The sequence below is a fragment of the Apus apus genome, chromosome 4 (assembly GCF_020740795.1).
Source record: "Apus apus isolate bApuApu2 chromosome 4, bApuApu2.pri.cur, whole genome shotgun sequence".
NCBI lineage: Eukaryota > Metazoa > Chordata > Aves > Apodiformes > Apodidae > Apus > Apus apus.
The window spans coordinates 16,034,782-16,178,960 of NC_067285.1; the positions used below are offsets into that span (position 1 = coordinate 16,034,782).

The 144,179-nt window shown below is 38.3% G+C and overlaps 2 protein-coding genes and 1 long non-coding RNA gene across 7 annotated transcripts; 1 reads left to right on the forward strand and 2 right to left on the reverse strand.

Moving 5' to 3' along the window:
- The first annotated feature begins 6,670 nt into the window (after positions 1-6,670).
- Positions 6,671-97,527, forward strand: BLNK (B cell linker). 4 transcript variants are annotated; one of them, XM_051618383.1, is made up of 25 exons: positions 6,671-6,774; positions 11,409-11,471; positions 32,213-32,259; positions 68,694-68,759; positions 74,330-74,386; positions 76,471-76,520; positions 77,496-77,536; positions 78,098-78,254; positions 79,465-79,625; positions 80,201-80,282; positions 81,044-81,118; positions 82,481-82,506; positions 83,061-83,089; positions 83,416-83,511; positions 84,299-84,341; positions 85,555-85,579; positions 85,883-85,955; positions 86,480-86,510; positions 87,504-87,546; positions 88,419-88,497; positions 88,965-88,996; positions 91,859-91,938; positions 94,474-94,557; positions 95,497-95,652; positions 96,784-97,527. In XM_051618383.1, the coding sequence occupies exons 1-25, from the start codon at positions 6,700-6,702 to the stop codon at positions 96,901-96,903; spliced, it is 1,791 nt and encodes a 596-aa protein (XP_051474343.1). In that variant the 5' UTR covers positions 6,671-6,699; the 3' UTR covers positions 96,904-97,527. The 4 variants fall into 4 exon arrangements, with proteins under 4 accessions (XP_051474343.1, XP_051474344.1, XP_051474345.1 ...); XM_051618384.1 differs by lacking the exon at positions 74,330-74,386; XM_051618385.1 differs by lacking the exons at positions 6,671-6,774; positions 11,409-11,471; positions 32,213-32,259 and adding an exon at positions 52,196-52,403.
- Positions 42,635-52,119, reverse strand: LOC127384268 (uncharacterized). The gene is made up of 3 exons (XR_007889399.1): positions 51,965-52,119; positions 47,897-49,326; positions 42,635-42,815 (listed from the first exon to the last, which is right to left on the reverse strand). It is a non-coding gene; the product is annotated as an uncharacterized LOC127384268 (long non-coding RNA).
- Positions 97,528-100,280: 2,753 nt separating the features above from the next.
- On the reverse strand, positions 100,281-113,432 carry ZNF518A (zinc finger protein 518A). Of its 2 annotated transcripts, XM_051619059.1 has the most exons (4): positions 113,320-113,432; positions 112,238-112,398; positions 111,203-111,324; positions 100,281-108,253 (listed from the first exon to the last, which is right to left on the reverse strand). In XM_051619059.1, the coding sequence occupies exon 4, from the start codon at positions 108,133-108,135 to the stop codon at positions 103,498-103,500; it is 4,638 nt and encodes a 1,545-aa protein (XP_051475019.1). In that variant the 5' UTR covers positions 108,136-108,253; positions 111,203-111,324; positions 112,238-112,398; positions 113,320-113,432; the 3' UTR covers positions 100,281-103,497. The 2 variants fall into 2 exon arrangements, with proteins under 2 accessions (XP_051475019.1, XP_051475020.1); XM_051619060.1 differs by lacking the exon at positions 112,238-112,398.
- Positions 113,433-144,179: the final 30,747 nt, after the last annotated feature.

A 144,179-nucleotide genomic window follows, 5' to 3' on the forward strand; every position in this document is an offset into this window, starting at 1 on the left:
TACCTTATATTTCTTGTTAACAATGCCTCCTAACAGCAAATATTTCAGTTATAACTCAAAAATCTGTGACTGAAGTTGTTCTAGTTCAAACCTCTATCAGCTAAGTGAACTCAAGTAACACTAGATCACTGTTGCTGGTGAACTGCTGCTTGGTGGATGGATGTACTGAAATACTAAAGGCTGTTCAAAAGGTTACAAGTGCTGCAAGGAGTGAAGTGGAACCACTCTAGTTCTTATGCTAACTTCATGGCAGTCTTCAACACCTACAGGGTCAACCTTTTGTTGAGATCTTTCACTTTAGAATACCATGCAATCATGCATTAGCATGCCCACTGGGAGTTGAAGTACTAATTTAACATTTTTCCATTTATCTCATATCAAGAGTTATGTGCGTGGTGAAAGACCCTTCACACATATCAATGTACAAGCCTCAAAGAAATCAAGTGTTTAACTATGAATATATTATACAAACAAAATACATCCAAAGAACATAGAATAGTTAACACAGATTAATTCAAAAGAGAGGTTCTGTAAAGAAACAATATAAAATGTAAGTGCAAACTATAAAATCCAGCCTATGAATCTAGAGGAATAGACAGCAGGTTCTGCCAAGGTGTTCAAAAGAATATTTTTTTTTTTTTAAAGTGGCTCAGTTAAAATTCAAAGAATACTGAGTACTTGTGAAGGATATCACAACCAAGCATCAAGGCATCAATTCCAGCCCTCAAAAAAATCAAAGAGAATTTCTAATTAACAATGTCACTTTTGTAACAGGTTGGGATTTTATTACTGTTATATTTATTGTACTGGCTAAAACCATGATTATTTTTTTTAATATAAAGAAAACTAGGTGCAAAATTCAGGTTACAAACAAATACATGTGAGAGGAAATACATTTTTAATGCATTGTTAGATGGTTAGATAGATGTGGGAAAATCTCTCTAGAATAACAGCTGAGTCTGCTGCTAGATTCACAGAGGAGGTCAAACTAACCATCAAAAGCCATACAAAGAGACTTTAGAAGGCTGAGTGGTAACACAAAGAGCAACTGTCCTTAAGACAATGGTTTTTCTGCCATGTACCCAGACTCTGTGACAAAGCAAGCAAACAAAAACCCTAGCATTTGGCAATCATCAAAATTCAGCTGAAACAACATGCTCCAGGAATGAGTTCAACAAGTGAAATAAAGAAAAATGGTGTGTTCATGCTACAAAATGGATATAATGGAAGCGATCTAAAAGTGACAGGTTTCAAATCAGTGTACAGTCTCCTCAGTAAAGCAATGGTTCCAAGTTCACACCTTGTTGGGAAAATGAAAAAAAATTACAAATACGAGAGAAAAATTAAGTATTTAAGTAGTCTTCATAGAAAATACTGTGACTAGATGCTTAATTTTGACAGCAGCCACAGCAGGAGCAGAATACTTATTACTGATATTACAGTGGATTAGAATTTTAAATAAGAATGGCATAATGAAATTCTCAACACAGATTATGTAAAGAACTAACCAGAGCATTACCCTTGAACGCTATGAATTCAGCACATGATGTAGGTCACTAAAAAGAGAGTAACTAAAGGGCAAACATCCACTCTTAAAGATATGGGGGGAAGGAGGACAGGGAACTGCAGAACAGTCACCCCAACTCTAATTCTCACAAATGTACTAAAGCAAATATACTTAGAAGTTGTTTCTTTAACATTGCAGTAAAAACTGACATATCAGGAACAAATTGTGTCAAGTCAGCCTCATTTCTCTCTCTTACGTGATAACTACCTAGTAAATGAGAGGTCAAAACTACGTAGTGTCACTAAGGCTTCTGATGTGGTCCCATATAAAAACTTCACACAAAAAACTAGAGAAATGTAATGAAAATACCATGCATTCTAAGTGTTCATCTGATTTACATTGAGATTATATCTGTGAATCACTTTCAGACTGAATGATTATTTCAAGTAGAGTCCCATAGGAATTTGTTCTGGCCTTAATTGTATTCAGTATTTTGATAAAAACGCAGCTGGATATTTCTGAGACAGAAGCAGTTACCACAGAATAAAGAAAAGTATACTGGGACCAGTTAGGCCACCCTGTTTTCCAGGTAAGATGGAACCAGAGAATGGTGAGACTAAGAAAAGAGTAAAACAAAAAAATCATAAAATTACTAAAGAAAACTCTCATTACTTATGAAGAAATTCAAGAGGAACAGGTTTTGCTTCCTCAGGAAAGAGAGGAGGTCCAGGTTCAGCCCATTTGGTGTTAAGCCAGAAATTATCCTTATCAATGTTCATTTTCTCTTGCACCCTAGAGCAATACAGCACAGACTTATTAGAGTTCTTCCTTCTGCTGTGCCATCCAGGGACATGGGAAACCTGACGCTACCCCAAGAACTCAATGTGAGAAAAAGGGATTACCAAATTGTTTTCCAAGACTAAGCCATTTTGCTCTAGTTGTATTTGATCCTGCCTCTCTGTTAAAGCCCTGCCTAGATCTCCCAAGTCACTTCAAGACCCTGTGATTTCTGTTGATTGGTATTTTTATTTCCTGTTAAGTAATTTAAAAGGACAAAACTGATAAGCAAGATCTTACCAAACCTCTAGACAGACAGCTGTAAGTAAGGCTTCATTTTCCAATGTTCTCTGTGAACTTATTCAGACTATGACACTACTCAAGCTTTTTACTCTTAAGAAAGTTTTTCTTCCCACCCACCATGAATGCCAAGCCTGTCAATCACATTAAGAACAACAAAATACATATGGGATTGTTTAAGGAGGAAGTGCACATATGAAAAACTGCTCCTTTAACTTATTCGAAATCAACTCCAACATCTGTGTCTGGGAGAAGAAAAATCAGTATATGGTGAGTCATGTTCTTTTCATATTTTTTTTTTTTAGAAAATGCAAAAAAAAAATCTGTGATAATGGCTTATATTTTATATACAGTAATACTTCAATGAGATATTTTGCTCAAGTATATTTTCCCAAGAGGAGTATTCCAGTGTTACATTCAGTAAAATAAGTTCCATGCAGCTGCTATGGGTTTTTGCAAAGCAGAACTTGACTTCGAAAGCTTTGAAATCATTTAACACATTTAGTGTTTATGTTCATGAAAATACATAGTTGTGTTTAGTGATAAAGTCAGTTATATGATCCAGGAATCAGATTTTCTACTGTTTATTAACTATTTATGTGAAAATTGCAAATTGAGAACTTATTTCATGAAACTCCAAGGAGCTGCAGCCTGTAGAAACATGCCTCTAATGTGGCTTGCACATTCCAGACTGTAGGAAAAAAAAAAATCATTCTAATATATATACTGTAACAATGACTTAAGTCTAAGCAGAAGTTACATATGAGAATGACTTTGTTTAGAAGTCACATTAACTAAGATTGGTCTGAAATTTGGTAGTTCTCAAGTACTAGATGTCATTTTTGCTAAGGGGTCCAGAAAAATTATATTTCTCAATATACAGAATCAGATTTCCACCTTTTTTTTTGAGGAGTGAAACTGTAAACAGTATAGATGAAAAAAGTGTTAAATGTCTCCAGCTAGATACAAGTTTTAAATGAGAGTTTACACTCTGCACATGCACTGAAACTTATTTTTCAGTCTTCATGCCAGATAAAGAGGCTCCAGAAAATATTCAGTAGCAAGTGAGCATGAGCTGCCCAGATCTAGTGCTTGTTCTCATTGAAGTCTCTACAATAGGTTGTAAGTTATGGGGTAGGATAACAATAGGATAAGGTAGCTGGGAGTAGGAGGGAACTAAGAATTGGTAAGGAAATCCGGGGTCCTCCTAGCCAACAATTCTTGAAATAATTCCCTTGAGAGTAACAGAAAGCATCTGGAAGTGCATGATAATATTCTCTATTTTTGCTGCGCACATTTGAGAAAAGAAAACTACATCACTGATCAAGCCAACATCAATATCAACATTGAGATATTAGCTGCAGTATCCTAGATGAGCCTCCCTGAGTTCTTGTTTTTAATTTGTCATTGCTGTTATTTCTAACCTGACTAAAACACAAATGGAAAAACATTTATTGCAAGCTACAGTCCCTGTGGCTCATCCACCTCTGGTATAGCCCCTTTGGGAACACAAAGCTGAACATGATCTTCCCAAACAGATCTCTGTTTCATTCAGGGAAGAGAGGTGAACTCCATAAACATTGACCTCAAGAGTACTCTCCTGAAAATACAGAATACATGTTAAGGCAATGTCAATACAGGCAATTATAGAAGAATAAACTGGTTATTGTATGAGGAGAGCAACCAGAAAGAAGCCAAATGGGAGAAGAGGGACACCTGGGCACAGCAAGGTAGGCAAGCTGGCAGAGCAGAACTTCAGCTCACACTGCAGACTACTACGTGTGTAGGAACATAATAGGGTAGGGCAGCAGGCAGCAAGGGGCAACTCTTTGCATGCCAATATTTCTGAAAATGCTGGTGGACAAGTGGGCCTCAGTGAGAAGAGGAGCAGGTACTGCTGGCAGCATGCACTGAACTGCAAAATCCTTGACACTATTTTTAATCTGCCTTCGAGATGTTCTGAACTAGAACTGATTACACCTACTCAGTAACAGAACTCAGCCTGTACTGCAGAAAAAAAAAGCATGACTGTGCTTCACATAATTCATTTCACACCTGAGACCATCTGTTATTTTGCTCTTTCCCCTAAGCAACCATTAAACCTGCAAGTCACACATCTCCCACCCAGCAGCTTCCCACCTCCACTGTACATGAAGACCCTGCTGCTCACACAGTGCACTCAAAATCAGCAAGCAGAATTTCTTAAGGAAAACATGCACCTCTCTCTTCTGATGCATACAGTGGAAGATAGTATCGGTTCCTCTCATCATCCAGGGGTATGTTGCCCCCCTCCCTTTGGAACAACTCACACCCAAAACACTATGAAATTCAACAAAACTTTTTTTACAGAGTGTACAGCCAGGCATTTGGAGATTATTCTAAGGAGGCAAGGTTTAAGGTGCAAAGGCTTTTGTCTCAGTACTGCATTTCTGAAATTCCTGGAGCTGAGTTTTGCCAGACTTCATGTTCTGCAAAATTACAAGATAGTAAAGAGTTAAGAGTATTCACTGGCAACAACTGACCTGTCAGTCAATGTAACAGCAAAAATACATGCTGGAAAATTTGAAGAAGGATAGCAGATGAGACATTTCAATTTAGCTGAAATCCATTTTAATCTTTGAATATGTGCTCCAAATCCATTTTGCACTGGGAAATAAAACAGGAAGAGTAATTGGAAAGCAGAATATAACGTTCCTTGGTCTCCAGCCTTTTATGGAAGCTTTCATGTTTCTCCTGTTGCGGTGACTCAGAACTGCTGAGTCAAATAATCTGGGTTTATTTCAACAGCCACAGCTGCATCTTTGCAATTTTATTGCCCATTCTACAAAGCAATAGCTCTCAAACCTTTCCCCCTTGCTCCATTTTAGCATATTCACCCTGGCTCTTCTTCAGTTTAAGAACTGTATATGCTGCTCCTCTCAAACTGGAAACATTTGGTGTTAGAGGTGAAGAGGCAGAGAAGGGCTGTGAGGACGACAGAGACACAGGTCGAAGGATGTGGCTGGACAGGGACAGAGCTGGGAAGGGGCAGAAATGCCTATTTTGAGTCTCCTTGGCTCTTCTTTCTTGACTCCATCTGAGCCTCAGCCTCCACTAAATGTCTTCCTTCCCCTGCAGCTCAGCACTGATTCCTGGCTGTGTCTGCCCTTTCCATTGCATATCTCCCTCCTTAAAGGGTAACAGTCATGGCTTCGAATTTGGGAATCCTTGGCATAACATATGTGATACATACGCATACAGCATATGTAGAAACCACATCCAGACCATTAAGTCCCTGAGTTAGAAGTGGCTGGAGACTGGAAGAACACTATGGAAGTCTTACATGCTTGCCCTCCTTCTATATAGTTTCCTAGTTATCTCAGTTTTGACCACCATCAGAAAAGATGATGCTGGGCTGGATGAGCTTATGGTCTGAATCCATATAAGCATTTATTTTAGCCCTAATTTTAGAAAAAGATAAGCACTGGAATTAATCTGTTGGCAATTTGGTCTTTAACAGTAATACTGAAAAAGTCCCCATAAAAACACCAAAACTTTGGATCATACACTGGCTTAGAGTTACCGAGTGCTTTATTTAAGCCCAAAAGTATGATGTCCAGACTTGGCATGAGTGTATATGATGTGACAATATGGAAGTACAAGTTCTGCAACTGAGCTCTATTTTGTCTGTCTCAACAACACAGTACAATATGTCAAAACCCACAAGCAATTAAAATGCAATCTGAAGGCAGATCCAAGCAACTGGACCAAGGAGTTCAAGGTAGGTAAGAAACTGCTATCACTAATAGTTTTGTAATAAATATGAAAAATAGTTTCCATATTTAAACCTATAATGCTGATGACTGAAATATTTATACTCTGATATTCAGCAGAATTTAACTTATTTCAGTAATGACATATATTTGCATATGTTGCTATAATAACTCAGTTTCCTCATACTGGAAAGAGTCACTCATAGGAGAGCATTGATAGGCGTTCACTTTAAGTGAGCAAACAGGAAAAGAAGTTGCAAAAAAGACTTCCTCCTGGGATTTCTACAGCAGCTCAGTAAAAACCAGTAAAGCAATAGTTCAGTGTTACTTGTATAGATCAAGTTTCTCTCACCAGACAGCAACATGGCCATGAAACTACCATCTCAAGAAGAATTTGAGAACTGGACGGCTTTTCAGGTTGCAGACCTCCTAAGACAGGTACTGAATGTATATGCTACACTTCAGACAGTCCAGTATAAATTCAGCTAGCAGAAACTCTTACTGTGTTAAATTTTTTGTGGAAAAAAGGTATCTTAACAAATCTAGCACAAATATTCAAAAGTACTGAAAATAGATTAGTCAGCAATTGCCACCGCCAAGAACTTACTCTTAAAATTACATGAGCTTCTTGGTGTTCCCTTGTTTTTTATAGAAATTTAATTTACGGTAAAAGCTGCTAGCTAAAATCTCCTACACAGCAAATCATATAAAAATATTTTCTCATGGGGATATTTCTTATAATAGAAAAGGTATTTAATGCCCCAATTTATTTCCTGCTGAGAAGAAAAACCATTTCACTGAAAGTGGGCCTAGATGTTATATTTCAACATCGCTTTAAAGTTCACAGCTTGTCAGTAAGAATCTATTGCTCATCTTTTCTTCTCAATGCACATATATCCACAGTAGCTGCTAGATGTTGCTTAATTTTAAGTTACTTGAGTTTGGGGTATTTTAAAATTTTTTTGTCTGCTTGTACCTTCTCTATATCTGCAATGTCCATTCTATAATGTGTAAAATAACCTGTATTGCACAAAATATTCCAAGCTTTTTTCAGTCATCTTTTCACTACTTGAATAAACTCCTCCAACATATAAATTCTATCCTCCATGGTATATCCTTTTTTTAATAGCAGATTTTTCCTTGTAGCTTACTCAATACACTGACCCAGGTTTAGACTTCTACCTGTAATTTACACAGTCAAGTCCACTGACTACGTTTTGATATATGATCTCATTTTACATTTCCTTATTTTTTTTAATGCAAGTTACTCTGTATCATTTTTTATATAGGTTTCTTCTGTCCTGTGTTCATCCTGCTTCTAACTGTAGAAGGACAAATCTTTACCAGCGCCTGCTTTAACAGGGAGAATTTATTGATATTATTGTTTCTCACTCTTTTCAATTAAAGGAGCATACAATCTTTTTCAAGGAAAACAATACATTGCTATGAAATGTTTCTATAAAACTTCCATTTGTGGCCATGTAAAATGTAGGCAAAAGTTTGAAGTGTTTAGTTTTTATTATTGTTTTTCCATTTTTATTTTTGCATGCACAAAATTTAAAAAAACACACAACAGTTTTCCAATGCAGGCATATCACAAGTGGACTGTTATCCCCACAGTAAGAAAACTAACCTGTTCCATGGAGTTAATACATGCCATAATGATAATGTAGCAGCTAAATTGTGAACTTATTACTGTGAACAGCTACTCAAATGATTAATTAGCTCAAAGCCTTTCAGCTTAAAGGGAATCAGACTAATTATTAGAAGATATAATTATTTTAAAGCACACTGCAATTCTACAGCAGAATACAGGACAGAAAATTAATGACAATTGTTCAACATCTTTGAGTCTTCAAGAGCAGGCACGCTGTAACTACTGGCTTCCTACTTGTTAAGCTAGTCTTCCAGCAACTTTATAAAAAGCTGTTAATGCCTATGCTTACACTTACATCACTGATTAAAGCAACTAAGTGATCTAATTACTGCAGCATAACCAAATTAAGTGCTTGGCCATTCTGCATATCAAAGACTAGCAGTGGGGAGTAGCAGCCATCTGCCTGGGGCCACCTTGTGCAGAGCTGTTCAGCTCCCACTAGCAGTGCTACAGAGACCCTGGGCAGCAGATACCACCATTGTTTCCACGGACAGCCAATATGGCAGGAGGCTGTGCTGGATCCCTGCCAGAGACAGCATATACATACATGAACCCTGAAATAATACTGTTAAGGTTGCAGAAACCAGCATCAAACGTTTAAAGTGTCAGAGTGGGATTATCTCTATAAACTGAATTTGCCACCTTTTGCACACACATTATGATGCTCTGTAATTGCTGCTTCATATGATACCATTTCCATTCACAAAAACCCACCTCTTTCAATGCAGAGAAACCTGTGCGTTTTATGTGCTACTCTGGGCTGTTAGATAAATTGTAAGGTGCACAAGGCCATGGCTTGCTGAAGAAGAGAGATAATTAATTCATGGTATTGTTGATTCACTGCTACCTTGAAATACCCAATTCTGTCACTTCCCCAGCTCAGTGTTTCTACCTGTAGCCATGCAAATCCAGAAAAAACATGACATGTCCTGAGTGCTTGACTTGAAATTCCTGTTTTGCAGAATTGGTAAGGTAAGTGTGCAATTACAGTAGCAGCTCTGCTCAAAAAGTAAAAATGGCAAAATACTGAATATGTAAATACACACACATATCCCTCAGATCCTAAATAGCTGTAGTTAGGCATTCAAAACCACTGGATGCTGTATGAGTTTTGTTTCTCATGCACCTCAACTCCCCTTACTAATACAGTTTTCATCTCACAGGGTGGTCTTAGACAATTTTAAAATGACAAAGAAAAATAATTTCAGAGAGGGTTTGAATATTGTGCAGTACACGTCTACAAGATAGCTGATGAGCAGTGTACACTGAATAGAGTACAACAAATCAAACAGAAGTTCAGAAAAGTCACATCACATCAGCTTTTATGTGCCGTGACTGAGTCTTCTAGAAGTTAGTGCCATAATATGTACAGGGCATATATCCATATGTACTGTGCACTCTTGGCATTTCCTTAATTTTGATAGTCTTAATGATGTTTCCAAAACAGGTTTTTGTGTCCTAAGTACAGAAGTCATTAACTAGCCCTTCTGCAGTGTTGTCAGCCTCACAAAAGGCACTTTGTATAGAACCAGTAACTTCACTACTAAAAAATAATTAACCCTATTGAATTTTTTCTCATAAATAAGTAAATAATGGAAACCTATTAGCCATGTGCATGTACTTACCTGTTATCTTGGATATACACTGTAGTTGTAATATTGAAATATTATATAAAATTGAATTTTTTTACATAATTGTATAATCTCAAAATATTATATACAATTATATATCAATGTATATATACACAGAGTTTATATACTTGGTCTCTATTTGCCATGTAGCCTAGTTCCTCTTCTCAGTACTGATCTTAATATTATGGAGTTAATGTATTTGTTAGAAAACGAAAGATTCAGTGGTCATCACTAAATATCAGCAGTGAGATATCTGCTTGTCATCTGCTTGTCAAGCTACCCATGTAAAGAGACCAAATTTGCCCTTACACAAGTTACATGCTTGAGGCAAAGCACAAACAGCTCATCAGAACAAATAACTGGCAACAGAGCCAATAACTAGAAATAGGCAGAAGCCATGAGCAGAAAGCATGCACTACCTTGATTCTTTGCCTCCCCACCAACATCACTTCAACTGATGGCAAATTAACATATCCCACAACCAGCCATTGGTCCAACACCCAGAGCAACCCACTCCTTCAAATTGTGATCCTTTCTGTACTGCAAGCAGGCAGCACTTTCCCAACCATCATAAAAGAATCATTTACAAATTCAAGGATCATGGCTTATAGGCCAAACAAACTGAATATGAAATTTTCATATAAAAAAGTATATAATACACTTTGGTTTTAAGCAAGATCAGTTTTAAGTATTCTAGAAATAATTAAAATAGAAATGTGACAAATATTTATATGGGAATAACTTATTTTCACAAATATTTACCTGTTAAAGTTGGAGTTGGTCATTACTGCTACAGAAATTTACAGCTAAGTATTGCAAATACTAAAACTCATTTCAAGAGTGTTATTTTTCTTACAGAAAATTACCTTTTTTTTCCCCCCACATTCCATGCATAAGTGTAATTTCTTTGAAAAGCCAGTCTAAACTATACAACACAAACAGTGAAATTTTTTAGGACATCTCTAGCTCTGCTCCATTCCTTACTATTTTTTAATAAAACAAAGGAAATGTATCCACTTTTTTCCAAAATACTATAGAGTTTCTGTCATAAAGAGCTGCTACTTCTGGACTTCTCATTTAGTTTTAATTTGTAACTGACAGTGACAACAATAAACAGTAAATTTCTTAAAGAACACCACCACCACATCACAGATTCAGGTTCAGAAACAGGGTATTCTTTCCAGCAATGCCCTTCTACCATGGGAGCTGCAAGACACACTTAGCCCAAACTGCTGCTGCTGAAGCCAAGCAGCAGTCAGTGTGTAGAGGGTTGGTAAACAGGCATGAAACAGAGCTTTCTCTTATACAGCCTTCATTTTTCAGCAGTCTGTGATATAACAATTTCCTGAGGTGACCTCATGGCTACTGATAGACATTTGTCTTATGTTACCTTTTAATCTCTTTCTGTGCAGTCCTCCTCTTATCCCATAGCAATTAAAGACTCACAGTGTATTCCTGTTGGGCTCTTTGTTCCATTTATGTTACATTTGTTGCTTCATAATCTCATCTTGTCTATTCCCTTCACAATTTTATCAGCCCCTATCCCTTGTAATCTCTCTTCCTGAGAAAGAGGTAATACTGTGTCTTATTTCTTATGTGGAAGTCACTAACTATTTTTAAGCATTATTCTTATTGTCTTGTATATTCTTTTCCTAATTATCCATGACAAATAGTATCAAGATTTCCACAACCCCAAATATATGAGCATAGAAAGGTTCATTAGTTTACTTACAAATTTAAAGTATCATACTAATACAAGAACTCTATTTTTTTTCTCACCTCAGTTTGGAATGCCTGAATCTGCTGCAGTTGTAGAAAAACTGTGCATGAATGGATCTCATTTCTTGGTAAGCAAACATTTCATAAGAGCTATCATTCAAGCACAACACTACCATTCCTAACAGTGCCAGGAAATATTCTGACATTATCCTTTTTCATACCCCATCAATTGCTCTGATTTCCCATTTTCATGGGTTGATTTACATCTAACTCGAACAACCCCACTGCACAAGAGAAATCCCAGCCAGCCTTTCTCTCCCTCCAGAGAAAGTGAAACAAGCAAGGGAAATAGTGAATGACCTTTAGTGGTGGTCTGTGATACAAAAGCAGATGATTAAAAATGGAAGCGTTTGCTAGTATGTTCTCCAAACTACACAATCTCTTTAAAGATTACTTTGCACTGCAGAAAACGTGGCAGTATATGTGTGATACCATGTGCCACATCTATTTTTGATGGCATTGTAGAGAAAATGAGACAGGTCTCGCACACCAGTAGTAACCTTCTTACAGCTTTCATGTGTTCTTTTAATTCAGTTGTTGAGTAGCATTGTCAGTGTGATAAATTTTAAATAAGGTATGCTTGAAAAAGAATTAATTATGACAGTACTAAAAAAAATTGTGAAAGATCCTGTATTTTGCCATCATTAGTAGCAATATTTGAGTAATGACAAGATGCTGTTATCCTTTGTACAAGCTGTTATGCATATTAAGTTGTAAGTAATTAAATCAATAGCTTGCTGCTTTATTCCAAGCTCCTAGCCTAGTATACAAGAAATCTACACTATTCCACTACCCCATACAACAGAAAACACTTGAGCAAGCCTGGTGTCATCTACTAAATAGGAATGGCAGGTTCAGCTCCACATATAAATAGTTTTTCAAAAGCAAATACAAGTTTACCACTATTCATGTGTGCATATAAACACTATGCATATGTGTAGCTCTCATGTAGCTCTTTATGTGCAGCATTTTTTTATGTCTACCCATTGGCAGATGGATATTTAGATATCTATTTTTGCTATGGTATGTTAGGTATCACTGAACAGATAATTTCTTCTAACTTGGTAGATAAAGAAGAAAGCAACTCTGTGTTTTCCTCCACGTGAATTTAGTGAACTTTCCCCAACTGTGCCACATTCAGAGAGGCACAGTTTTCTGTTTCACCTTTGCACATTCCAGAAACTGTTTCCCATCCACAGGTGCTGCTGTGGAAAGCACATAAGAGTGCCTGTGAGGGCTGAGATGGCAGCCTGAGTGGAGCCAACTTGACGCCTATCAGCAGCCCTTCACAATTCTCAGACAAGTTCTTTTTCTCACTGTACAGCTCCTCCAGCCTGCCCCAAACCTCACCCATGGCACTGACACCATAAGCATATGCAGAACAGGCTTTTTGTATTAGCAAGATATGCCAGAATTCAGAGGGGCAGCATGTGGGCTAGTGGGCCTGGCTGGCAGGTACTTTTCCTAGAAAGCAAGGCATGTAGCTAGAATGCTGCATGTTTTTCACAGGATATAACCACCAACACCCCAGATGTGTCTCTGTTTCCTATGTGGTTTCAATGAGGGCACACATCTTTTTAATTTTTCCAAAGAAAGAATGTAGTGAACAGCTGAAGAAATGCTGCAGAAAGTAATTATCCTAAAGCTCAACACTTAACCAACAAAACTTACGAAGGGGTCTTCCTGCTCATCCTTCAGGTCAAATGCAAACTACATTTAATTTGAAAGTGAGTAAGATGGATTTATCAATCCTAAGGTCTTTTGAAGTTTAAAGTGCTCAAAGTCCATCATGCAGGCACTGTAGCCATATAGTCTGTGATAAATTGGCAATAATACCTTCAATCAATTTTAACTGGTTTCAGAATAAAAATAACCAACATTTAAATGGTCATTTCTTTGAATATTTCTTTTCTTTGAGTGGCAAAATGACCATCACTGTTATAGCATTATTATATTCTGTTTTATAAACATACCAAGGATCAAACTGATCTTTAACAAGAAATAAAATTACACGTATTTTATAAAAATTGAGAAGTAATAGCTCTTCCTTTACACTTCTGTACATTCTAAAAACACAAAAGGGTGGTATGTTAAATCAAGTATACTGTGCACTTTCATTTTTTATCAATAGCACTACACTTGTGATAGTTATTCAATATACAGGTCACATCTGAATGATGCTAATCTAGTCCTAAAGTGGAAATCAGCATTTAACCACAGCTGCATTGCACAGAGCATATTATATTCTCTCAGTTTTAATGTCTGAACTTGCTACATTGAACTCTGCTTTTCAGTTCTCTAAGAGTAGGTTGCTTGTTTGATGTGTGGTTTTTTAAATTCTGTTTTGAATTCCCAATGACAGATCGAAAAGGATATGAAAAAGTGAATTTTTACTTGAACTTCAGAACTGAAAAAGGTCGATTTTCTTATTAGATTTGTATATAGCAAATCACTAAAAAGATCTTGATCATAGCAAAATGGTCAGACATTGATTCTAAACAATTTTTGTGTACTTCTCTTTCTTGCTGTATCAAAACGTTTCAAATCGCATGCTGGAAGATGAATGCTTTGGAGAAAATCAGACCCATTTTCCTCACAAATATGCTATTGGGGATTTCTGAGTAATATTTAGAGAACAGAACCTGTGCTTTCCTGTGGGAGATTCATGCCTTCCTGCCAGTGCAAAACACTACCAGAGCTTGCCAGGTTCAACTCCCTAAAGCTCTAAGGCTGTACTTTGACATCTATTTATGTCAGAACTTCTGCTGAGAAAAAGGAGCTATTGTCCCTCCTGGATGCTCCTTGCAGCAGACAGGAAAGGACATGAACCACATCTGCTTTCTCTAGTGATCACAATGACCAAACACACCACACCTAGAGCTCTTCTGTTGCTATGGGAATGCTGAGGAGTCCCACAAGACCTAAATCACTTAGTTTCAGCTAAAAGAGTGTTTTCCAACACTGTGAGTGGTATTTTAGCAGCAAAGAGTAGGGGAATAGTGGAAAGTACAGATTATAATTGGTTTTTGGCTGCTTGGGTGTCTATTAGGAAAGAGCTAACCAGCATCAGGTTCTATTCAACCAGATCTGACATCCACCCCTGCATATTTAGTTTTGCAAATAAGATTTGGACCATGAATACCTTGAGTTTCCAGAGGCGAGGGGAAACAAAAAGCCACAACTTTTCTACGTCCCACATAAACAACAGAAATAAGAAAATTAAACAGAAATTAGGAATTTAGACAACAGAAATGAAAAGCTTGCTAAGTACCTCTTTATAAAATAATTCCATCAGCTATCAAATACAGAGGGGTTTGGTTCTGTTTCTTGCTGTTTCCAACCTAATAGGAAACTGTTTCTAAAAGCAGAAACACAGATACTTACAATCATTTCAAAAAGAGGAAAGTGATAAGAACACACCATAGAAAGAAGGCAAATGTTGTTAAACATACAAAGTAACTAGGATCAAAGAGCAAACTTAAAGAGAACAGAGCTAAAAGGGAGATATTTTACAGCTTTGTGCATCTGCTGCTTATCAATCAACTTCAATTAACTAATAAGGTACAAGGACATTACATATTCATACATCTTCAACAAAGCCTAAGGCATCTGCAAAGTAAAAGTAAAATTTGCATATTTATCCTTATTCTTCAAAAAAACCCAAAAGATAAATATGAAGATAGGTTACAGAATGTAGATGTAATTTCTGAAATCTAGGGCACCATGCAGTTATGCATCATTACCTAACACATAAGAACAGAAGTGATATTGGCCATCAATATTAACTTCAAAAGAGATTAATATTAGTAAAGAAATAAATCAAAATGATATAGGCTAAGATACAAATATCATTCTCACCAGATTCCCATTTATATTAGCTTAGAAGCTGATTTTTTTATCCAATCATTTTGAATTATTTTCCTGCCAAGCATTTTCAAATATATCAGAAACAATTTAATAAAACTGTCTAAAGCCATGATCTAGCAATACAATCCTGTAGTAAGCAGTCCCAAACCAGTGCAAAACTATTCAATGCAGCAGTGGACACAATTTTTTTTGTGACAATATTTCTATTCATATTCCAAATGCTGCTGCCAGAAGTGATTTGAACATATATTTGTTTTGGTTTATGCAGTAGCTGTGACTGATGGGAAGTGCTTCTCTGCTCTCTGTTCCTAAGCTCTGGCACACAACAATCCAATCAAATTCTAAATGTCAAACTAGTCATAACTACATTAAATATGAATTAAAGGAATATAGTTTGATGCAGAATTCTTTGTTCTCAAAGATTACTGATAATTTTAAATGTTATTAAAAATTTCCTTCAAGTTTTGTTGGGCCTTTCAATTTCAAGGAACATGAAAAAGGTCGGGAGAAGTTGTGGAAATTTTTAAGCCATTGTGTCATAGTTTCCAACACTGACTTTGTAAGCCCTGAGCTGAGAAATAGGAAAGCTCCACACAGTCTCAGGCTTTCCAATTTTGAACTTCCTCATATTTCTGTTTTATTCAAACATCCCAGTTACATAAATGCACCCCCTCTGAGATAATTTTAGGAAATTGTCTTCAGAAACAATTTGTGTCTTGAAGAACCTTCATTTTGGGTGCTTTTGTACTCTTTCCTTCCTGAAAGATCAGAAGCTTTTACAATGTGTGCAAGTTAGAACTCCAGAATACTAATGTCTAAAATCATTAGTCATTTTCTTAAATTTAGCCAGAAACTATAATCACTCTCCCATTGTTAAATACCAGCTGCTAACCATTTCAGAAATCTCCTAGAGTCCCCAGAATGTCAGAACTTGGTCTCCTGCTTTCATATTAGCTGCTTCCAATACAGGGCTATAAATTCCTAATTCTCTACTCTTCAGCTTATCCTTGAAGAGGCAGGTGGATATATGAAACCTATACTAAAATGCCAAGTTCATTTTATCATCATTTCTATTCTGTACAAAAAAAAAAAAAAAAAGGGGAACAATCAGCAGTAGGCAAAGGCATATTGTAAATTACATAAAGATCATTTAAGGAAGTCACTACAAGTTTCAGTAAGCATATCCCACAGGAAGTCAGCAAAATGTATCAAGCAGAGAAGACAGCAAGATTTCTCTTATTTCAATACATACATTTCTTGTTAAAACTACTTATACATATATATTCATATGTAAGAGTGGGCCAAATTTGTCATTATATGGTAATAGCTGCAGCTCCAGCAATGCAAGGCTACCAAACTAGAAAATAATAGACAGTTTTTTCGGTCTGAATGTCACTCAAGACAAAACAGCTGAAAAGCATTGGCTGACTGTGGCTTGTAGAAGCATTTGATGAAGTTACACTTCATGCTTTTCTATTCATGAAGAACTAAACTGAAAAAAAAGTGAGAATTTATCAGAGATACAGATCTAGACAAGGCCACATATATAAGATGGGTACTCTGTGCCTTTCTGTCACAGCGGGTGAAAAAGTTCAGAACCAAAGCTTTGTAGGAGAACTTGGCTTTTAAAAATGATAAGACTGTTTTCACAGAAGAGTGAGAAAGACCTGACTTAACTGGTGGAAACACTAATCAATTTGCAAATAGCACTTCCTTCTGTAAATATTGTTTCTTACGAACCCAATATGACTGACAGAGACTAGAGAATTAGAAAAAAGTCTTTCACCTCTACTGTACATAGACAGCAGTTATGTGAACAAGACATTTTATCAACAACAGAGCCTATGCTGGTTCTGGGAAACGGTGTGTTACATTAAAAATTGCAGGTACAAGAGACCTGAAAGCAAAACTGAAAATTATAACAGTGCGTCCACAGTAAGGGAAAGCCTAAACCCATTTGATTTTGCTGATCTCACATGCCTCCTTAATACAATGAGGGAAATTGTAAAGAATGTTCAATTCTGGGTTTAATTTCTTTCTTGGGACTTATTATTAAAAATTTTAATTTACACAAAAATTTATTCTTACAGCATCTATTTAAAGTTGCCATAGAGTTACTCTAGGTACTATCTTTTTTTAAGAGTAAAAAGAAATACTGGAAATCTAGTAAACATGTAACAGAAATACAGCAGTGAGGACAATAGGTTATAAATGCCTAAACCTCACTGACCAGACTAAACTCATCACTCTATCATTCCTTAACATCATGTAATTTAAAAGAAGTTGACAATAAATTTGGATTAGACACAATCACAATCTAATTAAACCAGGAGTTCCCAAGGGTAATGCACTGATCTAACCATCTTGTTGATGAGGGGAACTGTGGTGCTCTTAGCCTGGATGACATTTCTGAAGATTTCTGGGAAAAATTATTCTTTCTGCAGCTAATACTAAAGCCAGCTGAATATTACTGATTCTCTTGAGAAAGCATGAGCAAGGTTAAAAATCAATGTGAAATTTTCTCTAAGAAAGGGACTACTCTTCAGGCTCTTTTGGTTTGGTAAGGTGAATATATACAATTCCACTGAAAACAATGGCATCCTGTGAGAACCAGATGACATAGCAGGGAAAAAGGGCTCCTTTGGAACAGGCCAGGGAGAGTCTGAAGTTATTTACTTCCACTAGGTTCAGGAAGAGACGACTTCATCACTTTTCTATTTAAATACAGGATTGCATTAAATAATATAGCTGGCTTCAGGGTAACTTTCAATTCCAAAAAGAGGGAACCTGGAAAGACCCCAGATATTAACATGTTACTTGGGCCACTGGGTGATGCTAGTGCCAAAAGGAGATACATTTACTAGGAGATACATTTCAAGGTGCTACTCCTGATGAATTAAAGCAGAACTAATTGGAGTTCTGATTTCAGAAATGAAAGATGGCTGGAAAGAATATTGAAAAAAATAAAGTAACTTGAATTTCCCAAAAGAGCAGAAAAAGTAGTAAACTTCTGTTTCAACAGTTTCTAAACCTGTCTAGATACTGCTACTATAAAGCTACTAAATGTAAAGCAATGTGATTGAGAGCAAAAAAAAAGTCCTTATTCCCAACAAGACATTCACAGGGTTGTTACACAAGGACGATTATGCTAGGAGAGTTCTGCTGGTAAATTTTTCACATATATATGCTTCTAGCCTAAGAGCTAGATATAACCCACAATAACCTGAACACATTTTGCTAATGCTGACTGAGCTGTTCTGACTGTATTAGTCTTAACACAGCTAAAATGAAAATTCATTAAGTCTGCAATGCAAATTTATAGAAATAAGAAACACAGAAGTAGATGAAGACCAAGTTACCAAGAGTCAGGGGGTTTCCCTTAGTGAAATGAAACCATCCTGTTTTTTCACATGCCACCTGCTCTAAATAAGCATGATGCTGGGGGGGTGGAGGGGCGAGTACACAAAACAGGAACAGCAAATTTGTAGACTGCTACAAGTGTACTGACTGCTGAATTTGAGTGTTATATCGTCTTTAATTTAAAACCATCAGCAGATGGTTTGCACAACCTGTCAGTTATCAACATACTGTGAAGAGCAATGAAAGCTTGCAGCCATTCCTAGAATGGCTCAGGGGACACTATTAAATATCTATCTTTCCATATCTAAAAACTCATGGAATTTGCCTACATTAAAAAAATAAAAGCAATTGCAGGCATCTTTCATTAGTGAGTTTTCCCAGTACCAATTCTTCATAAGCACAGACTCTAACATGAGGGAATCTAGCTTGAAGTTTGGGTTGCATTGCTGGAAAACCACATCACAAGCTGGTGCTCAGGAAGAGGCGTGCTGGAAAGAAATTAGCATTCCCAGAGGTCCCAGTGCTTAGAAGAATAAGAATTTCAATCATTCATGTGCTTTAAGCCTCAGGAATACTGAAGGGTATTTATACTAGTGTGGCAAATGCAGGAGCACAGCTTCTACTTGTAGGGTACTTGGTTTTATGTAGGTTCTATTACATGCAGTTTTGAGCTTGCATTAGTAAATAAACAGGCATAAAATTCTTATGAAAAATATTTTAAACTTTTAATATTCTTGAGACCTACTGTAGAATGCTTTTATTTTGTTGCTGCACTTGTCTTTTTATTTCCTCCACTGTTCCTATGTAACTGGTCTTTTTCACTTCACAGTTTAACTATTATGCCCCTTGCTACTTGAATGCAACCTACATTTTTAAAAGCTGTTATTGCCTGCATCCATTGCAACATAGTCATTGAAAAGCTGGACTGACAACTATTAAAACTTTACAAACAACTGCTGGGAGTTGATTTGTCATGGTCTGACCCTGATAAAGTAAAAACTTGATTTTCCATTAGACTTACTTGAAAGTCCCAGTACACCAAAACAACACCTGATTAGCACAATACAATAAGCAGGGTGCTTAGCCATCTGAATGTAGGATAAGATAGAAACAAGTAACTATACAGCTTGTACTTTTTTTGGTTAAAAAATATAGACACTTGATAACAAGGGTATATGTGATATTTATAGCAGCCAATCTATTTTGTTCACTCATATCTGTCCAAGGAAAATGTTGACATTTACCCTGAATCCCTACTTTCCTGTAAAGGGGGAAATGCAACACTCCATCTGTGTGTTAGATTATCTGGTCCTACAGATTCTAAAAGGCCCATTAGAGAAACATCTAGGTGTGTCAGCATCATGTTGTGAGTGAAAGAGACTCTTCACTGACACAAAGAAAAAACTCCTTGAAAACACAAACTCTTACCTGAATGCTTTTAAATCAGGTGGTTCACACAGTATGTGAAATGCATCTGTACAAACACAACACTGAATTTTAAAGAGGCAATATGAAGAAAAGCAAATAAAATCTGTTAAGAACGATGGTAACATCCCCAAAGCCTGGGGTTATATTTGGTCATGGCATATACACTTTCCCAACAGTAAGTCCTCTACCAAAAAAATTTCAGTCTTTTTTAGAACTGCACCATGCATTATTTATGTTATCATTTCTTCCTTTTCCCTGTCCAATTAAGTATTCTTGAACTTTACAGTGTAGCACTACATTTTCTGTTGGATATCGAAGGATTTTTCGTAACTGTGCTCATGAACAAAGGAACTCAACAATTAGGTCATAGGAAAACAAAACAAAACAATCTCCTATGCTTTTCATCATAACACAAAGCACCACATTAGCTCCAAATGGGAGAAATAGCCATTTGGGCAGCACAGATAAAATGGGTATAATCTGACATTTGTAGACAACAGCTGGATTTCCAGAACATAAAATGAAATATGGTTCCAAGGCCAAGAATTTCTTGAAGATTATTTTGCTTTTGTTGACCTTCAGTTTGAAATAATCTGCATTTATGAAATCTTGGATAATAATTTTAATCAGCTAAAGCCAAATAGAGCTACTTTTGCCATGATAAATGGTACCAGATACAGACACTCCACACAAGTGTGGCCATCAGTCAGCAGGTCAAGAATCATCCCAACATACGCCATTTGAATATGTGCATGCTCATATCCATATCTGAATGAGCTGCAGATTAAAGTTCTCACGTAAAGATAACAGTGGGAAGCAGTATTCGTTTAACAAACATGTTAGAATGGGAAATGCAAATGTCTCTTTCTTGACAGGTGATGCAATACAAGAAAATGAGGAAAAACAAATTATGTTTAAAAGTACTTTAGAAGGCATCTGGTCATGCTATGCAGGCCTGGCTGAGTAATTACAGTCACAGGTCAAAAGCACTAGATTTAGAGAACACTAAAGGAAAAGTAAATGGACTTTTATTTTGCCAGTGGTCACTTAAAAAAGGACTGGACCCACACTGATATGGCACTCATTACAAACCTTTTATCATAGTGGTGGATTAACTTTTAAAAAACACGCAAAATTTGTAAACAGTTGATATTTAATTGACCTGTATCAAAATTCAGTTGTTTTTCTCTTTTTCTGTTCTTTTCCTGTTTTACAAGTGTATGTGCCCAGCTGTAAAGATGCTTGGTATTTGTGATCTTTGTCCATTATTGCCTCTTGACTTGGACAAATCCATCAAATCATTCAGAGAACAGCATACAATTTTTATATTAGCGCACAACATTGTTTCAATTTATAGTTTGCCTCTGCATGTAGACAATAGTATATAATAGTCACTCTACTTTAAATTGGTTTTTAAGCAAAAATGGAAATAGTCACTCTAAGTTAAATTTCAGTATTAGTGAATGGTTGGAGGGTGAGAAAGGGAGAGAAAAAGTCAACCAGCAGTGACTTTTTCCTAAAAAAAAATAAATAAATCTACTCCCACACACAAGGCAACTGGGGTTGGGAGACTAATTTAAATACTTTTAGTCTCTTTTGTGCTAGTATAAATATCCCTGGCTTTCAGATACAATTATAATCACAGACTAATATTAGAATTGCTTGCAAATATATGTGTTGCATCCCTGGAATGAGCTTATTTTTGAACCCATGTGAGTCTTCAGAAATTACTAGTATGTGAAAGGACATTTGCATCTACAGCTTTGACCTTTTCTCTTGCTCTTTGTCCATTAATGTATCTCAGCTGGTTTGTCTTTTAACATTCCAAAATTTTCAATAGCTATCAGTGCTTAACTTTCTTCAAAGAAAACATACTGCTTTTCCTTTCTTCTCCAACTCTAAACTCTGCACAAGCTTAACAACAGATTTAAAGACATACTGCCCCAAAATGGTTAGATGGTACCAGACTTATATTCAAATGTTAATGTTTCATGAACTGCCAGGAAAGGAAACAGTGTCTGTATCTCAGAAGAAATACAGGAGTTCTTACAAGCATTTTTATCTTAGTTGTCAACATGTAAGGTCATTGACTCGTACTGCCTTGAAACAAATTTATTTATTTTTAGACATTTTAAATATATTATATATATATATATATTTAAATATATATCCTACTAAATATATATCCTACTATTTCACTGCAGGAAATACAATTGCTAACCACTGTAATTTAGATTTTTAAAAATTGGTAGAAATAGTTTTTTTCTATGAGAGATTCATGAATGCTTACATGCAGAGGAACAGTAATTTCAATGACATATGGCATAATTTTTATAACCCACTTTTTAATTGCTTTGTCCAAAAATAACTCTGGTCATTCCAGGAAAGAGCCAAAAGGAAGTCTGTTTCATAACCATTCCTGAACTGTAACTAATGTTATAAAATCAGTGCAGATTTTATAGCTAGAAGATAGAAGCACTGAGAACCTCAAATGTAGATATGCACTTCATTGGCTAACATGAAGTACCAAAGAGAAAAGACTGATATTTATGTTTTTGAAGAGTCATAGTGCTGAGAGGGAAAGAAACAAGGTACACACTGGGTGCGCCAGGACCCTGAATAGGTATTCAGACCAAATACATGTGTATAAAGACCAAGGAGCAATGCAAAAGTAGAAAAACCACAAATAGTGTATTATGTACCAATGTCTGCAGAGAAATAGATACACAAACACCAGCAATTTTGGTTAACCTAATATGACGAGTCCAGTATCCAAAACTAGATCTCCTTTTTCCAACTGAAATGCAATTAATAGTTTAGCATCTACTAGACAGAGATATATCACTTGAAAAATGGGTCATTATACTGTTAAATTCCCATATAAGAACAAAGGAGAGGAGAACTTTTCAAAGAACCTTTTCTTTTGCTTCTAACTGCCAGTATCTGTTTAGTTCGTGAAAGCTACACTAAAAGGAAATCAAACCTCTCAAATTAAGTTACTCATTACCTTTATAGCTGTCCCCACAACAGTCTGTCACCCAGAAAAATCATTAGCATCAGACATGTTGTACTGACAGAAGACATTGTTTATCGCATTGGACCGTAACATATTTTAATTAAACCATTTAAGCCCACTAACAAATCTAATGGCATCTCAGAAAGGGGGGGATAATGGGGTGTGGGGAAGGGAATGTTATCTTTACAGGCTGTCTTTCAGACTTTAGAATTGGGCAAAATAAAGCAGATGTTTAAATCAAATATCCTTATCCCCTTTGTAGCCAAGTACTTACCAAGTATTGATTAACACTGTCCTAGTCTTTGGCTTTTCCCCTTCAAGAGGTGGCTTTCATGATTTGGGGCTACCCTGCACATAGATCACCAAGCAGGACCCTGCACAGTGTCACAGAGCTGGAAAGACATCACCACTCTATGCTATACTTGTATTCCATCACATCTTAGAAGTCCTCATCCACACTCACCATGCTGTGATCCAACACAGATGAGATTTATGCTTTGAATGAAGACAAAGAATCTACTGACAAACAACTACATGTGCCTTTCTCTGGTGACAGAAGTAGTTTCATCTGTTTGAAGAAGTGCCACATGTTGCATGCAGTATTAGCAGCTGGTCTCTTCAACAGAAAACAGTCACAAGGGCCAAGTTCTTACAACTTAGATCTAGTATGTATGCTTTACAGTAAGGAATCTTCATTGTATTCAATCTTAACAATATTGCTGCTTACCTAAATTACCACAACTATATATAGTGCCCCTCTTCTACTTGCAATGACCTTATTCTGTCTTTTCATAAAGTTGTTTCAGCCACTGAAATGCAGCAGTCACAATCTTCCTGATGGATTCACCAATTATCAACTATTAGTGATGTTGCTTACTGTGGCTGAAGTAATATGATTCAAGCAAAAAAACTGCTCATTTTCACAATACCTACAGATATACATACACAACATTTTTGTGGCTGGATGAATGAAAGAGTATAACAGACAGCTATAACCATTGTAATTATTAAAATTATGCTAAACAGCTTGAGAGCTACCTCAAGAACACAAGTATCAAAGAAGGTACAGCAAATCTCTCTCATTATCCAGGGGGCACTTTCAAAGTCAAGTAGCTCAGCAGATTTCTGTGTGGCCATATAAAATTGTTACTTCAACGTAAATGTCCAAGAAGCTTATGAAGTAGATTATTTCCAAAAAGAAGGTGGCCAGCCATCAGAGCAGTTGGAGCTGCCAGGCATGTACAAAGTCACATTTGGTTTCTGATTCAGCAAGGGCATTTATTCTTATAATTAAGATTAGCTATTTCTAGCTCCCTTGATGAAATTTAATGTGCTTAAAATTATACATATGACCTTTCTTAATCTTTCAATAATACTCACATGCTTAGGTTTCACTTTTAAGACTGCTGTTGCAGTTTTAAGATTGCTGACTGCTTCTACCTCATAATATTTGCTCTGAGAAGCAAGATGATTCTCATACTCCTTCTTTAGACACTTTTCAGGCTCAGCTATTTCCCAACACTTCTTGTTGTAATTATTGGTTTTGTCCAGATGCAAGAATGTGGAAGGCAGCTGCATCTGCAGGCAGTGCCAGCAGGAAGCTCTTCCACACAGTTCCCAGGCCCTTAGACAGCAGGGGAGAGCTGAAGGCCCAAAGTCTCCTGCTTTCTGGGATCCTACAAGATTGATCCCATTGCTCCCAGCAGCCTAAGACACGTGTGGAGTGTCTCTATTCAGTTATTTGTCCCGTATAACAGCACTGAAGTAGGCTTATGACTTAACTTTCCCCAAGTAGGCCCTTGCTGGTCTCACCTATCAGTGACCCGAGAATTGATTCCTTCTGTGTAGTTTCCTGTTGTTATTTTCGGCCTACCTCATGACAGCTCGATGGAAACTCTTTATATCCAGAAGACAGAGAGAACTTTTGGTTTTCAATGCAGTGCATAGAGCATCTTCCATTGAGACATCTTCTGCTTTCATTCCAGGACAGTACTCTTCCTACTAAGCCAATATTCAAATACTGAAAATGCCACCACCACAAGCATTTTTGCTCCTGCTTCCCTCCGTTTCCTCAGTAAGCAAATTAGATTTAACCCAAGGAGTTTCATGTCTTGGTAAAGGAGCAATGATGGCCCTTCCATCTTCACTTCACTTTCACTCAACACACACACACTTTTGCTAGCACTAGGTCTCACTTGGCCACAAAAGTTATGCATCAAGGTTTTATCCAGATGGAAGTGGGTTTTTGTATGGTTATTTTTCCAGCCAGACCACTTTCCTAATCCAGCTCACCACACAACACAGAGGAGGCAGAGGAAAAAAAGGGCCCAGGGAATACACGTTTCCAGGAGCTTTAAAGCAGCTGTGAAAAACACAGCTTCAATTAGAGATTTCACACGAACCAAGTGACCTGAAGAGTCTGCTGCCAGGGAAGGGGTGGGTGTCCTCAACAACAATTTCCTCATACACACATCCCCACCCAGCCCCCTGCTTCTAGCCAGAAGCTTTGCTTGGTTCAAAGGAATTATCTTATTTCATTTGCAGCTGGCTCAACTTACAAAAGTGTCAGAGAAGCACCACAGTCAGCACAGGAATGAGAGACATTTCTCCTGGACAGGAATTGAGGAAGAAGGGAGGGAGAGAAGGACTAGTCCCTTGGCCACCATGAGGCACCAGGACATTCAGGGGCCTGGTATAGCTTGCCCCAGCTCTGCCTCCTGCCATCTTGCTGGCCTCGGGTACTGAGCACCAGAAGGGCTCCACGCTAGCTGCATTTTATCAAACACCCCCTCCAAGTGTTCCCTGAATATATTCCCCTGCTACTAACATGGCTACCAACACAACATCATTGGTACCGAGTTCTTACATAAGCCAAATGCAGTGAAATCAGAGATACCATTTATACCAACAATTCTGGCACTACTAGCACAACTAACTCTTATGCTTTCACTGCTTTGGAAAAGCATCAGTGCCCAGGCAGCAAGGAAAAGCCCCAGTGAGTGCAAAGCCAGAGTGACTGCACATAGCAATGTGCCCCTTGTCATTGCAACCACTCCCATGCTCAGACCTGAAAGGTCAACAGTATATTAGAACTATTAAGCACCTTCCCTACGTTACCAGCTGAGGATAGATAAAACTGCATCACCTAGCTCTGGCTGACATGAATGACTGTTAACAACTGATCTTGTCCACACAGAACACTCTGCAATGAACAGGATTGCTGCTCATCTCTGCTGTCACGGTACAGCAGTAGGCTTGCCTGTCTGAAATGACAGCAGCTGTTTCTTACACCACTTCTGTAACTGTGACTTTAGTTTTATTGCAGAATATCAACATTTGTCTTGAACAATTATGATTCACTGTGTTTTGAGAGATGGGATGATAGACGCAGCACAGCAGAATTGGTACCTTGAAAGCACACAGAGCTGTTTCACTAGAATTATACTACCAGCATTTTTTACCTCTGAGGTATTTGCAACAGTTTAAAGTGTTAAACATTTACGAACAAAAATTGACCAATACAGTTTGAGAATTCTTGCCACAAACTGCCAAACCTGAAAAAATAAAGTTTTTTTTTTTACTGTCCACTTTAAACTACACTTTCACTGAAGCACTTTTCCTTTGTTCTTCAGATTTTTCTCTGTCTTCACCCAGCCTTCTCCTGCTGATCTATTTTATTATCTGGGAGATAGATTTGATTGGTGCTTTTAAATTTTTCTATGTTAATTTGCATCCTTTCACTATAGATCTGCCATCCTAAGCCGTATTTTTAATTTTTAATTATTTTTTTTGCATAAATTTGCGCTTTTTTCCTCTTTATTAGTAATTTATCCATATGTGTATAATTGCACTGGAGGAAAAAGCTAAATTAAATCTTTATTTGGGTAGGTATCACACAGTTTTAGTAAGGATTTTTTCTTCAAAGACATTCAAATCTGCATAGGACAGAAAATGCAGAATAGAAAAAAAATTAAAAGCTATTTGGATAAAATTATTAATGAGAATTGAGGATATCAGCTTTGACTTGGCAAAACACTTAGGCACAGAACCCAGCGAGCAAACATAGCCTCTTCTCTTCAATCAGAGTGATTTCAGCAGTCTGTGCATGTGCTCTGCCAATTCAGACCCCACGTCTCTTTCTTGAATTAAGGCAAGGTCCAGGTCTTGGTAATAAAGCCCTGGCTCCCCTTCTGGAGAAGCTTTCACTTGTGAGTAATGCCAGACCCGAGACACACATCACTGCTCTGAAGCCTGACTTCTTTTTATTCATAACAGGTCTAACATCGGTAGCCGCCACACAACTTCAGTGACCCTGATGAGACTCTTTGACCCTTATCCTCAAATTTTTGGATGGGAATATTTTAATCCTAATTCCCTTTCAAAGCTTTTCCCCTCTAATGAAACTGTTTAACAGGATGATACTTCTGCAACAGGAGTCCAACAACCACCACCACCTTGCTTCATGGAAGTGAGATATTACTAAAAGGAGCAAGATTTAATTTGAAAGGGTCTCTAACACAAAGAAAAAGGATTTTAATTAGCCTGAAGTACAGGTAATTGTAATTTCAGTATGTAATATAGTTATAATCTATAACTCTGCTTTGCAGACTGGTCTTGCTATAAAGCCACTTTGCACACAAAGTGCTCTTGCTACCACTAGATGTCAGTTTTACACACTTTAAAATTGATAATAGAAACACATTTCTTTATTATGCCATTCTTTCTGGAATTAACTTTAATGATTCCACATTTTATTTACCACCTTGTCTTCTGCTTTTCTCCCCCATGGGGCACAGATCTCCTTTATCTAAGAAAAAAATACCTAAAAAATTTCCACTATGCATTTATTCAATTATTTACTCAGTCTGAGACATTCTCACAGATTTTGCCAGAAATCACTGGCAAAATTCTATAGCTTAGGTTGTATTTCTAAAGGATTGCACTGAGATCTTATTCTTAATCCATAAGGATGTTTGTACTCCATAAAAAATGCCAAATCTTCCCTAATTACAGTCTACAGTGCCAGTTAATAGAAGATAACTTTGACATGTATCATTAGAATTCTATTTTTTTTTTCATATTTTTACTCATATTGACTGCCTAAATGTAGATCACTTCTCTTTACACTCCAAATTTCTGTCTCTCAGAAATGAAAAACATAGCAGCAGACTCCTCCTAATCCTGGCTTCTTGCATTTCTTTTTGTAAATCCAAAACGGATTTGATAAAAAATAAACAGTTTTTAACATTAAAAAGTTGATCCTAATGAGTACAGAGCTTTTATAATATATATATTATGCATTTAGTTTGCCATAACAACATGAAATTATCGTACACTAAATAAATCTGGTTTTCGCTTCCCCTTAAAAAAAAACAAACCCGAACAAACAAGAGGGAGTCAAATTCTTTATATCATATCATGTTCAGCTACACATACAAAGGTATATATTCTACTCTATGTACACGCACACACAAAAAGCAACAAACTCATTGCACAGCAGACCTCTCCAAACCAGTCCATGCTCAGAACTGGCAATGATATAGAACGTAACCCAGTGTTATAAGGTAATGACAAGACTGTCACCTTACATGCAGCTTTATTGTGCAGATACTGACAACTTACCTAGCAACTCAATATGCTTGTTTAACATAAAGTCAAGGGAATCTCCTCATTGTCATTCACATCAAACTTCAGCTTTTTCAGACTCCTACTGATCCTTCAGAGCTCTCCTGGATTTTTTAGGTATTATTTGCACCTGCAGCCACAACCATCTTACACAACTATATCAACAACCTTCTTCAAAGACATCTAAAATCTTTTTTGAGGCCATTACTCAACTAAAATATCCCTTATCACAAGCACAGCTAGTAACTGTGAAAGCATGACAAAAAAAATCTCCAAAGCAAACCTGGAGGCTAAAACATATCAAGTCCCATAACTTCCAACAACTGCATTTGTGGCTTAGAAGCCTTTCTTACTGAAGTGCTAAACCTGGGGCAGGTTGTATACGCTACACACTGTGTTCCAACATTTCATCCCATGCAAGAGCCCCATTCCCTTTACCTTCCTGCCAGTTCCTCAAACCAGGATCCCATTTGCATGCTAACTACCCCTTATCCACCTACCAGTCATCCTCTACATATCCCTAAGAGTACAAAATGCCTTAAGTCCCACGTAGCCAAGGCACGTAAGCCACCTTCACATGTTCTGGCCATTTGCAAAGCAGATGCGCGGAGCCCAAGCACCTCAGACATAGCAGTTCACTGTGTCTGCACTGCACAGTCCACGTGCATGACTCACTCTAAACTTCTCCAGACAAAAATGCAGAAAACCTACTTACAGGTCTGCGGCCTACGATGGTACAGGAAGTTTGTTTCTCTTTGATGTAAGGCTTCCTCTTCCTCAGCACTCATGCTGGCAAGCAGCTACAGCAGGATAGGCTCAGATCCAAGATATTCCTCTGTAAATAAAGGAATAAGAGACACACTTCAAACATTTGCACCACTGCAGCATTTCTCCCTTTCCATGATGCTATCTGCAAACAAAGCTGGCTGGCTTGATTTGCAAGCTAAGGGTTTCGGTTACTCTTAGCTACTGAGCTAAGAATTTGATGTCAGGTGAATGAAGCAGCCACTAGAAAAAGAAGAATTCAATAGCAAATTTGAAAAGAACGTAATTTTTAGATGCTTTCTAAATTGCACTCTAACATGAAACCATTAATACAACAAACCCAAACACTTCAATCTGTCCCTTTAGTTCCTCATTGTATATTTGGCAACTCACAACCCCCCAGGAAAGAAACTACTTTGACTTCTTCTCTATCACATATATTCATTTAGAATATATTCCATTCATGCCAATATGAATCACTAACAATGTATATCACAAGCAACAACAGGAGCAATGAGTGGTTAAAATCTAGAAGAATGAGTCATCATCTTACAGAAGCTACCATGCAATTTGAAAAATGTTTAGTTAGCAAGATATTTTTGTACTCTTTCGTAAGACTAGAATTTTGTTGCTAAAATGCAGCAGCAGCTCTTAGTTGCAATGAATGGTAAAATTTACTGGGAGGAAAAAACAAAACCAAACCACAACACAACAAACCACAAAACAACCAAATATCAAAAATAAGATAGCATTCAGGTAAACTCATAGATGCCAATCTCCTCAAATTTCAGGAAGGCTCACAGCTTAATCCCCTTATTTTAAGACTGTGTCAGGGGGGAAAATCAAGTTAAAATCCTCACCAGCATAAGAAGGGCTTAGAACCACATCTTCATCCTCTATCTAGTTCAACTGCTAGATTAAAAAGTGCTTTGTCTGACCAGGACTGGCCTGTGTAGAAAGACCTGCCTACAGCAGAGCACTGCTTGGGCAAACTTCAGCTAGGAAGAGCAGTGAGAACTACACAAGCTGTTTGGCTGCTACCACCAAGCAGTTATACCTCACCAATTTTAAAACACTCAATAGAAGTTTTTAATAGTCTATTTTGCAAATAAAATGAAGTAAACTAAAGTCAAATGCTTACAACAAAAAACAGAGCTCCTTCCTCCCCTTATTTTAGAAGCTGCAATAACAGGGGTGGAAATGCCTGTAATACTGCTGGTCATTGATCTGAAGGGGCAATTTGGTGAGTCATCATTACAGATGATGAAGTCTGAACGAGCTCAGATGGGCCTGTATGTCAATCAGATAGCTCGATGCAGTTTTAAATTACCTCAGGAATGTGGCAATTTCTAGATCTGCTAGATCATCTGCTAATTACCATATGCACTACGTGTAGCTATGCAGCTGCTTTTTGTTACAGTATAATTACAGGCTAAGTATTGAACACAGGGGGTTCTCTACTGTCTGAAATCGCAAATTTTCACAACAAATCTATCAAAGACCTTGAAGAAATACAGAGATTCACTTAAATACAGATTGACATGGAAATCAGTGATCTTATATGTTCTCCAGTTCACCTCCATGTCTCATACACTTGTTATTACTGTCTCAGTTTGTATGCCTGATATAAAGTCATCTATCCTGCTGATGAGACCGTGAGAGAAAAGGCTTTGGAATGGAACTAATGGCTGGGGAGCTGATTCATAAAAACAGAGCTCAGCAAATATTAACTACGTTACAATGAACTGAGTATCCCTGAAGCCACTGAGAAGTATCCATTTTGAGAGATTTCTCACCCATTACAGGTGCCTAGGAAGTCTCAGGAAACAAGCAAATTAATTTCTTCTTGCTAACAGAAAAATAGAAGGAGAGTTAGAATCAAGTCTATTAAATTGACACATTTTCCGTCTGACTGAACCCCTGCTGAAATCTATGCTGAGAAAGAGGGCATTTTAAGATTAGCATGTTTCTGGACTGAAACCAGGTGATCATGCACTTGATCTGGGTACAATCCAGAGATTTCACTGGAAATTTTGCACTAAAGGAAAAAGTTTGGCTGCAAGCTGCACCCCAGCTTTAACATCAGATGTACTGCTGCTTTAGTGCAGTGCATGGCAGGTTCCGATGAAAGCTACAGGGAGTTACACAAACTATGGAAAGGGTTCAGCTAAACTCTTCCCAGTAGCCAGGTTAGTCTGTGCAGCACTAGAATTGGCACTGTCTGTGGCACACTAAAAATTCTGTTTCTTTTTCATCCCGTTTTTCATGGGTTGAGGAGTCATGCAGAAGTCTAACAGAAGAACAGACCAAACTGGGAGTTAACAGTCTCCCAACCACTGTTATAATAATCTTCCACTCTGCCATTGTTACACTAATCTGCTGAATCAGTAAAAAAACCCTCAAAGAAATTCTGTTGTAGAGCTGGAAAAGACCATATAAAATGGCTTGCTTATAATTTTTTGAATTATTCATTAACCAACATAATGTAATCTGCCACATGCCCAGTTGCATTCCAGTTTACAATGTAGAGTGTAGTACAAGCTTTCCAGAAGTGCTACAACAGGCCAGTAATAAAAAGTTAAGCATTAACCACAATGAGACAACCATGTAGCTACAAAGCTAACAACTCTTTTTCAGATATTTGCTTAGTTCACTATTTAAAATATCGTGCCATTCTTTTAATGGATTTGTCTTGATTAAATTTATATTTATTTACAACAATACAAAACCTGTTTTCTCTCATTTCAGAATCTATCAGATTATGAGCTGAGCCAATTCAAAATAATGCACCAGCCGTAAGTTTCTCTTTATTTTCTGCATTAAATGACTAATACTCTGTTGTACTCTGACAGTTTCTCTGATAGTAAATAAGGGGAAAAGAGAATTGAAACCTCCTGCTCATGTGGAGGGCATTACATGATAGGGGTTCAACTTCCTCAGGACTAGGACCCTGGAAGGTTTACAAGACCAGTGGTTCAGATCAGCTGACAAGCAAGTCTCTTCTGCAACAGCTGCTGGACAATATTCTTCCTCAGAACAGACAGGGGCAACCTTAATATGAAGAAACGTACAATTTTGACTTCTTCCAAAATACAAAAGCTCTTAATTTGTGTAGTCATTGAGGCCTTATTTTCAGAATTGGTTCATCTGCTTATTAGGGATCACTTTAAGTGATCAGATTGATAAAAAATGTTGAATGCTATGTTGAAAGTTATTTAAATAGAATTCAAATAGAGTACTGAATAAGCAAATACAGGTATAACAGTTAGGAAATGCCTTCAAGTAGTTTATGACAAATCAAGTTCACTGAGAAGGATATCCCTTAGATTCAAGTATATTATTTCTTTTGCTTTACTGCACAGCAATAATACTAGGGAGTTTTATCTATGAGCCAATGAAATCAAGAAGAATTCAGTTTAATATGGAGTGAGTGTGGATGTCAGGTTCCTAGCATCAGCTTTCACTCTAAAATCTGTTGCTCTCACATCTTACTACTTGCAAAAATTGCCTGAGTTTCTAGTACTCAGATAATTGCATGTTTGAACTGTGAAAGGTCTCCAATGATCTGCCTAAGCCAGGTGAACAGATCTGTTCAAGCCTGTTCATACAGCAGGTGATGGACCAAATCACTAAGGATGGCTAAACAGAAAAATAGTAATTGCCAGACAAGGTGATACCAAAATTCTGTGTTTCTCTTGGCAGTGGCTGGTGCTTCAGGTGTCTGCAAGTTTCCTTGTGGGACTTTATTAGACAGAAACTTGGTCCCCTGATGTGCCATCAAAAGCCTTTTGCCTTTCCTGCTCATGTTTTTTATGGGGGATAGAATAACCTTGGAAAAAAGACAGAATGTTTGCCCTGGGAAGCTTACTGTAGTAATTATGCTTTACACTCTGAAATAAACTTTTTTTGCACTACAATTTTCTTTAAGACTTTTACTATATTCTGTTAATTCAATTAGCATTGGCTTTGACAGCCTAATGTCAGGCTGATGTAAAGTATTTCTCAGAACATTGAAAGTCGCAGGTCTATCTAGATTGCTTCTGAGCAACTGCTGAATATAGTAGTGAAATTATCAAGGTGAGGTCTTTACTATCCTACCTGTGAAATGCAATAATGAAAGATTCCTTCCACACTTCCCAAAACAACAGAGAGGGGCTGCTTTCAAACATGGGACAGTGGTGTACCAAGGCACCAGTCCAAACCTGCGCTGGAGCTGGCTCCCAGGGTTGTGCAACATGCTGCTCTCACAGGTTTATATGTTTTCAACAGCCCTGATATCATGTTGAAATCTTGAGCTTTGCTTAAAGCCTTTCCTCCTGCAGAAGCACCCTTGTATTTTTTCACTCCACACAGCTGACTCAGTTGATACACTTTCACCCTGATAGCCTGGGGTCACCCAAAACACTGAGCATGTTTGCTCTCAAGAACTGCAGTGCAACAGCACTTTCCAGATCATTCCCACCAGGGAAGTTTCAAACATCCCACTGACCATGGTCATGGGGTCATTTATTCAGTGTTAAAATTTATGCTAGGAAGAATGCTATCTAGAATGTCACACTACATTCAGGAGCACTCTTTAAGAGAGAGTAGATACCAAAATCAACCTCATACCACAGATATTTTAGAATACTAGAACTTAAGTGATTTCCAGACCTGCCATCTTACTATCTTTATATATATATATTTTTTTTTTTTTTTTTTTTTTTTTTTTTTTTTTAATGAGCAGTGCAAATAAAATTGGTGTTTATAACTGTATTCAGCAAAACTGGCATATAAGCTACAACTCAATAATACACATTCATAATTTGGAAACACATCCTGAGAAAGAAATGTAATTACAGCTCAATCACCTCAGTGCATATAGTCCAAGACTTACAATATCAGATGTTTATGCAGAAGTTGTTTCACAATGCTTTCAGCTAACTTGAGTTTTGCTTTCCCTGGGACCATGAAATTAAAAGGCCTTCTTTATAGCTAATGTGATTAGAAATTAATTCCAAATCGAATTCGAAACATATTTTGCTCTCAAGTCATGAGCTCTGGGGACTGTTTTCTGAAATCATGACTGGAGTCTTTCATCAACAAAATTGACTTTGACAGTGTAATGACAGGCTGATGTAAACTTGTTCTCTCTGCCACATGTGCACACTCAGAAATCTGCTGTGGCTGTGTTGGATTACTAGGCAAATGTGAAAATTTCACCTGCAAATCAGGGTGTGACATGTCAGTTCTTGAGTTTACCACTTGTATGTAGGAACAAGCAGCTAAGGAAGATTCCGGATAATAAGTGAGCTGTGATAGGGAAAACATAATTACAAGCTTTGTGTAATTATGGTGCAGGCAGCATTTGAATTCCTTTTCTTGAAATAAACAGCCACAAACTTTTCACTGCTGTAAAAATGTTACTAGTTTCTTTAACCCGGAATTTACAATATATGCAGAAAAGTTTGCTACTGAAAAATCAAGTGTTCTGTAGTCAAGACTGAATTCTAACATCTATTTTTCATTTATTCATAATTGTTAATAGCTCCAGACTGAAATTTTTCATCCCTGCCTTCCAAGCACAGCCAATCTCTTTTCCTGAGACATATGAATAATTTCTCAATTATAATAGATGTTACGTACCAGGAAAGTACCTTCATAATGCTGAGATCTTCCACTTGAAATGTCTGCACTTGCATAATTCAAACTTCAAGAACCAGGAACATTACACATTACCACCTTTTTTGTCCTCCTTCTTCCACTTGTCTTTTCTCTTTCACTCGTTAAGGAAGGTAAACAATCTCATGTGGAAATCTCACTTTTCAGGTTTTTCACAGCAAGCAGCATTTAAATCCATGTACAAGTTTTACTTACACCAGGTGCAAATGCCTGGATCCCCTCTTGCTCCCTTCGTAGCCGAATCAGTAGAGAGTTCACAAGGCACAAGCTTTTGGAATTATGCTGTCCAATAATCACTAAACCTGAATCCATAAATGTGGATTTGAGAACTAGCTTTGCCACAGACTTCCTAAATAAACTTGGCCAAATTATTTTAGCATTCCCTGCTTCCTTTCCCACCCGCAAAGTATAAACAATAGCATTTCCCTGTCCCACAGGCATGTTATAATGGAAAAGCATCAGGAATTGTGATGCTCTTATTTCAAATGGTAAGGAAAACCATCTGACTGCACTGCAGGTGAAAGGTGCGTGTTGCTTCCCAAGGTCCCATTCACCAGCTGTGATGCCACAGGGTTACATGCACTGGGGACATCTGAATATTGTGGGGGTAACTAACCAAGCTGTGGCTTATGCTGCCATTGCTGCAGCTGCCAGAGACACCTCTGTGCTGCCAGAGGTCACCTCAGGCTTGTGGGCTACAAAACATGCTTCAAAGGGCAAAAAAGCCTCTGCTAGCAAAATTAATTCTACTCTATTCATGACAGAAATTTATACCCAGTTTTTCTCAACAACTTAGTTAGACACTTCAGTGCATTTTTAACTTGCTTATGCTTCTGGTGAGAATCATTGTCTCAAACAACACACACATGCATAATTTTCTTCTATTACATTTTTATTTCTTTTTTAAAATACCAGAAAATCAAGGGCATAAACATTAAGACAAAAATTAATAAAATGAAGGAGAAGTCAAGAAATAAATTAGTAGACTTCTAACAGGCTATGATGACATTCAAATTTCACATGCTGAGAATATGCTACTCCTGTTTGGAGTGGGGGATTACATAGACATTATAATTATAAAATTTATTCTTAGTTCATAAATGTAGGCTGTGTGCAACATATTACTTTCAGTTTCATTTTGAAACACCTTAATTTCTTGCTCCTATATTTTTTTTCTGTGGATTAATTTGTGTAACTCATGAGAAATCCTAATAAAAACAGTAATAAAATCAATGAGATTTGCAGGAAAATTAGACTAATTCCTTAAGACATAATAAAGTCAAAGAGCTTTTGCTGTCTCTTTAAGTGAGATGCAGCAGTACAGGAATCTTGTGATGATCTGCATTTGAACTTACCCACTCCAGAGAAACGCCCAAGGTGAAAAAGCAAAGGTGGTAGATTACTTTTATCCCAATACTTAGTAAGCAGGAAAGGTTTTCCCCTCTCCTTGGGATATACCATAATGGGCTTTTAATTACCCTATATCCTTTAAATACCAGTGCTGACTCAGGTTTCATGTTTTATGTGTAAATACATAGATTTAGTTCCTTGCTTTCCTTAGTTTTTGATGTAGCTTAAATGCCACTTTGAAAACCTTCACTTATTCTGAAAACTGGAAAAGGCCAGGACTGCAAATTCAGAAGATACCTCTTCATACAGTGACTTCCCAATAAAAATGACACTTAAAAGAGACCAAAAATGTTTCCAGTCCATAATCACTCTAGTGACACAGAAACATACTACAGGGCACTTCCTTGGTAGCTATACACACTCCAAAGGAAAAAAAAAATGTAGCTGAATTTGACTTTAAATCACATGCTATATATTGTATACTCACTTTTAGTACAGAAAGGCTGTGACAAAAGCCTACTCAGACATCAAATATTTATAGAGGCAGCCATTGCCTGCTGATTAGAATTAATTCTGGGTATTCTGCAGTTCACAGGAGGATCTAGGAAATATTTGGACTCCAAGAGACTGTAAATAAAACAGCAATTCAATCTTTGAAGAAGATACTATAAATAGCAGCAATACAGTTCTCTCAGAAGTTGAAAATATAAAAGAATATACGTCTGTATTTTCTGATCAAGTCCCAGCATCCAAATAGGAATGGCAGCAGCTCAGAAGCTATCGAGCTGCAGTATCACAGCTGTGGTTAAAGTAGAAACTAACTTGGTGATGGTTTAGTTCTTGTGGTTCTGTGGACTATATTCCTGTCCCTGAGCTGAGTAGAAAGAATATACAGCAAAATGCACACACTAAAGTTACAATGAAGTATCACTATTGCAATGAGGAATGCCTCAGGGTTACAGATGTATTGTCAGATTTGGAGGGTTTTTTCCATTTTTATGAAAATTGCACCTAGAAACTCCAGAGAAATTTTGTCATTTTCCCCATCCTCTGACTGAAGATAATCCCTTTCTCCAACAGCTGAAACACCAGTTGATATTATCAGGAGGTCAACAAAGAACTTATAGGATATGAAGGTTTCAGAGGAAAATACAATTTTTCTTCCCCATAGTCTTGACACTTCTGACGGGAAACAGTTTCAAGTTGTCTGAGTATCCTCTATGGTACATTTTACCCTCCCTATCCCAGTTAGGAAAATACAAAGAGAAGTACAGACATTGCAGTCTTAGCTAGCTTGTGCCTGTATAGGTAATATATATTTCAGTACAAGCCTAGAATTGCCTCCACAGGCTCTTTGTCTTCTTCAGCCTCATGATTTTCCATTACTCTCTGTTCTGAAGCCTGTTCGGGACAACTTTTAAATTAGAAAATTTTAGAATTAGTCAACTTTGCTCAATCATATGTCTGGACAGGATCTTCTTCCTCCACCCTATCAGATGATATGCTTTCCTTTTCTCTATTACATGGCTGTACTCAGACCACAGACAAGAGTTTGTTGTAATTTCGATTCACTGGTCTGTCTTCTCTTTTAGAAAATCGTGTTTGGTGCTCAGAAAGTGCTGCACCTGGGACTCAAAACTCAGAAGAAAAATAACTTCTGGCTCATTTGAGCAATGAAGTGTGAAGGACTATTAATTTATAATCTCAATTTAGAAGAATTCAACATGTGCCCCAGCTCAAGTACACACTAGGCAGAAAACAGAGCAAATGTCTTGGCTCATTTTGCTCCAAGTCCCTAAACTGAAATCCTCTCAGTTTTGGAAAGAAATACAATATTTAATTTATGGCGTGTCATCAACACATATTTATGCTCTCTGCAGGAGAGACATTTCATTCTTCTCACTTTAGACTAGCCTCTGTGAAAAAGAATGAAAACATAACTTCTTTTCAATTTTGTATAAGCACACAGAGCTTCAGTCATGAGTTCAGATGTTTGTACTGTGATGGCAGGTTGTCTATGGAGTATTTCTAAGATAATGAAGGGAAGTATTAAACCCTTTCATTCAGACATTCTTCCATTCAGAAATGAGAAGAGAACAGGTAAATAGTTGAGATAAGATACTAAAACGGCAGTGCTTAAAAATTAGGTCAGGCAGGCAAACAGGGTAGAGAAGCTAGAAAATGAGCTGCAAGGAGAAGTTAAGGGACTGTGGCAGGAGGGCCTGCTGCAGCTGCAAGTCAGACAGTTGGTGCTGTAGCAAGCAGTCACTTGAAACAGCTTCACGAGAGGCTGTTCAGCACAGCTGGCCTGGCAAAAGATGAAGTGCAGTTGATAGGAGTGCCACAGCAGCCCTTTGTGCAACAGAATTCAAGACCTGCAACCCAACAGCCTGCACAGCTACAGGTGGCAACCCATAGAATTGATACATTCACCAAAAATATATATTTCAAAGATTTGCCCCAAACAAAAGCAGAAATTGCACTCAGCATGCAAATAAGTACCTCTTTACTAGCGCCTTCTTCATAAACTCCCTTTCCAAGAGCCACACCAATGTGAGGAATGTAGAAGTACCTTAGTAACACCAGAGACACTGGCATGATGGTACTTGTGCAAACCTGCAGGACAGATAGTATTAACACTCACCAACACATGATTCAGAGCACCAGAGAGCCTCTCTGGATAGCTCATCTGTAACCACCAAAACACAGACAGTATCACAATGCACATATTTATGAAATTAAGATTCACAGGCAACCTCTATGCCAGCTTTCTCTAATTTTCAGTGCTTCAGAGCATCTTTACACCTGTATTGGGTGCAGCATAGAGAGTGAGGAGCTAGCCCCAAGGTCAGGAGTTGCTCATCTGCCACAGGCAGGAAAGCTGCACTACTGGATGCTGCACATGATCTGAAATGCCTGGTCTCAAGGTGCAGCTCCTTCATGTCTTGTTCCAGAGACTGCTCAGTTGTCACCAGCTCTGGGACTGTGCTCCACCACACAGTGTAAACACACTTTGACTTTACAATCTTGATGTTTGTTTACAGTTCTTAGAAATAAACTTCAGATATGATCTGAATTCTTGAAGAGTTGAAGTGTTTTCAGGCCAGACTACAGCCAATCTCTTGCCCCACTAACAGCAGTTTATGCAGCTTCCCGGCAGCACGTTACAGTTTAAAACTACTCAGACCACCTCTCACAGGTTATTTTATTTACCTTCTGGAGAACAGAGAGATGAAAGGACATCTTCCAGAGTAGAGAGGCAATTCACTCTCCCTGTCCAAAGCTGTATTTGTCTGGGCTGACACTGCTGTTAAAAATTATAATGGAACTGTATTGCCCACACCTGTTTTAAAAAAATATTTTATTTTTTTTTATTCGTCCACAAGCCATGCCTGAGTTTTCAAAGTCTGACAATCTTCTGTTCCTAACAGTCAGGAGTTCTGAGGGGGAGAAAAAAGAAATTTTACATTTATACTAGTTTTCCTGTATTCCATTCTCTTTCACCCACTGTGAAAGCACATTTTAGGTACTCTCCAATTATATCCTTGACAGAGCATTGAGTCTCAGTTTCTTCTTCACAATTCTGGCACTTCGGTTTCCCCAGACACCTGCTACCACAGCTCTGTCATTTCTCCTATTTAGTTCCTCACTGCCCAGTTTCACGGCTTTTTATTATTTTACAAAGCTCTCAGAATACAGACAATAACCTAAAAATGTCTTACCATTTCCGTTAATTTGCCTTACCATACATTTCATAACAGTAATCAAATCCTTTTCTAAATCCCTGATCTGGCTGATATAATTACCTTCATCCATATATATCTTCCTTGTCTCATTCCTCTGATTTCAAGCAATAATATTCTGAAGAAATACAAGGGAATATAAGGCATATTCACGTTTTTGCTTTAATGAATAGATAATACATTCCATGATCGCAGACGTAAAAGAATTGTGTTGATTGAAATGTCAGCATAAACTATCAGCTATATTTCTTTTTGATTACTGGTAAAAATAATGTTTAAGAAATTATTCATAACTAGATGGTTTTTGTTCACACATAGCCCACAAATATAGACAGATTTAAATATACTCTAAAAAAAATATATTGCAAAGTCAAATATTTCCTGTCATTATTTTGCTTTTTTAAAGAAACAGAAGTGTGATTTCATCTACAGTCTTACAGGTATTCTCTGCTAGCTAATGCCTTTCCAGGGATTTATTGAAAGTTACAAATAAAACAAAAATTTCAACAATTTCAGCTTTTAATCGAAAGCAGTACTAAACACTAATTATATACGTACATCGAATTGGTACTTTATTGGTTTTCAGCTTTAAAAAGAAACAACAAAAGCAGTTCTAAGAAAACACTGAAAAATAACAGATGTAGCTAACTGCTTACCACAGACCAGAGCCCGGGTCTATATGTCTATACCTATCATGTACCTTGCAGATTCCACAGGATGGAACATCAGTTTCTGGGAAAGCCCCAGTTTCTGGGAAAGCTCCACCTTCTGTACTGAAGTGTTGTTCATTCACAACCAATCCACAAAGAATATTTTGAAACACAGCCCTGTGGTGTAACACCAGCACATACCTGGGCGGGCTTAGAATTTATTCTACACCAAGCTAAAACTTCTTTATTATGGCATTTATTTCTACTCTAATATCCTTGAGCATTGGTTTATTTAAAGTAAAGCAATCCTGGGTCAGATCAAAGGTCTAATTGACAGGACATTTTTGACACTAGCCTGCATCAGATGCCTGAGGATGAAGAGAAGAATGAGCAGATGGGTGTGGGTGGGTGCCTCTGTATGCACAGGTATGAACAGGATGACTCTCGCTGAGCAGGAATAAGACTCCCATGACCCTTGCTGAAACAAATATATTTACACCGTGAACTTCGATTCAGGGAAGTGTAGATGATGTCAGTTCTACCAGGAATAAGAACAATAACAGTAATCTATTCTTTCTTTAGAAGCTTGTGAGAGTTTGAGGATTCTTTTTTCATAAAAGGGGAAATTCTCCTGTGAACAGAATGATGAAAGTTAACCTACCTCAAGGAAGGTTTAGGCTTGAAAGAAGTCACAACCCTTAAGGAAGAGATAACTTAAAAACCATTTCTTCCTGGAAGACTCTATCATATCACTGTTGTTTTGGTTTTTTTCCTATTTTTTATCTAACATGAACATTTTCTAGTAAAACCTAAACAAATAACATATACCTTGTCAACAGTTTAAAATTACAAAGTAGATACCAATCCATTCTTCACTCATAACTGTTTATAAACATATTCCTGACTCAACATTACTGTGGCAATAAGAAACAGGACAATTTCAAATGTATAACATAACCACAGGCAGATCTTTACAACATGGAAAAGGTTTAAGTTCCCAAGCCCATGCTGCAGATGTTGGTAAAGCCTATTAGTGTCCAGAAATTAAAAATCTCATAAGACTATCATCTATGTATATTATTTCTAAACTACCAATTGGAATATTTTTTAATCCCAAAGTACTGTAATTTCGTCAATGCATTGACCTTCTTCTTGTTTTCTATGAAAACAACATATAATGCAAAAGGATAATTGTTCTACTACAATACGATGAATATTCAAATTTACATATATGTGTTTCTTTGCACATAGACTTCTATCATATTTTCTTTCTTCTTTCACTTGCCTCTGAGCTCCCATTATATTTTAAACCTGAAGGGATGACAAAAGAAGTAGAAACATTTATTCTGAAACCCAGTGTTTGATACTAAACAAGGAATTTTTTCTCCCAAAATATTCTGAGAGTATTAAGATACAGTCTCTTAGGAACACCAACTTATGAAATAGCTCTTTTCACTGCTGTACTACAGCAATAAGTACTTCTAAATAGGATACATAAAAAATAATAACCCACTCCTGTTTGTCTGCTGCAGTTTTGTAGTCTTAATGCAATTAATCAATTGTAAACATATTCTTTGCAACATTTCACAAAATTTGCAGTCTTAGACAACAACTTAATGGCTATAGTTTTAAGTCTGAGCAATTATTTTTTTTCCATAGAAGAGAGTATTCCATTACACTCTTTATGTCATTCCACAGCCATATAGCACCTTTGGTCATAAAATGTTACCTTGTTATTATTTCAGAAAGTAGTTTGTTACCTTTTTAATTAATAAGACAATATTTTCTTTCTTTAGAAAGTCCTCTGTCTCCTTGATCACTTCACTGTCTTTTTTTGAAGGTGGCATTTCAAATCCACTATACTTCTGGGTGAGAAGGACTTTCTGAACTTTTTCTGTTCAGTGACATTTCTGCTCCCAGAACACAGTGTTAGGCAACTCCAATTATCTGAGAAACAGAAGACAGCAGTTTTAAAAAGATGGAAACAAATTAAACAGTTGGACAGGATGATCTTAAAGATTTTTCCAATAAAAACAATTCTATGATTCAATGAAATCAGAAGTCTACAGACAAAAGTATTGTTCCTGTTCCTAAGCAGCAACAGGAAAATGCTCAGACAGCAATTATTATGGTCATTAAGGCACTGAAGATTACCAAATTGTGCCAGAGAAAAGATCCACCAGCCATTTTCTTTGGCTGTCTGTATTACGTGTCAGTGCAGGAAAGAAATGGTTTAAAAACTATTGGGTTTCATCATATTCCAGGCACTGATGGCATCATGATTTCTGTAAACAGTATCAGTGCTATACAAAAATGACCCCATTTCAAGACATCCCTTTCATTTTGAAATTTGAAAACTTTGTGCAGCCTTTTGTCTGTGTGAGTATACACAGGGATTTTGTCAGCAGGGACATTAGACATATTGAGACCATTCACTGTCTGTCTGAATTCTGACTGATGCTCTGTGGACACAAGCAGAAAGGATGGACACAAAATGCTTCTCCTCCCCCATCTGCCCCATGCGGGTCTCCTCCTCAGTGCCATGGCCAAATAACCCACTCTGCTACGCTCTCCCACTAAGGCCTCTTGGATACTCTCCAGGATATATCCATACCTCAAGCAGGAGGGGGGACAGGGAAGCAAACTTGTCCAAGATTTAATCCAGTTGCAGCAAGATTTGAGGAGGAAAGAGAGCAGGGTACACAACCCCAGGAGAAAATTTTAAAAAACAGAGTGGCTTGCTCGCCAGCCTTCAAAGAAGTCCATGCCCTTCCATGGCTAGGATCAGAGCTATGATTAAAGTTACGAGTATCTCTGTTGCAGTCACTCTTTACTGCTAGAAGGGGAAAAGCTTTGCAGATCAAGGAGCAGCACTGTTCTTCAGAGTCACTGTAGCTGTTGGTTGGCTCCAACACAGGTCACTACCTTCAAGGCAATCTGACCTCAAATGCTTTCAGTTTAACGTCAAATAACTAGTCTGGTCTGAAGGAGCAAATTTCTGTGTGCATTACAGTAAAACTGAAAAGCAGAAGTGCAGCTTTTTACACAGTGTTTTTGTCCCAAGAGAAATAAATACATTTTCTCCACAGGTGCTAAAATGAGATTACTCAGAAGTGCTTCATGAGAAAATCCTACTAAATTTACTGTTTTCACATCTTTGCCTACCCTACAGTACATGCCTACACATACTGCCTGTTTCCTCCAACACCTAAACACAAACCCAAATCTTGTTCAATTAAATTTAGAGTTGCATTTTCAAGTGCATCTCCTACTGCTATTACATTAATTACTTTTAACATGTCATTAACTATTAAAAGTGATATCACATTAAAGCTTTAAGATTTCAAGGGTGGTTGCAGTGTAGCACTGAGCCATTTGACCCACAGTGAGGAGAATAAAAATACTTGGTACAGAAGAATACCTTCCTCTCATCTGCTAAGTCAGAACTAAATGCCCACATGTAACTTTTGTTGTACAAGAAGCAGTGTTTTCTAGTTTGGAACAGCTTATATGCATCCTGGAAATTGAAAAAAATCTACTAAAATAGACTAGTTAAGGAAAGTCTGACAATGGTGCTTGGAAAAAAATGTTTTATTTTAAACATGAAGCAACAGTGTTTCACCTGTTCATAGCAATCATTACATAGTAAACACAGAGAGTGTCATGAGAAATCACGTTACATAAACTCCTGGCTTCCAAGTACCAGCTATGGGACACTGAACAGTAAGTAGGCAATGTGTCAACCAAAATAGAAATCAAAGCAGGGGGAAAAACTGTAAATTGGCATAGTTTTAAACAATAGAGTTTGAGTGCTCTTTCGGCCTGTTACCATGTCCCACAAATTTACATTCAGACCCACATGATCAAGCACAAAACCCTCCTGGGCAGCATGTGACAGCCTAGTGCTAACCCTCTGTTTCCCCTCCACTCCTCATCCTCACAGTGCATTGCTGGCATATCTTCCTAAGGATATTCTGAAAGCTGAAGAGATCAAATATTCACAAAATACCTTAAAATACCAGGCCTTTAGGAAAAGTTCAAGTCTACAATGTGGCTACCAACTCCAGTTCCGGTTCACATGGTGTGAATTTGGGCTGTTTGCCAATTCAGATGTAGGCAGTATTAATTTGGGCTCTTTCCACTAACTTCCAAAGCTCAGAAAAACAGAATTGTAGTAATCATTTACTGACTTTCATGAGAACACAGACTGATCAAGCCAAATTCCTGCTACTGAGCAGCTACATTTGCACCTACATTACATCACCTGCATAGTTTGAGCTCTCACCTTTAGCGCTATCCCAGTAGTAGCATAAAGCCAGTAGAATCAAGCAGTAGACTCAGATTTTAAATAGAGACCTTTACATACTAACAAAAACTCTCTTTGAAGCAATCAGAGTCTGAGAGACATTTAGACAGCATGTAGATAAAGGCAGGGAGACACACCTCTAAGCTAGGTGAAATACTATGACCTCAAGACAATGAAATCAAATATTTCAAAGTGAATTTTCTGTGTTTTTACACATTGCTAAGGAGAGCTTGCATTGCTGCTGTTTTGTTGGCACTTCCTGAAGGAAAAGCCAAGCAAAAGCTCACAAAGCTGTCTTTTAAAGAGTAAAATGTGCAACATCTTGTGGTAAAAAAAGTCTTATATGGCCTTGTTATAAATAAAATTGAAACCTGGTTATCAAACCAATCATTTACTTCAAATTAGGTTTCTCAGCTGTTTTACATACATTGAAGAAACTAGACTGTATCTATGAACATTAATGTAATCTCTAAAATATAACTTACTCTTGAAATAGTAATGCATAGTTCACTGAGATACTTTGATGCAGTACTGTCCACAAAGCATTAAAAAAAAAAACAACATTAAAAAGGTTTACTGTAAAATTATGTTTTAAACCAATGTATTTACAGCTCTTTTTATTCACCTTCTCATTGCTAAATTTTTATGCTACATGGTACAGTTCACAATTCTGTTTTATATTGCAAATATGTAAAACCCTATAAGGTCAGAAATGGCAACTTAGAGCCAAGGCTGTACCTATTCTCTGGCTTGAACTTCTCACACTCTCTCCTGCAGCTTGATTGCCCACCTGTCCTGTGTGCCACAGCTTCTGCTGTGGCAGAAGGGACACATTCCTAGTGTTTCATGTCATGCAGAGGAGGCTATGGGCAGGTGCTGTTGCATCACTGTGCTTCACCCTGTTATGCAGTCAGGATGTGGCTTTGGGTGCCAACCCAGATCAGGAACTCAAAAAGGCCCCTAAATTCCCTTAGACTAAACACAGTCATAATCTATAATCCACATTAAGACAATAGCATGAATGGTCTCCATAAAAAGGTGTTAGCATCAAAGTCTATGCATTTAAAAGAAAGATATGTACAGCTGATATTTTATATAATATTTAACATTGTAATATATTAGTGGCTTCAGTAGGAATCATTGACAACCCCAAACCCATCATAATAACCATGCACAGGAAGTTATTAAAGAGCAATAATTTCATTGGAAATCAGAAAAAGCAGTCATCAAAGGAGTTAGAGAAACTGTTAGTCAAGAAAAACCTTCAGTCTTGTCAGTGACAGCAGTCAAACTCTGGATTTCGCCCAATAATTTCTCTACAATTGGCTCTGTATGACAGTGATTGTTCTAATCTAGGAAAAAACACTTATCAATTACTAAAATGCTTCAGACAAGCCTTCCAATCCCTTGTTTCAGAGTTACAGGAATGTTCTATCCACTCAGGGAAGCAAAGTCTTAACAATTATCTTAAAAAGAGGGTACAGAAAACTGGAGCCCTCAGCAAACAGGAAATATCTGTTTAGATAGAAACTAGAACATGCCACCAGTGTGAGGCAGCACGTACATGGAATGAACCAGTGGGAAAGAAACAGCAGAAATTAGCAGAGAGGATAAAAAATAATTTTCATTTCTGACTGTACAAGTTAAAGAAGTTGCTTATTTATTAGTGTAAATGGAGAATTACACAGTTATATTGGGAGAGGATCAGAGAGACAGACACAGACTAACTTACAATAATACAATGATGAGGCACTCATGTTGCAACTGTTAGAGGTGTTTAGAAAATCTGTCCAAGCATTTAGGTCTTTTCCAAAATATCAGTGGCATTTTGAGTAGCAAAGGTAAAAATAAAAAAGCATGCATATTCTGTGAACCATCCTGCCAAAGGAATTTACTGGCAAATCCTGCATTTTCTGCATTAAATAATGGTGCCAGGGATTCATCCTGTATATTTTTTTAGCCATACACGGGAAAATAAAGTTAGCAGCTATCTATATCATCACAAAAATGGCAGAGTCCACATGAATGTGGGTTCTTAAAACATTAGATAAGAAAATGCTATTTAGGTACAAGGGTTTGAATGATGATGCTCCAAAAAAACAGTACTATAAAAACACCCCTGCGAGAAGTCTCATCCAAGATATCAACATATATTCTCTTGGGACACTGCTTTATTCTGCACCTCTGGAACCTGTCCCTCACCTCAGCTGGGCAGCACAGGCTGGTCCAGGCTGCCAGGCCATGTCTCAGTAGGCATGAACACTTGCAGACTGGTGGCCACACCATTCCCACTGTCCCTGTTGGTCCTTGATTGTGCCAGGAAAGTGGCACAGGCATCCCTCAAAATATAGCCCTCTCTGCCAAGAATAGCACTCATGGCTGAAGAGGAGGGTTTCACATGAACCATCATATGGTCAAGATGCCACTCACATGGTGAAACAAATCCCAGTTCCTCTTTGGCATTCTCCAGATGAGCATATTAAGTCAAATGGGGACTGTTGCTGGGGTTACAACTACAAAAATAGCATGACATAATGTTTGCTGCATGGCTCAAACCTGTCACTCCCTCCAGGCCCTGCTGGGGTTCCTGAAGAGGAAGGCAGAGTGTTTCCTGGGGTGGTGGTTACTGAGGCCTTGGCCCCTCCTCCAGTCAGTATTCCTAGAAACATCATTTTGGGGTGATAAGTGACAGTGGAGGGACAGAGGAATTGCTGCCACTCACCTGCCCCATCCCTGGTGCAGATCTGCAGGGCCCTGTTTGCCAGCTGCAAACTCCAATTTGGTCCTCTCCATATGGACTATACAAAATTCTTCTTAATCACAGACAGGATCAATCCCAACATGGGCCAGAAGTCTGGACTCTGAAACAACCTGCAGTGCAAAAGAGGCCTAGGGCTGTCTGGAGAGGTTTGGGCCTGTTCTTCTTTATTTAAGGTTTTTCTCTAGGGGTTGTCCTAACTTGTAGCACCCAAACAAGCTTTCTCAACACCAGACTAGATGGCCAGAGAGGCTGATCTGGAGGCAGACCAGAAAGAGCCAAGCGGGCTGTAGTCATTTTGTGGTGGAGCCACACTGTTTAGATCCAGATGTTTTTGATACACATACATATTTAAATTGAAGAAAATGCAAAGTTTCCTTGTAAATAGAAAGGTTTCATTTGATATCTGGGGGAGGATGTAGCTTCCTTCTCCTAGTTTCAGGACTTTGCCTGCACTTGACTCTCCCTTGGTTTCCCAGAACAGCATATTCCAAGATGGCCAGGAGAAACCAGTCTCTCAGATGCCACGGGTTAAAAATAAGTGTGGGATACTGGGTCCTGTATGTGCTTTTGGGGGGAGGAAGAGGTTTATTATTTGTCCATGTTCTGCATATCATATCATAGAATGGTTTGGTTTGGAAGGGACCTTAAAGATCATCTAGTTCCAACCTCCCACTAGACCATGTTGCTCAAAGCCCCATCCAACCTGGCCTTGAACACTTCCAGGGATAGGGAATCTCCAACTTCCCTGGGCAATCTATTTAAGTATCTCACCATCCTCACAGAATTTCTTCCTAATGTCTAACCTAAATCTCCTCTCTTCCAGTTTAAAGCCATTAACCCTTGTCCTATCACTATATACCCTTGTAAAAGGTCCCTCCCCAGCTTTCTTGAATGAACAAAGAGATTCGGCCACATTCCCTGGTACCTCTGCCAATTCTAGGCCAGGACTCTTTTCTCCCCAAGCAAAAATCCCAGTGTCAGTATGTCTTGGTAGGAATGGACATCAAGGGAAGTAAGATAAACCCTGTGTAATCCAGTATCAGAGGGCTAGGGCTGTGAGGGCAAACATTTACTCTGCACTGCTTTCCAAACAGGTAAAAACAAGCCCTGATGGAGTAGTAGGAAAGGATTTGAGGCTTTCTGGCTACAAACTTGCAGATATTAAAGCGAAACAGGGCTGTGTATTGGGCTATATGTGTGCATGGAAGAAGCAAGCAGGCTGAGGTATGACCAGTGGAGAGGCCCCACGGCAGACGCCTCAAAAATCTCATGGACAAGTCTCACGCAGTGGAGAATTTCTTAGGAGTAACTTCTTGGCAGCAGCACCAGTCTAAGCAGTCACACACCCTATTCCTTCCACGCTGTGCTGCAACCTCACAAACACCTGTGCACTGAAAAAAATCAGAGAAGTGATGCAGTTAAAACCCCCTTCTTTGCGACTTTTGCTAGATAATTTGTAACTGACTTTTTCCGCAGTATATTTCACTGCACAGCTATACAAACATGTGGGCCAGCAGATCACAGGGATGAGAGACCCTGGGTGAGCCACCCTGTCACCAAGCCCAGAGTGCAGGGGATGCAGAGACTGCCCTAAGCACAAGGCATCAGCAGCAGCCCCTTCCCAGACACAGCAAAGTGACAGGGCTGCAAGGATAGGCATGAAAACCCTCCACACCAGGCACTGCAAAGCAGTAAAACTAAACCCGTGAACTGTTGAGTCAGGAAGAAACAAGGCAAAACCAGTGTGGTAGCACAAATGACAGGCTGCCACCAAAGATCTCAAAGGGAAATGGTCTGGGATTTCTGCCACAGTCAGGCAAGAGGCAGTTTTTGTTTAAGAGAAATCACTGCATGAGCCTAATGAGCAAATCCCAAATTCTGACATAGGTTCAGATATAGCAGGAAGATTATACAAGCAAAAAGTAAAGTGGGACTGCAATGTATTTATACCCACTTCTTCATATTGCCAGTGTTAACTTTAACTAATTTAAAACATTAAATTTTAAAGATAACTTTCTGGGAATAAACTTGAAAAAATGTCCAGTTCACAACCAGATACAATGCAGTGTGGAATTCCAGAGATTTGTGTAGTAAATTACATTCAACATTATTATCATAGAATCATAGAATCTTAGGGGTTGGAAGGGACCTCAAAGATCATCTAGTCCAACCCCCCCTGCCAGAGCAGGGTCACCTAGAGCACATCACACAAGAACGCATCCAGGTGGGTTTTGAATGACTCCAGTGAAGGAGACTCCACAACCCCCCTGGGCAGCCTGTTCCAGTGCTCTGTCACTCTCACAGTAAAAAAATTTTTTCGCATATTCACCTTGAACCTCCTATGCTCCAATTTCCACCCATTACCCCTTGTCCTATCACTGGTCATCACTGAGAAAAGCCTAACTCCATCTCCCTGACACTCACCCTTTACGTATTTGTAAACATTAATGAGGTCACCCCTCAGTCTCCTTTTCTCCAAGCTAAAGAAACACAGCTCCCTCAGCCTCTCCTCATAAGGGAGATGTTCTACTCCCTTAATCATCTTTGTAGCTCTGCGCTGGACTCTCTCAAGCAGATCCCTGTCCTTCTTGAACTGAGGGGCCCAGAACTGGACACAATACTCCAGATGCGGCCTCACCAATGCAGAATAAAGAGGTAGGAGAACCTCTCTTGACCTACTAACCACACCCTTTCTAATGCACCCCAGGATGCCGTTGGCCTTCTTGGCCACAAGGGCACATTGCTGGCTCATGGTCATCCTCCTGTCTACCAGGATTCCCAGGTCCCTTTCTCCTACACTGCTGTCCAGCAGGTCAGCCCCCAACCTGTACTGGTGCATGGTGTTTTTCTTCCCCAAATGCAGAACTCTACACTTGCCCTTGTTGAACTTCATCATGTTTCTCCCTGCATTTATTAATTATTATTAATTATGTTATTCTTTAAATTCCATTAACTTGATGAGATATCCACAAAGGGGCAATTTGTTCACTATAGACCTTTCCTAGATAAATAATGCAAATAATCCAGTGATTTCCATTTTGAAAGTTCAGAGAGCAAAACGTCAACCATGCCTAGAATAGAGCAATACTGTTATCAAAGCCACAAATCTTGTGGCAGGCTCTCTCCCCACAGTCATCAGCACCAGCCAGGGAAGTCTGTTTTGCTACTGCATTTTCACAAGAAAAACTATAGTCAGTACACAGACACATCCATGTGGATTTTCAGCTGAAGCGGCATGAGAATCTTGCCAAGAAATAACTTTGGGAGTCCTCAAAACTTTTTGCACTTACCAAAACATTTTAACATTATGCAGATGACATTTAAGACAAAAAAAAAAAAAAAAAAAAAAAAAGATACAGATACAGAAAGAGACAAACAAGAGTCATTCTCCAGAGGTGCTGAATTCACATTGAATTCACATGATCAGCACTTCAGTATAAAGACTGAACATGAACATGTGTGTGCATTGTCTCTCAAAAAAAACCCAAAACCAAACAACAAACCAAAACCAAACACAGCTGTCTATAAGGTTCACTTTAAAAGATAAGTAAATGGTTGAGACCAAGACTAAGAAAAAAAAATCCCAGGCTCAGAGGTACCAGAGCCATAAAACACAGATAAGCTGTGTACATCCTGGGTGGGAACAGCCTCACCCTGTGTCCTTGGGATGATCAGGGCTTGCTCTTGCCCTCGTTTAAGAAATGGTGACAAAATATGTTTGGGGTTTTTTGGGTTGTTCTTTTTTCTCCCTGGCAGTTATTTTCAAAAGGCTGTGGATAACTAGTCCAGCAAAACTGGGGAGGGAAAGTTCCCATGGCAGCGTGTTGCTACCTAGCACATCTTCACTGGGAAGTGGAGAGGAGCAGAAGGGAGAAGGGAGCCAGGTGCCTGCATCGGTCCCCGCAGCCTGCAAGGCCACCCGGGGCTGGACGCTCAGCGGAGGGCGAGTTACCCGGCCCTGCCACATCCCACTGCGGCTCACCCAGCCCTGACCCGCCGTAGAACCGGGGATCCGAGTTGCTGGCTCACCTTCCTCCAAGGCCAAGCCAAGCGCTTCCCTAAGGCGCTCCGAAAGGTCTAAAGGGAGGAGCGGCTTGGTGAGGCCTCGCGTTTCCATTTCCAAAGGCTCCACCTCAGCTACCGGTGCCGCCGCCACCTGTGCGCGCCGCCGGACGGGGCGGGGTCCGCACGGCACCCCGAGCACCGGGTCCCTCCTCTGCCGGCGCCTGCGGGTAGGACGGACAGAGGCTTCAACAGGCTGGTATGGCCGCGGTTTAACCCGGCGGAGGCTTTACTGGTAGACAAGTTTCCGCCGTGCTCCCAGTCCCGGCACCAGGAAGCCGAGCCCCGGCAGGGAGAAGCGGCCGCGCCGGCAGGTGCCGGGTGGGGAGGAGCGCAGCGCGTCCCGGGCAGCGCGGAGCATGGACAAGCTGAACAAGCTGACCGTGCCGGCCGGCGAGAAGCTCAGGTAGGGGTGGGTCCGCGAGTGGCGCGGGGCTCGGCAGGGTCCGGGCGGAGCGGCTGCCGGGAGGACTGGGAGATTCCTAGCACAAGGAAGTTTTGGAATAAAACGAAGTTACTGCTTGTCGGCAGGGCAGTACAGGGAAGTGCGGAAGGGAAATACAGGTCTGGGGTGATTAATCCGGCACAGATTTCAAAGCAAAATGCGTGTCTGTTTCATCTGCAGTGAAAAGCACATTCTAAAAGTGTTTTCAAAGCTGTAAGAAAGTAGTCTTTGACTCACTAAGATGTATAAACCTTATGCAAGTTAGCAAAATTGAATGAATTGCTTAATGGTTTAATCAGTGTCAAATGAAGATGGCTTTTGCAGTTAAGTTCAGTAATATTTCCTAATTTTTGAAAAAACTGGTGGAATAGAGGGAAATGGAAAATGAGAAATGTTCCTAAGTGAAGGAGAACAATGTTAAATGTAGGGTTTGAGAGGCAAAAAGCAGAAGCTGACCATTACTGAAGTATTTTTAGTGTGACTGAATTGGTGTGCTGGTGGAGTTGGAACCTCAAGGCTCTTTCATCATTACTTTTTTCTGAATAGTTAAAAGAAGGGCTGTTTCAAATTCAAGCAGCATAGAAACCTATCCCTTCCCTGGAAAGTAAGAATGAAATACTAAAAAATATTTTTTCCTAAAATACCTCAAGCACTCACTCAATACTAATATATAAACCATTCTCAAGTCTCTTGCTCTCCTCAGAAGCCCTCACACAAATCAGAATTTTCCCTTGTAAAGTTAACATTGATGGAATGGCATGTCTTGGTATCTACTCTTTCCGTACTACTGAAGTACAGCTAATGAAAGCCTAGCAGACTGCATCCTACAGCCCAGGCAAGTGGAAAGCTCAATGGATAGGGGAAAGAAGACAGTGAATTTGTTCGGTGTCTGCAATTTATCATCTTAAATAGTCTAAAATGGTTTAAACAATGTCAGGTCTCAATGTTGGTCTGAACTAGCAATCTCAAGCTACTAAACTGAGTGATATAATGGAAGGCTTGAGGTGATCAAGATGTTTACTGGTACAGAAAGAAATAAAACACACAATTTCTGCTGTGATAAAATTGTAGCCAGGATGCATCTTCTGCACCTTTGCAAACAATTAAAGCAGGATTACTTTCAAGTGTTCAGAGTGGGACCATGTGTGAGGGTTATAATGGTGCACAACTTGTTTGTGAAGTGATTCACAAGCCTTAAACCAGAAAGGCAGACATCACACCACTGATGCAGCTTCATGCTGGCTGAGACTCTTAATCTTGTCTGAAGATTTAATTATTGAAAAATAAGGAAGAGAAGGAGGTAGCTCTGCTTTGCTGTGTTTTAAGTATTAAAAGCTACTTTTCTCCTTCTCATGGCCAACTCACCCTAGTTGCACAAGGAACATGGGAGCACACATTCCTCAAACATGTGAGTGTTCTTGCTGCATGCAGTGGAAGGGCATACATGCTTTAATTTGAGCAGGTCGAAATACCTCCTTAGACAGAAACCTGGGGATTTGGCTACATGGTCTTACTACAGTAACAGGATTTTAAAAACATATGGCAGAACTCATTACATTACCATGAGTTCATATTTATAGGATAAAGTTGGGAGAGATGTGCAAATATAGGAAGAGTTCAGCATAACATGGCTGCAGCCTTTTCTTCCTTCCTTGAAACAGCCAAATACCCCCTTGCGCTATGTGACCTGTTGACAGTGCAGTTGACTTCCTAGTATAGTCTTGTATCTGCATGGTAAACACATAAATAGTTCAGTTTGTATTGAATCTTTTATATAAACTCAATGGTTGTTTTAAAAATGTACCTTCCTCCATATGCCAAGGTGCAATGCCAGGAAGTATTCCTACCAAACATAGTGTCAATTGGTGTAATTATCATTTACATTTTTCTGAAGACAGCTTTCTTAAAATGTTTGCTTTGTAGCAGCAAAAATTAAAGTAGCACTGCTGTTGAGTCAGTGTCTGAGGGTAGAGCTTTTGATTTTTTTTAAAGTAGATCTGAAAAACTAGATATTATGTGGTTTTGCTAAGTTCATCTATTCTCCATGGGTGTATTTGAGCCTACCAGACTTAGCTTTTTATTGCATTAGCAAGTCTTAAGTCAGATTTGAATTCTTAATGTTTTCTACTTGTGTGTTCTAATTGCTTCCATGTAATCTGGAAAAAATAATCCCAAAGCCAGATTAGATGAGGCTTTGAGTGACTTTGATGGTTTAGTGGAAGGTGTCTCTGTCCATGGCAGGGCTTGGAACTAGGTGATCTTTAAGTTCCCTTCCAACCCAAACTGTCTATGATCTTTTTAGACTTGCTGCATTTTTAGATTTTTGTATTATATTTATATTATATAGTTATATCTAAATATATTATTATAATTATTTTTAATTTTTTTATAATTTGTTTTTTAATTTTTTTTAATTATGACCACAAACCTTTATAATGACCCTCTGGTCATAGCTGTCTTCACTGTGTATCACAAATACCTTTTCAAAGGCATCGTTACCATCACCACTGCAGTGATGGGTAAACCATGGCACAAACCAGAAGTGTACCACATGCTTTCACTTGCCTAAGGTTATGCAACCGATAACTTCCAGATTGCAGACTCTTTCAAGAGGGGAGTTTAATGTTTTTTTCAGATGACTGGACTATTTTGAAGCAGTTCTTACCCCAAAAAGCCCTTGAAATCACTATCTCCAACCATAACTCCCTAATGAAAAGTAAGTGAAAAAAAGCCCACTGACTTTTTTCTCTGGCTGGGCAAGTATGTCAATTTATTTGCAATGTCTTGTTTTAACATCCCTTACTAAACAGGAGGATTAAAATCCTAATTCTATTAAAATCAAGAGGATTTTGCTTAAGGCCTGAATGTCTGTTAGTGGTCTATCATATTTGAAGTTATTTATGGTCTTCACTAATTTCCTACTGATAGTTTGGCTGCAACTAGTAGGTCTTCAATTTACCAGAGGATTTTCTGGTGCCATTTCCTCTTGAAAGTGTATAAGCAGAAAATTAATGCATTTAGAAGTGAAATTATATTTAATTGTAAAATTATACCTTCTAAGGCTAGAATGTCGTAACATAATATTTACTTTTTGAGAAAATTAATGGGCAATATCTGAACATTAGTTTTGCACTGTAAGAAAATATTTTATTATAGTAGTTCTACTAGTTCCTGTTCATAGTGACTTATAGCAAACTGACTTAGAAACTTAATCTGTTTTTTCAAGTAAATTTTTAACGTAGTTTATTGCATCAGTGGACTTTAACAAGACGAAAGGCCATAAATAAACTCAAGCAGCAAAGAAACTGGAGTTTCAAAGTGAGGAGGAGAATGCTCCCCATGACAGAACTGGGTACCAAAGTCCATATCCAACTTTAAATTCTCTACCCCCAGCCCCCTAACCCCCTTTTAGTTATAAAGACTTTGGAGGAAAGGCTATGCAAATGCCTCATTACTTGCACACTGCTCAGTGGTCTAGAGGCCCAAATCAACTGTTCCACATAGGAGATTTTTTTCCAGATCAGCTCCTTTTAGTTGTTTATTGCTGTCTCTTCTTCACAAGTCATGCCCCCCCCTCTTCTACCTGCCCTGTTCTTCTGTTTCTAGCAAAAGCCTCATCTGCCTCCACCCTCAGGCTTTACGGGCATAACAGCCTTGAAGGTCTTCTGATACACCACCCTTCTATCTCAGCTTCCACTTTCTCCTGAAAACTTTCCACTGCACAGTTAAACTTTGCATGACAGAAGCTTTTCTGGTGCACCCACATTTTCAGCCCAACAAAATGTAGACTGAACGTAAGGTCGTGTGTAATCACAGTGCTGATTGTTTGCAGTCTTTAAAGTTTAACTCGACAGGCATGGGAGAAAGGACGGCACCAGCTACATTTACCATGCTGATGAGTACAAACAAAAGTTCTCTGTGGGACTGTTAGGTCCAGTTTACCATACAAAGCATGGGATTGTGAATAAATGACGAAGGTGTAAAATCTCTATTTCCTCTAGCTTTCTGTCAGTTTAAACAGTTTACAAACCTCTCTCACCTCTGAACTTTGGAATGGAATGATACGAAGGGCAAACTTTCCCAGATATGACTGTAAAAATCCCTTCTTTCACCCCCAATGTGACTTCCTCAGTCAAATCCTCCTGTTGCTTCTCCCTCTGGCCTTGCTTAAGCATAGCATAGCCTCCGCTCCATCTCTATTTGTCCTTCTTCCCTTCTATCCACACAAGCATTTAATGATAACAATCTCTTACAAGTTGTTTTTGTTTCTCACTTAACCATCCTTCTCTCCAGCTATGTCATCCTGCCTGGACTAATCTCTAAGTTGCCCTCTTACTCAAAAACGAAACAAAAAACCACTCCACACAAACAAAAACAAATCAAAAAAACCCAAACCTTTCCCCACCCCCCCCCCCAAATCACCACATAGTAAATTACTCCCATACAGAATTTCCTGCCTATGATGCTGCTTATAGGAAAGTGTGTTTAAGTGTGACTATGATCTACCTATGCTTTAAATGAAAATATGGCAATGTGGACAAAGATTATGTGATGTAATTTTGAAACTATGGTGAAGAGCCCTAGTTTAATCTCTGTACATAGGTAGTGTAAGGGTATGGTCTGTTCACAGGATCAGCCATCATAAAATCATACAATAGTTTGGGTTGGAAGGGACCTTTAAAGGTCATCTAGCCCAACCCCCCTTGCAATGAGCAGCTATGCTTATATAGTACATACAGTTTCATTCTACTTAGGCTGTCAGAATTGTTCAGTCACTGACATAGTTTATTCCACTACTGCTGCTCATGCCCAGTCTTCCAAATAAAATTAGGTCTGGGTAAAATTAGGTCAACATTGCAGTTTTGCCAAAATAACAGGCCATAGTAGGAGCATTTGCCAAATATAGCAATCACAAATGACATCATCTTAGGCCTGTGACTGTCAGTTATTCAGCAAAAGATAGTAATATAGGTTGGATCAAAAGATTTGCCTTTTTTTTTTTTACATCAAATAACAAAGGGCCAATAGCCAAGCAAACAACACAATTATTTAATTTTCTTCGCCATGGAAAAAATAAAATAGTTCCAGAAACTTGGTGTAACTGTTTTTCAGCTTTTTTAAAAAATATACCCCTACACAGATGTGCAGAGTGCTAGATATTAAATCATAATATGACATTGTAAATACCCAGTGATATGTTGATTCCAGAACAAAGCAGTTTCAGATTTTACAGGTTCATTCAAAACCTACATAATGTACACTACACTAGAATGTGATAGATGCTTTTATTTTTGGAAGGCAAATATGCCAATCATAATATATTGCAAAAAGCCCTCCATGCTGTTATGGCTTGGAAAACACTTAGATTATCAGGAGGGGGGAAAAAAGAGTTCTCACATTGGGATAAATAGCTGTAAATACCTCTTTACTTGAAAATAAATATTGTTTTTATTGGTTCCCTTTCTTACTCTTTGGTCTGCTCTGCTACTTGATTATCACTCTGTGCTGCCTGATAGTTTTGGGAAGCAAACTTGTAAGTCAACAGTTGAAAAAGAAAAAAACAGTAATCAAGAACAATGGAATCAAATTTTAGTTGTGCCAAGGTGTAATGAAACATTTTAAAATATGTTAAGAATTCCATTGGTTGTCCTTTCTGTTTCAAGGATTAATGACATCTGGAGTTTCAACACTGCAGGCAGCTCCAGCATTGTGACCAAACATAGAGGGAAATATTAACATTTCAGTTATCTGCAGAACAGAAACTGAAAAAAAATGACAACTTATAGTGTTGAAATAATTTTCCTTAATGTTAACAATGTTACTTTAAATGAAATTTTGGACATTTAAAAATTCCAATGTTTCCTTTTACTTTATTGAACCATTACAGTTCAGGATTACACTGTGCTTCTCGATTGTATTACTGTATTCACACTGCAACAAGAGAGATTTGTGACCCACTCCATTTAATGTGTTTAATGGAAATGCCATAAAATTACTACTTTCATAGTTAAGCATAACCTTGCAGGAATCAGAACAGTAATTTTTAGCAATCTTCACTTATGCAAATAATTTATATATCTCTGATAATTAGAAAAGAGAGAACAAATCTGCTCACTAAGTAGTTTTTCTTACACGTTTTCTGTGGGTTTTAAAGTGATTGCTGGATTAGAGGACTGATTTTAGTTTTATATGACAACTTTTATAGTCTAAGTACCCTAAAGCATTTTACAATGTGATAGATAAGCAAATATTTATTTTAGAAAGCAAATACCACTGCTTTTATGTGCTCAGCAGATGAAAGAATTGGAAAACTGATGGAATACAGTGGCTGAAAGTGACATTATTTTCTCATTTGTCTGTAGGGAACTGTCGTAGATTTTTGGTAAACAGTGAAAGGTCTTTACATACTGTGCAAATAAGTTTGTGACAGCCACAGTAAATGACTGAGGGGTAAAAGAATTTTGGAAATTCTTTTATCTTTATCTGAATCTGTTAATATGTAACATTTTGGACAAGTTAATTTTCCAGATGTAAGCAAAGCCAGATGTACAATGCTACACATTTGACCTCAACATAAATTATATACTACACAGTAAACATTTTAGAAAGAATTAAAATAATGCATCCTGAGGCAATAACATGAAAAACATGAGCATACATTTTTCAAGCTTAATGCAAGGGCAGCTGGACGACGTAGCCCATTAATACAATGGTTATGCTATAAGGCTACATGATTACTTCATTTCTTAAAATATGGACACTATAGGTGTGTGTGCAAGAAGCACAGAGGCAGTTAAGTGCTACAGAAGCTGTAATTATGTGGCCAATTTAATTTAGTATAAATTTGAGCTGATGTCAAAGGAGGAACTCCCTTTCTTCCAAACTTTCCAAGGCCTCTGCTTGCCCTGCCACTTGTCTCTGCCTTCATACTGGCAGTAATTATGGTTCCCATGACCATGGGACGAAACTGGAAATGATCCTGCTGATACCAAATAGGCAAAAGAAAAAAGAAGTTAGTCTCACAGCTGGTAGTTCCAGGATTCATCATAGCTGGGTAAACACCAAAGGCAGAGAAGAGCAGAATTTCCCCTTTCAGTAGTAGCCAATGTGGACTTCATTAAAACCAAAACACCTCTCCAAAGCTCTAACAAAATTTTATAGAGTTCAGTACAAAATAAACAATACAGGTGGATCCACAGGTAGCCTCTCATGGATCCTTGCCAGTGCCACCCTGAGTCCATGGTGGATATAGAGCTTCTGTAGTTTAAGCAAAAATGCTTTCAGCCCACGGACAGCAGTATTTTAGTCTTCATCACGTGTCAAAAACATGTCCATTATCCTGCACCCCTGTCATTTTGATTCTAAACAGGTGGTAAAACCACTCCAGCTGAAGGGAATCTAATGCTAAAGGCATTCAGTTAAATAATATTAAAGCCAGAAGATACAACATCTGCAATTTTTGCTATAAGCTTTACACAACTTGAGCAAAAATACACAGAGGAAATTAGTTGCTACACTTCATTTCTTAATGAGTAAAAAATAAATAAATAAAAGAATTGTGCACTAGAGAGGAATGAGAGAGAGTTCCTGTGTCCTTCCAGCTCAGACATTCCTGTAGAGAAACTGCCTGAGAGAGGGAAAAATCTTGTCAGAGATGGAAAAGGGAGTACTGAGCCATAAAGCACAGTTTAGAAAACATGGTGAAAGTCCAGCTTGGGGGGGGTTTCCTTTACTGTTACTCATGCTGAGCAAGTATGAACAGAACCAATAATGCAATACTTTAAGAAAACACTTGGCTCTACAAAAAGCAATGCGAATTTATAAAAATCAAAAAATGAGTGATTCCCTTAACTTCTTTCATCTACTTGGTGTATCTAGAACCTATATATATACATAAAAGCTACTGTCCTGGAACCAGTCTTGGTGACTTGTGAATATTGGGCAGCATTAATATTTCTGGGCTTATTTTGTCTCTAGGAGTAGGCTAATGGGAGTGTTTGAAGTTTAATGCCATATCTAGAAGCTCTGCTTTGTTTTATTTGGCTGTCAGAGCACCATTTGGTGGAGCAAATGCAGACCATAGTGCATATAAATGCACTTTCAGTTTAAGGAAAAGTGTTCAGAGGGTGTTGAGAAAACCTTTTTCTCTAGTGCACACAGCACCTTGCCTTCAAACTATTGACCCCAAAAAGCTTTTCAGCCCATTGAAAAAACACACAATTTATTTTATCCTTTCACAGTCTGTGAACTTACTGGAATAAAATCACTAAGTTAGAAAAGTATTTTAGTAGCAATCTTAAATGAAACACAGACTCTGATGAAGACTGCTCTCAGATCATGAAGTAAAATTATTTATCTTTTGTCAGTGCTTACGTGTCCACGTTAGCAAGACCTTAACTTAAAACTTAAGTACTTACCTAACTTTAAGGTAGTTGAAGTTAGATGTGTGCTTAAACATCTGGCTAAATCTTGGTCAAACTCATTACATAGTTAGACATGGACTTTTTCGTTGTCCATGGACAAGTGACCAGAACTAAAACTGCAGATTTGAAATTTATGGAAGAGGTAGAAGAAGAGGAAAAACAGCAGAACTCACCTTCATCTTTGTGTTTAATTCACTCAGTTTTCATACCTTTCCATTCACTTCTATGTCCTTCATGTGCTTACAGTAGTCGTTCAATCTACATGGCTGCAGGAATGACAGAAATGTTATCTCACCTTTAAAATGCCTGTAGAATTCTGATTAAAAGTAATGGTACTACTTACAGGTGGTTATTTTCTGGGTCTGTACCAAATCCTGTCTCTATGCCCCCCCCCGCCACCCCGCTCCACATCCCCTGCAATTACTTTGTGCTTCCTCTTTTTGGTGAACTACTTTACTCTTTTAAATTTCTGTCCTTGCTCTCCTTCACCTACCAGGCTGTAGGGTCCTAGTCCTTCAGGGAGGTACAGCACTTGGTTAGTTTTAAATGTAACTGTATTCTAGAGTAATCTAATGTCTTTAGTATTTTCTCTGCTGCTTGCAAACCTTTCAGAAAAAAAATGAGCAGACCCTGTGCATCTAGCTTGTGTAAGTTTTTTGGTTTTTTATGCATCAGCTGATATCCAGACAGCTGGTGAATAAAAGGGATCAGTTAACCAAAAACACTCAAAAAAAAGCAGGTCAGTTACAGAACAGAAAAGGTATTTTAACTTTTTGTGTCACAAAGTGATGTGCAATACTCACTTCGCATGTCACAATAGATCATTATTCTTGGTATTACTTACAGAGTCACTATTACTTAGTTGGAATAATGGGGAGAGCAAGCTGGGTAAGAGGGAAGGTGTGTCCAAACCTGAAATGCCTTCAGCTTTTATTATTTATATTTAAAAAGGTATACAAAAAAAGGGCCTGGCCCTGCTTTGTGATAGCCAAAACCAGCTGTGAAACTCCCACAAGCAGTAAAGATGGATAACGGGAACCAGGTCTACTATGCTAAACAAAAGGAAAAGTAATTGCAAAAAAATATTGTAAAATGTAAACACATGAAATTGTTGGTATTAACATTCTATCCATAACAACCTCAGCCTTGATGTAATATGAGGAAGCAGTTGCACCAAGCAGTTGCTCTCATTGATAGGGCATTAGCTGTCTCAGCCCCACTGATAAATCTGCATATGTTCTTCCAGTGTACAGAATTCCCAGCCATCTCATAGTAGTTATACTGTTGAATTGCATGTTAGGACTGATTTGAGTCAAAGATGTGTTATGCCTTTACATGCTGCATACTTTCACATATTCAGTCAGTGTCAGCAGTAAAAGAGAGACAAACACCATCTTTGTGAAAGTTACATGGAGGGCATGTGAAGATGAAAAGTATAATCAATATTTAGCCTTTCTGTGCTTCTGTGTGTACCACGTAAATGCACACCTGCTGTAATTATGGGGTTTGCTTTTAGACAAAATATCAGATGATTGAAAATGGGACAAAAATAGGATGTTATGTAGACTTTAAAAAAAAAATCAACTCTTGACAAAACTACTTATAATCATTTCCTCTTGTGCATCTTGTGAATGAAGCAGAAGACAATTCATTGCTCCTGCTTCCTTTCAGATAGGTGTCTGTAATTGACTTCTCCCCAAAAGCAGTCCTCTTTCAACTTTTCTTCACAGCTTTGAGAAAGCTTTACAGATAAAGATCAAAAGCTCAATGCCTTGAAGTGTCACAGGTTACTACCTCCAGCTCCAAACTTACTCCTCTGCTATCATGAAAGGTACTGCATGGGGTGGGCTGTGATAAGCCCCTAGAGCAGATGACGGGAAGTAACCCTGTATCCTAGACCAGCAGTAACTCAAGTTTATCTGATTGTACCTCAAGAATTTGGCTATGTCTTTATATATTAAACGCATTTAACAGTCATTGAAAACGCCAGCTCCAGCCCAGACAGTCGATACCAGCCTATGTTTCCTTGCAAGGGAACTCCACTCTCACTGTTTCAGGTACCATATGAAGTAGGGGCGTGTGCATGTGGAGACCTGAAGCACTTGAATGAGGCCAAACACGAGGAAGCAGATGCTTTCTGTATTGTGGAATTTTCTTTTGCTTTCTAATGCACAATTAGAAGGGGCGGTAGGGGAGGGAGTTGTTTTATATAATTAATTGGGTTGTTTTAGATGCACAAAACTGGTAAGTAATATGAAATTACATCTTATGAAAACACCCAGTTCACTGAGATCTGTGTTCTTCTACAAAGACTGTGTCAGGCGCATGTGGTAGTGGAAGCCTATTGTAAGAAAGGTGGTGTGGTTTTTTTTGTTCCTTAATTTAGCTACAGAAAATAGTTCAAGATAAGAGCATCAGCTTTTCAAAGCCTCATGTAGTACTCTCACAATTTCCCTTCTAGGTGCCTCCCCTCCTCCCAGCAAGCAAGAGTCTTTCCATTTGTCCAGAAACAATAAGTTTCTCTTTTTGTTAATTTGGTCACCTGCACACCTGATTATAAAAATAAAAGCTAACAGAAACACAAAATAAAGGCCAGCTGGGGAGAACGTGGTGGAATAATTGTGGTGTGAGAGGCAGTAAAGGAGGGGGAGTGGGTTTGAGCATGCTGCTCCTCCTTTAGTTTCATGTTTTAATGTGTGTATGGGTTTTTTAAATAACAAAGAAAGATGTAGTAACTTTTTTGCTCTTTAATTTTTGGCTTTTATCTTCTAATAACTTAGCTTTTATTCTCCAAATTCTACTATACTCCTCCTTTCTTTCTCTCTTCTTTTTTGTGGTTCTTTTTTGTAAAACTTTATAGCTTAAGCAGGTAGGGCTTTTTGGGATGTTTTTGTTTTATGTCTAAATTTGTATTTACTAAATCCCATTCTAGGTTTCTACTGCTAAGCATTTGAAATTGTCTGGAAAAAAAGAAATAACTACTTTTTGTTTTCATGTGATCTATTGTGCTGCCTTTCTCAAAACAGAAATGAGGGCTACACCTAACTGCAGTCTTACTTTAAGTGAATGGAGGTAGTAATGACCTTCAGAACATGGGACTTTAGACACAGAATGTCAGTGAGAAACAGATGTACCTAGAAAAAGGTATATGAACTGATACTGGAGTGCAAACTGACTAATTTACACTGTGGTCATCTTTAAAAATTATTATTACTGTTTTGAAACCAATTCAACTCAATCTGTTAAAATCTAGCTGACATTAGCAGGAGGAGAAGGAATAGGCAGGTCACTTAACATTGAATGTGTCAATATTGTTTATAAAGCTTCCCTTGTTAGATGTGTCTGAATAGATCCTGTTCAAAATTCTAACCTTTTTTAAATGAAGAAACTGGTCCATGAGTGCAGATGGGGGCTTTTTAAGAGGCATAACAGATAATTCAGACAGTTCTGTAAGGAGCAGAAATTTAAGGAGGTATAATTCTAGACCGCCAGATAAACAGAAATAAGCATGCTTGTAATACAGTAAACTTCCTGTGATTCATTTTAAACTGCTTTTTGTTTTGTCACTGCTGCCTACTTACGCTGCAGTCAGCCCTGTTTCCAAAAACATTATCAGCACCACTCCCAGCTCAGTGCACACGTCTGTGCTCGCAGCCAGGTGCAATGAAGCAGTGGGCCCCGACTCTTGCCCTGGAGCCCACGCAGTGCATTCCTACAGCAGAGGTGTCACTTGCTAGGGGCTGTCCCTCACCAGGTGATGTAGGCACCTGTACAGCTAAAATACTGACACTCAGTCTGTGTGCTGAAGGCCCAGAGTACTGGATTCTCTGTGCACAGGTAGGTGAACTGTGCCCTTCATGCACACAGGAGATCACCCTCTGCTCACAGGAGCAGGGGGAGGCCACAGCCACTGAGGAGACATTCATGCCAGATGCTCTGAGCCATAATATATGTATTTACATAGGACATATTTGCATATGTCGTCAGATTTATAATGCTGATAAATACAATTTCTCAAAAAACAATCTGAATGGTGGAAGAATTTCTTATTACACAGATCTGTCTGAAATTAAGACAGATTCCTCTTTCTCAAGACGGGGACTCTGCACCCTGTCTCACATCCAAGTTAGCAGCTTATTGCACATTTTATTATTCTTCAGTTATTTATATTTTTTATCTCTTTAAAAATTATTTAAACTTTGGAACACTTTTGTGGGATAGCTTGTATGCAAAATAGCCAGAACCTTCCATCTGATGCTTGAGAGTGGGGATATGCCACAGGCCAGGCTCATGCATCGCCCTTTGCTTGGCATACATTCCTCATATGCTGAGCTGTGACCAGATCAAAGAGAGGGTGGTTTTGTTTCATTTTGTTGTATCTCAAAGCAGCTCCACCCATCCTTGAGCACAGCTAGGTATTTTGTGATAACAAATCCTTTCAGGGTATATTGTGTTTGCAATGCTAAACCTTTCCTTCTTTCTTTATATATGTATCACAGCTAGTGAGCCCTTTGTCATTACATCTGACAATCCCGAATTGTTGGAGGTCAAAATTGATAATAAGAAAAATAGCAACACAGGGCTAAATAGCATTTCCTTCAACAGTCTTTTATGCTTTTCCCTCCAACATGTAGAATTTCTAATGTATTTGTTAGAAATCAAAAATGTTTTAGAAACTCCAAGCCAAGACTTCCAGACTTCTCATCTGCAGAAGTTGAAAATCTATTCTGTGTGCAGTGAGTACCCAATTGAAGGGTCCCATCTAGTCTATGCCTGTCACAATTAAACTGGATCTCAAAATAGCTCTATATTGCTGAAAACTGTTTTCAGAGATTAACACTGACACAGACTGCACCTTTATCTGCAAGCTTGGTTTTATGTATAACCAAGTTGAATGAAGAGTTGCTGCTTATAGTCAAGAGTCAACTCTGAAGTTTCATGCAATGAAAGGTAGAACTAGCATTACTTATTATTTTCATTTACAGTATTAGCTGATTGAGGTCCTTGAATGTTTCTAGTATCTGTTCATTGTAAGAGAACAACTAGAGAATAAACATTAGTTGGTAATGAGGTCCTGACTCAGACATGTTGTGAAGAAAGGTGGTTGTTATGTACCTGCAGCAAGGGCTGTCTACATTGGGCCATAGTAGCTTCCATATCCTAGATAATCCCAGAGCTTCTGCTCTGTTAAGTTTTCCCAACAATGAAACTCTCTACTTGGAGTATTGGCTTAAGTAAAGAAAAATATTTGACAGTCAGACAAAAGTTACTTGAGAGCTAGCCAGATACACAGATCCAGGCAAAATGTCAAGCCAATAAATGCCCTTCTGTGCTTCATTTTCCTCATCACTCTGGAATGGCTTTGGACTTGAGCTGGAGACCCTTAAGATTTGGAGAATCCCCTTGCTATAGGCTTTGCTATCTGTCTCTCATCTTTTCTAGATATTTTTCTTTGCCTTTTCTGCAAGTCAGACAGCTCTTTGTAAAAACTTGTCAGTTGTAGCCTACTCTATTGGCTGGCACCTCAAGAAATCTCAGCCTCTAGCTAACTGGACAGACTGGTTTTTGCAGCTTGTTCAATTTCATGGGTCAAAGGGGATTCCACTTGAACTGGAGATCATCCATGCTTGATGACTTTCTTGATGATTTACCACTATACACAGCACTGGTTATCTGCTTACTCTCCCATGCTTAATACAAGTTAAGTTGTCCAACAACAACAAACCAAGTATTCCAGAAAATCCTACAAGAGTTTCATCATGATAAAAATTGAAAAAACTCACACAAAGACATTTTTACACTCCTTAACTCACAACAATTTGTAATTAGAAAATGAAATGGCTCCAGAAAAAGAATAAGAAATAAGAGGCAGAGATTTTTAATAAATTTGATCATGCAAAAATAGGAATGTTTTGGTCCATCTGCATGGGAAAAAGAAGTGATCACACCAGCAGTAGAACTATCAATTGTCTCTAATTTAAATATGCTTTTTTTTTTTTTTAAATAAGAGTATGCATTAAAATTCTCTTTTAAAATATAGCCTTTTTCAGTGCCCATTGAACACCCATGATAGTCTAATCAATTAACCTAAAAGTGATCAAATGAAAATTAACTCTTCCAGGTACCCATAGTTACCCATTTTGGGGTGGGTTTTATTTGTTTGTGGGTGGGTGTATTAGAGATGAAAGTGACAATATATAATAAAATCAGTCATTTGAAAAATTAAAAACCTTTTTTAAAAAAAAAAAAAAAAAAAGCCATAATTTTGCTATTGTAAAGATCTGTTAATGCCAGAGATGAGCAATGAGCAATATTCAAATCTAAATCTACAGTTAGGTTGGGTTTTTTTTGTTTGAGGCCTGTCTCTACCAAACAATAAATACGGAAAGAAAAGTAACTGATGGTCACATGCATTTCTAATTAAAGGCTGGCAAGCCTTTTTGAAAAAGACACAAACACTTGCAAACAACCATTCTCCCCTAAACCAAAACTAAACCATTTAAATCTCCTCTGATACTTTTGATTCCTCATTACTTTTCATTTATAGACACTGCCAGGTGCCAGCTGGGGCACAAGAAAGAATCGTTAAGCTGCAGAAGATGGCTATTTGTGATGCTTCAAGCATAACCAGAAGCTGCATCTATTAGGAGAAAAGAATATTTTTTAAAAAAAAACCTCCACAGAAAAGCAGAAGTTCTGAGATCTTCACCCCAGATTTGCAAAATTTTTGTATGTGGTTAGTTTAGATAATAATCCAGGCTGTTCTCATAGATGTAGTGCATTGTTGCAGGAAATTTTGAAACGTTTTGCTGTGCACCCATTTCTCACATCTATAAGTATAATTTTTTATATCAGCAGGTAACGCTGTATTCTTTTGCTGTAAATTAATAGCATGAGGTTTGAGCAACAATTAAAGATATGCTTGTGAATTATTTGTCATTCTCTTTTTTGCTGAGTTGAGAACCTAAAAAACATAGGTTGCATTTTTTTTTAAGTAAAAATGGGCAAAAATTTAAGCTCTAGGAACACTCTTTAAGTATCAGACCTATGATCTAGCTTGTCAGAACAGGATACTCCATGTTGTTGTATTACAGGGCTGCTGGAAATCTGAACTATCCTTCAATTCCAGATGATGTAATGAGAGAATAAGATTTTCTGTTCTGTTAATAAATACTGTTAAGACTAAAAGTAGGCTTTGTTATTTATTTCAGGATTCCAAAAGCTGACAAGTAGTCAATTATTTAACTGTCCTTTTTAAGCAAGACTCATAAAATGAGATTAATTTTCACTACATACCACAATTTCTCTAAAATCATTAGCAGATGTAGAAAGGTCCCTCTCAGCATATGGAATGGTGTAATTTTTCCTCTTCCTGTTATAATTGCAAACACTATGGGAATGAGATAAACTATCCACTGATAAAATGACTCACGTATGTTCAGAAATCAGAGGGCAACCCCATTATAGCTGCAGAGTGTTGTAGAGTCAGTTCTGAACAAAATGTTAACATCTAAATATTCTAAACTATTAATTTAGGCAATTATGTCCTTTCGTGATGCACTTAGTCTTAATTTCATTGTTTAAACTGCACTTCATTCTATTAAGGAGAAGGATAATACAAATCATGCCAGAGAACGCTCTTAAAAATGGAGGGAAACTGCATACACAAATGATTTAGCAACTAAACTACTTACTGAATATACATTAAGCATTTTTGATCTGTGAAATATTACTGGAAAAGCATTTTCTATATTTTTCTTAATTGATATAAATGGGTATAAACAACAAATTGCCACATTTAATGCTGGCTTTGTTTAATATTTTACAGGAAGCTTCAAAAGATGGTGCATGACATCAAGAAGAATGAAAGTGGGATAATAAACAAGTTCAAAAAGTAAGTTTGAAATGCCAATGCTAGTTTTATCAATTTGGGGAAGTTCAGATTGCTAGTGCAGCATATAGTGCTTTAGTGGTGGGACCATGTTATTCTAGAGGGATGTACTTCAGTGCACATGAGGAGCTCCAGTCCAGACTGCAGTGTGCAGAATTGTCATCAGTATTAAGAGTATCACAAAGTAGCTGCAGAACTGGCCTCCAACAGGAAGTTGTGTTTGCAGCCCTAAAAATAGTATTTGGGTAAAATGGACTTTTCTTATGTATTCTTTGGGAATGATCACCACTGCTTGTTTGGGCGTGTGCCTTTCTCCTCAGGCCACTGTTTAAGGCTACCCACTGCAATTAGGTTTTCATTTGAGCTCCACCTTGAACCAACTGGTCAGACATCATCGTTAGAATTTCCATTAAAATGCTAAGTCCTCCTGTGTTTCAGTCCCATAAAACAAAGCCCAGTATTACCTAACATCCTTATTCCAGTGAGAAGTGTTATACAGCATGCATATTGATGTCATGTGTATATGAGTATCATATTCATGTTTATTTATACATAGACATTCTAGTAATTCTGCGTCCTTGTCAAATGCATATACGATTCACTGTTTCCAGTCAAACATCTGTTTTAACCAATTAGGTATTTAGAACACTTTTTTTTCTTAATGCAATAGCTCATTTGCATTGAACTTCCATTTGGAGCAGTTTTCTCATTCAGATGTCCTTCTTTACATGGGTCATTGACAACAAAAGTACTGAGTACCTGTAGCAGCTAATTAGGACACAGTATCTGCAGTGTTTCCAGGACAGCATATTCAATTCTAGAAATACAGCTCTCATACATAAAAGGCGCATATAAACATTGTTTAAAATTGTTTCTAAAGAGCAATCATGATGGCTCAGATCAAGGAAAAAAAGAAGTATCATTTTAACAAGGGCTAATTGTAGGTGTATACGAAGCGGTCAGTAGGCTGGTGGAAGAAGCAATAGAGCTCTGCCTGGTTTTGTTACACAAGACCGCCAGAAGGCTGGGCTACCTACAGCTACTGCCCCTGCTGCCAGCCCAGGTGGGGCTGGTGTTCATGGGGCAGCTGCCCTCCCTGGCAGAGGTGGGGGATACACCTCTAGTAGCAGCAGCTCTCCTGTTCACCAGGCAGAAGGAGCAACCTGAGGTTGCAAACCCTTCTTTGTGGCCACTTGATGACAGCTGTGTTTCTGTCCACAAACTTTGAGCAGGTTCTGATGTTTACACCTAATATATCAGATCACGTTTTTCCTTTACTCATCCTCTTTCACTCTAGTGGTGCTGTAATTTGCAGTAAATCACAGTCACATGATATATGTACTTATTTCCACACAAGCACAAAAGCAAATTTTCCCTTAAAATGACCGACTTTCAACTACTTGTTTCTTTAATTTCATCTAAGGGTGCTTTTGATTTTAACACAGTAAGTATATAAATAGACAACTATGTTCAGAGATCCACCTGCAAAAAACTCAGTTTCATCTGGAACCTGTTCACAGGGAAAAGCTTCTAGGTTGTCAAGGCTTTTGGTGGGATTTTGTAAACAAGGAGGATTGGGTGGGTTTTGTTGTTGCCTTTTAATAAAGGGTGGCTTCCTACTTGACAGTAGTAGCTTAAATGTAGTTAAGGTTAATAATATTGCTGCACATCCAGTTCAAATGCCTCATAGAGGAAAGCAGATGGTAGAAACAATAGCAGCATCTCAGGTTTATAATTTGAGGCAAGAAATTACCTTTTGTAGTTGCCTGAACATGAATTCTGCTGTTAATTAGTATTGCTCTGACTGCGTGTCCTTCCTTGAGAGTAAGAGGAGAAGGACAGACCAGGGAAAAATAACAAGAACTAAATGTAGCTGAAGCTGGGAAGGTCAGAGGTGCCATCATTAAATGTCAGATACAAGATTGCTGCTACAACACTGCAATTCTTTGATTCTTTCAAGATTAAAAAAAAAAATAAAAGAGAGCAGGCTCATAAAAACTCTCTTAATGTACAATGGCAGCAAAAAGCTCACATTTCACCTCCTCCAGCTATAGGAATACAAACTGAGATGTAAAAACAATCTTTCTGATACTTCTGTGGCTCATCTGAGTCATATTAATCTCTTCTACAATTATGAAGATCAGAAACTGATTTCTTTAAAACTGAAGAAAAAATTGTTATATTTGTGCATGACTTCAGAACTCAAATCTTGAACCCAGCACATAATCAGACTTGCAATAAAAGCATGAGTCGACAAAACTGATAACAATATGTTCAAGACATGCCAAGGTTTGCAGAGTTAGAGCTGGCTGCATTTCTCTCAGTGTGCCCTTTAGGGGATTTTTGTTTAGTTTCAGCAGATTATTTTTCTTTAAAAAGCTATTATCCAGTTGATCACTTCCTCCCTATCAGTTACAGGATTCTTTTATTAAATGTTGAGGATCTAAACATGACTGAAGCAGGAAAAAAATTATACAAATTGGCTTTATGTAGCACAGATTTGGAACTTGTCTAGATGCTGGGAAAAAAATGTTGTTTTGACTCAAATTCAAACCTACTGTAAGTAGAAAAAAAGTTAGAAAAGTCAAATAGTGTACTTGCTTATCCCAAGCCTAAAGTTGTCACACATGTACTGTAAGTCTCTGCTACTGAAATTGAAAGAATGATCAAATACCTATGAAATACATTTGACTTATTACCAGTAATTGTTAAGTCACTTCTAAAATCTGGATTGGTTCTTGATTATGTAGAAAAGTAAGATAAGTTCTTGCATCAAGTGTGTTGTTCTCAAGGGTGCAGGTGTAGAGGGGTGTCTACCATATGTGTATTTTAAAGGTCTGTCAAAAGCAGTCTGAAGTGGTTATAACAGGAAAGGAAACTACAGACTGTTTCTTCATTCCTTAAAAGTTCCTGGTATTATTTTCTGTCCTGACTCAAAATTTTCTAACAGTAAAAATATTGCCCACTGCAAGCTACCATTCACCTGCTTGCCCTTAATCATGTGAACTGTTAACAATACTGGAGTCCCAGCTGCTGTGCAGATCCTGATGTCAAAGATGATTATGTACTCAGGTGTAGAAGCAATAGGCATAGCCAAAGTTGTATAAACAATGAGAGCTGGGGGCATTTTTTTCATATTCACATCCTTGGTACTACAGAACAGGGACTTAAGAGAGAACTCGTAGGTTTCTCTGCAGGATGACCATCTGTGCTTGAAATACACTGCAAAGATGTAGCTCTCGTCTGTAAATCATAAGCTTTAAGCCTCTACGGTTTGTTCAGTGGAATGCTAATTCCCTTGGAGTTGATGCTAAAAGTCATACTGCATGTACAGCAAAGTCAGGACTTTTCCCCCAAATTTTTGTACATGCTGACCTACTGTGTTGAATAAGAAACCATAAGTTCAGGTCACTCACATTGTTGCAATATCACACCCTATCAAAACTTCCTTTGCAATGTCATTAGAAGTCATGCACTTCTAGTTATTCGTCTAACTGCACACTATCCAAATTTATGTATTTCTTGAAATCACATTTGCCACGTGACCTGAAACACTGAAAGAAAATAGATCTCTTCATTTGCTTTACCCAGCTGTTCAGCTGGGTGAGTTTTTACTTCACATTTGTCTGGTCCATTTTCCTATACCATTTACACTTAAACCATAACTTCAGGCAGAAAAATGGAGTCATGTCACTAAATGTCAGCCTCCATAGCTGCAGCTAGATGACACCATGATAAAACTATTGGCAGAGGCAAAAGTGCTATTTTATGGACTAAACAGTGAGAGAAAAGTACTGAAATCAAGCCATACCACACTTACAAAGAGAAACTAGGAAGAAGTATAATACCTAATTTTAAATGTATTCTGAAGAAACATGAATTTCAACATGCAGCTGAATAGAAGTTTTTACTGATAAAATAATATTTAATCAAAGTAAAGATTAATAAATCACAACTATATGCCATTTCACTGCCACAGCACATTGTAAAGAAAATGTACAAAAGAGTAGTAATAACACTTTAAGAAAATTTCAGATTAATTCTTTGTACAATCACCAGAAATTTCCAAAGTTATAACAAACCGTTGCACTAGGTCACGAGAATACAGCTCAGGAAAAGTTTATCTGTCAGCTATATTGCACCTGTTTGGAACTCTGAAAAAGTTTTCAGCAAAGTTCAATTAATTTGTCTTTTAATCATAATTGTAATGATCTAGTGCACTTACAACTAATACATACTATAAATATTCAAATCAGTAAAGATGTCAATATAATTTTTGTAAAGCCTATTAAGTTAAAATGGTTCCTAAAAAGGGAGTGGACTTTGTACAGAATTAACAACAGAAAAAGTTAAACACTTGTGAAAACAGGGAGTTTTTAGGCACCTCTTGAATGATGGGAGAGTAAGGGCATCTGGAGGGGAATTAAGTGCTACAGGTAAAGGGCTACTACTGCTTACATTTGGTTACTTTTCCAGGTGTAGCCTGCAAAAATAAGTGTTGCTAGAGCAGAAAGGCCGGACCTCTGCTGCAGTTTATTTAAAATTATCCCCATTTGGTGCAGGAAAAACAAAAATGTAGTATTAACTCAAAGCATGTGATTAATATTTGCAGTTCTGACAGGACTCTTCTATGTGAGAAGTTAAGCACATGCCTAAATGCTTTGGGTCACCCTCAGCATGATATAGAGAGAAGATCTCAGAATACATTGTTTTTTAAAACGCAATAGTTAATTCTCCCAAAAGTTATTGTGAATTGCTGTATGTTGCATTCTGTTCTTGTGTGAGCAGCATCTAGAGCCCATGGCATGAAATGTATATAGTGAGATGTGTTGCTTTTAAGACATCTAAACATACTCTCAAAAATGTACTCGTATTTTATTGAGTTCTTTAGAACTGAAATTTCTCAGGGTTATTTAAAAATCTGCAGAAAATTACTTATTTTCTATTAAATTTTAGAAAATTGTTCATTCAACTAAAGTAAACGGCAACTTGAATTATTTGTGTTCTATCACAGCTAAACCAGAGATATTTCACCACCTGTAACAAAAGTCCAGAGCAGAGTAGTACTAGAATATTTTACTTAGAAATTGCATTTGCTATAACTTTATACAACTCTGTTTAAAGATGTTAGGAAATAATTCTGTTTTCCATTGAAATATGTATGCTCAGTTGGATGGCATTTGATTCTTTCAATCCTTTCTCATTAACTTCAGGGAAACAGGATGAAGTCAATTGTGACTCTTCAAGCATCTATGAGGATAATTACATCAGAATCTGAAATAGCTAGGTAGCCACTACTTGGCATAGGGTTGTCTTTTGAGCTTGCATTGTGGTTTGCACATTGAGTGAAGTTTCGGCTCTTCCAAAGCAAACCTCCAATTGACTTCAAAAGATCCTGGATTTCAGTTCTGGCACTCAGTAAACCATACCAGTACAGTGAGAAGTATTTTTTTAAGTGGATGTGAATTTTAGAATAAATAATATATTTTAAGAAATTTTAGTAAATACAGATGTGGCCATGAACTGTTTCAGCTATGTGACAGAAACATTTCTTTTCTTCTATTGATATTCAGGTTCCAAAATGAACAAGTGGCCTTAATTTGCAAAACTGGGAAAGATACTTGGGATCGGTATGCTATTTCAGAGCTGCACAATGGCATGATAGGCTGCTTAGACACAGACCTCTGTTCCGTGCTTCGTATGCTTTTGTTATAACATATTTACATTTTCTGTTGGGGCCACTGCCAGGATTCAAAAGGCCTGGGACAAAGTGTTGAAGTCTTTGGCTTAGCAGCTTGAAATGTAAAATGCAGCTTAAGCCACATACTTTACACTGTGACCCAGACAGCCTCTTGCTGTTGCTTCAGATCCACTGTTTTCCAAGTATCCACCTCCTCTGAACAACTCACCATAGACATGTTGCAAAGGACATTAACAGATTTTGGTTTATCCTCCCTAAGACCTGAGATCTGACCTGGCAGTGGCCCTAGGTTTTTCTTTCTAATATACCTGTTCTAACCCAGACAGAAAAAAACAGCAGAGCTGTTGAGAATGCTTTTTAATTTACTGTACACAAAGTTGTATTGTGCTGCAGGAAGTTAAAGACTTGGAGGAGCTATCCTCATTAGTGTTGTTAGTAATGAACAAAGCAAGTAAACACTTCAAAATAATGTGCCTAGGTTGGTTTTGGCTTGGTTTATTGGGTGGGTTTGGGGTTTTTCTTGGAGCCTCAGTAATGCTTGCAGCGTTTATTCATTGATTCGTGTGTGTGCTTGTTTGTTGTTGTTGGGGATTTTTTGTGACTATCTGAACACCAGAATTCTATTAATTCAACTCAAAAGTAGCCAAAACATTTCTCAACACAGACAGAAAAAGTCTTCAAATTGGTGGGTTAGTGCCAGCATTGCCCCTACCCTGAGTTACACTGATACAATGACACCTAAGCAGCATGCTTACAACCTAAATAATGAGTGTCCAAATTCTTGACATAAAGCAAAATTTTTAGACATCACTATTGCTCAGAGATAACACGAAAACATTTTTTATTTTGTGCACAATTTTTTTTTAATAATTTGCTTATTTTTGCAAATGAAGGATCTGATTGAAGAATGAGTGAATCATAGAATGCCAGGTTGGAAAGGACCTCCAGGATCATCTGGTCCAACCTTTCTAGGTTGAAGCCATCAATTCAGTAAATAAGGGTTCAGGTCCACGGTGAGGTGCCATTTAATGCTACAGGGAAGCTGTCAGGCAATGTTCAAAAGTCACTCCAATGAGTCATTTTAATGTAAATTGGGTTTATGTTTATATAGCTACAAAAAGCAAAGGTGTGTTTTTCTCTTCAGATCCATTAGTCTGGCCTCTGATGTCACACATGCACCACTCAATTTTTATTCAAACTCAAATTCTTCTCTTTTTTTTATAGAGTAATGAAATAACTGATATGTCAACTGTCTGTAATACAGTGTCTTCACTGGACAGCTGCAATTTAGCAAAAAGGTGTATAAATATCCATACACATATATGTATAAACAGAAGTATACAGGTGTATACACATATATGTATACTCCTGTTTACTAAATATTTCCATACATGCACATACATATACATATAGCCACAAAGATGTTTTCAGTATTTCTATACGTTATCTTTTGATTCACTTGGTATTATAAATGTCATTTTAACAGTATTTACCAGAAAAGGGGCATAACACCCTAACATAATAGTAAGTGGAAACAGAATCTGGCCCTGAGACACCTGGTATACATGTAAAAATTAATTGGAAAATAAAACACATACAAAATTATAGCTATAAAAATAGAACTGGAGTGTGTTGCACCACAGTTCTATGCTATAGTCTTAGCAAAGTTTCTGTGAGCCTGAACAGATTTTCATCTTTAGGTAGATGTGCATCTCTGATCCCTATGTTATCAGTTTCTGCATCAAAAGGAAGAGGAGGGTGGGTGTGCATCAAAGCTGTTCTTTCAAAATATGTTCTTAGCAAAAAAAAAAATCATCTCAAATTAGATTCTAATTTCTTATCTGTTTCTAGCTTTTCAAAGCATTCTCCTGCAGCTATTTGCTAAGCATATGTGATGGTAATCTGTATTTCTTCAGCTGTAGGTATCTTTTGTTATCAGCTTTTTAATGTGTCTGGCTAATGCTCCCTTCTAGTGAGTGTTACTTACTAGAGCATAATAATTATTGCTTACAGGCTGAAAAAAAAACCTCCACCAAGTCTACCACAAAGGGATTATGCTTCAGGTAAGGCTATATTAATGTAAATTTAAACGGCATGTCTGTGTGTATTTGATACCTGTATGCCTAACAGTATTTCAGCTATATATTTCCACATAATTTGTTTTAATAAGAGACCAATATACCATCATCAACAGGTAGTTCACACCTCTGAAATGAGAGGGAAGAAAAACATGGTAAGTTGTCCCAGTGTGAAGAAAGAGTAGCAAGTAACTGCTCTTTCAAACTCAGTATTTACACAGTATTTACGAGGGTTCTGTATGTAGGATGCTCTAAAAATGAAAGAGAATTAGCATCCTGTCCTCTCTGCCAGAAATGATGATGCAAAAGTAAATAGGGAAAAAAACTGAACAAATGGATCATGACAGACTCAGAATCTTAATAGTATTAACATGATGACGTGTCTTTAATTACCTTAGAGGTAGAACTATATTTGGTCATCATACCGCACTGCCTACAAACTAGTTCATGCCCATTTTTGCAAGTGAACAACTATCTTGTTAAGGAAACAGCAATAGGAAAACTGAAGCAAAGAGGAAGTTATCAGATAGTTCCATGTTAACATAAACACTTCTAAGTAGTGTGCTGGTTTGGAGCTTTAACAGAGAAACAAGAAAGTTCAGGGCCCAGAGGTCATTGATAGATACATTATGTAAAAATTGTTACTCCTACTTAAAAATTAGATGCATTAGCAGGACACTGCATGAAGTGCATGTGCTGCTGTTCAGACCATGTGCAGTTTGCTGTTTTCTAATGCTTGTCCAACAGCTCTGAAACAATTTATCAAAAACAAGCAAGCAGGCATTTCATTTAGTATTCAGTCCAAACCAGATATGTTGCTCTGAACTTTCTAGGAAATTTTGAACTCTCTTTTTTAACTGAAAATAGACTGTACTATATATATAGTATATGTATTTATCAATCTATCCTTAAAAATGTTTACTGTTCCATCTCCTTAAATAACTCTAATGTTTGGTTTAGAACATGCAGACAATGAAGAGGAACAATGGTCAGATGATTTTGTAAGTATATATTTTGGGGTAGTAGGAGGTTACTGTTAGCAACAAGTTCAACACAAGCAACAAAAGTTTATTTTTTAATCATCTACTTATGGTTGAACTTTTTATTATTAAAATGTCATCTTAGTTGTTACATCAGCAATATTTACAAGCTGATTTTTAGCTACCCTAGGTTTTTTACATTCAACTTTGAAGTATACTCAGAAGCACTGTCAGTGGTAGCCATGGATGCTAACCTTTTTGGATAAGTGCGTGGCATCAATTTGAGGGACTTCTCAAACTGAACAGTAATTTCAAAACCATAAGATCTTCTGGTTGGGGGAGGAAGGGTGGGAGGGTTGAGGAGGGGAAAGCCACTTCTTGCTAAAGATGAAAAATTTCTGAGAAGATTTTAGAGAACGTTAGAATTATGCAAGTCATGGTCATCAGCCATGTAAAGTAATTGTGATAGTGTATAACCATCAGCCCAGAGTGACTTCTGCACTTAGCCCTTTTAATAGGAAATGCAGAGGAAATGCCATATGTATGTTATGAGATGAGAAATGGTAAGTTCTCTCTTTCTAGGACAGTGATTATGAAAATCCAGATGACCACTCTGACTCTGAGATGTATGTTGTCCCCAGCGAAGAGAATCCTGATGACAGCTATGAGCCGCCTCCAAGTGAGCAGGAGAAAAAGAAGATTGCCTCCTCATTCCCCATTTCTAGGGGTGAATATGCAGGTAGCTATGGACTAATTGGATATGTCAGCTTGATAATTGCTTATTTATCAGTAATGAAAGAGAAGTGGTCTCAAATCAACTAACCTATGTTTCCCTTAAGTGTTTGCATTTAATGCTGACAATCGGGTCTTTAGCTTTCAGCAGTATGATTTGTTATTACAGCATGAAACAGGTTAGTATTGCTGCTAGCTATGTTTAGAATTTTAATATAATGTGTCCTAGAGACTTTGCTTGAATTTTGTAGGTAGTAGATGTCTGTCAAAGGTATGGGAGATATTGCTAACTCCAGATTCATCTGCATAATTTAATGCAGGAATTCTTATCTAAGATTAAGCACATAAGACTACACAGGTCCCTTCTTAATTGTCTCTGTATCTCAAATCATTATTCCAAAAGCAGTAAAACAAGACAAAGCAGCCCAAATATACACTCCATACTGTCTGTCAAGATTTGTACTGAGGAGATTAAATATCCTGAAAAACAGGAGAAGATCAATATTTTATTTACAACAGTTCAGCATAAAGGCATATTTTCTTCCTGTTTTGATTCTTCTAAACTTTGGGCAGATTGCACCAAAGTGAGTTACAGTTAGCTTCAGTTCGATGAAGATTTGGACCACAGAGAAAAGAAACATTGGCATGATGCCTACTTTCATTTTTGTATGATACAAGACTGTTACTGGTTATAGAATAATCATCAAAGTGCTAAAATGCCACATATATACTCACAGAAGTTCATCAGCACTTCACCAATGCATTCTTTGAAAAGGGGAAGAATTTTTTTAGTGGTATTCCAGAGGACCTGGCATAATTTATTTAGTCCCGCCCTTCGTACTGTAACAGCTGTTTCTCTCATATGTCAGATACATTCTTTCTCACTTCCTTATCATCAAGTTCATACTGGCACAGGACATACTATGTGATGGACTATATCATCAGCCACCACCTTTCCCCCAAGGAGTTAAACAGTTGTTCATTCAAAAGTCAGTGTTTAAGCACCCTCTGCAGCTTGACACAGAGTTGCTACATTGAGTGATGAAATAGGACCAGTTTGTACACAAGTCTCAACATCAGGACCAGCATACACTCAGGTCTGCCTTTTCACCTGAGCTGCAGCCTCAGTAAAGACTTGTTTGCACAGTCAGTAGAAGGTGGCCCAGAGGTTAATGTGTCATTTGTACTAAAACTGTTGCTTTCTTCCATATTTCAAGACAATCGCACCAATCACCAGCAGCTTCCTTCCATGAGCAAACCTCTCCCAAGTACACCCAGTCCAGCCATGTCGAGACCAAAGAAACCATCCCTGCCTTTGCCATCTCCTGCTGCAAAACCCAAAGTACCACCAAAGCCAAAGGAGTGTAGTGATGATGAGGTAATGTTTATAGACACGCTTGTTTTGACAGTTTAAATGACTGATGACCCTGAACTAATTATAAGAGAGACTACAGAGCAATGCCACAGCTTTGTCTCATTCTTAGCCTCTATGGCACAAATAATTTTGTACATTACATGCAGTGACGTGCAAGTACTATGCAGGTTCCTAGCAGATATTTGCCTACTTCAAGTGTCAAGGAGGCTCTTTAGACCACAGAATAGTTTCTGCTCATCTGTAATAAGGTGCAGGCAATGAGGAGAGAGCCATCTCAAAGGGTACCTGAGGACCAAAGGGAAGGGAGAGCTTTTACTCTCCCGTCCATAAATGAAGTCATTTGGTAAAGGGTTTTCAATCTTGGAGAATCCCATCCACAGGCTGATGAATGTCTGAAATAGCAGTCACTGTGAAATAGCAGTAATAATAATAATAATAATAATAATAATAATAATAATAATAATAATAATAATAATAATAATAATAATACAATACGCTGCTGCCAGAGCTTCAGTACCAACAGTTTGTTGTTATTCTGGAGGTTTAACTGGTAGATTTTTGTCCTGCATTTCTCATAGGATAATTACATTGTGCCAGTGGACAAAGATGACGATAACTATATTGAACCCACCGAAAGCAGCATTTCACTACCTACAAGATGTGAGTTTGTCATTTAAGCTAATACTTATTGCCTTGATAGGAACAGCAATAGAAAAAAATGGATTAAAATAATGTCTCTTTCTAGGGTTCAAAGAGTGGAGGGGCAGCTATTACAGAGAATGCAACCTGCAAAAAGGCAGTTGGCTCCTTTGGTTCATGACAAGGCTGCAGAAAATTATATTTTAATGTATTAGAAGCCATGTTTAATTCCTGCCCCTCTCTCAACTGTTTCAAAGTCCAGCCTTTATACAACCAGGAAGCTTTTACTCGTATGTGGTCTCCTTCACCATCCAAGGGAGCCACAGCATTAAAATTCTCTGTTTGTTGAAGTGCCTCAGGAGTAGAACAAGCCTTTTTAGATTTTCAGTGAATAAATACAGACTGATTTATTTTTTTACCTCAGTATTTGAAGTATATTTAGCTGGAGAGTGAAATTATTACAGTCCAAAGGTGAAAAGTAAACAGAGAAGAGTATGTAGTTTTGCTCTCTATTACCGACAGTATCAAACCTATTCAGCAAGGCATGACCACTGAATAATGTTTCCCTTTTAAAATGAGAGCTGCTTTCTGCCTCGGTTGATTTGTTTAAGGTCACCCAAAAAGGCTGTCACTTGAACCTACTTAATATTTATTCTTATTGTGTATAGGTTGCATTGTTCTTTTAAATACATATATGTATATATATACATATATTTTATATATAAAAATACATGTGTATACACACATATGCACAAGTATCTATGAATAAAATACATTTTTAGCTCCTGTGAACAGATTTATGAAGAAGTCAGCCCCCCATCCTTCTCCAAAACCTTCTCTTACTTCTGATACGCAAGGTACGTAGAGTTCATATCACTTTTGAAATAAAATAATCTAAGATTGAAGAATACTAAATTACACTTGATGTATTCACAACACAAAACATATGGCATACTTCAGTAAAACACAAATATTTTCCCCTTTAGTTTTTTCTGTGTTGTTAACAGTTGTTTTGCCTAACTTGAATAGTAAATCTGTTTTAAGCATGAATAAAACAAGAATAAGTAATTTGCCCAAAACCAGTTTAGACTTTTGGACTAACAGAGAAAAAAGATCAGCAGAGCAGGAACAATTATAAGACTTGCTATGTTAGTAATCCCATTTCACTACAGAAATCAAGACTCAATACTTTAAAACCACATCAAGGTTCAACCTTAAAGAAATTCCATATAGGTTGATGTTTTGCATGTCCTGTGGTAACAGGGTTCCTGTTTAAGCTCTATAAAGAGCAGTTTATCTGGAAAAAGACACAAAAGCAGAAGCAAGTAAGAATCGTATTTATTTTTGTAAGTGCAGATGTACTTGCTTAATCTTGCTTAGCTGTGCTAACTCTGAGTTGTTTTGCATCCTTGTCATGCCATAAATTGCATGTAATGTAACATTTCCAGACTGATCTCACAGTTCTTTAAAAGTCTTTGCATTTCATTAGCAATGTGTTTAACTTTCAAGTCGTAAACTATTAAAGTTTTTTTCTGGATGACTTTAGATTTTTGTGAGTTACTTTTCAGACATTTTAAAATGCCATTCTCAATCTTACCCTTTCTGTAAATCAGTGTCAAGCAACAACCAGCTCCTGACAGATGTTACTAAAAAAATAAAACATCTCCCCCTGGTGGGAACTTGGACATTTTTCAGCACAATAAAAGCAATGAAGACTGTCAATAAATTTGTTGAAATATAATTCAATTTTCCTTGAAGAAACTGATCATAGATAAGGATGGTGGTGATTTTGGCTTTTAGTATTTGTGAATTGAAATACACCTATGGGACAGAGCTCAAGGAAGGACACTGGCCACTCAAATGAGCCAGCTTGAATTTACGATTCACCTGATCACAGGTGTGATAACACATCTTTTCAAAACTGTCCCAGGTTTGCACAATACAAGAATTCATCTTGTATTGGGGGGGGAGGGGTGTGTGTGTAATGAAACGAATAAACCCTCTTGTTCATTAATACAATTACTTCCTGGGATTTTTCCTGAAGTTCTCACTAGACAAGGGATGTAGTTACCCCAGGGTTTTGGAGACAGAATCAAGCTCTGAGCAACTTCTCAGTTATTCTGCAAGAGGCAGAAGGACAATTCTGATCAGTTTTTTGGGTAACATGTAGCATGTTTTTGCTAACCAAAGATTTTTTTTTTTTCCTCCTTGTCCTACAGAAGTCTACGAAGTTCCTGAAGAAGAGGTAAGGCCTTTCTAACGTTTGATTGACATTACCCTCAGGCAGAGAACATGGGTGATTTTAAGATAAGAAGATCAGTCTTTCGAAGGGAAAAAATGGGAACAAATCTCTGTCTGCACTTAAAGCTTTCTGACACTTTTTTTGCACAAAAGCTGGCAAATCAATTCAACAGGCCTGCAGAAAGAGTATGTGGGAAGAAGCTGAAGTTTCCCAGTCCTGTGTGATAGTGATCCGGTCTGGGACACAAGAGCCTAAGGGAATGCTTTCTAGAAACAGAACTGCAGCAAAGGAGCAGTGACAGTTCTGACACAGTAATTTTCTTCCCACTTGCTGGTACTGACATGACATACAGCCAAAGCAGTGTGCTCAGGGCTTCACAGATTTACTGGTGGTGACATCTTGCCTCTCCCATCATAGTACAGATTATTGGGCAGAGTTCTACTAGAAATCTATATAAAAAATATAAGATATTGCTGGGATAATATAAATAGGATCATACAAGTATATTTCATTAAATCAAAATGTGTCTAAATAATTCAGAGCACTTTCTCTTACAGGAAAAACCATCACCACCACTGGTAACCAGGTAATCATTGCTATGAATCTGTGTTTTATTTAAAACTTGCCAGAAAATATTTTTTTCATCTACATACTATATGTTTAATAATTCTTTCTCTAGAAAATATAACTATAGTAATTTTCTCTCTTTAGATTATCTGCACAAAAACTGCCATCCCATTCTATGTTACCTTCAATAACCCAAACATAACACATATTAAAAAGAAATACCTCTTAAGGTGTTGGGGGTTTTTTTAGAATTTTGAGGGGGGAGGGGAAGAGAAAAAGACATTGCCTTTGTATTCACTATTGCTAAATAAAATATTCCTTTCTTAATTCATGCTTTATTACTAGGTTCACTAAGCCATTTCTGTCTACACCTGCCCAGAACACAGAGCACCCCCACATGCACAGCATGACTAGAGAGTCACCTAAACTGGATACTTCTAGGTAGGTCAACAGCAGCTTATATCAACAACAAATACTAGTAAAGAGAAATTTTTCTCCTCTATATAGTGTAGCCCTCAGCCAATAAGCAATTATCTGGACACACAAATAGCTTAGGGATTGTGGAACAAAGTAAAAATTGAAAGTTCTCATTTCCTTGTGAATCTCTGTATTCAAGCCAGTTTGCTAAATGGGTAATATTTTCTTGAATTTCCCTCTAGAGATCCAGTGCAAGGGTAAAACATCTCTCTGAAAGCCAGTTTAAAATACTACTACCTATTTTTACAGTCTCGCAAATGAGGTATTTTTGCAGGGGATGGGGCACAGGATTGCTTGTAAAGAGGTTAGACACAGTAAATAATTATTTATATTCCAAGTCTCTGGAGGAGAAGCAAAGGAAACTTGAGAATGCAGCCTATTTCACTTCTGTATCCCTAGAAGTGTGGGAAGCTGATACGTAACCACCATCCCTTCTCTAGGACAATTGCTCTACAAAATATGCCACTTGTCCCAGAAAGAACAGGTGGCATCCACAACATTGTGTGTTGGGAAATTTGGAGAGGTCCTCTGTACAACCGTGGGGACTCGAGGTCCAACACAGAAGTTCTACTACAACAGAACTCCTCCACACTAAGGGCACAGCATCACCACAGCCATTGGAGCAGTGCATAGCTGTAATTAAATCCATTTACTGCTGACCTCCTCTTCTCTAGATCTTGAAATGCATATCTGAGCAAAGCAATTAAGTAAGTAAATCCTATTCATATGAACTTATTGTGTATATTTCCAGAAATATTCTGCCTCTTCCCAGAAATCGTCTTCATCCAAAAGTAGTGAGTAATTAATGTTCTACTATAAAAGAATGTGGTAAACTTAAGCTGTTCTGTGTTCTTTATATATACATGGAGATGGATGGATGTTTTTTATTATCTGGATTAAATAACAGAAACAGATTACTCTGAATGTCAGATTGACCTAATATTGTGATTGTAGCTATTAATCTTTTGGACAAAAGAGCTACACTGAACATGTGTATTGATAAAAAAAAAAAGTTCCAATGTTTAAGAGACATATGTCAGTCCAAAGGAGCTCCCAAACAAACACTCATCTGTACCATGGGAGTATTAATCTCTTGGGTACTTATAGTTACCCAGTTTGGAACAAGAGTCAGCCTAGTAAAGAATTACCCAGTGTCATTTTTGGGTCTTGACTTGTGTGAGTGACCAGCCCTTACAGGTTTAATGAAAAACATGGTAATGAGCATCATGTTTGTCCAGTGCTGTGCTGTGCCCTTCCATCCCTGACTGTGTACACCAACGTAGTAAAACAATAACTGAAACATGTTAGCTGTTCCCATTCAGTCCATTCTCTCCACTAACCAGAACTAAGCATGTTAGCAGAATTTTAAGTCTTGATCCTTTCAAAGGCCTAGGCTAACTAGGAGAAAAATTTCCACATCTTGCTCCCTAAACTGTTGGAGGTGTAATCCATCACACCTCTCCGAACAGAGAATGGATACATTTGTAACCAACATTAGTAAAAAGTCATTAAACTGGTGGATGGAAATGGATAATTTGGTAACTGGTGCCTCTTTGAAAGGTATTTATCATATGAAAGTCTGATTCCCTAAAATACCAGAAGTGGGAGCCAGAAGAAAGAAACTGGGAAAGACAACCTACTCAGTATCCTCCATTCAGTAGAAAATATGTCCTTAATATATTCAAATCTGCTGCAAAATTTCCACTTGCCAGCTCAGAAATGAAACATGAACTTGCTGTAAAATTCAGGGCCAACTTTATCAATACTACCCCTATCCCAGGGTTATTAGAATGTTCAGTAATACATTGATGTTTGCTAAAATTTTTCAAATGCTGTAATAAAAGCCGGTGGAAAGGATTCTGGAGATTATAAGCATTTTGCACAAATATTTCTTTAAACATTACTACAGATCACCAAAACCAGATTATTTATTTATGCACCTCTCATTTAATAATAATTCCTTTTGTAATTGCTTCTCATCAAATCTAATGCATTTTTCCATTACAGGACCACGAGGCAAATAATGATGAAAGTAAGTATTCTGTACTGAAAACACAGTAATATGAGTGGCATCTGTTGTCATTATGCAACTAGTGACCTTAATATAGCATGTAGTGAGGTGTGTCAGTGTAAATCTTACCTGTGACAGCCAGCAGTAAGCAAGAAATACTAATGAACTTTTTTCTAGTATAATCCGAGTGAAAATATGTCAAAACAAAAATTAAAACAATGGATTGTTTTACTTTATTACATTAATACTGAAATGGCAGTGAGGAAAACCCTGTGTACAGATACAGCTAATACTGCATACTAAACATGTCATTTTCATCTCTAGATCATAGTTTCAGTAACACACAAGAAACCAGATTTCCCACTGGAGCAGCTCCATCTCCATTACCAAGGGGCCTGTGAGTAATAAATAATGTCTTTGATAGGGATAGGCCTAATTTACTAGGTGTATTAGGAGGTAACTCCTATCCTTGGCCATGGCAATTGGAATTCAGGAAAAAAATTTTATTGCTGTTCATGGAAGATATCATGACTACGTAAAGGGAAGCTATTCTTTTGTTATTTCTGGAGGAATAATGCTTGCTGCCACTGCCACTGCCCTTCACTGCCTGCCACTGATAGCAGATGGTGGCTGGCATGCTTAATTTAGTCACATGCTGCAGCAATTTTGTTTTCCATTAGAACTCTTCTGCTCCAGCCAAGTTTTCACCTTAAGTGTTGGACAGAGGGTAGCTTTGTTGCATATCATAAGTATCTTTCCTGAGTACCTGCATTGCATCTGATACTAACTGCTACAGCTATCCAGTAAGGAGATGGCCAGAAATCTCTTGGGAATCAGTGAACCTAATGCTTAGTTGCTAAATGAATTCATGTATCTGCTAAGTAACCATACCCTTTTTTTTCTTTATCCTACAATCTGCAGAAAGAAAACTTCTAATGCAGTAAATTCACCGGTAAGTTGAATGGCACTTGCATAATCAAATTATATCTTTATAGGTGATTTTTAATGTATTGTAAAACAATTTTATTATGAGTTTGGGTACAACATAAATGCATAAAAAGAATAGGGAAAAGAGGGAGTTATGAAGAGAGGAGATATTTGGGTGCAGTTATATGAACTAAGCAGCAATAAGAATGCTCAAGTAGAAAAATATTTTGGTTAAAGGGATGTTTGGATTCAATACTCTAGGGTGTAACAATAAACACAGTTCAAGAACCGAATTAAATGAGAAATAAATGGGAACACAGGCCCTTCAGAAGGGGCTGCATATGGGGAACGTGGATTTATTATAAGAATGATAGCTTAAGAAAGTTGAGGATTTTACCAGAATTAGTCAGAATTTTTTCAGTAAGGTTTTCATCATTAGAAAAATACCCAAAACCTCTTGTGGGAGAAAGCAAGAGAACTGGTTGAAACTTTCCAATAAATTAATTTGAAAAATATTTTGAAACTGACAGCTTATTATCATTGTTTCAGAATAAAAATTTTTTTAAAAATTGAAACTGGAAGGTTGGGTGAATTTCTGCTGTGAGCTGAACTGACAGTTTAACTTCCAGTAAAAAGAAATGTGTTCAGACATTTGCAAGCATAGCTTGACAAAGATGAAAATATTCAGATTTTTATTTGTAAGTATTTGAGATGGACTCTTCATTTTTGGACTTGAGATAAGAATGAACTGGTTTTTACACCATAAACTTACTGATGGAAGTTAAAGGAAAAAAGCATACATCTCTAGATTTTACCTTTGAACATCTATTTATACACAAACTGGGATCTTTTCCTAATCTACTTTGCAAAATCCTAAGCTCCAAGGTCATACAACTAAAGGCTCTTCACAATCCCTCCAGGATGCTGTCATTTCTAAAGGTAAAGTACTAAAAAGATAAACATTTGCTATACTAATGACATGCCATTTAATATTTGGTTTCCCTCTGTTTTGTTGCAGAAACCATGTTTACCTTCCAGAGAGACCTTAACTGCAAATGAAGGTAAATTATCTCCATTACTTTGAAAAAGTTGACATCAGAATTAATTTTATTAAAAGCATGAAACAAATACTACCACATTCAATTTATTCTAGGTTTCAGGGGCTGGGGGGGGGTGTTGGTTTTAGCAGTTTCAAACTGGATCTGGCCAGCCTTAGTTGCACTGAATATCATTGTTCTCTAAAAGCAGTCACTGTAAAACTATTGAGGTTACTGGCAGGGTAACAAACAACATGGACCAGCAATGTGCCCTGCAGTCCCCAAAGTGAAGAAGGGGGAAGGGAGGCATGAAATAAGTGCAAGAACACAGCAAGAACCACCTCACACCTCAGATGAAGCCAACTCCTGGCAAGAGCCAGCCCCTCACACAGGCAGAAAACACCTCTCTCCTCTGTGCAAGGCAGCAGCTTCTCCAGGCAAAAACTCAGCTGGAGCTGCTGTGGAACACTAGGCCAGGATGCAGCCAGCCAGCTGCACCTCTTCTGGCTGAGCTCCCGTAGGCAGCCTGCCCTGCCCCAGCTCCTGCCCCAGCTCCTGCCCCAGCTCCTGCCCCAGCTCCTGCCCCAGCTCCTGCCCCAGCTCCTGCCCCAGCTCCTGCCCCAGCTCCTGCCCCACGTCACCACTGCTCGCCTCCTGGAAAGCACGGCTCCTGCTTGAGCTCCTGCAGGTTCACAGCACAGCTGTTTGCTTAGAAATTTTGTGGTGTGCCACTAGTCACTAAAGAAGGCAGCTGGATGGCAGGCTGCTACTTAAGGGAAAACCCCAAAAGTTGTATTACCAACACAAACCCTCTTTCAGCTACTGGGACTCTCTTATCTGGGCCAGTGTATTTCTGAAGAGATCTTGACTCTACAATTTGTCTTCCCAAACTACAGAAAGACCTACAGCAGCAGAACGACGACGAGGTTCCAGCCAGGAGCTTCCACTTCCACCCCTTCTGAGTGGTGCCCAAAAGTAAAAACCCCTTTTCATTATCTTTTGAGTATTTCATTGTACCAGCTCCTAATGCTTGGTCTGAACATAGCTGAGAGAGGTTCAAAGGGGAGCACTGTCTTCTCTGTGGCTTTCTGTTGCTTTCTTTGAAAGTCATGTTTCTTGAAGCCTCACAGTAGTGAAAAATAAAACACTGCATTTGGGATGCACACATCAAATACTGTAAGCACCACCAAGAAGCATGGGAGGATAGAATCTCTAATTAGGTAATGGAGATTTAAACCAGATGTATAAGTTCCTAATGGTCAGTACTACTAGGATATGATTTGTGGGTTTTTTTATACCTGTATCTAGCTCTTATTTCTTAATGGACAAATGTGTGAGATGGAACACATACTACCAATGCATGATCGAAACACACAATATTAATATTTTCAGAACTGGATAGATCTCCTTAGATCTTTCTGTAATCTCTTTATTTATTTCAGGCCTTTGCTCCAAAAGTCCTCAATTCTGCCAAGTAAGTATCATTTAAATTTTGAATTAAAATGTGATTGTAATTTCAAATTAATATTTGAGTTAAGATTATTTTAAAATGCCACATATATTCATTAGTTTAGAATTAACACTTCTCTCTGTAATGCATACAAAGAGGAGATCAAGTATCTAGGGGCTTAGCCCAGCTAGTAAAATTAAGGGTGTATGTCAAGGTTATTGTATAAAGCAATGGAAATTGGGTGCTTCATTCCCATTTGTTACTACTGGAAATTTCTACCAAAGGCAGTTTGGGTCAGTTCCCATCATAATTAAATCGTAAATTAAATTAAATCATCATCAATCTTTCTTGCCACAGAAGAGCCCTAAATACGACATTTCAGAGCTGTTCCTGGCTTCAGTTGCCTAGAAGCCAGACACATTATTATTGCGCCCAGCAATTTATTCTTTCTCTGTAGGGGGTGAAGAAGGTATTTTATAATGGCAAACACTAAAGCTTTTCTGTAAGTGGTACTTTCAAAGAGGGACTTCAATTCAGTTCACAGTTAAAAAAAATGAGGTGATATCTATAGGAGCTCTCTTTACACAGAACTGTACATTAGACATAACATTTTTCTAGTTTCTTATTAGCAGACACTTCCTACCTTCCTACCAGCCTTTTTCTGCACATATTTCAGTCTGAATGTATCTTTCATACTGTAAATTGCACATAGAAATGTGTGTGGTGTACCTTAAAGGCATATACTGTTGTTAGTACTTGTCTCTATTTCCTGGAAATGCTTGCTGGATGTATGTTGCAATTAGATCTCCTATGCGGTGGAAGTGTAATAATGGTTCATATTCATGCAATAGACTCATGCTTTCAAGATTGTTTGCTCCTGTCGCACAACTGATGTGCTTCAACTTGCAGCATAAATTCTTACTAAACCCTAAAGTGTAACTATTCTTTGAGATCGTCTGGTGCTAAATGACTACTAAACTTTCTTTAACACACTTTTATTCTGTACTAGGTCCAATAACAACCTAATCACAGATACAACTGGTCTCTCTCACTCATGTCCCTTCAGCTAACCTTCCTTGTCACCATGTGCTTGCCCAGTGCTAATTTTCATCTTCTTCATAAAAAGTACTGACTTCCCATATAGCACAGTATTAAATGCACTACTGACTGTAACATTTTATCTACTTGGGTGAATTTCAAATGTTCTCTTGCTGGTTGTATCTTTACCTCCAAATCTTAATATTCATTCCTTCAAATTCTAACCCTAGAGCCTGTAGTTGCTCAGTGCACTTTTTTCACTTCAAGTATAGCAATTATGTTTGGTATTCTTTAATTATATGGTACCACTCTGACTTGAAATTTATTTCAAATAATTGTTACCAGCCTTTCTAGTTTTGTGTGCCAGTTTTTAAATTTCTGGGATAAAGATTATCTAGGTCCACCAGTTTAACTGTACTAAGCTATTTGAGTTTTGCTTCCAATTTGAATGTGTAAATTCCCATTTCTGTACCAGAACTACTATTGGTTTAATACCTAGATTATCTTTAAAATCAATAAAATTTTTACTGCAGACAGTCTCATTTCTCTTTCCTTTTTACAAAGCTAAGGAATCTTGTGTTACTTAGTTTCCTTTTGTAAAGTCTAATTCAGCCTGACTTTTGGCAGTGTTTACTTTATTAACACAATATACTTTTCAACTGTAGCTTTTGCAGCTGGTCAGTCAAAATTTGAGTGAAAAACCAAAACTCTTAATCTTGAATGGCCTTCTTCAAGTGATTATTCCTTCAGTGAGAGCTGAAACTGCTCCTTACAATGTCTCCCCTGTACTTGGAATACAGCTTCCAGACAGTTGCATCTTTGCAACAAAACAAGTTCTAAACCTGCTTCACACAGGTGTCTGAGCTATCTAGTCCAATTAATTGCTTTTTACTTCTGAGTCACTGCATGACCTCCTCTGTAACATTCTTAACGCTTTCTGAAACCAAAATCTAAATCAGAATTATATTAGTGAAGATTTAATAAAGCAGTCTGCAAAGTATCACATCCAATAAGAGGTGAGGGCTAACAATCCCAGTAGCATTTTTTTCCCCAGTAAGTAAAAAAAGCCCCAAACAAACCAGAAAGTAAAACCTCCCTTACTAACAGAGTAACACTCAACCTTCTACAGTCATTTTCTCTAGTATGATATTGATCTGTACCCAACTGAACACAAGTACCTCCAGCAAACACACTATCTTTGACAAAGATTGTTTTACCAGAAAATTATCTATACATATTTCCCATATTTCTATCATATCATTACTATGCAACACTACTCAGCAATTTCTCTTCTAATTTCTTAAACTCAACATCTGTATTTCAGCCCTAATAGCTATTTTTCTACTCTGCTTTATTATTACAATTATAATTAAGCTTCATAATCTCTCCTAGTAGTTCTGTTTCTCTTGACAGTTGCCTAAGGTTTCCATTGGACTTAAATTAATGAAAAATTATCTGAGCTACTTTTGTTTTCCTGACTCCTTCACCTATATGACTACTTCTCACACTGGACTGAGTGCTTTTTTTCATTGTTTGCATTTTCTTTATCTATTGCTACATTGACTCACATTGGTGGTGGGTTTTTTCCTTGCATTTTAAGTCTAGCTCTGGCTATTAATTAAGTAGTTAACCTAACTGTTATTAACCAAACTGTTTCTCTCTTTTATAAGCAAGGCTCCTCTTCTGAGTAGGCAAATGTCCCAGATACTTACACAGGGCCCATAGCTTTTCTGAGTGATACCAAAGGTCAAGTGTTTCCTAGATCTAAGTCCTTGTAACTGATCGATTTCTTACAGCATAACAAACAGACTTTGAAATCTTACACATGGTGTTCTTTCACTTTTCTAGAAGTGCCAGAAGCTGCAATCCGTTCTCTGGGCACTTCCCCTCACAGCAGCATTTCATCTATTTCAAGTACTACAGACCAGGTATAAAATTCAAGTTACATAAGGCGTCTTATCATTTACTGTAAAGTACTATTTGCAACGTTATCCCCTTTCTATAAAAATATTACTACTTTTGTGGAGGGCGCAACCATGTTCCCTTTGCAGTGAAGATTTTATGTAGCACAAATAATCTGAATGTTAGCTTTCATACCAAAAAAATGCTTAAGCATATAGCATAGGAGACCTTTAACACACTGTAGAAAAACATGTAAATAGCATCACAACAATCCTTAGAACTCTACCAGTCACTTCAAACAAAACCCAGAAAAGCTTCTTAGTTTCAGGTCTTCCTGATTCCCCAGTTCATACGACTTTGACATCATTGGAAACAAGGAAATCTATGGTGATTTACTTAAGTCTCTTACATAGATGGCTATAAAGAATTTTTAATTGCTTGATTTTTTTCTAACTTATAGCTCTACATACAGTGTCCTGAAAAAAAAAATAAAAATGTGCACCAAGCAGGTAAGATGCAGCCATCTGCAGCTATTAGCATTAGCCTGCACTGATGTGATGTGCTAAGAAAACCCAGAAATTTGTAGGAGGAAACAGGGATGCTACACCAACTGGCCAAATACAGTAGGATGGGTATGTCAGAATCACTGTTATGAATATTGCCCTATTTATTGCAGCTGGGAGTGTCAGGAAAGTTTTAAGAACCAAGAAGAAAGCCACTGCTACCCCTCTCAGGGGATTCTGTGGTGCCTCCCCCTGTGTTTCTCTCTCCTCTTCTTTTAAACAGACCTCATTACAGCTAATGCTGCCCATTTTACAACCAATTCTTTTTTTTCTGTGCTTCATTGCAAATTAAGCTTTGAATAATCTAGGCAAATACAAAGTTATATTTCAGTGCTATTTCCCTTACTCTCATGACAGATTAAGGGAGACCACAAAATGCAGGAAGACATTCTTATTAGGCTAGTAGTCACAAACAAGGTAAAAATAGTTCTGTTGAGTACAAAACAAAGGCTCTATTATGCAGAGTCAGTAACATTAAATGTTCTAAAGCCTAACATGACAAAATAATGCTACAGTGAAGAATACAAAGGACTTCAAGTTCTGGAAAAATTTGAACAGTATGCCATACTGGATATTTATTATAAAAATTGCTTTCAAATAAACAATCCAGCAGACACTAAATAAACAGCTTGTAGCAATTACATTTGCAGCCATGGGCAAAACCAAAGCTTAATAAAACATCAATTTGAAAAAAAAGGGAAGAAAATATATTAACTGTTAGTGTTATTTTCCCACCAGTTATGTACAGTGGTATCATTTGCTGTAGCATCCTGCACAGTACAGGTGCTTGCAGATGTGATTCATGCCCACGAGGTTCATTATTTGTTTGGTTCCCATCCAAACTTTGGCAGCAGCTCTCTGCTTCCAGCTTATAGGCCACAGACACTGCTAGAAAAAAGGTCTGGGAGCAGTTGACTCCTTGTTGTGTTGAACAAAGATTGGTTTACTAGACTCATTCTCATAACACTTTCTTTGCTTTTATCTTCTAAATCAGAATCCACCTATCTTTTGGGTGCCAGTCTTTCTGCCTTGTATCTTCAGCTCTGCACCTATGCCCCCATCCATTAAGTTCTTTGTCCCATGTTTTCCACAGTTCATTTACTGTACAGAACACTGCCATGTAGTTAAGAGAATGGAAAATAGGATGATCTTGGTGAGGTGTTCACAGGGAGTAACATAGAGAAATGAGGGACCCGAGAGATACGTTATAAATATATGCTGTTATTGTATTCTGTCACAGATGGAATCCCTCTCCAAAGCAAACATGGTTTTGTGCCTTTTAGCTAAGAACACTGTTTCAATAGTAAGGATATATTCAGACTCAATCCAACAGAGAGCTGGAACTGAACCATGTCTCAGGTGAAAGCACTGAGGGTCAGACTGCTGTATTAGAAGAGGAAAGGCATTGATTATTGCTCTGTTTTGTAGGACTTCGTCCACTTGGTCTTATTTAATAACAACAAAAAGAGATTGGATACGTGCATCTTTTGCTCTTTTTGTTATTATCCAGATGGAGGCAGGTGTGATCATGTTCACAAATAGCATTAAGTGTATGTAAAACTTCATTCACAAAGCTTAGATGCCTACCAAATCTGGGCATTTCATTGGCAGCCCATAGCTGAGCAGCATTTAAATTGTTAATGGTCGATTTCTTCCTCAGCATTTCCTGGACATCCTCTTTAAATTCTACTAGAATAGCTTCCTGCTTTAAAAATACCAATTATCCTTCAGTTGAACCTGACTAGTTTCCTCCAGGTGTCTATCTTTCTCCCTTCTGTCCTACATATCAGCCTTCTGTCACTCATCTGTTACCACTGTTATAAGTCACTTGTTTTTCTTTGTCCTTCCTCTGTCCAACAAAAACAGTGAGATCCTAGCTAAGATTTTTCTAAAGTGTTCCTACTTTTAGTTCTTCACAGCTGTCATCATTTAATAGTAACTCACCTACAGGCCACATTCTTTACTATTTTACAGGTGAAACTGTTTCTGTTTTTCTAGGATGCTGGTGTTCACAGTAAAGCATGGTATGCTGCTACCTGTGATAGGAAAATGGCAGAAGATGCATTGTACCGATCAAACAAGGTAAGTCCCTTTTAAAGAATGTCTACTTTATGAAAAACCTTCAAATAAAAGAAAATGAAAAGACAACCAGAAATTTTCTAAGAACAACAGTTGTATTCTGAACAATTCGAAATACTGTGCCTTACTAATACTGTTAAACATTAAATTACTGTAGTGAAACTATGTAACTATGGTTTTCATGCCATTTTTTTTCAAGGCAGTGTAACTCAAAGACTACTGTACTGCAGAGAAAGCTATTACAGACTAGACATCTGAGGAACATCTGATAATTCACCTGTATTCATTAGAACAGAAGGCAAAGCTCCATAACTTTTAAATTATCTCCACCACTTTCCAGTATCTCATGTAAAAAACAGTTACTATTTGCAAATGCTGATGCTGCTATGTATTTTGAAATAGCAACACTATGCATTTGGACATTTGGAGAATTTGAGTTCACTCGACTGTTGTGTGTTGTAACAGAGCCAGAGGGAATAGAGACATGTAACGAGTTGTATGGTCAGTATTAGGTACATTTCCAGTCTTGCCTGCCTCCACAAAGCAGGATCAAGGGGCACAGCACTGGGCTAGTGTCGGGAGCTGTAGTTGCTCACCTTTGTATCAGTACTTTTTACATCTCTGGAGAAACAGTAACTCCATCTCTCAGTGCTTTCTTTCCTACATACTGCCACAGATAGTAACTTCATTTCCTAATAATCTGTGGACCCCAACAGACTCCTGCCACTATGTGTTTCTTTCTTTCTCTGGTTGAGACAGGCCACAGCAAGGATGACTCTTTGTAAGCTATTGTTAACAGGAATACATGCTACTTCTCATCTCCTGCTGCACAGTTTTTCTAATGGGAGAATAGGTTTTAATGCTAATACAGATTAAAATATTAAGCTAAAAATTAACTAAGTTGTTGGAAAAAAAATAAGCACTTAGTACTTCTCTCTTTAGGATGGATCTTTTCTAATAAGGAAGAGCTCTGGACAGGATTCACGGCAACCGTACACACTGGTTGTGTTTTACAACAGAAGAGTATACAACATTCCTATACGATTTATTGAATCAACAAGACAATACGCACTGGGCAGAGAAAAAAGTGGTGAAGAGGTGAGATGATGTGGGGGTTTCTTCCCAACAGTTTTCACTTATATACCTTTAATAAGCAAGGATTAAGATATATTGCACTATGACCAAAAGGATTCTTCATGGATCAAGATAAAATTACGGCTTATATAATAACTGATCTATCAAGCTATAGAAACCAGTGTAACAACAGCTCAACCATACTGTAGTTAAAACCACAGACCAAGGTTAAAACGTATTCACAGAAGTGTTTTGAAAAGTTATCAAGATCAGAGCTGCAGCTTCTCCAGCTGTTTGTAGTCCTCTCTTCTTCTGTGTAGGACCCTAGTTAAGTTTATTTACTTGTAATCCTACTTTCACATAAAGAAAATGTTAAACTCTAGTTCTAGAGTGCAAAAATCACTGGTTGGCTATTAGAGCACACAGATAATTACTCTGACAGCTAAACAGAAACTTGCAACACAAATACCAATAAAAACTGTTATCACTGCAGAAAGGCTTTTCAGATGTGTAAGTAGGCTTGCCTTAGCCTAATTATCTGCCTCCCAGGCAACGGTTTTGAGGTTACAGAATAAATAATAGCCTAGAAATCATATAGCCTTCAACAAAGGATCAAAAATTACCTCAGTAGAAAAAGAGAAAGGTAGCCCAAAACCTGTACTTGATCGAAGACCAAAAGAAAATGCAACATTAAAGCTGTGTTACTGAAAAGGGTCTCAATTATGGCCGTCTGTCCCATACTACACCTGGAGATCAGCTTCCCTCTAACTGGGGTGGCTGAACCACAGATGAAGCAGCTTCCAAACTGCCATGGTCTGCAACCTACTATATATTGAGGTAAACTGAAAGCAGCATCAGTTTAATATGCCATGTAAAAACCACTGTGTGCAGGTAGCAATCACAAACAGGAATAAGCATGAGATGAGACAGCTAATGGCCATAGTATCTTTCATTGTCCAAATTTAATCTGTTTATTACTAGAACCAGGGCAAAGAGCAGGATCTGCAAAGGCAGAGTATCTCACTTGGTAGCAGTCATAGCTCCACTCTCCCCAGTGGTGAGAGAAGCAAAAAGAAAACATGGTATTGTGATTATTGTCAATATTAGATCTTCAGAGGAAGCCAGCACTAATTAATTTTTGTTTTCTCTATCCAGCGTTTTGACAGTGTTGCTGAAATAGTAGAGAATCACCAGCGCACCTCCCTGGTTCTAATTGACAGCCAAAACAACACCAAAGACTCAACAAAACTGAAACACATTGTAAGAATTTCTTAAAGTGAACTGCTAAAAAGACTTTTAAAATAATTTCTTTCAACGTTGCAAAACATGTGGATCAGGTATTAAAAGAATTTAAAAATACGGAAAACACTCTTAAAGAGCACCTAGTAAGAGATGCCGCTCATAAAGTTCTACCCCACGTCACTTTCATCAGGAAAGCACTCATATTTAACACAAGAAACCAGAGGAGAGATACTTTCATCTGTGATTTCCATCTGTGACAACACGGGTATTCAGACACGTGAGGAACAACTGCCTACCACAGCCTGGTCCTTTGACTGCTATTTAAAGATAGAGTTCCTATAGGACATTTTCACTTTAAAAATGAGGAATTCCCAGTGATCTAGTCTTTCCATTTGTTATATTTACCACAGACCACTGCTTTCAGCAACTTCTTTGTAAAGTGCACAGCCCCAGAGGTTAGAGCAATTCACCCTAATGTACTGGTGTGTCCAAGCTAAAACTAGGACTGTACTTCATGTGATTAGTGGCAATAAAGCTGTCTGAACATTTTAGATTAATGGACATATGTTGTCCTTTTTTCTTGGCCTTACTCTGTTTCATTATTATTTGTATTTTCAAATATGCAAATAAAATTAAAAACATTATGAAGTCAAGTCATGGAAGCATTGCTGGATCACATTTCTTAGCATCCTTCCAGCCAAGTAAGCATCAATTCTCTGTCAGTGATGCTTTAATGTATATATTTGTATATGTTCCTTCCCAAGGTCTGTTATTACAAAAACTTACCACATTTTACAGCTTTAGTATAGGGCTTAGTATATGGTTTAGTATTTGGCTTAATATGGCTTAACAGCACTCAAATCTTTTGTCTTCAGATTTCCTACAGCTGGTGACCCAAGAACACTTGTTCATTGCTAAACCCCACTCAGTTCTTGCAGAATTACTGGTTTACACATACAAAACAAAAACCTTTTTTCAAGCCTGTTCTATCACAGTGGTTTGTTTATTGTATTATTGCTAACAAAGTAATTTTAACAGAGGTTAAAGTAGTGAAAACTAAACTGAGGAATGTATGTATAAACTGCACCAAATGAAAAACTTTTAGGAACAGTTGTTAATTAGGTCTAGAGGTGTTTGATTCCACTGGACCTGAAAGCTCATCCATTTTAAAGGTATTTTCCAAAACTGACACTTTATATATACCTGCTTTGTTCATTTTGTTCCAGATTAAGCAGTGCTCTCTAGGATTATCTACAGGGCATTTAAGGCAAGATTGAGCCAAGACTAGAAAAGTCTCAGCAAGTCACCTAGAGCTATGTTGTATCTGTGTCCTGCAACTACTTCCTGTGGTTTTGATCAATTACTTCTATGAGTGATGCATCCTTCTTCTAGAAGGAACTGCTTACTAACATGACAAAGCTGTTCAGCACATGGCTACCTACCTTGCTGCATCTGTTTCTTCCCTCTACAACACAGGCAGTATTTACCCCAGATGTGAAGCAAATGAGACATGGGCAAGTAAGAAACAATGTATACAGACTTTACACAAGCCTGCTTATGATAGACTTGACAATACTACAAAACGACTATGCTCAATATATTTTTCAGTGGTATTAATTAGTATTTTACTAATACTACACTTAGATCTAGTGTAATGTTTAAAGCATTAAGATTATCGTGTCAAAGTCTCAAAATTAACACAAGTTATTAACCCTGTGAGCTTAATTTATTCCTTTTATATGTATACTCTGATATTATTTAGTTACATGAAACTATTTCAAGCAATACTCACAACGGAAAATACTTCTGTGAAAAAGCAGCCATTCGATATTTAGCTTTCTTTGCATACATGCAGAGTCCTTGCCTTATTCACTCATGTACTGCAGAGTGTTTAGATTTTGTCTTTAACATAACTGTTTCTTGTTAACCTTTATATGTTGCTCCTCACACAAATGTCTAGGTTCGTCAAACTTTTCTTTCTAAGATAAATGTGTAGTACCACAATCATTCTAGAACTGGGGAAGAAAAAGGCAAGAAAAAGTCAAATTCAAGTGTAGCTATAGGCTTCTATGTGGGAAACTAAGTACCTTTTTTTTTTTTTTTTTTAAGATAACTTGCAATACTGAGTCCTTTCCAAACTCAAAGCACTGCTGCTCCTGCTCCTCAGCTCTAAGTGCTCAGCATTAAATGTAGCTTCATGGCTGACATACAAATAAAAACACTCTAGATAAACAGGCAACTACTTTCATCCCCAAACCCTTATTTTCTTTTTAGCTATTTTCTACATCATTAAAGGGCTACCTTACAGTTTTGAGAATATTATGATGGAGGGATTTGATAGGCAACACCACTTTTCACAAAATAATCCACTCATCCTGGGATGAGAAGATCCTAGGCACAAAATAAGGCTCTGTGGTTAAAAACAAACAAAAAAACAGACCAGTATATGATCATCTATTTTACTATACTCATAGTTTTACACTGGAAGCAGACTAGTTCCTCTGCTTTCCATACCAAAGCTGATTTTTTACAGCTTGGGCAGACTGTGGTGTAGACATACCTTGAAACACAATTCTAGTTGGAGAAGGTAAAGGTTTGAGCAAGAAAAAATAAAAACTTACATTTTGCAAGGATATAAAATAAATTAGTACTCAGGATGGAGCATGCTGTGTTAAAAATCATGACATCATTAATTCAGCAGCCAAAACAGAATCTAGGAAATGGTAACTTGGTGCAATTCTATACCTGAAACTTTATCTTAGAACTGTTGCAGTGCCAGCAGCTGCCATGTTAAGAGTCAGGTGTTTCCACTAGGAAGCAGGCAAGTCTGACAAACACAGCAACACACCTCTCTCCCCCTATTTCTTTGATATTGTTGGCTAATTTCTCTTTCATATAATTGTCATTAACTGAATAGCTGAGGGGGGGGAAGACAATGAAAGGAAAACCTAAAAATAGAACTAAAAAAATTTGCAGTTATCATATTTACTAATGTACAAAGGATGGAAGTGTTGTCCTGCCTACCTGATACAGAAAGGAGAGTACAATGAGTTCTGCAAATCATTCCTGAGAATGTCATTCCATGAAAGGAGTAAGAACTTGCATTCTCAAAAATCCAAGTGTTCAGGCATGCAAGTTACAAAACTACATTCCTCCTTCAATCTAAACCACCAGCAGCAGGCAGATTCTTAGGAAGTGTGGTAAAAAAAAAAGTCTCGCATGACAACAGCCCTGGAACAAATATTGAACACAAGTTTTTTGTTAAAACATTGGAATTCCTGAGGAAGAGAAACCATGACTTACTGATGAATACCCATCTAGCGAGGAATACATAATAGCATAGATTTTAGGCCTCTTTAAGATCATTGTACACAAACACATGAACACTACAAATAAGGCTCAGGCCAAGTATGTATTTACAAAACATTTTCTTAGAGGAAAAACACGTGTTGATGCTGGACTTGCACCTATTTCAGTATGTCCCAAAACTCTGTAACCAACCTAAGATTTTATTATCCTGCTATATGCACAAAGTCACAAGCTATCTTAAAATGTTATGGCTCCAAAATCAAGCACTCAAGATTAAGATGCCCTTGAAATCAGATTACCTGTTCAATCTTAATTTATCACATCAGATATATCCATTACCATACAAGCATTAAATATATGATCATTGGCTATTTTTCCATGTGGATTTATATGTTTCACATGATACATATGTCTGTAATGAAAGACACTCTTTGGTAGGATATTTTTAAGATACCTTTCCCATTTATGGAAGATGCTGATAAATGTATGAATAAACCTTGCAGGAGTCAGGCATTAAAAAGACAGCATATAAAGCATTGTTAAAGCACATTGCTAAAGCAGTCAAGCCATTCATTGGAGAACTGTATATTGTCCCCACACCTTTTACTGCACTATCCACTGTGATGCTGGTCGTATCAAGTCAAACTTTCTCCTAATGATCATTAATTGTCATCTTAATTTCATGGATGTCTCACTTGCAAATCCCTGGCATCTGATCTGTAGCAGTGCCAAACTCAGGACATCAAACAAAGCATTATGGACAAGCTCATAAGAAAAAAATAATTCTATATTCAGAACAGTACTTGAACAATGTATGCTAAATTATAGCAGGACATAAGGGTGGGGAAACAAAAATCACAAAATCACTGTTGAAGAGGGAGCAACAATTCTCAGTACTGAATGAGATGGATGTCCATGGATAAAGGTGACACACGACAATTAATTAAGACTGTATAAAGCAACCTTATTTCAACATTTCCTAGCTTTACAATGTTCTGTTTCATAGTTACCCAACTCATAGCGAAATAAGTTGGAGGGGAAAAAAATTCCTATGACAGTTGTCTCTCAGGATTCACTGATAGAGAAAAACCCAACTCTACAGAACTTTCACCTCAATGCTAACTGTGAACAAAAATTGATCATGCTTGGTGAAGCTGCATCTAGCAGGTTTTAGCAACAAACCTCAAAAAAATTCTGCCAAAGGCAAAGTCCACAATTTAGCAGTTCAATTTCAGGGTTTATAGGACAGCAAGCTGATGCAGCAAATAGAACCTTCCAGTCCAAAAGCTTAACACATTTTTGTTCTTTCCTAATGCTGTTTCTTTCTAATGTGCTTCCTCACCATTAGTCTTCTTCGAAATTCCTAGCCAAATTCATGTCAAAGCTCAAGGCCATTGTGCAGCACAAAATGATCCAATTTTGACACAGCACACACCAACTGTGTGTTAGTTCACCCAACTATGCTGCCTTCTTGACTGTCTCTAGTACTTCAGTTCACCCCCATGTTACTCAATAACTATGAGGCCAGTGTGCACCTTCCTGCCAAACAACACATGAAGAAAAAAAAAATGAATACATTTAGTTACTGATTTTTTTTTTTTAAATAGTTTAAAATGTTTAAAATGTAAGTCAAATTCTGTTACCAGTGACATCCATAAAAGTCTCCTAATGGTTTAATTGGTAGCAAGTCACCTAATGGTGACTTCACTTTCACCTAATGGATATAGTCACATAAGACTACCCTCAAGCTTGCATACAATCTAAAATCTCAGAGATTTAAATGCCTCAGTCCTCTCCAAGTCCAGTATTTAATCTTAACAGTTTTTCCATCAGTACTTCAGAAACTGACTTAACACATCTAAAATGCAGTATTTCAGTACTTGGGTCAAAGGTGCCATATGGTAAGTGCACTCCCACTGGTTCATCAGGAATCTGGAGGACAAAGTCTCTAAACATAATTACTGTGGATAATAAGGACCTTCATTTGTATGGTCTCAGTCACTATGGAAAATATAAGGTCTTTTGTTTATGTACCCTCACATAAACATTAAGAAATGCATAGCATATTCTTCCTTCATCGTTATCCCTAAAACTGTAAGTAGGAAGGAAGGAGGCTCCTAGGAATATTACCCTACTGGCCAATAAAACAAGGGAGGAAGAAATTAAGCCTTGGCTTTGCAAAACCCCTGGTACCCTAAAAGGCAGTTAATCTGAATAAGCAATAGTAGAAAATACTATTTAGTCATTATGGGGACAAATTACATCCACCTGGAATAAACCTATAATGCAGTTATAGGTCTGAAATGCTGCTCTGCACTTGACCATATCCTGGCCTTCCTAGAAGGTTTGTGGCAGACATAGTATAAAACAAAATAGAAATATTTTCTATAAATGCTCACAGTCATATTCTGTAAACACAAGTTATAGCAAATTTAATTGTGACAGAGTCAATACAGATTAGGAATGTTCACCATTTTTAAACACCATATACATTATGAATATATATATACTGTATATTTTCAACTGATTCCATTCTCAGGCTCACCATATTAACACAATCGTAACATGTTTTATTAATTTATATGAAAAATACTTCACTAAGAAAGTAGACAAACTGCACAGAAATAGTACAAGTGTCATGTGCATAGCAATATAGCTTAAAGCATTCACATATGGCTTTGTTCAAATGAAACTATTGGGGAAGTGGCCCTATGTGGACCTATGGTTACACAGTTGACATAATGTAAACTGCTTCACATCTTTTAGGCACTTGCTAACAATAGTGTTCAATCCCTGAAAAACAAAATCAAGAGCTAACAAGTGAAAATAAAAAAACTCAGGATAACAGCTGTGTGTAGTTGAAAAAAATTTAAAAATCTGTTTTAGTAGTGCATGCACAGAACTGAAAAATGGGGGGAGGGGATAATTTCTGTGCAAGAATTATACCAAATAACTGAAAAGTACAAAAATATTTACATGTTTAGGTTTTTTTAAATATGTACAGAACAAAACCCCTGAAGATTCATTGTATAGAATAAAAATATAGCACATGATAGTAGTAACAAAAAATAATATATCTTTTTATGGAATTGTATTTGCAGTTAGTTACAAATTATCTAAACCACAAAGCTCCTTGCTCTGTCTCAAAGCTTGATGGCAATAATCTGCTCTTCCTTCTTAAATACAAGCACTTTGCATAATTTTTAAACTTCAGTTAACAATACTGAAATACAAAATTCCTTGTATATCCCAATTCAATTGATTCTCTTTTTTAAAAACTGTAACTTACAAAATTTAAGTTTTCTTCACTGGTCATAATTACATTAATGAATTCCAATCTCGAGTAGCCTCCATCAGATGCCTCTGTCCATGCCCTACCCAATTATCCTGATTGTCAAATATTCTACCGCAAAACCAGCAGCTAAACTTAGCTTTCAAGGTATTGTCAGAGGTAGTTTTCACAATCTGATAATTGTTTTTGCTAGTCTTTTTCAGTGTTAGTTTTAAGACAAATCTTTCTTTTACAGGGCTAATAGGTTTTATTGTCCTGTGCCTTTTTTGAGAAAGACCATCAGTAGTTACATCTAAAGGATTGGAGAAGGCTGGCTGCAGAAGTGCGTCAATAGTTCTTTTTGACAATGAAACCTTAAGAACATGTCCCTTAAATTTAGCAACGGTTTTCATCACATTTACAACTTCTGGAACATCTGCATCAGGATGGTTAAGCACAACAACTGGTTGATTTCTCCGAGGGCATTTTACAAGCTGTTTAGAACTAAAAGGAAGCAATTTCAAAATCCTCACAGTTTCTTTTGATGCCCTCAGGCCACCTGACTGACTAGCAACTTCAGCTTGATTTTTTTCCTTACACTTTCTGTGCAACATTACTTTCTTTCTTGGAGGTTCTGGGCAATTAACCTTACTTTTCCGTTTTAAATTCTTGTTTCTTTGTATTCCCACAGTTTCTGAACTTTTAGACGCAGTTTTTTTCAAACGAGGTTTTACTTTTGGGGTTCTGTTTCGAGTCCTCCATGTGGATTTCTGACTGTCAAAGTTACTCCTGTTGTTAGCAGTCATTACTTGCCTACTCTCAACAGAACCTTTTTGCAAACATGTTCCTGTAGACTTAACAGAATAGACAGGTTCTACAGGAGGAACACAACATGCTGGATTAGAGCTTGCCAAAGAGGCATTTGCTGGCATTAAGCTACCTGGTAAGATTAAGGCATCATTAGAAGTAAGATTAGTAGTTTGTTTCCGTGCTAGTGCAGAAGTAAGGGACTGCAAGTTATCGAACTGTAGTGAGGGCACTGAGTTGCTTACTGACCGAGTGGTATCAGCCAGCATATCTGAAGCAGAAGTCTTAATTTTCAGCAAAAGCTTTTGTTGCATGGCTCCAGTTTTCTTTGGTTGACTATTTTGATAATGAGCATTATCCTGAAAAACATTATGTTTATGAACTACAGGCTCGTTTGGCGTCACACACTTCAGAAAAACTGCCTGTTGTCCATCAGGCAAAAGGGCATAAACATGTTGTTTCTGTTTCATTTCTTGTTGGTTTACTGATTCCAAGGAACCAAAGACAGCATCCTGATGCTCTGGTAACACCTTCACAGAAGAAATTCCTTTCACAGATGACTCCACTAAGTTTGTAATTACTAGAGGTCTTTTAAATGACACGTTATTCAATGAGTCATTTGCTGTTCTACATGCTCTCCTATTACAGGAACTTTGTACACTTCCAAAACTGTCCTTTTCCCCCTCCATTTTTGAAACTGGTATGGTTATTTTGCCATATTCTCTGGATGCAACTCTCCCTAAAACCTGAGAAGTATCACTAGGGACATTGGCAACTGTTCCAATTGCCCCACTGAAAGTCAAAATCATTCCAGGTCCTTTATTTATAACAAAGGATGCAGGTACACCTTTAGTCACATGCCCATCTGACGAACTAGTTGATGGAAGAGTTTTTCCTGAAACCACCTGTAGCCCAGGCTTGTTAGCAAGATGCAAAGGAACAAAAAATCCTGATGGAGAGGACTGAACTAAAAGGGGTTTCTTCTGTTCCTGAACTGGTGAAAAGCTACTAGGATTCTGGGTTGCAGATAGTATTTTATCTTTTACCAACTGCTGTGTTATGATTGCATCTGTATGAGTTTTTAGCAACGTACCAACACCTGGAGTTCTGGATAATTTATCCATTCTCCGTGAATCAAATGATGTTCTGGGTGTCTGTGCTTCTCTCCCACAACGCGTACCTTCATTTGTGCTACATCTTGTGTTCAACTCTCTCTTACATAAATGAAAGTCTACATTAGTAGGAAGCCTCTGAAAACCACATGCAGTTCCCGAACTTTTTAAATGTGTAAAGGCTTTATTCCCCTTCTTGTGACCAGAAAGTAGCTTGTCAGAATGAAGTTTTAGGCAGTTATTTGACTTGCTGTGGGATTCTTGCTGAGTAGTTGCTTTCACTTTTAACACATCTTGCAATACCTGCTTTATTTCAGGTGATAAATAATTAGTTGCCTGTTCACTTTGCAATGAGAAAACAGATGTGATTTTAGGCATTAAGACTGAGTTAACACAATCTGAGGCATTTTCTTGGAATTTCTCAGCTACGTTCTCAAAGCCTTGATGCATGTTAGTGTCCAAATATTGCTGGCCATTATGCTGGTCCTCCATAAAACACTCACTGCCAACAACACATTTAGACTGGCTTTTAGAAGACACAGAGTTACTGCTAGTGTGCCCATAAGTTTTATTCATATTTGACTGAGCTGATACAACTTTCTCTGCTAAGCCTTTCATAAATTCAGAATATGAAGATGCAGATTCAGTTCTTCTACTGTTTTGAAAAGAAACTGTTTTGCTAGATAAAAATTCTTTACATCTGTCATCTGACGACATCCAAATGCTACATGGATTATCTGAAGTGTTCATTTTGGAATAGTTATGAAAAGACAGCAACCCTTCATTAGAAGAATCCACTGAAGTTGAAAAATACAGATTATTAGTTCCATTACTATTATTCAGGCCACCGTTTTGTAGTTTCAGTTCAGGAAAGAAGGGCATTTTCATAGAGTCATAGTGACGTGTATTTGTAATAGTGGGTGGTAATACCTGAGGATGACTTGGAGAACTATAGCTTCCCCACGAGATATTACTTCGAGTTCCAACTTTTGTCACCTCATCACATGGAGGTACATTTGAGTCCAACTTCATTGGCAAGTAATTCAAACCTTTTCCTACAGCTACATTAGAAGGTGCTACAGTTTGAGAAACACTCCTACCATACAATAAGGAGCTATTTTGTTTTTCCACTTTTGTTTTTCCTGAATGAGGAGCAGAACAAGAAAATGGAGGGGAGGTTAATGGGTGAACAGAGTTGTTCTTTACAGTTGACTGATCAGTTACATGTGGCATAGCACCTGAACACAAGCCATAGGGATCAGCAGTCTGTAGCAAAGGAGTTGTAGAACCATCTTGAATAAGATCAGCTTTCTGACCTAACAAATGTAAGTTTTGCTTACTTGTAGGTAATAATTTTATAACAATATGTTGTTTTCCATCTACCATTTTAAATCCCATAAATTTAGCACTGTAATTTGCTGGAACAGATATTTTATTGTTTTTGACCATCAATACCGTTGGCCCATGAACACCATTTTTCAATAATCCCAGGCTGTAACTTGTTCCATCATCTGCTTTACTATATTGTGCAGTAGTAGCAGAGAGCATTCCACCCATTAAATTATGCTTTTCTGTGTATATAATTTCATCTTTTTCTTCATTTGCTTCCACATCTCTCATACACTGGTTCAGCTCCTCAGATTTGATTTGAATTTTGTTCACGCTTCTTAGCACTTGTGCATTTTTTTCTCCAGTTTTGTCACTTCCACTGCTTATTTTTTTCCGTCTCCACAGTGCTTTTTTCGATGCTCCCGTTTTATACCTTCTTAACACAAGCTTGAGTCCTGCTGGAGTCTTCACTAGTCTTTTTTCACATTTATCCTTTTCCAGTTTTTCTTTTGCATATAAGTGATCTCTATGCAAAGCTATGATGTGCTTTACAAGATAATCTTTCCGTGATGCTCTGTAACTGCAGTATTGACAACCAAAAGGCAACATGCTGGTATGAACAAGAAGATGCTTCTGAAACTCCACTTCTGAAAAGCTTATGTAATGGCATTTTCCACATTGATAAGTAATTTCATTATGTCTGTGAATGTGCTGAACAAATGTGCCCACATCCTTGGTAGAAAACCCACATTTTTCACACTGAAAGTGGCCATTTACACAATGCTTTGATGTAAAGTGTTTTGTCAAAGCCAACAAAGTGTACATATGCTCATCATTACAGAGCTCACATTTTACTAAAGTGCTACGGTGGGTGCGTCTATGCTGTTTAAATGACTGAAAGTCATTTGCTGAGAAGCTACACATCTCGCAAGGATACAAAGGCAACTCGCCATAGTGTAACAGCTGAAAATGTTTCTGTAGATCATTCGGGCTGTATCTAATGTTATCTTTGCACTTTGTACAAGTGAAATTCAGTATCTTTGCTGTAGTTTTCAACCCTTCTTCAAATTGCACTTCTGGTTTACTTTGCAAGTGGCTTCCCTCTGAACAACTGGGATTGCTTCCATTTATTTTCTCTAGACTTAAGGACTTCCTTGCAGTTTGCTGTTTACACTGAAAGAGTTTTCTAAATCTTTCAACTTCATGTTTCATTAATACTTCATCTGGAATGTTCACCTTGGGTAAATCGATTTTCACATTTTTTAGTTTGTAAGAAAGATTGACATTTAAAATTGCTGGCTGAGTTGTCATACTTAAGGGATGATTCACCAGTGCTTTTTCAAAAGCAGTATTTGTAGAAGAATTCTTTGCAGCATTTTGTTTCAACAAATTAATTTCCTTTTTATCAGGAAAAAACTGTTCATTTTCAGATGGCATGATTTTAGGTTTTCCTTTTCTTTGAGTGAATTCTTGATACTAGTCTTAGTTCCAGCAGCAAACAGGACTGCTGTGCCGAGTTATTCTCAAGGTTCTACAACTTCCCCATTTTATTCTCCTGAAAGCAGAAAACAAACAAAGCAAGTTTACCTTTACAACTAATGCAATTAGAACACTCATTACAACTCATTCATAAATACATGCTAATCATGGAAGTTTTTGAAAGAAAAAAGGATGAGGTAAAAAAAAAAATTTACACTGCAACTTTTTTTGCTGGCTTGTTGTTTGGGTTTTCTTCCCCATCACAAAAAAAAAAATAATCTTGAAAAACAAGCTTAAAAGGACAACATCGACTGAAAGATGAAAACATTGAAATTCCATACCACTGAATTTTGGTTCTCTCTCACCAGGACAGTCTTTGTAAGCATGAGAAATCCCAAGAGCTCCTTTTAAAAAATGAAGCTAGCATTTATTACTTATTCAAGACTTCAAGCAAATATAAACACAGTAGCTCTACTGTGACATGGACCGCTAACTGAAATTAGCTGAAGTACTAAAAAAGTCAAATTCAGTAGAAGCTGATATTTATGTTACTCAAGTCTGTTACTCAGCAAGTACTTAAATATTGTACTCAAAAAAAGGAAAAAATAAAATTAAGAAAAAAAAGTAAAGGAAAAAAGGAGAAAAAAAGTAAAGGAAAAAAGGAGAAAAAAAGTAAAGGAAAAAAGGAGAAAAAAAGTAAAGGAAAAAAGGAGAAAAAAAGTAAAGGAAAAAAGGAGAAAAAAAGTAAAGGAAAAAAGGAGAAAAAAAGTAAAGGAAAAAAGGAGAAAAAAAGTAAAGGAAAAAAGGAGAAAAAAAGTAAAGGAAAAAAGGAGAAAAAAAGTAAAGGAAAAAAGGAGAAAAAAAGTAAAGGAAAAAAGGAGAAAAAAAGTAAAGGAAAAAAGGAGAAAAAAAGTAAAGGAAAAAAGGAGAAAAAAAGTAAAGGAAAAAAGGAGAAAAAAAGTAAAGGAAAAAAGGAGAAAAAAAGTAAAGGAAAAAAGGAGAAAAAAAGTAAAGGAAAAAAGGAGAAAAAAAGTAAAGGAAAAAAGGAGAAAAAAAGTAAAGGAAAAAAGGAGAAAAAAAGTAAAGGAAAAAAGGAGAAAAAAAGTAAAGGAAAAAAGGAGAAAAAAAGTAAAGGAAAAAAGGAGAAAAAAGGGGAAAAAAAGGGAAAAAAAGGGGAAAAAAAAAAAGGAAAAAACCCCACTAAAACAACAACAACTCAAAAGTGACAAAATATATACTTCAAAAGCCACCACAAACCTATAAAGAATTTTCTGTATGCCTACCTTTAGTATCCCCACAAGTCTGATGTACTCAAGAGATAAAAAAAACCAAAAACATGAAAGTTAACTTTGGTTTCTCACTATATGTTCCTGGGTACATGTTAATCTTTTCAGAAGAGCATGACTGACAACAGTCATCCTCTATGGATTACAAGGCTCAAACAGGTATGGTTAGCACCACTGTATTGCTACAGACTTCATGTCAGTGTTTCTGGAACAGGCTGCACTGACAATTTACAGCAGCTCAAGACTATGCTTGAACAACACTCCCACATGTCAACATAAAATCAACAGAAATAGAATAGCAGGGAAAGTCATTTGGATTTTCAAAACTGAAACTGAAAAGTAACAAGGACTGTTTCTTCACTAGTATATAATACTTTTTACAATTTTTTTTTTCATAGCAGAAGTCATAGCATCACCTTCTTTACTAGCAGAAGTTAGTAAAGCGTTGTCTGAAATCTGATCAGCAGTGCTCTCTCCACTATTCCCCTGCTCACCCTGAAGCAACAGAGACTTGGAACTCATTATATCATCCTATTTATTCACATTCAAACTGAAAGAACTATCCCACCCTCTCCCTAATTGTGATGAAGTGCAAGACCTATTTCTAGAGCTCCAGGCCATCAAGTCTAGGTCTTCCAAGTATTTTCCCACAGTCTTATGAGAAGAAAGTATCTAGCATTAAACATGTAAATAAATACCTGACAAAGAAAACGGAGACTGAAAAATTTGCAAGGCCACACTGGCATATCACACAGCAAGAAAAGCAAATACTTAGGTTTTTGCTTGTTTGTTTTTAAGCATATGCTTTACATGCTTAGGGAGATATAAGCAATTCTGCACAATTCTAAATAATAGTAAGCATAACAGACAAACATTTTATACAGGTTCCAATGTCAAATAAATTCAATTAATTGTGTTCTTCAGCTATGACACCTGCAAGATTTCAACTATACATTTGACATTCACAAACAAAAAAAAACACAACCAACCCACAAAGCACAAAAACACACACCATCTTTCCTTGGGCGACACTTCTGGTACAGGATTTTTTATTTTTTTTTTAAGCTAACAGATACATTTCCCATCTTCCATACCGGAGATGAACACATGGGATGTTACTCTACTTTCAGCCTTCAAAAGAGAACTCAGCATCCACATTACACCCCATTTACACGAAGAGAGCACTGTACTGTAATGCTTTCTCTTGTCAATGGTAAATCTCTTATTTGATCAGGAGCAAGCTGAACTCCCACATAAAGAATAAGTAACTAAAAATTACTTGTTTGCTGAAAAAATGTTAATACACAGATGCAACACATGAAGACTAACCCTGACGGCAGCTGCCTATAATTCAGATTAAAATGTTATAATGTCAAATATTGAAACTTGAAATATGTGCGCAGTTAACACTATAAAAATCAGAAGCAAATGCAATATGCTGCAGAGAACTCAGGCTTTTAACATGGGACCAACGTGGTCCTCAGTTGGGCAACCTTTCACTACCTGGATAAAACATTTATGTTTGGCAAAGAGTCTCAGCTGGGTATATCCAAACCTGATGAGATCTCTAATTAACCACACAAATTACAATTCAACTTGGTTATTATCAAGAATCATGCAATGATCAACAAGCATCTGCAGCATGATATACAGAAGTATTTACTAGAAACAATCAACTACTAGAAAAAAACAACTCCCACTGCTCTTTAAAAGTACATTGTCAAAGAAGTCAGACTTACACATTAAGAAAAGACTTTGACTTCAATTCTTCATCAGCCTTGACATTTTCCCACACACACAGAAGAGGTAAATATGTAAAACTCAGAAAAGGCCACAGTGAGGAGGAATAGTGAAAAATGGTCTGGAAACAAAAGGAAATATATCTTTAAAGGTGTAAATATAGGCATAATTGAAAGAATAAGCTGAAAAGCACAAATCCTTTGCAACCTTACATTATGTGCATTTTTAATACACTGAAGACAGAAAACATATATACAGATAACAAGTTCTCTCCCAAGGAACAACACTGAATAGAATACAAATTTAAATTAATTAATGGGATTAAAAATCACTAGACAAATTCTTCCTAACAAGGCCTATTTTAACCTTAGCTTCATCACTATTTCTCAGGCATTTGTAACTGATAAGCATAAGATAACTTAAAAACAAGCCAGAAATTAGTAACCGGTACCTCAGTCCAACCAATTTTAACTTGAACTCACAAGAAACTTACTCTTCATGTAAAATTGTAATAAATTATATAGCAAAAATATAAGTAAAATTTTCTAGGAAGCTCTGCAAAAGCCTGAGATGGGAGAGAGGTAGAGTATTACACTTACAATATTTGAAACAAGTAGTGTAAATTTTGAAGCAGATATAATGAATATAAAACCCTAGAAATATTTAAGCATGTGCCAAAGTTAACTCTTCTTAAAAATAAAAAAAAACACAAAGCACAAACATAAGTAACCACTTGAGGTTCAAAGCCTCGATTTTCTTCGCCTAAAAGTGCTCCAATGCGACAGAATTTTGTTCAAAAATTACACATGAAGAAAAAAGGTTTCAAGTGTATACATTAATCTAGGGAGAAATAATAGACAGGCATAACCCATTCCTAAGTTAAAGTATCGTTTACAGTTTTTCCATTTAGAACAAAAAATAGAAATTCAAAACACATTTCCACGTGGGCAGTATTTTCAAGACCTCTGTAAGAAATGTTTATATTCATTTGAATTTTACTTTAAAAAATAACTCTGCAAAAGTCTTTTCCGCACCTGGTCCCATCCTACATGTGTTTGCAAACTCAAGAGTAGTGCCCTTATCTGCACAGAGGTCTGGGCACAGGCAGGAACTCACAGAACTAGATCTTCAGTCACCCACAGAACCAGAGCTCCTGGCGGTCAGATACCATCTCTCTGACAGGGCAAATTGCTGCCTTCGTAAAAAGAAAATATAAAATAAAAATAAACTACCAAGTCACTCTCGAAGCCTACGAACGCAGACACCAGTGCCGCCCAGCAAACGCCGCGGCCCAGCCCGCAGGGACCCGCGGCCGCCCCACCTGCCGGCAGCCGCGCTCCCGCCGCGCGGGCGATGCGGGGCGCGCTCCCGCTTCCCGCCGGCCCCGCCGCTGACGAGCGGCGGTCCCGCAGGGCGCTGCCGGGGATCGCAGAGCAGCAGGACCAGGGCACGGGCTGTCTTGTCCCCGGCACGAGGAGGCAGACGAGAGCAGGAGCTGAACACGAAGCGGCCGGTAACGCCGGCCCAGCGGGGGCCCCGGGGATGCCGCCGCCTCCGAGCCCCGCCGCGGGCTCCACCCGACCGCGGCAGCAGCGCCGGACGCTCCCCGAAACTCGAGTAGGGGCGGGTGGGGACGCCTCCCCGCCCCAGGTCCTCCCCGGGAGGGAGCCAGCCGGCTGCCCGGGCGGCCCCGGGGGGCAGCGCTACCCGCACAGCGCCGGGGCACTCGCCGCGGGGCCCCGCAGGGACCGCGCTGCCCGCAGCGCTGCGCCTGGCCCCGCGTATCTCGGCGGAGGGATACGGCACCACAGGCGGTCCTGGCGCCGGCCATGAGTAACTCCCGCCGGGTGCCGCCGAGACCGGGCGCTGCCCGTGCTCTCCGGCCGCCCCGCCGCCAGCCCCGGCCGTCCCGCAAACTTCCCGCGGCCGAAGGGGGCGGGGGGCGAGGGACTACTTAACGGCTCACTCCGACCACGGGGCGTCGTCCTGCCTCGTTGCCGAGGTTCGCGCCTCCTGCCCGTTCCCCGCGGTGGCGGCCGCGCCAGCCGCCCCTCCCGCGCGGCGCGGGGACCCCCCGTCCCGTCCCGTCCCGTCCGGCCGCCCCTGGCGCGGTTACCTCGCCCGCCCTCGCAGCCCGGCAAGTCGCTGTTGGCGGCCATAACAGTTTCCATCCGGGGACTGTGGGGCTGCGAGCCCAGCGATGGGGGCGGCCGCGGCGGAGGGATACGCGTTCACCTGAGGAGAGGGACGGCGGCCGACGAGGCCCAGGGCCGGGGAGGGTGGGGCGCCCCCGCCCCCCGGCGGGCCGGACGCTGCCCCGCGGGCCGGCCCCGCGCTGGGCGAGGCCGTGGCTCGGACAGCCCCCCTGCCTGGCTTCTCCTCCTCGGATGTGGCCGCGGGGCGGGGGGCCGGAAAGGAGGACAAAGCATGGCCGCCCGGATGGAGGCCCCAGGCCTCCCGCACCTCTTCTCCGGGGCCGCGGCGGCCACGTGGGAGGGCCACACGTACAGCCGGGCCTTGTGGCTCAGCGTTACCGGCCCGTGGTCGTGCGGCCCCTCAGCCCCAGGGTGCGCGGGGTCCAGCGGCCGGTAGTGGCACTGGGCAGGGAGAGCGGGTGGCCGGGGTGTTCGTGGCCCACCCTGGGCGAGGGTTTGCTGAGCGGTGTAGGCACAATATATTGGGGCTATCTATAGAAAATGGCAACAGCGGACGTTGTATGTGGATTAGCTGAAGTAATGTGCTCAGTTTGGTAGTTTTCACATGCTCAATGCAAAAATCAAACCTGAAAATCGTAATGAGAAAAAAATTTGCCTTGTTAGAGATGCAGTATCGTTGCTGCTTAGAAGAGGGACAAACTGCGCTTGTTAGTAGTACCTCTAAAACTTTGGAGCTAAGTTTTAACGCACATGAAGATGACCAAAAGTAAGACCACCACTGAGTGTGAAGGTATAGATGAACTAGGAAATTCTGATGTACCGGGGCCAAAAAGTAGCAAGCAACCATGGCAGAAATAGATTGTAAAGATGAACTTTGAGTAAAGAGGTCATTGAAAAGGAAAGCCTTTCTCCATGTATGAAACAGCATTCAAAAATCCAAAGAAATTAAGTGGGTGGTTTAGGTTCCCAAAGGAAAAAGCTTGAACCAATCATGAGCAATCCGACTGAGCAATTCACCTAAATTTTTTTCCAGGAGCATTGTCACATCTTACTAGTTGCAAAAGAACAAGAAGGAATGTTGCTGGCTTTGTGTATGTGCATGTAGTAAAGATCCATTTAGCATGAACATATATTTAATTCTTAATTCTAACTGACATCACTTACTTCCTTTGTGTTCCTGGACTGTAAGAAAAACTTAATAGAAGCCATTTTGGGATGGGCTTTTTGACCCTAAAGAATATCTTCAGGAATAGAATTATATCATTAGTCTTTCTACTACACCCAAATGAAACAATCTGCGCCAAAAGCAAGTAGAGAAATTTACGGGTGGATTGCAGGCAAATCTTCAGATTCTTGTGGACTCTATATTCATTACTCTTTTCTAATTGGACAGAAATTGAGGTTGCGAATGAATGTTCATAGTACTTTGGAGGATCTGAAAACTCAACTACAGCTGAAGAAAAAAATGAGAAATGGCATAGTTCTGGCTGCAGTCCTGAAGTCAGGAAAGATAACAGAAAATAATTATCCATGAAAATCATCAGTCTAACAAGCAGCTACAGTATCAAATTTTGCTAGAATGCTAGTATTCCTCATCTGAAATTAAAACCTACATTGTATTGTCAGCTGTTCATCTCAACTAATTCACATACAAAGATAGAAACAAGTATTTTATCTGTAGCATATTACGTCATAGTTAAAATTTAGAACATTTGTGGATGCACGGATGACAAACACAAGAGACAAAAAGAAAACCTGTGAGATAACACCAAGAAGAGAAAGAAAGCAGAAAGGCTAACGTCTAATTTTTTGCAGCACAGGAGGAATCCAAAGAGATTACATCAAACCACATGCTTCTAACAATAAATTTATATCGGGATTAAGATTTGTATAGGAATATATGAAAAAAAGAAAGGTGGCAATCCAATGGAAAATGACAACAATGGGCAAATCCACCAAAAATACTGACATCGTATAGTAGTTTCTCCCAAAATTAATGGAAGAGCTCTTTAGTCAACATTCACATAAATGCTCCCCAATATTTCTAAGTAGTCTACAGCCCTCCCTAGGAACCACTTGTAAACTATTACATGAGAGGCTGCCTTAAAGATCTGTTTGAATCCACATGCTTACCACTGAAGAGATGACCAATGAATGCAACAACTGCCATCCTATCACGCTCAGAGTAGGAACTGAACTGAAAACCATTAAGAAAATCCAAGTGAGACCAAAGTCTTCTCCAGTCTTTCAGAGCAAGTGCACAGAACTGGAGAGCATTTTCTGGTTATACTGATGCTGACAGTTGAACCTCAGGTGGCCTCAGGCATGAATTGTGGAGGAGTGCAGGAATGCAAACTTGGATATTTTTAAGTACTTTTCTGTCATCCTTAAGATATTAATTATTTAAAGTAGCATCAGGCACTGTCCTATTTCAAGGATCAATGAATGCTGCAGAAGGACTAGAATATCCTAATACTCTTTTTCCTGAAGACAAAGATCAAGCGTGATGCACCTGGATAGAGATGCTACGTAAAGTATGTATCACTGTGCCCAAGTCTTTAAAAAGCAAGAACTGAATCCACATAAGACTACTCGACTCCATAATTCTTTTTCAGAAGATAAATTTAATTTGGTCCGGTTTGCTATTTGAGATCCTATTAAAAAGGTGTTCAACTCAAGACAGTGTGTGTTCTGTGAAACATGAAATATCCCACAGCAGTTTTTAACTTTTCACTCCCCAAAATTGCTCTGACATCTGTAGTCAGTTTTTTCTCTGAGCATTGTCTCCAGATACATATGTAAGCCATGTAGTATTTTGGAGACTTTAAAGGTATTTGTACTGTCCCACTGTGAATTACATCATAATTATTTTGTGCATCTGAAAGAGCAAACAATTACAGGACTTCCCATTACATATGTCGTTGGTGTTATTCTGTTATAAATTGGAAGGGCAACTAAGTTCAAATAAGTAGCCTCCATAATGTGATTTTTACTATTGCTGCTATTAGCTCTGTATATGTGATTTTTTTAAAATTCCAGATGATGCTTTCCACAAATACATGGGTTTCTCAGAAACATCTTGACTCTCTGGTTTCAATTAGATATCCATCTTATTCATGGATAGGGGGATGGATAGGATCAATTTATTGCATAATCTGCTAGACTAAGAAATTACTTATATCAGAAATTAATCTACACTAAATAATTGAGACTAACTTAAGGACTTGCTCAGAAATACTCTTGAAATAAAGGTAGTTAAATTTTCAGATGTCAATGCTGAGGCAAGTAGGAAGCACTGGTCACAGAATAAAGCTGAAGAACTCTTCATTTTTTCATAGAATCATAGAATGCCAGGTGGGAAGGGACCTCCAGTCCAACCTGTAGGACCAACCTGGTCCAAGTAGTACCTAGAAGGTACTACTATAGTTTATATGAGGTGGTGCAGCACCCTGTCAACCTGAGACTTAAAACTGTCCAATGTGGGGGAATTTACCACTTCCCTTGGGAGACTATTCCAAAGTTTGATTATCCTCATGGTGTAAAATTTACCTCTTGTGTCCAATCGGAATCTCCCCAGAAGGCCCATTACCCCTTGCCTTTTCCATGTGACTCTGTGTAAATACAGAGTCTCCATCCTCTTTGTAGCCACGCTATAAGTACTGGAAACAAAGCCAGCCTTTCCTCAGCCTCTCCTCACATGGCAGGTCCTCCAGTCCTCTGATTGTCCTTGTGGCCCTTCTCTGGACCCTCTCCAGCCTGTCCACATCCTTTTTGTAGAGCGGGGACCAAAACTGAACACAATACTCCAGGTGTGATCTGACAGGTCTTGGCTGTTTTTAAAGAAAACCACCTCTTTTTAATGTGCAGATGCTCATGCATTTGCCTAAAGTCAATGAATTTGGCCACAAATGTGAAGGAGCTTCTTTTTGAGTTAGAAACAATCATGAAGTGTTACTGCTAGTGTGGTCCATATTTTAATTACAAAGTGGAAATACCTGGCTAAAATAAAATATTATTTAAATCAGATTTTCCCATTTGTTGGTATGTGTAGGAAAATAGCCAAATCTCAAGAAGCTTTTTGATCAATGATAATTTTTAACCTTGGTTGTCTCCCATTTTTTGTTCAGTGTAACCTGAATTTAAATTAGTTTCTCTTTCTATAGGCTTTACCAATGCTGTAATTGTTTTCATCTGAACTTTTATTCCTGCAATTTTAATAATTATGGTTTAGATAGCTGTAAGACAGATTTGCACCATGAAACCCAGAAAGAAAGCTAAATTGTTGTCTGCTTTCATTATTGCAATGTCACTGTAGATGTGCAGGTAAATCCATAATGAGAATTCAGTGGTGTTCAGATATTAATAATACCATTAAGTAGCAGCATTAATACTGCTATTTTTAAGATAAAGTATCATGAAAAGAAAGCCTTATCATAATGCTTTCATACTGTTTTAACTGATGAAACAAAACCAGGCTATTTAATGTAAAAAAAAAAAAAAAAAAAATCCCACCGAAAATAGAGGCAAAATTAAGGTCTTTGTTTTATCTCACTGACAGGTATCTGTAGCCAACTGTTCATCACAAAATATTTTATCATCAAAGCCAATAATCTAGTGTATCAGAAAATATTTTCTCATAAAAAGGCAATTTTCTTATTTCCACAGTGTGATGTTTTATCCTAGAAAAGAAATATGGCACTTCTCTTACAGTCATTAAACAGCTCATTCATTTACGCGTAATTTATGAAAAATGAACTCTCCCAAAAATGAACTCTGCCTAGCCTATGTATTTTTTTATTTTAGTAACAAGCACAGTTTGAAGATTTTTCAAAGAGGATCAGTATGGAAATAATAGATTTGAAGAATGAACTCAGAAGGCCCTACCAGAAAGCTTTTATGTAAGAATATAATAGTTAAAAATAATAATACAAGACAGTCAGTGTAGTGCCTTTAATGAGTGAATGGGTATGGACCAGAATGGAAGAGATGTATTTTCTTTGAAGCCTCCATTTACACTATGTTGTTTATCTGTAAGATTATGCTTTCTATTTATAGTTCATTACAAGAATCTGAAACAATAATCTAGCAGTAAGGTTACTCGGCTCAGGCTTTTTGTTGGTGTCAGAATAGATCTTTTCTAACTCCTATGAACCAGACAGATATTCTTATAAAAATAGCAGAGGCATCTCATTAGTTTGAAGACTGCCTTCCTGGGCAGTTTGCCTAACAAGGCTAAGTAAGGCCCGTCAATTTCAATGGCTTATGAGCTGGTTGCAGACAAGCCAAGAAAGAATTATCAATTAATTGCATTTTATAAAGCATATATTTAATAATTATATTAACTGTTGATATAGACGCATGAGATTAAATTTTACTTGCTGTTACTAAAATCCAAAAAGTGATCCAGAATTTCATTTCTATAAATAAGGAATGACTCAGCTCACATCCTAAGGAAAAATGAAAGAAACTCTAAAGAAAGCACAAAGAACATGAATATATGGATTTATTGTATAATATTTTTGAAATTTAAAGTTTTTTGTCTTGGAAGTTACCGGAAAGTCCCACAAAATTCTCTGTTAAGGCTGCTCAGTGTATTCATGGAGCAGAAGGGTGAAATAGCAGAATGCCAAAGTTTGATGATGACAGTAAGATTTTCAAGTCATAATTTTCTGCAAAGAGCTGTAAAGAATGTTCATGGTGCTGAAGAACTGGGCAATAAACTGCAAGATGAAATTCAATACAAAATCAGGAAAAGCAGTACTAATTTTGTTTAGAGAATGATGGGCTCCAAAAATGGCCGATACTACCCAGAAAAAAAGTATCACAGAATCACAGAATCTTAGGGGTTGGAAGGGATCTTGAAACATCATCTAATCCAACCCCCCTGCCAGAGCAGGATCACCCAGAGCACATCACACAGGAACATGTCCAGGCGGGTTTTGAATGTCTCCAGTGAAGGAGACTCCACAGACCTCTCTGGGCAGCCTGTCCCAGGGCTCTGTCACTCTCACAGTGAAGAAGTTTTTTCTGATGTTTACATGGAACCTCCTATGTTCCAGTTTGCACCCATTGCCCTTAGTCCTATCACTGGACATCACTGAAAAAAGCCTGGCTCTGTCCTCCTGACACTCGCCCTTAGTGTATTTGTAAACACTGATGAGGTCACCCCTCAGTCTCCTCTTCTCCAAGCTAAAGAGGCCAAGCTCCATCAGCCTTTCCTCATAAGGGAGATGTTCCACTCCCTTAATCATCTTTGTGGCTCTGTGCTGGACTCTTTCCAGCAGTTCCCTGTCCTTCTTGAACTGAGGGGCCCAGAACTGGACACAATATTCCAGATGAGAACCTCCCTTGACCTACTAACCACATCCTTTCTAATACACCCTAGGATGCCATTGGTCTTCTTGGCTACAAGGGCACATTGCTGGCTCATGGTCATCCTCCTGTCCACCCGGACCCCCAGGTCCCTTTCTCCTACACTGCTCTCCAGCAGGTCAGCCCCCAACCTGTACTGGAACATGGGGTTGTTCTTCCCCAGATGCAAGACTCTACACTTGCCCTTGTTGAATTTCATCAAGTTTCTCCCCACCCAAGTCTCCAGCCTGTAGGTCTCACTGAATGGCAGCACAGCCTTCTGGTGTGTCAGCCACACCTCCCAGTTTTGTGTCATCAGCAAACTTGCTGAGGGCACACTCTGTTCCCTCATCCAGGTCGCTGATGAAAATATTGAATGGCACTGGTCCCAGTACTGACCCCGGAGGGACTCTACTAGTCACAGACCTCCAACTAGATTCTGTCCCCATTGACCAGAACTCTCTGACTTCTTCCTTTCAACCAGTTCATGATCCCCTCACCACTTGACCATCAAGAGCACACTTCCTCAGCTTATCTACAAGGATGCTTTGGGAGATAGTGTCAAACGCTTTACTGAAATCAAGATAAATCTTTGAGATGTGACAGTGACATGAAAAGAGTGTCTGTCTGCTCAGTAATAATAGTAAAAGCAAACAGGATGCTACGAACAAGTAGAAAAGGAGTAGTGAATGAAACAGTAAACATCACAGTGCTGCTACATAAATCCTTGCTATGGGTGTATCCCAAATGCATGTAATCACTTAAGTACGAGAATGAAGAAACCCAGACTTTCAGCCATGAGAAGGGATGAATTAAGAGCTGAAACAACAGAAGTGATATGAAGGAGGTGAGCAAAGGAAGACTGCTCACCATTTCTTATATTAAAGGAATTAGAGGGCATAAAATAGTTACAGCTCAAAACAAGTAAATGGGGTGCTATGTGCAATTAAATACTCTCATAAGAGTGAAGGATCCAAATAATTTACATGAGTTTGAAAGGCAGGAGTCAAATTCACAGAAGAAAAATCAAATTATTAAAACAAAAGGTACAGCCTCTGAATCAAGATGATGCTGAGCCTCAGATTGCTGTGCACTGGGAGAGCAAGCTGGGAAAACTGCAGCATTTGCCCTCCTCTTCTACAGCTCTACTAGAATCTGCTTTTGGCCAGATGATGCTCTGCTAAATAGACTCCATACATCAGTTGCCCTAGTTAATTATTTTAATACACCCACCAGATGGACACATCCGGTTAAGAGGCCCTGCTATAACTGGATATCCTACATACATTTAGCATAGCTTTTTCAAAAGCAATTCCTGATCACTTTGCACACAGAGTCTGTAGTACAAGTCAGGGAAGCATCTCTCTGCCTTCCCATTATGTGAAGTAAATGAGACACTTTTTATTATTACCATTTGAGCATGGGGGAGTGTTGCCAGACAGCAGGTGGAAGAGGCTTTCTTAGAAATGTGTAAAAAAAAAATGTAAAAAGTTTATCACTGTATTTACAGCTCTACCACATGTAACTCAATTAGCAATAATCTGCTAAAAGATGAGATTAATCTTCATAAGTAGCTTGCCTTGGTACCTACAATTATGTATTTCAATACTACAATTTCTACATATCTGTTTATTGATTAGACAATGCTAAAGCCACTGTCCTTGGAGTATGTTTTAATCTCATCAAAACTGAAGTTTGCATGATTAAGTGAAGAACAGATTTGGCTTATTGTAATTTTAGACTCAATCTATGCAAGGATGTTCAGCATCAGAGCTGAAACAAGGTCAGCCAAGCTAACTTAAAGCAGAAGCTAGGGTTGGAAAAGAAAGAGGCAAGAGCTAGGAACCAAGGATGAACAGGTCTAAGGTAGGATTAGGAACTAACACTCAGTAGGAAGAGGAACTAGGACAAGGTCTAAAAAGCAGAAAATTGGATTTTAGGCAGGAACCGACATGCAAGAACAAGAATCTACAGTACAAGTATGATTAAAAGGCATTAAGCCAGGCAGAACATCCTGTCCCATTTCACATACATCAAGACAGGTTACACCAATCATCTGGCTTGGAGGTGAGGCCATTACCCTTTGGAAAACTAGTTGTGGCCAGATGACTAAGAGAGAGATGCTTGAATTGATTGTGGGAGATATCTTGACTTTGCAGCTTTCAGTGACAGACAGCTGAGCAAGCAGTATTTGTTGCATGACATGAACACATCCTCATCAGCAGATATTTATGAAACCCCAACACCCTTTCTATCGGTAATGAAGCAACATGTGACTAGTGAGCTGGAATGCAATTGCCCAGATAAGACAAGAGGGAGAGGCAAAAGTAGAAAAGGTTGAATCAAAGTGAGTTGCTTTAATCTGTTAATGCACAGAGAGGCTGAAAAAAAAAATATAATCCTCAAGCCTTTCTCAAAATGAGGAAGATTTTACTCTTGGTGGCAAACAAACTAGAAACCACACACCATTGCACACACTGTCTTTGTGATGCAACATTACAAAATACATCCTGAGCACTGGTCTTAGAAAGGCAAGGACTAATTTCATTTTCAGAAGGTACAGTTACACAAACTGAAATATTTAAAATCTCCAAATTGTTCCATGCCATAACATAAGACATAGTATTATATATTCTGTAGCACTGTAACTTCTGTCAGTTCTTGCATTTCTAATAGTGATGGGTATCTGTCAGTAGAGCCCTTTCATAAGTCTTTACCACCTAGAGACACATGTCCATGCCTGGACTCTTTAGGTCAGGTTGTTTAACTACTCTGCCTGAGTTGATCCATCAGTTGGAGTGAAGGTGTACACTCATGAGGATCCTAAAATAATTAGTTATTTAAAGATGCATTTGTTCTGTAATGAATGCTATCATATGAAAGTATTTCTTTGTCTTACTCTACAGACCAACAGCTTTGTACCTTCTTTGATACCTATTAGGAAATTATTTAATTTTTCAAGAAATGAGTGACATTTCTAATATAACATGTTTTTCTCATTAATATTGTTGTATCAATAATTATTAAATATTACGTCATCTTGCATTTTCAATCTTTAGCCAGTGGATCTGCATTTCAGGTCCAGCAAAGGCAGCAGCACAACAGAAGTTTCTCTGTGTAGCCCCACCACTATGTCATTGCATTTAATCATCTGTAATCACAATGCAAATAAATCCTACTTCCATACTCATTCATCTTTGCCCCTTCTGTTGAGATTATTAATATCAAGTGGTAACTTTTGAAAAGTGTTGATACAGATCAAAATCCCCTTATATATAGGAATACACAACATATAGTAGTATCAGGATAAATTTGAAATAGAAATATACAATAGAAATATAATAATATACAATAGAAAACCCTTCATATACCATCCTCAAACCCTTGATAAGACACATAGTCTCTTTCTAACTATTTAAAAGATGTACTGGAGACAGCAGGTGCCAGGTTGCCTTTTAATTGCGCCTCGTGGCTTTAGATTTCACTGCTTAATGGCAAGAGATCAGTTACACTATGTTGACACAGTTCAACAACAGGTTAAATAAAGACATTTTTGTTTTCTGGCTCCTTAATCCATGTGAGATGTATTAGCTATTATTTTAGTTCTGTGCCCCATGAGGCTTCCCAAGAAGTTCTCCAGGCATGTGCATTATACCCATTCCTGTTTTACAGAAACAGATCACACTACTGGTGTGAACATGTTTGTTGGTTTGTAATGAAGTGTCTTCGTATTGGAGAAACAAAGCCTTTAATTAAAACCAGCTGGCACAATAAATTGTTTCACATTCCATAATACTAACCATGGTTTTCAGTTAGAGGTATGTGCAATCAGGTGGTTTCCTCATTCTAACTAAAAACTGTGTTGCTGGTTTTCCTCTTAAAGATGGAGGATCCCATCCCACACAAGAAATGAGTAAAACAGCTACATTCTAACAATTTTGTAATCCTAAATACTGCAGTATTTGCATCACAGAGTTTTACAAAAGAACAAATAAGTCATGTCCCAGCCACCTTGTTACTGTCTCTGCATTGCCAGTCAGTCAATTTCTTTGAGTTATAATAAAGATAAATAAAGATTTCAAACATTTCAGGAAATACGCTCCTTGATAGCATGTTTATTGACAGTGGATAAGGAAGAGTGGCCAGATATGCACAGCTTTGAGAAATAAGAGATCAGTAAGAGAAATACATTGCCATAAAAATAATACCTCCCATATGCAAAATGCAGCCTTAATTATTTTCATTTCAATTATGAGATAGCTTTGCTAATGATATTTCATTATCTGCCTTCTCATGAAATCTTTTCTTCCACAATAACTGAGTTTGCCCATAACATTGTTTGTAAATCTACAAACATGAACTTGTTAGGTATTTGTAGAAAGAGACTATAGTGATTAATAAAGTGCAAGATTAGGAGCAAGGACAATCTGGATCCTAATCCCAGCTGAGCCACTTAAGGTGTAACCTTGGGGAAGTTACTTGACCTTCATGTTTCTCAGCAAACTCTACTGGAAATTGGATACCAGCCGGACCTCAGAGAATACCAGACACGTCTGCTGAACTCCTCCCAATTAGCAGTGTTAGAATAATGGTGAGCAGGCTTACATTATGATTGTAGAGTACTAGGGGTACAGTCAAGGATTAATAACCCTCCTTCCCTTTCCTGGCAGGACTAAGCTGATGTTAAAAGGTAGCCTATGCACTACATGCCCTGTCCAATTGTTGGCTATATCATAAATGAAAATAATGGTGCATGTGAGGCAATTTGACTTAAAAAGCATTCCAGGTGTTCCCTTCCACCCAGCATTCTCCTGCACTTCCAGCAAGGACATTTATCAGATTATCTGATTATAAAGATTAGATTTATAGGGCCAGAGTCTTAGGTGTATCCGTGATGAACTAGCTCCAGTACTTTAATATGGGATCAGTTCTACACAATTTGAAAAGGCAAGTCCAAGGGTTGGTAATCCCTAAAGTGAAGTATTATTCTGGCCACATTCACCCCAAACACACCTGCCAATAATCTGATGCCACAAACTTAATATCATCATAATCATCAAACTTTATATCATCATCATAATTTATATCATCAAAGCAATTACCCATGTCAATTGTATCCCAAAGTCTTCCATGCCACTAGGGGATCTTTCTGAACTGAGTCTAAATTTTCTTCTGTTAATATTTGTGAAGGGAGGGAGGGAGGGAGGGAGGAAGGAAGGGAGGAAGGGAGGAAGGGAGGAAGGGAGGAAGGGAGGAAGGGAGGAAGGGAGGAAGGAAGGAAGGAAGGAAGGAAGGAAGGAAGGAAGGAAGGAAGGAAGGAAGGAAGGAAGGAAGGAAGGAAGGAAGGAAGGAAGGAAGGAAGGAAGGAAGGAAGGAAGGAAGGAAGGAAGGAAGGAAGGAAGGAAGGAAGGAAGGAAGGAAGGAAGGAAGGAAGGAAGGAAGGAAGGAAGGAAGGAAGGAAGGAAAGAAGGAAAGAAGGAAAGAAGGAAGGAAGGAAGGCACCTCCCGCTAGATCAGGTTGCTCAAGGCCCCCTCCAACCTGGTCTTGAAGATCTCCAGGGAGGGGGTGTCCACAACCTCCCTGGGCAACCTATTCCAGCATCTCACCACCCTCACAGGAAAGAACTTTTTCCTAATGTCCAACCTGAATCTCCCCTCTTTAAGCTTCAGACCATTGCCCCTTGTCCTCTCACTATACATCTGTGTAACTTCCTACAGAAGAAAATAGTTCTCAATAACTAATTAGAATGGTAGATAATACAACACAGTGTAAGAACTAATGCACTATTTCAGAATGATCCAATTACGAAGAAGCTGTGATGTTCAAGCTTAAGCAAAATGCCTGCTAGTTTGCTTTTATTTAGATCTTCAGTCAGTATGTTTCTTTCTTTATTCACCAAGGTATGGAGCCACACTTTCCAAAATAAAAGTGCAGTATCCTTCATAGAAGAATTTGACATTCCTCTGTGTGGCAAACCATGCCACATTTAGGCATGTGGGGGAGGTGGTGCAGAGATTTTTGACAGATAACTGCTAATTTGCTGGAAAATTCTCCACCCATTATTTGTTGTTCTATTATTTTACAACCTGTTCATTTTACAGCAGAGCCACGGATACACACTCACATGCCCTTGAGTGCAGTCTTGTTGTTAGTGCTTATTTGTCTAGAATTAACCCTTAAAGACAAGGCATACAATTTAGAAAATTAAAATACACTAAATTATCATTCCCTAGGACACCAAGGGTAGAATTAATGCAAAAGAAGTGGGACGAGTCAACTGGAGATACCTGTCTTTCTCCATTAACTATAGAGGGAATATAAACAACTATTTCTTAATTACATATTTAACCATTAGATAGCTAAAGGTACATGGGCTGAATACCATATTTAATGAGTTAAGAACACTGTAATGCACACACATACGTATCACATACTAGTAGCATTATCTGCTGCAAGCCATCTTCCATTGAGGGCACTAAATTTCAGTTGGTTACAATTTGACAACCTAATTTTGATGTAAAGGCTTCAGTCTCTGTCTGAATGTTTTGGGAAAAGTCAGTCAGAAATGAGCATCAGGTTAAGGAACATTTAAACAAAGTAGACATGCAGTTTATGGGGCCTGATGGGATGCCACCTGTGAGTGCTGAGGGACCTGGCTAGAGTCATTATAAGGCCACTTTGAATAATCTTTGAAAAGTCACGGGAACCAGGGGTTTCCAGTCACTCATTTTCAAGAAAGGCAAGAAGGAGAATCTGTGGAACTGCAGGCCAGTCAGCCTCACCTCAATCCCTAGCAAGATGAGGAGCAAATAATCCCCAAAAAAACATTTGAAACATACAATGGATAAGAAGATAATTGAGAGTAGTCAACAGAAGTCATGCCTGAACAACTTGATGGCCTTCTATGGTGTGGATGTTGTATATCTTGACTTTCAGCACTGTGTCCTAGAACATCCTCATAGGCAAACTGATGAAGTGTGGCCTAGATAAGTGAGCAATAAGGTGGGTTGAAAACTGAACTACTCAGAGATGCAGAGGTTTGTGATGGGTGGCACAAAATCCAGTCACTTGTGCTAGATTCCAGGGTTCAATAAAGGGTCCGGTAGTGTGTAATCTCTTCAATAAAGACTTGGATGGTGGGTTGGAGTGCACCTTCAGCAGGTTTGCAAGCCATATAAATTGGGAGGAATGGCTGGTAACACTAGATGGTATCTGCCATTCAGAGAGACCTCAACAGGCTGGAGAAATGGGTGGACAGGAATCTTGTGAAGTTCAGCAAAACAAGGAGGTTGGACTAGACAATCTCCAGGGGTCCCTTCCAACCTCACCAATTCTGTGATTCTGCAAGCCTGAACAAAGAAGAGAAAAAGAAGAAGATATTTTCCATACACTAAATATATATTGATGCTTTTTTTACAGAGATATCTCCTCCTTATCTGGTTTGAAGCAGCAACTTAAGATTTGACAGAGATATGGTTTTTGTATCAAGGATATTCCTGTTGCCTTCCTGATCAATAGTCCTCTAAAGATTCGTAACAATTCATATGCTTATACAATGTATTTTTACACATGGTCAGTAGGAATTTGCTAGGGATTAACAGTTAAATTCCAAAGATATTGTTATCCCTGAGCATGATAAAACTTCCTTACAGGTGCAGATGAAAACAGTCAAAGATCTCTCTTTTCACTTCTCTCTGAAATAAGTTTCACTCCATGGATAGACAGAAGCCTTCTTCTAGTTCCCATTCTAATTTTGCTCATGATGAATTAATTATAACCTTTCCCTCTTACACTGATACTAATATTTTGTGGTGTTTGCTTCATAAAAATGAAGGTTGAATGGAAATTATAGATTCTGTAAATGCTTTGGAGAAGAGGGTATAAAGGAAGAAGCAAGTTTGGGACAAAGGGTGCAGCAAGAAAGATATAAAAGAAGAGGAGGGACTGGCTTGGCAACAAGATTTTGTTATGAGCTACTGGCAGCAGAGGCAAACTAGGACTGGGAATTGTTGAGGAAAATACGTGAGGAGAACCACAGGCCAAGGGCGGAAGGGATAGCTTGTGTGATGGGTCACTGTGGCTAGACAAATTACTGTAGCAAAGGTACTGAGACAACAAATCAGAGTTGAGAAATGTGGGAAAGAGAGAAAAAACTTACTGACAAGAATCTGGAGATGGAGAGACAACTGGAATGGGTATTGCAAAAAAACTGAGGGAACAAGGAGACAAGAGAGGTCTGAGACACAGGGAAGAAATTGTATGTGAGACTGAAACTACAAGCTGATGACACAAGTGAGTCAATTCATTGCTATCTGATAGAATCACTCATGTGGGGAATTTTTATTTAAAAAAATGTTTTAAAAGTGTTGCCAAGTCAAAACCATAAAAGAATACCTGAACAAACTTTGCTCCTGAAGAGCCCTTACTCCAGCTTCAGAGAACTCACTATGAATTTAAACTGGGCTGTGTAGTGAGGGACAACATTGTCCTGAGCCAGGAAACATGAAGTAGGCAGGACAGGGGATTATGGCAATATTAAGAACAGCTTTGCACAATTAATGTAGCTACATGGTATGCTGGAGAATCCAGTTCTATCCTTGCCTTTTCTAGAGATGCTCTGGTATGCTGACCAGGCCACTGAAAGATTTTACATCTGTTCAGAAATTCAGTGCCTCTTTTTCTGAGTAAAAGCTATTTATGATCCCAATGCACAGAAACAGACAGCAGCTGGATCTGCTACCCACACCAGTGGGAAAGACTGTCAATAGTGAAGTATCATCCTGAATTCTCTGAAGAATTACTTTCCAGTTTTCTTAAATAGAGCATCCAACACTAATTCCAGGTTTATTTTCCTTGTGCCCTAAATTCACTCCTTTAAGGAGAAGACAGCACTTGCCTCAAAGAGATTTTGTGAAGACAGGTGTTAACGAGGAGACAGATATCCTTGTAACCATCTCACACCCATGAGAAAGTTTATACTTATCTTTTCAAAAGGAGTAACTAGACTGCAGCAAAAAAGGTATAGGTAGAAGCTTCATGCAGAACAATGAGAAAGAAACAACATAATGAATAGCTACTCAGTAAGTAAACTCCCTGTGCATTGAGCAAGGCAGAAATCCTGCAGGAAAATGCAAGCCTGTTGGGGATGCAGGGTCTGTCCTGCTCCAGGCTGCACCGATCAGGCACAGAGGTGCTCAACAGGGATGCCTCAACAGCCCTGTCTGCTTTATTTTGTACTCCTTCCCAACTACCATCCTAAACAAGCAACCCACCCTGTTTTACTTTTTCCCCAGTGGCCTCCATTTTGCTGATTTCACATCCTTACTTGAGAACTGCAGCCTCAGTCAGCACATCCCTGCCACTGCCTTTGGACATTTTCACCCAAGAAGAGTATCCCACACTGCCCATTCCCATCATTGGTGGTTCCTCCTGTTACTGCATTGCCAGTTTCACTGTGGATTGGTCTGCTACTTTCCCCTTTCTCCACTTGCAGTGCCAGCAGTTTCTCACACTGTCAGCCCGTATCCCAGGTAAGGAGTGAGGATAGTTGCAGCCCCAAGGCCTGCTGTTGCCAGCACCACTGTGACCCTTCAGAGGCAACACAGCCTGCACATGAGCTGTTCTGCAGCAGCAGTAAGGTGGCTTTGGCTTTGTTGGCACAAGCCACATCCGCCTCACCATAAGATATAGCAATATTTGCAATCAGGTGGAATACACTGTTTATCTCTCTGCCTGGCAACAATCTGGTCCCTCTCCATCACCTGTTTCACAGGCAGCTCTACATTGACCATCAAATCTTGTAACATCTCTCTGTGTTAAACGCTCCTGTACCCATTGGTGTTTTGTTTTCCCAGGTGATTCACTGTACCTTCCCAATGCACCCAATCACTTAGTGTAAACCACTGTCCATCTTCCTGCACATCCTTGACAGACATGATGTAAAAAAGTAAAGGTTGCATCTTAAAGGCTGTGCTGAAAATAGGAGAATGAAAAAACAGTAACAATGAGCCAGATTAAAGGACCACCCAACCCAGTATCTCCAGCACTGGCTGAAGAAGTTTGTGAGGAGGTGTACAGACCAGTACAAGATGCATCTTCAGAGCTAATGGTGATTCATGTTATAATTGTTAATTTATTTTATAATATTGTAATATTTTATCTGTTTGGGTTTTTTTCAATTGTTGTTTCAAACTGAGTAATTTTTAGCATCCTACATAGTGTCATGTTTCCCAGCCTAACCATGTGTTATGGAAAAAATTAGTCCTTTTGTCTGTTTTGAATGTGAGAAAGTTTTGGGTTTAGTTTTATTTCATGTCACCTAGTTGCTGGATGAGAGGACATGCTGAGCAATCACTTTCTCCTCTTCTTCTGTGCCACTCATGTTATTATAAAATTCTTCACCTGTCTTTTATCCATGCAGAAAAATCATGGTCTATTTAATTGAACTTCATATTCAAACCATCCTATATATTCAACCATTCTTATCACCAATCTCTGCTCTTTTTTGAGAGGAGAGAACTACAGTGCATCCAATATTCAAGATGTGGGCACACTAAGAACTTCTACCAGCAAAACTGTGTTACCTCATTTTATTTTTTAGCATTTTCCTAATAATTCCTAAAATTCTGTCTCCTTTTTAGTGGCACTCAGCATTTCATCTACGTTTTTACATAAACAATACCAGCTAGTTCAGTATCCACAGAATCACAGATCCTAGAGGTTGGAAGGGACCTTGAAACATCATCTAGTCCAACCTCCCTGCCAGAGCAGGATCACCTAGAGCACATCACACAGGAACATGTCCAGGCAGGTTTTGAATGTCTCCAGTGAAGGAGACTCCACAACCTCTCTGGGCAGCCTGTTCGAGTGCTCTGTCACTCTCACAGGAAATAAGTTTTTTCTGATGTTTACGTGGAACCCCCTATGTTCCAGTTTGCACCCATTGCCCCTTGTCCTATCACTGGATGTCACTGAAAAAAGCATGGATCCATCGTCCTGACACTCACCCTTTACATATTTGTAAACATTTATGAGGTCACCCCTCAGTCTTCTCCAAGCTAAAGAGACCCAGCTCCCTCAGCCTTTCCTTGTAAGGGAGATGTTCCATCCACCCCTGTGTATATAAAGCTGAGATTGTTTTTTGCCATGTGGATTACTTTTACCACTATGTTAATGAACTTCATTGGCCATTTATCACCTGATAGTAGCATAAGGTCTGTCTGCAACTCTTCAAAAGAAATTCTGGGCTTTATTAATTTGTTTCTTACTCAGTATCACCAGCAAACAGGACTTTGCAGCCTCAAATACATTTTTTAAGATATATGCTAAAAGTGTAAATATATACTTAGAAAAAAAAAATGTTTCTAATATTAATGCTAAAAAGTTCCCCAAAGATGAACAATGCTTGTGGCATGCATCTACCTTCCTCAGTTGAAGTGCATTAATTTGTCCGTATGAAGAATTCAAAGCCAGATTCCTAACCTTTCACAGGCATGATAACAGAAAATATTGTCTGGATAAGAAATGGCAGAACTCTTTGTTGCTGTTGTTTCCATCTTTAGGTATTTATCTTGCTCTTTCTCTCCCTCTTCTATATTTTTCTGCAAAATTTCTCTCCCTTCTTATTTTTTTACTTCCCATCTGTTCCTGTTTACATTTTTCTCTTGGATTTTTTTCTTCATCACAGTGTCCTTTTTTTGTTTATTCTGCTTCTTGAGTTTCCACCTTTTTTTCCCTTGTTTTGCAGGATCCTCTCCAGTTCTGTACTTTTCTGTTATTATTACCACAACCATTCTGTCATTTAATGCTTATTATTTTTATTGCAGTACTCAATCAATAAGCATTCCGATAAGCCCTTCTGGACCTAACAAAAAACTGGTCCCTGTCCCTGAACAGGACCTTAGGTCAGTGACAAAACATAACAGGGCAAAACAGTGGATGTTGAAGTGCAACATAACAGTGAGAGAGTTAGGAGAAAGCTGAAATCATAACATGCCACTTGCTTGGCCCTGTTGACCAGAGATGGTAAAGAGCTATTTGAAAGGCGATGTGGGAATCTCCATGAGTTGTTACATGCTCCACCAGTATATAAGGGACACTGAGGGGAAAAAAAAACTTGTAGAAAATTAGTTACTGAATAAAGAACTCATAGGAGAAATGGGGATTGATAGTTGATGGGCGAGAGCAGTGGGCAGTGGCGAGTCATGCAGATCTAATCAGTGATGAGTCGTCTATGCTTGATACTATGAGAAAAGCAGAACATACTCATATTATTACTTTCCTTCTCCAGACCCATGTTGCTGGCCATGCTTCTTCTACTCTGTATCTCCAGCACTGGAAATACCACCCAACCACTCCAAATGGTAAAAATTCTCATGTTTTCACAGGAGCCATGATATGTTTCACAAAAGAACAAGAAAACTGACTAAGTAAAGTGGGAACTTATGCTTCAGAAGTGTAACTCTTGGGCAGATTAGAGCTAGCATACCAGCTTGGTGTCATTCCCACCTAGCCCCGACTTACTCTGATATAATTGGGGAAAAGGAACACACATGTTACTCCTCAGAGAGATGTTCCCAGCTGCCTTTGGGATTTATTATGGAAATTGGATGTTGTCCCCTGATACTAAATTTGCCCTCAAACCTCAAAAACAGACTTTTTAATTACAACTAACATTCTCTCCTTATCCTAGTTACTTTGTCATCCAGATACCTGAGCCTCTGGAGTTTCTCAGCAAGACAATAGCTCACTTCATTCATGTTCTTCATTCAAGAAAAAGAAAAAGAAAAAGCTGACCTGGGAAGCGGGCAGTCCACAGGCAAGAGATGGAAAACAAGTACAGAGCACTAGGAACAATGTAAAAACAGGGTCAGCAGGAAGCATCAAGTAAATGTAGCTTCCTCTATGGAAAATATATTTGCATTGACTTCATGAACTTTCTATAAGAGAAAGAGCAAACATTCAGCTGCAGAGTTCCTTTCCCTTGAAAACTTGGCTTATACAGATTTAAGGCATTTTATAACTTATATAATTTAAATCAATTACAAATAAATGGAAAATTAAATGTACTGTCTGAGCTGCAGCTCTCGACCTGACCATTGATACTCATTTCTATCAGTGTGTTTGGGCACCTCAGCTCTGGAGGTGAAACCCTCCAGGAAAGCAGCAGTTACCACACGTTAACAGCAATAAGTTAAGGTGTGTCTATGCCTGAAGTCTGAATATTAAATATTATCAGACTGTGAGCCATTAATTTCACTGGAAATAAAGCATTTACATACCTTTAATAGCTATAGATCTCAGTACCATAGTCGCTGAGCCTAGTTTTATGTCCTAGTCTACTTTTGTATATGGGACAAAAATGGACATGAAATAACAGTAGTTTCCCCTAAATTCTCTCCTTTTTGTGAAAAGGAAAACCAGCAAGCCATTATGTGACCTAATATCAGGCAGACATTTCCTTTACAGGATTGTAAACACACTGGATTAAAATAATCCCAGAGCAGGTATAAAGTAATTTAAAGGTGCTGATATAGATGCATGTATTTTATTACCAGTGTTTATAACTGTAGAACATGAAAGGCAGTGGAAAGTCAGGATCACAGAAATATAATTAGCACAGACAAAATGTTGCTCACAACAGTGGATTTTTATGAGTTACAGGTGTGGTTCAGAGACTCAAACAGATAGGTCTCAACCCTACAAATCCTAAGACAAGTCATTGCACTTCTGCAGGTTGGCTGATACTGATATCTACCATTCCCCTTAACCCACTTGAAAACCGTGAGAACCATTTTTCCTTCATTCTGGAGCAGTATGTACTGCATTCCTCTACAAATCTGCTAGATACATCCTCTAGAAATCAGTCTTGCTTTCTTGAGTTTGATGGGAGAGGGTGAACAGAAGGAAGGGAAGAAAACAAAGCATATCAGCAATAGACACATCAGGTGTTTGAGACTTGCAACATTCAGATAAACTCCAAACATCTGTTGGACATTTATTTGAGCAGAAGCAAAGGAACAGTTGAGGTAAGTATGCTAATTCTCATAACATCTCTGCAGAGGAAGAAGACAAAGGAATTGGAGGATGGTGATATGACATATGAGGCAATTAGATTGAGGTTTCAGAGGCAGAGGGAGTAAAGATCCTTTTGGAATGTTAACAAAGTAGCTACAACACAGCCTATGCGGAGAAGGTTCATCAGATTCCTTATCCAAGAAGTTAAAGTCAACCTTCTTAGAAGAGGAAAAAAATTATGGGAGACCTTATCCCATGTAACACGGAGGACTTTCTCCAGGTAACACATTTTCTTTCCTGGGAGAAGGGAACAAAGTTTTCAGGTGCCATACAGGAAAATTAAGTGAACCATTTGAAAAAAATGAGATACAGCAAACTACATACATTAAAGATTCCCTAATGCTTCTAAAGACATCTGTGTATCTAGAGCAGAACAGCAGAAACAGTAAAGACGGAAGATCAATATAAACTAGGCAGTTCTTGTGAGCAGTGATTTTGGCATTTTAGAGTTCAGAAACCACTGCTGGAAAATTAATTCTATGCAGTGTTCTGTAACAAGGAAAATAAAAACAAACACAAAAAAAAAGAAAAAAAAAAAGTCTAGGCACACTGCCTGAAAGATTACAAGGCTATAACAGTAAATATGAGAGCAAATAAGATCCAATGTAATCAGATTTGCCTACATGTTCTTCCTTCACAGCAGCAATGAGAAATCACATCTTGTGAGCATATAACTGATTTAGAATGTAATTCTGCAGAAGTTTCCAAGAGTGTAGAAGCTGACTCACACAAGTAAAAGCTTGCATGAGTTGCATGTTCAGCAATGCAGTAACAAATTCAGTGCATGATAATGAACCCTGTTGGGCAGTAGAACAGGTTATTTTGGCATCCCTAGAACCCATTCTATTTTGATGCAATGCCAACAATGGGAGTCATAACAGTTTTTTGAAGCTGCTGGTTGTGATACCCACATTGCTCTCAGCTAAATGTGTGCAATGTCCCTTTGTTTAAAAATAGCTGAAACAATGAAAAAACAGCCCCAGAAGAGCTCACAGGGAAAATGGACAGTAATGCTGTCTGGGGGGCTTTCCGAGGGTCTGATAAAGGTGAGAGAGGAAGAATAGTTTATAAAGCAGGATATGCTTGAGAAATAAAAACAGGAGGAACACCCAAGGATTATTTCAGGAGAATATCAAAGCCATTACACAGGGCTCTCTCTGCAATTGTTCTGCTACTTTCATTTTGCATAAACTTAAAAAAAAAAAAAAAAAAGAGAGACAGAAAAAGAGCATGATTGCCATGAAACTGCTTCCTGCTGTTTGGTCACTCCGTATCTACAGGATGCAAGAACAGGATGGCATCATAAAAACCCAACAAGCTTCATAACCACTGTATTCTCCTAAGAGTGACAACTGGCAGTACCCTGAACTACAAGTAAGCTTTAGGAACATTAAAAGGTAGCATGGGCAAAGGATGAGGCAGATTTAAAGAAAACCTTGAGGTGTTCTTCTAAATTAGCAGGGGAAAGACTATAGATGCTTGCAAAACTAAGTCCCTTGGGCATTATGACCATAAGAAATTAAAGCTGAAAGCTTTACACCAAAGGAACTAACCAATTTAAAAGTTTTCCTGGAAAACAAATCTCTCATTCCATGATGGCACTGATTGCCGGAAAGCAGATGCAACCACCCAGACAAGCAAAAAGGCTGAGCTGCATCACTCACAAGCAAGAGAGACCAGCATGGTGTCCAGTAATCAAACTATGTTGTGTAGAAAAGCTTCTATTTTAAAAGGAAAATTAAAAAAAATATTTTATCCAGCTTGAAAGTTGCTAGCCATTCTCCACTAATCCGATAAGCAGCCACACCAACCAGAAAATATCAGGAGTTCAGCATTTCTCTGCCCAATGTGTAATGCACAGATACACAGAGGTCAAGAGCAGACCTGTGTCATGACAGAAAAGCCTATTTCTTTAAGTGCAATTCTTTTTCTTTCAGTTGCCTTGCAAGATTATTTCAGGCAATTCAATAATGTAGTCCAAATAAATGGTTTTGGAAAGAGACAAAACAGGAGAGATTCTTTTGTTAAACCTCCTGTTCTTTGTTAGTGCTGCAAAACATGTTGCCAGAAGAGAGGACTGTCCCCTGGGTCCTTTCAAAAAGCATCTGTCAGAGCAAGCCAAGGTGGGAGATGGAACAAGGAGCTTCTCTCCAAACTGGCAGGGAACAAACAAGCTTTTACCCTGGGTAGCTTCAGATACAGTAGAGATACTAAAGATTAACTGGCACCAATCCTATTAATTGCTGCACATAGGGTTTGGATTTGAAGATGAACAGTGATCATAACACTTAAAGGAAATGTTTTGCCATGAAGCATAATTTGCATTGGAACTATGAATTGAAAGCAGCCAATACTGAAGGAGATGAAAAACAGTAATTGGAAGAAGATAAGTATGGAAGCGTTAATATCCTTTTGTGAAAAGCAATAAAAATGAGCACCCTAGGAAATGGGCTACAAATGGAGTTTTCAGTGTGCTTCAATACCCAGATTTTCTGAAGTGCAAGGAAGCTTTGCACTTACTTTCCCAGTCTTTGTATTTCATCCTATAATGTGAGTTCACTATGAGAAAAAAAAAGCATCAACTGTTCTTCAACCATTTATGCACCTACTATCTTTTTCTTAAGCATCATGGCCTTCTTCCTGTTTACTGAACACACAGGAACTTGCAGTAAATAATCCCTATTGAATGAAAGTGGTTTATTGTTGCAATACAACTACTCTTCTCTACTTGTAAAGCAGACTGATTTATTCAGTTCTGTCAGTGTTGATTTAAGAGAAATTTGTAAACTCTTGTCATTAATTATTATAAACACACAGAGGTCTAAGTGCAATATTTTAATTCTTGGTGGGATGTTGTTTGCAGATTAAAGCCTCCTAGTCTTAGAGGACTGGGTGAAATCCTCCTACCATCACCAAATAATCATTGACCAGGATTTTTGTCCTCCAGCTTCTGCCTTGAAGAAAAGTGGGGGATTCATGATCCTCTTAGCCACCACAAAAAAAGCTCCAACAAGCAGAAGGAGCAAAGGACACAAAACTGCCTTGTTATTATCTAAATCCCATAGAAAAACAAAATGGCTGTTAAACCAGAAGACTGGGGAAGGAAGGAATGAACAATTCAGCCTAGTTTTCCTGAATACAGAGTAACTACTGTTAATACCCTGAGGCAGAGAGTCTTCAGTACCTGTAAAGTGCTTGCCCACTTCTCTGCTCAAAAAAGACTGCCACTGTGGCCAATCTGGATTCAATTCTCTCTTTCAGGGTTCAGTTTATTGCTAAAGTAAAAAATCTCAAAGGGGGCAAACTGGTGGTGTCCACTCTCTCCTGCAGCCACAACCATCCCCTTACTTCCTGTAACCATCTCCTCTCTCCTTCTTTGCCACTTTCCATTGGAGAACAGCTGAGAAATGTCCAATCAAGCCCCAGGGAGAGACAGTCCATTCCCCTAAAATGCCCTCAAGAAAGGGTTTTCCCAGGGAAAAGCCAAGCTGGTGAAAACATACGAACTTCACTATTGAGTCCCACAGATGTTGGAGTACCTGTTTGTCTTTGCTACTTACACAACAAAATCTAGACCTGGGAAGTGTCCTGAACTTAATACGGGTCTGGCATGTTTTGCAGTTGGTTGGTTTCTGATCATCCATTTTGCAGCCACCAAGCAGTATGCAGTCACCTTCAGGCAACTGCTCACTTCCTACATTGGGCTCTTTCTCCACAGACTTAGACATCCAGTGCAGGGAGATGGAAATAAAAACATGCCAGAAACTCACCTTCCTGCCTTTCCATCCTCCTCTGGAGACATAGAAGAAGCACATAAAGCAGACCAGGGCTGAGCAGTGAGCACAGCAATGCCTGCAGTGTTATACCAGCTCAAGGTTTAGTGGTGCTCAGAGCTCTACAAAAGCATTAGGCAATCAGTACCCTGAAAGCCTACCTAAGCAGACAGCAGAAGTACTATTATTTTCGTTGCAGTGATGGTAAATGGAGCCTCAGAGAGATAAAATGACCTGCCCATGGTCAGGTAAGTGATATCTTGCAAAGCTAACACATAAATCTAAATCATCCTCTTACCAGTCTAACACCTTAATAACAAGGCCATACTTTTTCAATACTTTCAAGAGTTTGTCCCTGTGAGAGCTGGTGTAGAAGAACTGTAAAAGTTTTCTTTCTCTTGTTTGTTTTTCCAGTGTCCCTCACTCTCTTCCAGTCTGCAGCAGAAAAGCTACAGTCAACAGATGTATCTTGAGGGCTTGCAGATACGTATTTCCATGTAAACTTAAAGAAAGATACCTAGTCCAGGCTCTCCATATGAAGACAAAACAAGTTTCAACTCTCCAAATATCAGTAACTCCAATAATAAGCCATCTTAGGTAGAACGCAGCTATGTCAACAGTCAGGACAGAGCAAAATATTTAAGAAAAATGTGCATTGTGTGGTCATCCAATCAGGGCCCAGAGCTCAGAGCTGAAGAGGAAGGACTCTGCTTGTTACAAATTTCATTTAACTTAATCTTTTAAATGGCTACACAGTATTTTCATATGGATGTTTTCTATATATCTGTATAACTGTATTTGCATACCTAACGCTTTTTTCACCAGGTGTAAGATCAAAAAGCTGAAAATGTAGTCAAAGCATTTTGCTGTAAGTACTAAACAAAAGTAAATAAATCAGATTATGAAGACACATTTGGCAATGAGTAGGAGAAAACCATGCAGAATTTTGCTTGAAAGAGCACTGTCATGCTGAAGAGCAAGTTCAGACTAATTTGGAGACAGGGAAACAGGGAAACCATGTTCACCCTGATTTATGCTGAATTCCAATGAGCAATTTCTCATTTTTAGTGAAAGCACTAGCTGGTCATAGCAGAAATTTCAGTGTGACTGCTCAATGCAGAGATACAGATGCAAAAACGCTACAGGGATGTCTAGACACCCACAATTTTCTGAAGGCTCTTTCTGCCCTGGCTGCAGTAGAAGAGGTCAGATTGGAGAAGGACAGTGGTTCAAAGTACTTTGACCTGCAACTACAAATTATGAGTAAAAATCCTAATGCATGAGTACAATCCTCTGCCTGCACTTTCCTCTCGGGGGAGGAAGAAAAGGGGTCAGTGCAGGAGATATCTGAGCACGGTGAGAAGTGATTTCTCACTGCCCTGAACGTGGCCCAGTGCTCACAGACAGCATGCTGATGGTGTCATTCCTGTCAAAATTTCACTTCCCGCCGTTCCTCTCCTTTTGCTGTTTCATTATTATTGATCTGGCAAAACCCGGAGCACTCTGTCTTCGGGAAGAGCAGGTAAGGGAGAGAGAGGAGCGTTCTGAGCTGATTGCCAGCTTGTAGCAGGCTTCATCTCTGATCCTTGTGGTCCCTCTAGAGGTAAAAAAGTGTATCTATTTGTTCCTAGATATCCCGGCCGACTTCGCAAACTAGGGTAGGAGTGCGAGTTCTGAGACACAGGCGTTTATCTAAGCATGTCTCGGGATGAGGTTAATCTACTACAAATTGCCAGGTATGCATCGAGTTGTACCAACTTAACATACCCATCAGCTGACCATAGGTTCTGGTGCTGCACTCAGCTCGGACTCGTTTCCAGCTCCTTAAACCCTAAGGCTGAAAATTTATACTTCACAGGTTTCTTTTTCTTTTTCCATATATTCATCCCTTCTCCCCCAGCATTGATGTCCTTATTTTTAGACAATGAAGGCAAAATTAAAGCCACTTCAGTAAGTACTGTTATCGGATTAAACAAGACTTGACATTATCAATGTTTGTTGAATTTATTTATTTTTTGGTATCATCCAACTTAAGTTTAATTACACTTAATGAAAATAAGTAAATAAATAATATTCTAGGAGCACTGAATCTTTTGCTTCTTTCTCACAGTGATTACACATTGATTACAACAAGATTGTCAACAGAAAAGCTAGCAACAAAAGCTCCTTGTCTGATTGCTGTACTGCTGATTGGCAGCATTTCACATTATGCATACCCAATTTCACACACACACAAATACTTATGCCTTCTGCTTTTCAGACTTGCAGAGTCAATGGAGCTATAAGCCACCAGCTTCTCACTTTGCTGTCACCAGATTAACTGTTCAGTTCAAATCAGCATGGCACCCAGAGCAGTTGCAAAGGATTTTGCCATGGCATTTCTGGGGAACTGAGCTGGATCCTTGCTAAAGAAGAGAGGAAAAGAAAAAAAAGTACATGTACAATGCTAGAAGCCAGAGCCAATGCAAGCCTGAGAGCAGTACCTTGCACCGTGCTTCTGGAGGCTGTGGCAGTCTGACTCTGCCTGGGAGTGCAGCTGCTGAGTCACAGGCTGCATCACTCCAAACCTGAGTCATTGGTATCAGCACTAATTTCTCACCACAGCCCTGCACTATATCCAAGTCAATCAATCTGAGCATCATAGGAGACTCAACAGGGTAAGTGTTCTGAAGCAAACAGGTTTCTAGCAATACCAGTCTTCTCAAGCCAAGACATAATTTATTAACTAATAAAATCAAATATTTGTGCATGTAGTTTAAGTATTACAAATGGGGGGGACAGGAAAAAAAAAAAAAAGAAAGAAAAAAAGCACCTTTATCTAGCCTGTCAGCTTTTCCTAGATCAGCATGGTGGCCTCTTTTAAAATATGTGAACATGACTAGACTTTGAGATAGAATTCCAGATATAAGCCTCAAAAGGTTCTGTTAGTAGGAATACATCTGTAGAAAAGGATAAAGAGAGTTAAGAAGAGGGCTTGGGTTTTGTTTGTTGTTTTTAATTAAATTGTTTCCTCCTTCTATTTAAACCAGCATATTCTGTGAATACTGCTGAAAGAGCAACATCATTAGATACTATTGGAGAATTAAAGGCAAGTGGCAGTATGAGATTTGACAGCTCTAGAAACAGAAACATTTCATTTATCAGGAAAATGATCATGACAAGTTCAGCAAATTTCAGCCCAGTGCCTCCATCATTCCCAGCCAGGGTTTCACAGATAGATACCACAACATTCCTCACAGCAGGCCATATCTATGCTGTTCCTTAATCCTGGTCCTCAAAGTAGCCAGGAGTGTGTTCTCCTAAATCCATTTGCTTCACCTTGCAAACAGCCTGCAGACAGTTAGCGTAAGGGTGGTTGGGAACATACTGAGAAGGGAAGATGCACTAGAGCCATGCTAAGCCTTAAACCACACTGGGGCAAGCAGCATCCTTTGTGCCTCCAAAGATAGCTTCCATTCCTGCATCTGGTGGGACAGGCTCAGTGATTGTTCAGACAATTAAGATTATCTCTAGGCCCTCAAAATAGCATGTGTACATAACCATTCAGTCTTCAGCTTCTGAAAGAATTTATTTTCCTCAAATATATCATTAATAACCCAGGTAAATAGGGTTCTGGGAGATACAGACCTACTCACTCAGATTACAGCTATTCCTACAGCAGGGAATGAATGGGGAGTGTTTCTGGTGCAAGTGGCACTGTAAGTAATAAATTCCTCATTAAAGACTGTACAGATTTTGATAACTTAAGAACAGTAATTTCTTAGTATCAAAACTCCAACTCACTTCAGTAGGAACAGAACCCAGCTGTTGTTCTTAACTAGCACCAGACTTAAAAATCTGGATTATTTTGATCTCACAATTAAACTTTGATAATTATATCCTCATGACATGTTTCAATTTCGCTAATACAGTCTTTGAACGTTTTATTAATTTCACTGAGCAACCTGGCTACTTCCCAGCTGGCTGGAAGCAGGGCAAAGTTAGGCAATGCTTCCAGGGTGGGCCCTTGACAGATATGAGTAATTACCCTGGAATCTTACTCCTGAGAACTTTTTCTAAATTACTTGAAATATATCCCACATTACATTGCATTTTGCAAACTGACATTTTCTCTTCATATCAGGCTCTTAGTTAAGTAAGTAGGTTAGGTGTTCATGAGAAAATCCTGGTTGGAATTATGGTATTTATTCCTCTATATCAAAAGGAAGCTAAAAATAAGAAGGCAGGACAAACTCTGTGTTCTTCTGCACTACTGCTCAGTTCATTTAGCTGTTCCTCACAATACAATTAAATAAAAAAGTGATGATTCCATTACATTATAAAATTAAGCTCAATACACTTAGACAGATTTATATTGAAAATAGTCCCAATTTGAATATAGTTGAAAACAGATGCATGCACTGCACGTAACTTTCCCTACTTTCCTGATCATATGTTTCTGACTTGCTCCCACATTTTCTCTGCTAAGTATGTCTTACACAGTGAAATGTACATTGCTATTATTAAATTCTACATCATGACTGAAGTAGCCTCATGGGAAACACAAAATCAAATGGGATGGAGACAGTGAAATAATGTTTCTCCTCTCATGAGGAGGATGTTGTAGCTGTGCTTGAGAACTCTGTCAATTTATTTTTTTTCTGCACCCTCAGAATATTCCACTGCTTGCCCTCATCTAACTGCAGACCATTAATGAGCCAAAAACATGTATTTTGGCTTTGGGAAGTACTCACAAACCACTAGAGAAAGGCCATGAAATAACGTTCAATATGACCTAATCTGAACTCAGAAGCAAAATCAGTAGATTCTTTCATTACTTCCCCTGTGTTTTTTCTCTAAACTCAACCTGTATTACAGCTCCATAAAGCTGAGCAAAAAGGCTGTCATTCTATCTTTTTAAAAATAATTTCAGGTTTCAGTGTCTTCCACTGATGGTAAAAAAAAAAAAAAAAAAAAGCCCTCATTGTTTGTTTCCAGTAACTACATTAAACGTTGCTTCATCTTCTGTACTCTTCAAGAAAAAGCCTGCCACCTTATGTCATGTTACTTATTTTATTACAATGAAAGTATTTAGATTAGTAGACTTGCAGGATTATTTGCATCCAGTGACTGCATGGCATGACTCTCACTCAGTTACTTGGCCCATAGCTAACAGAACAAGGACATGAAACTCAGAAACACAGAAGATGCAAATGTTCTTATCCATGGCTTCCCCGGGCACTTCCACCTATGCACTGTTGAATCAACCAGCAGTAGAAATTTTATCCATATCAGGATCTATACAGATCACATTTTAATGTGAGTAAAATAGAACAAGTATAAACTACAGAGCTTGTACTGTCTTTATAATTTTATGAGAGCTTTATGTTGGCTGCTAGAAAACAGGAGATTCCTGTTTGTATATAATGTAACTGCAGCACTAACAGATAATTGTTGATACAACGAGCACAAGCATAACCCAATTAAATGTGAACTATCAGAGAAACTTTATTCTAGATCAAAGCTCTGGGTCATGCAGCAACACATATTTAAACCACTTGCATGACTCCCAAAGTTGAGGCTAGTATTTCGCTAAACCACAAGCCAAATTGGTTCCAGTATCAGTGGCTCTATGTCTGCAGTATTATACCTCTGATTTTCATAACAAAATTAATAATGTAAATCTGAGTGAAATCTGGGGTGGTTGGTTGTTTGTTGGTTTTTTTTTTCACTTCATTTCATTTCTAGATCATCACCATGGAAATGCCTATCTGAAATCTTTCATAAACATGGTCAGGCAGTAAAACCTAACAATTTAAAAAGTTGGTCTCATCTGACATGCTTTTTTTTCATATTTAGCCCCTGTGATCTAACAAATATTTTGATCTAGCAGTAAACATATAATGTTTGAAAAGCCAACTTCTTCATGGCAACCCCAACCAAGTACATCAGTGTTTGAGCACTGCTCTGATCAGTCTCTGAGGATTTACCAGTTCATGTTGTCACCTATTAATCACCTGCTTCTGCTCCCCTTCAACTTCATCCCACCATATGCACCACTCCTTGATCAATCACCTGCAGCTACATATTCACCCCAACATTACTGAGATGCATTTCCCTTCACCTTCTGCAGTCCAGAGCTCCTGCTCCACTACAGCACTATGTAGACTCACAAAAAGTCAGTCAAGCATATAAACAGACTGACACATGCAACGGGATAACTTTAAATGGGAGTGTTTGTGTTCATATTTTTTTTAAAGAGGGTCAGAACTCAGTTCAATTCTGGTGGTTATTTACAGAAATAATCAGGAAACAAAAATAATACCACTTGGCTTTTATAACTAAGTAACACAGTAAATTGCAAACTGCAGATGGTAAACTCAAAAGAATGCTACAAGCATTTTCAAGCAAACAATAAATTACGAAATGTAACAAATCTCCATAAAACAAACAGCCAGCAATATCAATCAAATTATTTCTTACAAGCAATACCTACTCTAATCACAATCACATACTAAGCAAAGCAATGAATCAAAGATTGACCTTTGTTTTGAAATTGTTGGACCACCACTTAAAGGAAAAAACTCAAGGAGGCATTTCTTAAGACTGAAGCCATTAGTGAGAGGAGAAACATGAAGTG

Bases quoted from the DNA above. Each gene is read 5' to 3' on its own strand.
- ZNF518A (XM_051619060.1), bottom strand. From the start codon at position 108,135: ATGCCATCTGAAAATGAACAGTTTTTTCCTGATAAAAAGGAAATTAAT.
- BLNK (XM_051618383.1), top strand. From the start codon at position 6,700: ATGGCCATGAAACTACCATCTCAAGAAGAATTTGAGAACTGGACGGCT. The intron at 83,512-84,298 runs GTAGGTCAACAG...GTATATTTCCAG, and splicing joins CCTAAACTGGATACTTCTAG to AAATATTCTGCCTCTTCCCA. The intron at 85,580-85,882 runs GTAAGTATTCTG...TTTCATCTCTAG, and splicing joins CGAGGCAAATAATGATGAAA to ATCATAGTTTCAGTAACACA.